Source organism: Podarcis melisellensis (genome assembly GCF_964234715.1).
Source record: "Podarcis melisellensis genome assembly, chromosome: 6".
NCBI classification, from domain to species: Eukaryota; Metazoa; Chordata; class Lepidosauria; order Squamata; family Lacertidae; genus Podarcis; species Podarcis melisellensis.
The window spans coordinates 72,710,417-72,854,595 of record NC_138538.1 but is presented as its reverse complement, the minus strand read 5'-3'; the positions used below and the strand labels follow the sequence as shown (position 1 = coordinate 72,854,595).

Sequence of the window (144,179 nt, the reverse complement as noted above, 5' to 3'; positions counted from 1 at the left end):
TTTTAAAGTCTGCCAGGAGAGAGTGAGTTATTAAACCCCAACGTCTAAATGCTGGCGGTGAGCAATGAAATGAAAATGACATTTCTGAATGGATACTGAATTTCTCAGCATGCAATGTGAGCATCAAATCCAGACTTAGATTGGCTGGTGGTTTTTTTTTTCCCTTTCCCTTTTCCATGTGGTGAAGTTTTTCCTGTCAGTGCTGCTGAATGACTGTTCTGGATCCTACAAACAGCACCGCTCTCTTGGGGATTCGCTTGACATGTTGCGCGGCTGTTAGCTTGATGAAGCGTAGACAGGACAGGGCTGCAAAATGACTGCTATTTCCCATCTCTTCCTAAGCCTCTTCCACTGTCATTGGCTGCTGCTACATAACAGTTTTGTTGAACGCGGCATTGTGTAATAGCAAAGACGCGGTTCATTTATCGTTCCATGTCCCAGGTTTGACAGTTTGTTGGCAGGCCTGGAAACTTTTTCTGCGCAGAGCCTCCTAGCAAATGACGGGAGCCTAGTATCTGCTCAGTCAGGTGGTAAACATGCATCTGGAATGTTCCAGACTGGTGCTCCCTGCAAATAGAAAACCAGCTTGTCAGGGAGAAGGATTTCCCTTGATATCTGTATTTCTATATGAAGGGTTTTGCGTGTCGAGGTCCCCAAGCCACCCCTCAAAATAATTCACAATTCACACATCATTTTTGTTTAAGGTTTTTGGCATAATTTTGGCCACAACTTTATTAAAATACATAATCTGTGAGTGGTTGCTTAGGCATTGGTTAAGACTATCTGTCCCCCCGCCTGGGACAGAACTGACTTCCGAACTCCCTCAGAAGCTAGTGAAGGGAAAATAATATTGGGGAGTAATGGAGCTGAATCACAGGCCCTCACCGCTCACCCAACCTGCTCCCCAGGGTTTGCTGGCCCTGGTCCCATTTCAGGGATTGGACGAAATCATGGCAAGCCCCTGGATTCCTTTAATGTAATTCCCTTCTACACCACCATTGGAGGGGCAGGCCGAGCCTATCCTCACCCCTCCTCCAACCAATTTTTATAACCAATGCCAAACCGCAACCTTACAAGTTGTGACGAATTGCTAAGTAGTAGGCAAAAACCAAATGGCACCAGCCAATCAGCCAAATGGACAAAATTCCTACTAGGCCCCTGCCCCAAAGGCAGACGACCCCATGACAGACATAGCAAGGTCAACTGGAACTCAGGGCGGGCCGGCAGGTGATCCGATGCACTCAGCGAAAGAGAAAGCAAAAGCTGAGTGCCCCAATATTTAAAACCTTTGGTCCCACCCACCACATTGCAACATGCAATTTGCCCCAGCAACTCGGCCATCCAATCGTTGCCCCAGGCCAGCTCACTTTTACCTGCCTGGCAACAGAGGGTTGGCTTGGCAGACCTCACCGCAACACGTGCTCTCATTTCAGAGAGAACACCCTTTATCCAATGCATCATTGCCTTCCAAAATGCAATGATTTAACTCTATCAGTATTTGATCTTTTAAATGATTTCCCCCTATGTTCTTAGCAGTTCTTTTTAATCTCCAAGGTCAGTGTGGAGAAAAAGGCAGGGTAATAATAGTAATAATAATAATAATAATATTTCAGGGGCAAATGCATTCAAGCTACATTCACATGGAAGTTTGTTTCGTATACTCTAACTGAAATTTTCCACATTATATTTGTGCTTTCACGCAACATAAAAGCCACTTCTGGAAATCTAGTAGAGTCTAGCGCAAGTTAGTGTAATGTCACAACTTTGGGGGTGACGTACCAGCATATAATTCTCTCCTGCCATTTTCATGGGTGAATCATGGGGAAACAGAAGCACACATTTGCAGAAAGGGTGGGGAAGTAGCGACGTTGTCCAATGATGTTCGTTGTTGTTCCATATGGCACTCACTGGTATGAATGACCTTTAGCAGACATGCCAGTTTGTCAGTCAAAAGGCCTTGGCTCCACAGTGCAACAGGTACAGCAGTGTGAAAGGGACATGAGAAAATGGGGCACTGCAATCAGGAAAAGTAGCACAATATTCCCCACACCTGAATGCACCCAATACTCAGACAATATTTGAAGATTTATCTGTGCAGCAAATGTATGGACAAAATTCTGCAAAAACAGGATTTGTAAGATCAGCTCTACTTTCCTTTCTCGCAAGCTCCCAGTTTTCTTAAGGAAAAAGGGAAGGTATATCTGTAACTAGTAAAACTGTAATCATCAAGAATACAGTTTCAGACATGCTGTGAATGTATTACGTAACACCAGGTAATGCTTGATATCCCCTTTAACTTGGTTTCACACATTCACCCTCCATCAGAAGGGATCCTTGCCTAATCTGAACTATGTTTTGTGTAACATTGGATGGGCAGATTTCAATTTAGTTTCCTATTAAAAGGCTAATGACATGGTGCTCCCACTTTCCCAATTTAGCTCATAAATGAATGCTAAGTGGTTTGATTGCTGCCTAACTCAGCCATGACTGATCTGGGAAAAGAAAAGGCGGACACTTAACAGTCAGTTTTCTTTAGAGAAGTATAGCCTGACCAATGCTAGCAATTATGCTTTCAGGGCGCCCTGATAAAATGTTCATTTTCTTTTTTGTTTTTGAAAATGTGTTGCTATTTTCAGAGCTTTAGCATCAGGTTTCAGCCTCTCCTTAATAAATTAAAAGAGGTAGGCTGCCCAACTTTCGACAGAGTCTTCTCTTAGAGTTTTGGTCCCTGTATTAAACTAGAGATGGCAGCAAATTCCTCCAAAATAAATTGTTCCAACATCTATAGATGCTTCTCTGATACAATGTCAGTAACTGGTTGGTCACAGAGGAAAGGTGGGAGAAACCAGCTGGGGAACCCCTAAGGTAAGAAGGCTCAGAGCCTGGAGATAGTTGGTGGGACAACAATGAGTGGTCAAAAGGAGAAAACGTTGACAAGGAGGTATCAGAAGCTGAAGAGGTAACAGGGCTTAGTGAGCAGGGAGATTCTGTGGCAGAGAGAAGCTTAAAATCAGAGGCAGAGGCTGGAGTGTGGGATGAGGGAGGCCAGGAGGCAGATTTGAGTCAGGCTGATAAAGATAAGGTTACCAGATTTTTTTCAATGAATCTTCAGACACTTTAAATAAATAAATACTATGCATTCGGGATGTTGATGCTGCAGCGATGGTAGTGGCAGAGGGGCAGCCACCACCTTGACCTCAACTGCCATGTTTCCCCTTCCTCCGAGGCTTCTATCTCCTTTCTCCATGAGCCTGGGCAGCCCCTGAGTTGTTGATTCTTCAGTGGTGGTGGTGGTGGGGAAGCGGTGTACAGTGGGTCAGGCATGGAAGGCGGAGAAGGGGTGCCGAGAGTGGTGGCAGCGAGGCTATCGGAGCAGCCCCAATCCCATTCCTACTTGCGTGCAAGCAGGAGGAGGCAGGGAAGCCTTCAGCTGGGAAGGGAGAGATCCCTGCCCCTCTCCTGCTTGCACGCAAGTAGGAGTTGGGAGGCTGCTCCAATAAGCAACATGAAGCCTCCCTTCACAGCTTAGTTGCTGGGGTCAGGGAAGGTGGAGGCAGCCCAGAAGCTGCATCTTAGAGCCCCTGCACCACTATCATATGGGGACTTCTGAGCAGCTCCTGAAACCAGCCAGAGCCAACTGCTCCGGGCTGCTGAGACTGCCACTGCTGCTGCTGTGGGACATTAGATGAAATGCTGTGGCAAGACGGGAACCCCCAGTCTCCTTAAATGCTTCATGGTGGGCAAGACCTACCAAAGAAAGGATGCTGTGCTGCACTCCTGTGCAGCTCCTATTTTTTTCTAATGAAGATTTAACTTCACTTACTTTGTGTTATCTACTGCTGGATAATTCCTGCCTAACGAGCACACATGGAAATATCCAGATCTTCGAAATTGGGACTAGAGTGCTTCTCAATCTCATTGCCCACACCTCTGGTATGTAAGCCGAGCCCTGTGGTGGGAAGAAAGATCTCCACCCCCCAGCATCTGGCATTCCTCTCCAACATCAACACTGTATGGAAGGGCCAGAGAAACTAAGCTTGCGCTGTTATGGTTTATATTGATTTAAAGCAGGTTTCCCAAACTTGGGACTCCAGCTGTTTTAGAACTACACATCCCATCCACCATCTTAACCACTGGTCCTGCTAGCTAGGAATGATGAGAGTTGTGGTCCAAAAACAGCTGGTGACCCAAGTTTAGGAAACACTGATTTAAAAGCATTTATACCCATCTTAAGGTCATCAAGGCAGCTTACATTTTTACCGACCCATATCCTTCCTTTTACAAGCTCGGGACAGTGTACATGTGCTTGTTTCATTCATTCCTCCTAACATTCCTGTTTTTCTGGCAGACTTTGTTCATGTTCACCTAGTAAGTTCCTCACATCTGAGCAAGGATTTAACCTCAGATTCCTCCTCCCCCCCCCCCGATACATTCCTTCCTTCCTTCCTTCCTTCCTTCCTTCCTTCCTTCCTTCCTTCCTTCCTTCCTTCCTTCTCTCTCTCTCTCTCTCTCTCTCTCTCTCGGAAAGTCTAATTCACCAACATGAGCAAGAACATAGACATGAAAATGATTTTTACCCCATTGGATTAGAGATAAATTTGGCAAGAGTGAGTCATCCCCATGCTAGGATTTTTGTGGTTGAGTTTTCATGACATGCTCTCTTCCTGTATCCTACAGAACCTAGTTACACGGTTGCAATTAATACTTATCTGTCCTCAGTTCCCAGTTTTGACCCATGGAAATCATCTCGGGCTGGTACCAACTGCCGCCTGTCAGAATCGGAGTGTTTTGCAGCACTGACGGCAACGAGATGGATTGTTAAGAACTTGCTTAACAAATATAGATAATAAAATGAAATGTCACGTTTTATTAGGTGCTTCTGTCTTATCTGTCTAAGTGATTTTAAATGCCAGTATGAGAGGAGAGAGAGGGGGGGAGAGGGAGAGAGAGAGAGTTAGTTGGCCAGCCGTGTCCCTTGGAGGTGCTTGCTAAGTGCTACATGGGTTTTTAACATTTGCTTTTCATTAATGGGCTAATTCATCAATGCTATAAACTAGAAGGGAGAGGGAAGAGGTGACAGCTGGAACTGCTGTATGGCACAGAACCGCTCCCCAACTGGGCTCTTTTCCTTACAAGGATAGACCCAGTCACTGCCCATCATCTTCCCAGCTGGTTGCACAGAAGTTGCCCCCCTGTCAATGTAGTATTCTAAAAAGTCACTCATGCTGAAATCCTGTACTCACTCACCTGGGAGTAAGTCTCTTCCAACATACTGTGGCTTAATTCTTGTTCGCGCCAATAATAATAATAATAACAACGCAGAAATGGAGACTTCCTGGATGCCAAGACTCTAATTTGGGTCAAGTACTCTTTGGTGAGAGAACCCTAGCAGAGATGGAAAGTCACAAAATGTGCAGCAAAGAAAAGTTTGGAAATCTATATGGTTAGACCTTTAAAATATGCCTTTCCTACTTTATGCACAGGAGGCCACAATAGCAATCAACATGGATGGCTTTAAAAGGGAATTGGACAAAATGGCTGTCTATGGTTGCTAGCCATGAAGGTTATGCTCGGCCTCCACAGTTTAACCCCAGCTCTCAATTCAACAGGTAGTATTTATGTATGCCTATACCAGCTTAGGTGTACATATTTGGGTAAGGATGCTGATCGTTGCCATGTTTCTAGAAGTAAAATTCAGGGCACAAAATGTGTTGAGCTTTTTTTTTTTTTAGGAAACTTAAAGTTGTTGAGCTTTTCTTAGGCAATAAACCTCAAAATCCTGAACATTTTGGTGATTTTCTGAAATTCCCCCCGGACGCTAAACAGTGGAGCAGGAGATTAGAAATCATTCGATTTCATTGTTTGTGGGGAAATGCTTTGCTCTCCCCTTCCACTGCATTCTCCCTTTTGGGTAGTTTAATGCCACGTGAGAATAACATTATTGCTATTACTCTCCTGAACTTGTTGCTTCCAAATGCGATCTTCCAAACCTAATCATCAGACATACAATGTGTAATAAGCTCTGGTCTGCTTCTGATCTGCGGCTTTGCTCCATTGAGTCAATAAAACTGGCGCATTACTGTGTGCATATCTGAACTAGATCTCTTGTACTTTTAAAAAAATGCATTGGGACAGTAGCTTGATTTTAGCACACTGCAGGGATGGAAATTTTTAGTTTTGTATTATAGGTAGAATACAAAACTAATAGCAGCCTAGCATTTTCAATAACGTGGGTTAGGCTAAAAGCAGTGCCCCCCCCCCAACTGTGCTGTTGGCTCTGGATGGATTTGCATCTGACTGATTGTTCCATTAAGCTCCCAATCTGGTGAAAAGTAATACCAGCAATTTGCACCCGCATAAAAGAATTAGAAGTAATTTTGCTCTCATTTGTCCATGTGCAGTGGCACCCAAGGAACCTGGCAGGACTGCTAGGAAGTCATGGGGGTGCGTGGCAAATGAGAGGTCATCGTTTGTGGCCAGTTGTTTTGCTTTTCTCCCCATCCTTGTCCCATGCAAAGAAACTGCAGACACCAAAGCATTGCAGTTTCACAAATACTTATCCTCCGACCGAAAAGCATCTCCCTATGGTTCAGAAGGGCTCCCTTCCCTCACACTGGCTTCACTGCTAGGAGAAAAATTGTGTGGCCTTCATTTGTTATGGGTTCACTCAGTGGCTTCATGTAGATGCTGAACAGCATGGGGGATAAAACTGAACCCGGAGGAACCCCACATTGAAGGCTCCAGGGCTTCAATGCATCATCTTCTGAAAGCGAACACCCAAGTAGGACTGGAAGCACCGTAAAGCAGTGCCACTCACCCCTAAGTTGGACAGCCGCTCCAGGAGGATATACAGTGGTACCTTGGGTTAAGTACTTAATTCGCTCTGGAGGTCTGTACTTAACCTGAAACTGTTCTTAACCTGAAGCACCACTTTAGCTAATGGGGCCTCCTGCTGCCGCCGTGCCGCCAGAGCATGATTTCTGTTCTCATCCTGAAGCAAAGTTCTTAACCTGAAGCACTATTTCTGGCTTAGTGGAGTGTGTAACCTGAAGCATATGTAACCTGAAGCGTATGTAACCCGAGGTATCACTGTAATGGTTGATGGTATCAAAAGCCACTGGAAGGTCAAGTAGAGTTAACAAGGACACATTCCCTCTGTCTCTCTCCCAACAGAGGTCATCATACAGGGCAACCAATGCTACTGACCCTTATTTTTGGCCCTTAACTGCATGAAGCCTAAATGCCAACTGAAATGGATCTAGAAAATCAGCTTCCCCCAAGAGCGCCTGCTCAAGAACCTTCTCCAAGAATGTGGCACCAACTAGCTTGAATGTTGGCCCAATGACAAAATTCCTAATGCTTAGCAGCTTGGGCATGAGAGGTTCTCACACACCTCCTTTGGATGAGGGAGCCTTTATTGGGGAACGATATAATTTTCTGTCCAGCTCCCTACCCCCACCCCGCTTCTCTCCTCTGCTTTTTGCAGTAGCTGTTCATCAAGCAGTATTGAAACTCCAAACTTTAGGCAGTGTCTCTGCGTTCAGCCCACTCAAGCTCTAGGGACCAGCAACATCTCAGCCTTTTCAGCTTCATTTCACTACTGGCACTCTTCCCTTGGGCTTCTCTTGGTTCCACCAAGTCCCTCACATCTCTCGCATTCACCTTCACCTTCACATTCATCTCCCCTTCCTGTAGTTTCACCTGATCAGCCCAGATACATGCAGAAGAGGCAGAAATGCTGGTGCCTGTTTTTAGTGCAGAACACCTGCATAGACTACTCTCTTTCTGTGGTTTAGCATCATTAATTGCAGGTAGTGCTGGCTGAATCAATCAGTTTTGGTTTCTCTCCATTTCCCATTTTTCCAGTTTTAAGTTATCCACATTTCCATGTTAGTTTGCAAATTTTGTTTGAACAAGGTCCTCACAAAAATGCATTTTAGTCTGCATTTCACCTGATACACTCACTTGTATGCAGTTTTGCTTGATATGGATGTTATAGCAAACAAGTTCCTCTAATATTTATTGGTTTGTGGATTTAGAAATTGCCTTTTGCACATGTCTCTAGGCAATTTAGTCATGTATTTTTTGTATGTAGTTTTCTACTAATATATGAATTACTTAACATTTCTCCCTAACAGATGCATTTTTGCCTACATTCACATTTTGTTTTGCTTTATTTTGTTTTGTTTTTTTACCATATCACAGTCTGGTGGGGGTATACAATGACAATAGTACCTTGGGTTATTTACTTGGCTTACTGGGGCTACTAAAAGCAATTCAAGGTCATGAATCCCACCTGCTCCTTCCCAAGAGCACACCTTACAATTTCATGATATTTATGAAACTTTTCCAGCATTCATGAGACATGAAATCTCCCACAAGCCTCAAGTACAGCGCTTGGACTCCCTTGCCAAATGTTAGCTTATTTAACTCAATGCATCACTGAGAATTTGACGGGTTCTGGGTTGTAGGCGTAAACTTATAAATCCTGGTGTTTAAAATGCTGTCATGTATAATCCTTTTCTAGTTCCAGTGACCTTTGGAAGAAGTCAATGGCTAAAGTCCCATCAACATCATCTTGCAACAGAATTACATCCTTTATGCTTTCAACAGTGACACCACAAATCAACAACTTCAGTCAATTCCTTGTCTTATCTGCCGTACAATGGATTAAATAAATTGGCATATTACAGAACTCTCAATGCCAGTGTTTTTTTGAAACATTGAGGGAAATTGTAGTTTGTTTACTTATTTACTTATGAATTTATAATTTGCACTTTCATAAAAATATAGCAAGGTTGAATGCAACATGTACAAATAAATTCAACAAAGATAACCATTAAAAATGTCTGGAAAACATCAATAAATACTGATTGGATTAAATTCCTGTTGTAATGGCCTGTCACCCTTCATCAGGTCGGTCCAAGTACATTGCTATATGATACATGACATGCTGTTAATACAATCCTATATGCAAAATGCCACCTAATATAATCCAAAATATTCAAATATTACACTTATATATACAGGCAACTTATTTAACTTATATGCAGAATTCATCATGCAAAAGGCTGGGCTGGATGAATCGCAAGCCGGAATTAAGATCGCCGGAAGAAATATCAACAACCTCAGATATGGAGATGATACAACCTAGATGGCAGAAAATGAGGAGGAATTAAAGAACCTTTTATTGAGGGTGAAAGAGGAGAGCGCAAAATATGGTCTGAAGCTCAACATCAAAAAAACAAAGATCATGGCCACTGGTCCCATCACCTCCTGGCAAATAGAAGGGGAAGAAATGGAGGCAGTGGGAGATTTTACTTTCTTGGGCTCCATGATCACTGCAGATGGTGACAGCAGCCACGAAATTAAGAGACGTCTGCTTCTTGGGAGGAAAGCAATGACAAACCTAGACAGCATCTTAAAAAGTAGAGACATCACCTTGCCAACAAAGGTCCGTATAATTAAAGCTATGGTTTTCCCAGTAGTGATGTATGGAAGTGAGAGCTGGATCATAAAGAAGGCAGATCGCCGAAGAATTGATGCTTTTGAATTATGGTGCTGGAGGAGACTCTTGAGAGTCCCATGGACTGCAAGAAGAACAAACCGATCCATTCTTAAGGAAATCAGCCCTGAGTGCTCACTGGAAGGACAGATCGTGAAGCTGAAGCTCCAATACTTTGGCCACCTCATGAGAAGAGAAGACTCCCTGGAAAAGACCCTGATGTTGGGAAAGATGGAGGGCACAAGGAGAAGGGGATGACAGAGGACTAGATGGTTGGATAGTGTCTTTGAAGCTACAAACATGAGTCTGACCAAACTGCGGGAGGCAGTGGAAGACAGAAGTGCCTGGCGTGCTCTGGTCCATGGGGTCACGAAGAGTTGGACACGACTAAATGACTAAACAACAACAACAATACAGGCAACTTAATGCTCAACTATTAGGTCAGTTCCTGCCTTGCGAGGGCACTCAGCTCCTGGTGAAATGCTCACCTGGGGATGAAACAGAGATTTTACCTGGATGTCTCATTATCAGAGTCCTCCTTGTACACCGTTTTTCAACTACAAGATTTAATACAGAGAATCTGCACTCTGGACTTCAGTACAATATAGTTGAACTTTTGGATGTGGAGGCATTGAAAGTCATTTGTAGAATTGTATATATCACTTCAAGACTGACCAGAAACAATATATATTGTTTAAGCTCATGCCGATCAGACTATTAGTATGTATTACATTGTGACATTTCGTGTACAATACATTTAGAGCACTCATCTTGTTCTGTGCATGCAAAGCTACCTTTAGTGCTGACCTTTAAAGCACTGAACGGCCTTGGCCCATTATACCTGAAGGAGGGTCTCCATCCCTATCACTCAGCCCAGACACTGAGGTCCTCCTCCGAGGGTCTTCTGCTGGGGCCCTCATTGTGAGAAGTGAAGTTACAAGTTACAGGGAACCAGGCAGAGGACCTTCTCGGTAGTGGCGCCCACCCTGTGGAATGCCCTCCCATCAGATGTCAAGGAGATAGAAGACTACCTAACTTTTAGAAGACATCTGAAGGCAGCCCTGTATCAGGAAGTTTTTCATGTTTGATATTTTACTATGTTTTGTATATGCTGAAATCATCATCACCACCATCATCATCTTCTATGAACACAGATTGTTAAAAGGTCAGGAGTGGGGAATCTCTGGTTCAGCGATCAAATGTAGCCCTCTAGCTGGCCCTTGAGACTCTTTCCACCCTCTTTCTAGGCCAGTGGTTCCCAACCTTTTTTTTGGCCATGCCCCGCCTAAGTATCTCTAAAATTCTGATGCCCGCCCCCTGCGACATATAATTCTTATTATTCAAAAAGTGAACTCCTATTCACGTTGAGGAAGCCTAAAAGGCCATTCACTGTTCATAAGTCATTCTCGAATTGCCCCCCTTAAAAATCAAATTGCCCCGCTGTGGGGCATGTGCCCCATGTTGGAAACCACGGCTCTAGGCCATGCCCCACAGCAGCTTAGTAGAAGAGATGCAGGAAGTTAGCTTCAGACATGTGTCTGAGTCTGGGAGCTATTGAGAGGTGCATCTTCCTCCCATGGCTACATCGTAAAGAAAGAGATTGAGGAAAGGAAGATAAGAAATACATCACTTCCTCCCTCACCGGGGTGGGGGTGGAGCTTAACCAACTGAACCAACTCTAGCAATTAGAACTCTGTGATCCTTAACTCCTTCATATACTAACTAGCATAATATGCATCCAGGGCTCTCCCACAGGAATGTGGCCGTCAAACTGAAAAAAGCTTCCACATGCCTATGTTAGGTTCAAATGGCTGGTGCATTTTTAAGAACATCATTTATTAAATCACACAGTACTTTTGCATGACCTGCTCACTGGTTCCTGCTATTAAACCTTATTTTGATCATTAGTCATGGATAACCCCAAACAGCAGGTGATTCCTGAAAAAGCACCACAAATGAACTGCAATGTTTGTCAGTAAGCAGGTGGCTGTCTTTTGATATAGCATTTCTCGTTACTGCTACAAATTAATCAAAGTTTATGTTCAGAAACCTCTGTAATTGGAAGTCAGTAAAATCCGGGGGGGGGGGGAGATATCAATGATTCTACAGCATAAATGCACTAAATGAAGACATAAGAAAAAGCAGACAAGATTAAACCTTGGAAAAGCTATGTATATAACTGTAGCAATTCACCTGACATTGAGAAAAAAATAGCTGTCACAGTTTGTGTCATAAAGGCAGCTGGAATGGAAGTCGGGCATAAGCCTGCGTTTTGAGATACACACGATAATTAGGAAAATGAGTTGTATAGCAATCAAATATGCTTCTAACCATTTCAGGCAGGAGGAGATTTCACAACCAAAATTCATTCTCCAGCACTAATCATGGATTGTTTAGGCTGTAATTAACATAATAGGAAACATTATCTGCCAAAATCTGTCAACTTGGCCATAAAGTGCAGTCTGACATGCTATACAATTAAGTCTCCCATGATGCTATTATGGTTAAGAATTTTTAAGCTGAAAGCCGATCTGTTTAATCAGATGCTTCCCTGCCCATGCAGGCACCTTCAAAGCAATTTCTCAAATGGCAACATGCCAATAAACATGATGCAAACTGTGGCCAGGGCTTGGGTGTATTGTCGTTGCGCAATCCTGCCAGCACAAGTTAAGACTTTGTTAATGGGTGGGATAGTTGGGTTTCTGAGAAACAATGGGCTTAACTCTCTGGCAGGAATAGGATGTCGCAAGAGTATGTATGGCTTCCACCAAGAACAGAAGCGTCACTCAGTGGCGTAGCGTGGGTTGTCAGCACCCGGGGCAAGGCAAGTAATTTGCACCCCCTAACCCGTGGATTTTAGTAGGGGCAGAGAGCTGCGAGTGCGAGCGCCCCCCCCCCCGATGTTGCGCCCGGTGCGGCTGGGCCCCCCTGTACCCCCCACGCTACGCCACTGGCGTCACTACATCCTGAGCTGGATAACAACCACTGCATAGAGCAATTTCTCTTTTTGGGGGACATCATGGCACTTAAACGCCACCCAGCTCTGCTGCTGTCTGGAGCCAGACTCAAAATCGCCAATCATTGGGAGCCTGCATCTGATCCCTGGAGGGATGGATGGTTTGAGAGCGTGTGCCTTGTCTGAACCAATCACAGAAGGGATCTAGGAGCAGTTATGAAGTGAGACTATTGTGATGTTGTATGGACACGGTTTACACGCTTTACAAATAAAAATAACACACTGCAGAGCGCCCTGCCCTCAGTGCCAGATTTATGTATAAGCTAAACAAGCTATAGCTTAGGGCAGTGTTTCCCAACCTTGTGCCTCCAGATGTTTTTGGCCTACAACTCCCATCATCCCTAGCTAGCAAGACCAGTGGTCAGGGATGATGGGAATTGTAGTTCAAAAACAGCTGGAGGCACAAGGTTGGGAAACACTGGCTTAGGGCCCCACTCTCTTGGGGCCCCCCAAAAGAAATTTAAAGGCAAAAAAAATACCTTGATGGACATTTCCAAAATATAAGATAAAAAGCAAATAAAATAAAACCTACATACAGCAACAGTGTTTGTGTTAATAAAATATATATTTTGTTATGTGCAAATGGCTTTAGGTACCTATTAGGTCCATAAATTACCATATAGCATATATTCAACACAAAAAACAGTGACAATTTGCTGTTGACAAAGGACAGCTGGACATATAAAGGGCCCCATTACCTTCGGTAGCTTAGGGCCTCATCAGACCTAAATCCGGCCCTGCCTGCCCCTCAATGCCACATGCTTGTACAATGGTACCTTGGGTTACAGAGGCTTCCTTCAGAAAGAATTAAGCTCTTAACCCGAGGTACCACTGTATGTGGCGAGGCTACTTTATCAATACCTTATTGATGATGCTTGGAGAGCTCAACTGGAAAAGCACAAGACAATTAATTTCAGGGTCCTCCATTCAAGCCCCACATTGGGCACAAAATTTCTTCATTGCAGGGGGTTGGACTAGATGACCCTTGTGGTCCCTTCGAATTCGACATGTTCTATGAAAATGTCCATTTTTGGAATCAATTTTATTAGGATGTCTGCAAAAGTGTACTGAACCTTCTGTTTATTTTCTTCCAACTGCAGTCATGTGCGCCACACAGTCATTGCTCCCTTTATTATTATTGCTTATCTTGTTTGTAAGTTGTTGTTTTTGAAAACTCAGTAAAGGATATCCTTTTTTTAAAAAAAAAAAAGGATATCACGGCACTTTTTCTAATATACAGTGGTACCTCAGGTTACATGTGCTTCAGGTTACATACGCTTCAGGTTACAGACTCTGCCAACCCAGAAATACTACCTCGGGTTAAGAACTTTGCTTCAGGATGAGAACAGAAATCTCACAGCAGCAGCAGGAGGCCCCATTAGCTAAAGTGGTGCTTCAGATTAAGAACAGTTTCAAGTTAACTACGGACCTCCGGAGCGAATTAAGTACTTAACCTGAGGTACCACTGTACACAGGAACCCATAATTGCATGCATTTACTTGCCAGCTAATTTATTTATTTAATAACCATTCCACATTTTCTCCAAACCTCAGGGCTCTGCAATTCATCCTTCCTTCCTTTTACCCTCAAAACTACCCTGTTACCTTGTTGCCTTGCAACAAGAAGACTGTCGTACTCAGGTGAAGACTAAGCTAGTTCCCACTTCCATAGTATCCATTTCAGTTCTGAAATTTATCCCACCTAGATTCAGAAATGGAGCCCAGAAACCGGTCTACTACCTGAATTGTGGTATATGTGAAAAAGGCTAAGGTATTCGACTATAAGACAATCATACCTTGTCTGTTCTGCTGTCCGGTGAAATATAGAGGTGGGAGATTTTCATTTCTTTCTTTCTTTTTTTAAAAAAGCTTGTTATTGAAAACACCTTCTTCCAAACAACTCAATTTGTCAAGCCTGTTGTGACAGTCAAGGTAAGCACATAAGTGATTGATTCCAGCAAGGCTGGAGGGTGGCTTTGAAAAGAAGATGAAATGTTTGAAATTAAGAATAAGCCGAGAGTCACTTTACACCAAAATGCAGACTGAACCTTGGAGGAGGGATGGCTATGCAAATGAGCCCTGTGCTCATTTGTTTTATTTATTTATGAAATGCCTTTCCCATGTATCTCAAGGCAATTTACAAACATGCCATAAATACAGCTAAGAACAGACTAAAACAAGGACAAAAAAACCAACAGCTAAAGATGGACTTAAAGTGATACAAATGTTTTCTCTTCTCTGTCCCCAGTGCCTTCACTCACTTCTGATTCAGCAGCAAACCATAGTTTTCTGCTTCATCCAAACTGCATTTTAAGCCAATCATATCTCGATTGGCAAACCACAGTTTGAATTGGGCATACAATCCTGGCCAGCATGGAAACTGGTTTGCATCAACCACAGTTTGCTTGGTTCAAGGCCGTCTTAAGCATATGTGCCGCTGGGGTGCAAAGATCCACCCAGCACCCCCCAAATTTAGTTTAGCCGTCCCAAATTAACTTTTATTGAGATTTTTTTGGGAAAGGGGAAGCCAAGGTTGTTGACCTTTTTTCTAGGAGGGAAATCGCTCACCTGTACAGTGGTACCTTGGGTTACATACGCTTCAGGTTACAGATGCTTCAGGTTACAGACTCTGCTAACCCAGAAATAGAACCTCGGGTTAAGAACTTTGCTTCAAGATGAGAACATGGCACGGCGGCAGCTGGAGGCCCCATTAGCTAAAGTGGTGCTTCAGGTTAAGAACAGTTTCAGGTTAAGAACAGACCTCCAGAATGAATTAAGTACTTAGCCAGAGGTACCACTGTAACTGCTTTTGTTTCCTGACTCGACAGGAATATTTGATGCTACGGAGTAACAGAGCAATGGGGGGGGGGGCGGACTTTTGCTCCACTGCTTTTCACTGCTGCCAATCGAGAGGGACCAGTATAGAGTAGGTATACATTTGCCGCTGCCCCAGAATTCGGCGTTCGGGTGCCTCGCACCCCTTGCACCCCGGGTAAAGATGGCCCTGGCTTGGTTTGTATGTAAGCCATAACTATGCATTGCTCCCAGATGAAAATCAAGAGTGTTAATCGGAGTGTGTGAGGGAAACAGAAGTGGCTACATGAGGACAAGACTTACCTAGTATATGTCTATATGATTTGCTTTTCGCTGTTGCAATTTGTCTCACACCTTACAATGTAATATAATTCACTGTGTTGTCTTATCACAATCTTGTCCTTCTTCATCATCTTGCCCTGCCTTAAGCCAAGCTATTCCCAGAGTCCCTTGTACACATATCTCCGCAAGCTTCTAATTTACAGTGCAATTATGAGAGTAAAGGATGAACTCAAGAAAAACCTACAAATAAATAAAAACGGGTAAACTCACTCAATAAATTATTCATTTCAAATTAGATGCACTCAACTCTATTAAAATGCTACTCGACTGCATTATTGCTGATACAGAACTTCATTTCATCTCCTCAAAACAAAAGAGTTTATTTGTACTATTAATAAAGAATATTGCCATAGGGATTTCTGCGGCAATCATATATCTCTGTTTCTCTCAATTACCCCCCCCCCTCTTGCTGTATAAAGGTGTACTTATTTTTCCAAGTAGAAACGTTCTTATCGCCAATCACTCGAAGTCACAGGTAGGCTTCTTAATGAAAGCAATCTTTTTAAAAAATGGACTGGTTTGTTAAGGAACACTCATTTTTCAATAGACAAGATGAGATTCCGAAATGAAATCGCCCTGGCAATGGGCATGAGAGAAACCTCCAGCACAGACATAAAGCAAACCTGTAGAAGCAGAGATGATGATGATGATGATGATGATGATGATGATTATTATTATTATTTATATACTGCCCTTAATCACAAGATCTCAGGGCAGTTCACAGGTGAAAACACAAGGAAATAGTTAAAATGAAAACAACAAAGCAATTATACCCCCCTCCCATAAATGAAAGTATTGCTCCATAAAGATGCCACATAGGCAAATTTAATCTGCAGTGGAAAACATGTCCCAAACTGAAATTGACAGCCAGACTTTGTGATCACATTGGGTAGCATTCAACAGTGTTCTAAGCAATGGACCATTCCCCCTCCTCCCTCCCTCCCTCCCTCCCTCCCTCCACAACCTCCTAAATATGTTATGGGGTTTCCCTTAGCCCTCTAGAACAAATTTGTGGAGGGTGCAGGGTCCATGCAGGGAATAGAGAGAGAGGAAATCCCACTGGGATGGCAATAGTCCATGCACTAATGCAAATATTTAGCTGAATGCCATCCTTGTCCATGCTATGTATTGCTTGGGTGGGGAACTTCTGACCCACAAGCATTGTTGTTATTATTATTATTATTATTATTATTATTATTATTATTATTATTACATCAGCTGTGGGACAGGTAAAGATGTGGCTGGGTTGAAGGAGGGTTGCAGCCATCACTTGACGGGCAATACCCGAAAAGCCCAGTAGACACACAAACGTACATATGAACAGAGATTAGGGCTGTCTGGGTGTCATGAACCTGCTCCTGAACATCACATCTCTATCTGAAATAGGCATCTGTTAGGAAGGGACTGTAAACTATTGGCGAGAAATGTACTGCATGATATAAAAGGAAGCCTATTGATAACATCCTCTGTCACTCCTGACCCACAAATGCAGAATATTCCAATTGACCACAAGAATGAGCCCTGTTTAGGGGTTCAATTCTCTTATGTGATTAGAACTGTTTGAGGGAGAGCAGGGACATGCTGGCTGGCCCCGGACCCTCCATCATGTCCCTCCTGTGGGATACCTTGTATAACCAAAATGCTTAACTCTAATTAATGCATGAAGGGGTTAAGACCATAGAGTAAGGTCTCCTGCCAGGCTTGGCTAGCTCACACCCCCTCACCTTGCGAGGGAAGGTTACCAAACGCTTTGTTCTTTCACTTCCACCATGCAAACCTTACCAGTAAGGAGGACTAAGCTGAATGCTCCAAGTTTAGACCGCATAGCTTAAGCAAGCCATATTTGTAAGGTAAAGGTAAAGGGGCCCCTGACCATTAGGTCCACTCGTGACCGACTCTGGGGTTGCGGTGATCATCTCGCTTTATTGGCCAAGGAAGCCGGCGCACAGCTTCCGGGTCATGTGGCCAGCATGACTAAGCCGCTTCTGGCGAACCAGAGCAGTGCACGGAAATGCCGTTTACCTTCCCGCCGGAGCGGTACCTATTTATCTATTTGCACTTTGATGTGCTTTCGAACTGCTAGGTTGGCAGGAGCAGGGACCGAGCAACGGGAGCTCACCCCGTCGCGGGGATTCGAACCGCCGACCTTCTGATTGGCAAGTCCTAGGCTCTGTGGTTTAACCCACAGCGCCACCCGCGTCCCATAGCCATATTTGTATTTCAGGACAAATAGAAACATGTACTACTTTGGAAGTTTTGCTGCCTGCTTTTTCTTGCTGCTGTATGGAAAAGCACATGAATCATGGCTCATACTCTTCCCTCTTGCAACATGGGAAGTAGCTGTGATTCAAGTAGCAAGAAAGGCACTTACTACAGACTTCATTATATAGTCTATGACGGCAGGAACACTCATTTTCCTGGGATTCACATATGAGCCGTATAAGCTCGCATTCTGTGGTGCAAACCTTCACATAGCTTACCAACATAATGCTTAATGCAGCCATATTCCTCCTAGCAATTAAGAAATTCAGAAGATGGGCTCTTTATGAGAGAGAAAAAAGTCAGATCCAACCGTTATTTAATATCTCTGTGGAAAATGAAATGGTGAAATATATCCCCTGCGGTATAATAAACATGGCACTAAAACTCTTGGGAACTGGAACAATATTTTCAACTCCCAAGCTAGCAGCAATATAATAATGAGCGCTGAAATGCAAATCCTGGGAGGAATGGTTTTAAAAATCAAAAGGCCTTAGCTGGGAATATGCCGTACAGCAAACGGCTAAGTTCTGAACTCTGCAATTCCATCAAGGATTTGACTGAATCCTCCCCTTTATAATGAGATTCAACAGCATCAATCATTAGGAAGTTTAATAAGCTCGGCAGAGGCTGGGAGTTCACGCTTTCCAAGTGCTACTGGAAACAACGATCATCGCTCCAAGTTCACAGAACTTGTCACTTTTGGATCCTGTCTCCTCCGACACCTCTCTATGGGACCATTCTTAGAAACAATCGAAAGAGTGAAAATTCAAGAATGGCGACAGAGATCCTTTCCAAATAGTGGGAGCTCCCAGGCCAGAAATCGGGCTGTCATGGTAGCAAGCTGCCTTATGCTGAGTCAAACTACGGGACTACAGTGGTACCTCGGGTTAAGTACTTAATTCGTTCCAGAGGTCCGTTCTTAACCTGAAACTGTTCTTAACCTGAAGCACCACTTTAGCTAATGGGGCCCTCTGCTGCTGCCACGCCACCGGAGCACGATTTCTGTTCTCATCCTGAAGCAAAGTTCTTAACCTGAAGCACTATTTCTGGGTTAGCGGAGTCTGTAACCTGAAGTGTATGTAACCTGAAGCATATGTAACCCGAGGTACCACTGTATCTAGCTCACTGCCGTCTATGATGAGTGACAATGCTTCTCTAGGGTTTTAAGCAGCCATCTTTCCCAAGCCCTACCTGAACATGCTGGGTGCATGCTCATGACATAACACATGTGACACACATGATATTACACGGGTCAGAAGTAGGCTGCGAGTGTTGACATTTCCATTCCACCTTAAGGAACGGGCATGTGGAATTGTTGTGCGTCACATGTCTGTTTACATTCCAGCACAGTATGCTGGGAACTTCCATTTGTGTATAGCTTTTGCTTTTGCTGTTCTCTCCGAGACGGCATGAGAGAGAGATGACACGTTTCTTTGTTCTAGGTAAAGGTAAAGGTACCCCTGCCCATACGGGCCAGTCGTGACCGACTCTGGGGTTGCGTGCCCATCTTGCTTAAGAGGCCGGGGGCCAGCGCTGTCCGAAGACACTTCCGGGTCACGTGGCCAGTGTGGCAAAGCTGCTCCGACGAGCCTGCACCAGCGCAGCACACGGAAACGCCGTTTACCTTCCTGCTATAAAGCGGTACCTATTTAAGGTTGCTTTCGAACTGCTAGGTGGGCAGGAGCTGGGACCGAAAGACGGGAGCTCACCCTGCTGCGGGGATTCGAACCGCCGACCATACGATCAGCAAGTCAACAACAATTTCCTTTATTCGACCGATAGTCAGAAATAAAACATTACACAATACTTATAAACTATAACATCATAGGGGTACATAAATAAGGTAGGGCCACAGTACTAGACCTCTCACAGATAACCCACATCAAAGCATTCAGTTATATGTTTCCGACACTTGAGTGCCAGGAAAAGGAATTTAGGATCAGCAAGTCCTAGGCGCTGAGGTTTTACCCACAGCGCCACCCATGTCCCTACAGCGCCACCCGCATCCCTTCTTTGTTCTAATTTATGTTTAATAAATCTGTAGTAATAGAATGACTTCACAAGCCTCATGACTATTTTGTGTGCACAGTACACTCTGCTAATAGCGTTCCCTGGCTTTTGAAGCTCGGGTCGCTGATGTACATCGGAGCATGGGCTGATGGAAGGAGATGGCACAGCTGGGGCTTATCAGCTGGCCTCCCAGCCCTCTTCATGTTGACATCACAATGGGGAGGTCTAGTGGGACCCTTCGCCACTGCGGGGAGACCTTAAGAGGACATCACCACTGCGGGGAGTCCCTGTGAAGCTCTCCAACACCGTGGGAAGGCCCGGCAGGATGGTGGGGATGACTCAACCCCGTCCCCACATAATTGGGGAGGAGGCTAAGCTGTCCTCAGCCCAACAGAGTTGGTGCCTAAGTGCCAAGGCGTGAACCTGGGACCTTCTGCATGAAAAGCAATTGCCTTACCATCGAGCTAACAGCCAGGCAGTGCCCATTAAAATCTATGAATTGATTTGAACACAAACTGGGAAATAAAATGAACACAACAGGAATAAATAACAGAGCTGTCGGGCAATTTTTAAAGAATTGTTAGGTGATTAATAGTCTGGCTTTAATTTAAAGGAATTGTTCTGCATCTTACAAAATCCCAGGATAGATGCCTGTTTTGGCCTAATGAAGAGAATAAGAGGGAAATTTCCGTTGAAAAACGCACATGCTCCAAAACAGCTGGGAGGAGGGGAACATTAGTAGCGGAGTCTGAAAGCAGGCTCCGCTACTAAGCGGATGACGAACCACACAGAGAGCCCAGTGCCATGTGCATAGTTACTGTTGCCGATCAAACTTCTGAAGCCTTCTAGTTTGCTTTGGTTTATAAATCTGCAATCACACCTGTTAGCTGTTTGGGGATGCATCGGGTGGATTTAGTGCCCAGGAGTTGTATGTAAAGTAGAGCTAAATAATGCACCCCTTCAGCGCAAGGATTTCAACTTGTGCAACAGGGTTTTCCTCTCCTCCTGTGTGCCCCCTAAACCTGTTCTAGGGTTTCTCCTAACACTCTGGAGAAGATTTGAGGGCACAGGGTGTGGGGTAGGGCAGGAGACAGGGATAAGTCTGCACAAGCAGAAATCCTTGTTTTGTTATATATTACTGCCCCAGGGGATTCAGGGATGTGGGTGGCACTGTGGTCTAAATCACTGAGCCTAGAGGTTGCTGATCGGAAGGTCAGGGGTTTGAATCCCTGCAACAGGGTGAGCTCCCGTTACTATGTCCTAGCTCCTGCCAATCTAGGAGTTCGAAAGCACAACAAAGCAAGTAGATAACTAGGTACCATTGCGGTGGGAAGATAAACGGTGTTTCCGTGTGCTGCTCTGGTTTTGCCAGAAGCGGCTTAGTCATGCTGGCCACAGGACCCGGAAAAACTGTCTGCAGACAAACGTCAGCTCTCTTGGCCAGTAAAGTGAGATGAGCGCCGCAACCCCGGAGTCATTCATGACTGGACTTAACTGTCAGGGGTCCTTTACCTTTACCTTCTACTGCCCCAGGGGATTCAGATTTAGCATCCACCGGGAATTGTTACCATGGGATAATCTTCGTTATTTGTGCTTTCCCTCACCATTCTTCGGACAACATTGTTTCTAATATAAATCTGGAAAATGAATGTTTAAGTCCAATAATCCTGTAACTACTACACAAGTAGAAACCTTATCCCTGTAATGGGGAAAATAAATTTTGTTTTTCAGCCGGTTTCTGAAACATATTTTTATTTTTAAACCTCATATGCTTGTGTGACCTGCTAATGAGAAACAAACAAACAAAAAAAACACCCGTTTTACTCCATTACTTGGCCTATAGATTTAAAGCTTCCAGTCTTTCAGCATACTTTACTAAATCATTCCGTTGCACTACCTCCTACTGACAAATACACATTTGGAGGGTTTATCTGAGAACTGAGGCAGCTCCAAATGCATAAAGGGCACTCATTAAAAAAATCAGAGCTTAAATCAATTAAAAATGATCAATAAATGCCGTTTTGGAATGGTTGTGCTGGTTAGTACAGTTTTGGGGGTTTATTTGCTTCTTCATGGTGAGCCAGTTTTGAAAATGTTATTTTAGTTTTAGTTTACTTATTTTTTAAGATTCTTATGCTGCTCAATAACAAAGGGTCGATGGGCACTTTATCTTGGATACAAAGTCATTACCATGAACTCTAAAACAGAATGAAACCAGGAAGAGAATAAAAACAGATCAAAAGCCAGCAATAGATTATAAACAGCAACAATTTTTTAAAATTCCCTGGCGTGTGTTTACTACTTTTTGAAAGAGGTTGTGGTGCATATAAAATTGAATGAGGAGGAAGGGAAGCCACAGCTCCCTGTTAGAAGGAAAGGTCATATTGAATATTTTCAGATGTGGAAAAGAATGGGCAGCTATATCTGTATGCTTGCGCTTTCACATTTATATAAATAGTGATGAAATTGGAGGGGGAAATATTCGGGAATCCTATATCTTTGCATGCATATGGCTCTTGAAGTTAACGCAACAGCTGCATGAAAGTGGAGGCTGGTCTGTGACCGTGTCTCCAACTGAAAATGTCAAGCAGTGGGGTTTTTTATTAAAAAAAATCTCAAAATCTCAAAGCCACACATGCTTTCTGGTCCCTCTCCCCCGTATTGTATATTTTCTTGAACTCACAGAAGCATGAGTTACTGTCAATCTGCTGTTCTCTGGCCTCCTGTAAAGTTTCCAGTAATAACTGGAATTTTCTGGAAGACAGCCATTTTTGTGATTGCCTTAATAAAACCATTGGTTTAAATAAGTCATGCATTATTTGTTAATATATAATCAGCCATTTATTTATTTAATTTCCATACTGCTCTTCATCTGAGGATCACAATACAGTGGTACCTTGGTTCTCAAATGCCTTGGTTCTCAAACTCTGAAAACCCAGAAGCAAGTGTTCCGGTTTTCGAACATTTTTCGGAAGTCAAACGTCCTATGTGGCTGTTGGCTATTGTTTCTGGGGTGCCCGCACCAATCAGAAGCTTTGCCTTGGTTTTTGAACATTTCAGAAGTCAAATGGACTTCCGGAATGGATTAAGTTTGATTCTTTTGTTTTTGCCATTTATTTTGCATTTTTGTTTATTCAGTTAATTTATTTTTGTGACTGTGTGGAACCCAGTTCAGCTACGGATGGATGGATGGATGGATGGATTGTGTGACTGTGAAAATGGATAAAGCCTCCCATCCAAACAATGACTATCATCAGTGCAGGTAAGAAAAGAATAATAATTTTAATTTTTTTCCTCTACAATACTGTCTTATTTATTTTATAGTACAGTATACATTGACTATTGTTTTCATTTTATTGATCAATGGTCTCGTTAGATAGTAAAATTCATGTTAAATTGCTGTTTTAGGGGTTGTTTTTAAAAGTCTGGAACCGATTAATCCATTTTGCATTACTTTCTATAGGAAAGCGTGCCTTGGTTTTGAAACGCTTTGGTTTTGGCACGGACTTCCAGAACAGATTAAGTTTGAGAACCAAGGTACCAGTGTATAGCTCTACCCCTCCTCTGGGGTGTATCTGGTTGCCCACTGCCAGGATCCAAATCATCTCCCTCTGCACTTTCCCTGGGGGGTTCTTGGTCAGGCAGTTTCCACCACTCCTCCTCTTCCAGCCTGACAAGATGTTAAACAACAAGGGGGATAAAATTGAACCCTGAGAAACCCCACATTGAAAGCTCCATGGAGCTGCCCAAGCACCCCCCTCTAGAAATGACTGGAACCACCACAAAGGGGTGCCACCCACCCCTAACTCAGACATCTGTTCCAGAAGGATATAATTGTTGATAGCATCTAAAGCTGCTGAGAGTTCAAGGGGAATTTACAAGAACACATGACTCACTCTCATCTCAACAGAGGGGCAACCAAAGCAACTGACTCTTACTTTCAGCTCTTGACTGGATGAAACACAACTCCAGTCCTTCAGGGGAAGAGCTGTAGCTCAGTAGCAAGGCACCAGGGAGTAGCCAGGGGGCAGGGAGGGGCAGATCTGCCCCTAAATCAAGTAAATAAATACTTAATTAACTGACCAATTGCATCACAGATAACTTGGTTCTGCCCACCCTAACATAAAGCTTGCCCTCCCTAAAATAAATCCTGGCTATGCCCATGGCAGGGCACATGCCAGAAGATAGACTGTCACAGGTTCAATCCCTGGCATTTGCAGGTAGACCTGGGAAGACTCCTGCCTCATACCCCAGGGAGCTGCTTCCGGTCAGTTTAGACCAGTGGTCTTCAACTGGTGGTTCACAACAGGAATACTTGTTGTTGTTGTTGTTGTTGTTGTTGTTGTTGTTTAGTCGTGTCCAACTCTTCGTGACCCCATGGACCAGAGCACACCAGCCACTCCTGTCTTCCACACAGGAATATTACCACCATGCAAATATATGGTGAATGATTAAGAAATACAGTCGGCCAACCATAGGCATGTTTGGGTCAAAAGTAGGTTCTGGGTCTGAATAGCCTGAAGATACCTGGTGTAGGCACTACTGGCCATTGGTCTAACTTGGTATAAGGCAGATCCTTCTGTTCCTAGTGGCAAGATACCTAGAAACCTGGTGGCAAGATACCTAGAAACCAGGTAGGACCAACTCTGGATTTCTCAGGAGTCATTCTGTTTTCTTGTTAGTGGTCCACAAGCCATCTCTCTGTCTATCAGGGGTGGGGAATTAGTGGTCCTCCAGATGTTGTTGGACTCCAACTCCCATCAGCCCCAGTGGACACTGCTAGTGGTCAGCGGTGATGAGAGCTGTCATCTGGCAACATCCTGAGGGCCAACCCAGCACTGCTTGTGGATTCTCCTTTTTCTCTTCACTCGGTGTAACCTTGTCCTTTCCACATCTCCCGTAGTTTGTCTTTTCCAGTCCCAGACCCCCATGCATTTTTAATTTCTTCTTCCTCTTCTTTTCTCCCGATAATTCAATTTTTTCCTCTCTACTTTATTAAAATCATCAAATATATTGGCAGAATGAAAAGCAGCATCGCTTTCAACAGAGTCTTAGAAGGTGGGATTTGGCAGCCTTCAGATATGCAAGTAATGCGCTGAATTATTAATGGTATTTGCAATGAGAGGTCCTTTCACTGGGGGCTGCTTTGTGCTTTTTGACGATGCCAAGGAATAATCGAGTCTATTCCTTCCCTCATGCTGATCTCAATTATTAACATTTCCCTTCATTAATTTCAGACATATAATATCGGCTGCTGTATGGGGTGACATTTTTTTATTTTGATTCTCTCTCTCCCCCGCCCCACCCTGCACGCTTTCCCTCTTATCACTTTCTAGGTTTTGTTTATTTTGCTTTTCAGGGTCATTTATTCTAATAGCAATCTCAGTTCTCCAAATGTTGGTTCCTGTGTGGCCAGGATGGAACCATCCGTGCACAGCAGAGAGTTTGCAGCAGGCTCAGAGAGGCCAGAAGTTTTTCAGAAGTACAAAAAATAATCATCTTTAGGGAGTAGGGAATACCCAAAACAATGAAGACTGAGCATGCTCAGTCACTGTGGAACACTGAATGACTGTTGGTGATGGGGGCAGATAAGGATATAATGCAGGAGATGGGGTAAATTGATTTATTTCATACATTTGTGTCAGAGAACTGCCATCAGAGCCAGAGGCAGAGGGAAGGCTCTGGAGGGATGCCGGAGAGGGTCCCAGTAGGGAGAGAGGCAGCCCATCTGCTGGGGAAGGAAATCAGCGTAACACCAGTGGAGAAGGGGGGCAGATGGGGGAATCGGAGAGGAGGCTCCAGGACTTATCGCCGGAGACCAGCGGAGAGAGCACGGGTCCTCCGCTGCCCACACCCTCCCTGCACAGAAGACTCCCGCGCAGGGAGAGTAGGAGAAGACTTGGAGTCAAAGAACTTCTTTGCTGGAAGAAGTTCAAGAAACGCCCACTGACGGATTCTGCCAGCGATTGAGACAGCCACAGATGGGTGGCTGTCCGGACAGAAAGGGTTCAACCAGGCAACCTAGCCAGGAGTGGCGGCAACTTACGCACGAGCAACCCCTAGAACCATTACAAATTGTAAACCACTTTTCAGGAAAATATTCTTCCGAAAGTGATTTACAAGTCAGATACCGAACATACAGCTCAAAAATGTAACACACCAAGGGGAAAAAATTCTCAAAACAGTATTTCAAACTGTTACTAAAAGCCAAGAGGACCAATGCTATGCTCCCACCTCTGGTGTAAGCCAGGCTTCAGAGTGACCAATGCTGTTTCCAGCAAGTCAGACTTGCAATGGATCCAATAATCAGAATCGCCCAATACTGCCTGGAGTCAAGACCAGTCTGAGTTGTTTTGCAGCCCAAGGCAAAGGACAAAATGGCATGTACACCCAGACAGTATTATACATCTAGTAGTGAATCCTACTTCAATGCTAGCAACGGAGCACTGCCCTGCCTCATAGGGAGATCAGCAAGTTAGTTATAAAGGTGGAGGGGAAGGCACAAGACACACGGCTTTCTTCTCCAACAGAAGGGTATGGTCAGGGAGCTCAGGAGGGAGACTTGAGGGTACCAACACCTCCCAGCATATGAGTTGCCTCACTCTCGAGTTATCCAGACATTAGCTGCTCTACTACCTTTCTAAAGCACTCAATATTGGAGACCGGGTGACAGTTCCCTCACGCGAAATGAACTCCAAGTGTTCCCAGTTTCCAGGCACAGTCTTGTATTTACAGAAGCCGTCCTGGTTTCTGATTTGATCCCAGCATGTCCTTAAGGCGTCCCTATTTTCATGGGGGAAATGTTGGAGGGGATATCTCTATTTTCATTGGAGAAATGGTGGAGGCTATGGAATTGGATGTCTCTCTTTTCATCAGAGGGACACTGGAGGGTATGTGAACTTAATTGGATTGTGTAACAAGGATCTGGCCAATGCCTTCTTTAGGATAGCAGGGACTACCCTGCCTCTCAATACGGCATTCACCACTTCCAGGGTCCACATGCCCAGCTCCCTCTAACAGATTTCAATAGCCAGGAAGAGAGATGCTGGGGATCTAACCTGGGACTTGCTGCACACAAAACAGATGTTCTACCACTGAGCTACAGCCATTCAGAAAGGACTTCCTTGCTAGATCAGACCATCAGTCATCTAGTCCAGCTTCCTGCTTGCAACAGAAACCTGCCATATTCTTCTGGGAGCTCACAAGCTTTGCTTGGGTTTATTTCATATGAGTTATATTTATTTATGTTTCCTGTTTATGACCCCACAACAACAGAAGAGCCCTCAGGGCACAACCATGAAAGACAAAATTAAGTTCTTAAAATAAAATTTAAAAGCCATCACTGAATACGAGGAATAGGCCAAGACTTGGGGTGGGGGATTGAGACCCCAAAAAAGATGATGTGGGATGTCTGACTGAACTCATATGGGTAGAATCTAGCAGAAATTTAGCCACTTCTCTACAATAACTGTGCAGAGATTGCCAAGGGATTTTTAAAATGATGACAAAAGGTCAGCTCCCTGACTTTATGTCCCACAGTAAACTAGGTTTAGTCATGAATGAGCACAGACAAGGTTACCATCTTAATAAACCTCTCGGTTCCTGGGAAGGCAGCCTTCTTCAATCATTTCTGCAAAGAATTGGAGAGGAGACTATGGAATAAATATCCCCGAAGCTTACTTGCTTTAGAGTGAAAGTAATACTTTTCTTTTATTGAATAGTAGGAGATAGATGAAGTCCAGTAATCCTGTTAGCCTGTAGCTCCAAAAGGAACACAAATACATCCTGACACTTTAGAGGTTAAATGAAGATTAGGATTAATATAAATTCCCTTTGTAACTAATTGGTTTTGTTAACGGCTGCACTCTATGGCAGGGATTTTAAAACTGTGTTGTGGGGAACTCTGGGGATTATTGGAAGTTGGTTGTGAAGTTAAGAAAGAAAATAATAATGGAGAACCAACTTTCCAGAAGGGTCTTTTGCCCACCACTACTGTACTTAACAAGCCGAAGAGTCTTGGATATGTCCTGGAGTTTAGTTGATTTTTATTACTGGTACATTTATGGGCCGCATCTTTCTTCCAAGGAGTTCAAGGTGTATATGTGTTTCTCCTCCTCCCTGTTTCATCCACACAACCACCCTGTGAGTGAGGTAAGTTGAGCTGAGAAATGGTGACTGGCCCAAAGCCACCCAGTGAGCTTTATGGTTCACCTTAAGGACTGCTTCTTTCCATATGAACCTACCCAGACCTTGAGATCATCTTCTGAGGCCCTCCTTCTTGTGCCTCCTCCTCAAGAGGTCCGGAGGATGGCAACACAAAAATGGGCCTCCTCTCCAGTGGCCCCCTGTCTGTGGAATTCTCTCCCCAGGGAAGTTCGCCTGACGCCTTCATTATACACCTTTAGGCACCAGGCAAAAACATTCCTTTTTAACCAGGCCTTTGACTGATTTGATTTACATCCTATGCCCTTTTAAAATGTGTTATAACGCCGGCTCCCTCGGCCTATAGAGCGAGATGAGCGCCGCAACCCCAGAGTCGTCCGTAACTGTACCTAATGGTTGTTGACATTTCTGTTCCACCTTATGGAATGTCACGTCTGTTTACATGTCACATGTCTGTTTACATTCCAGCACAGTATGCTGGGAACGTCCATTGCATGTATAGCTTTTGTTTTTAGCTGTTCTCTCTGAGACGACATGAGAGAGAGATGACATGTTTCTTTGTCCTGATTTATGATTAATAAATCTGTAGTTGTAGTATGCTTCCACAAGCCTTACACCTATTCTGTGTGCGCAGTTCGATCTGCTGATAGTGCGCCTTGGCTCAGAAGCCCGGGTTGCTGATTTACGTTGGAGCAGAGGTGATGGTCTTCGCACCGGACGGCTGGAAGGAGACAGCCCAGCCAGGGGTAGCCAGCTGGCTTCCCAGCCCTCTGCATGCCGACAATGGTCAGGGGTACCTTTACCTTTTTTATTGGGTTGTTGTTTTTATTTTTATTAGGTATGTTGTAGTTTTATATATTGATTTTATTCTGTGAACCACCCTGAAACCCCATGTATAGGGCAGTATATAAATTCAACAAATAATGGCTGAGTGGAGGTTTGAACCCTGGTCTCCCAGGTCATAGTCCAACACTCTAACCATTGCAACCACACTGTGGCTGCAGAATTGTTAGGGTGAAACTTGGCTGCCTCCCATATTCTTCTCCTCTGTAGATGAAGGAGGAGGAGCTGCCAGCCATTGAAGCTGGGCTGCCACCACGTTCCTCCGACCTGACTTGAGGTCAGGAAGCTGTGTGCAGTGTCGGCACCCCCAATCTCCTCCACAAGTTGACATGTCTGCATGGAAGTAAAGCTCCATTTAACTCAGTGGGACTCACATCTCGGTAAATACTTGCCAATTCGCTACCCTTTAACAGCCCCCCTAAGTCATCTCTGCATGGAAATGCTTTCTGCATTCCATTGCAGTAGCGGTTTCAAGAGAAATGTGTTGTGTACACTGCTGTGATACTGAACAGTGATAAGAGGAAAAGGGATCCCCAAATGTATTACGTTGAAAGATGAAATCTCATCACAGAAGAATAGCAGTAATAGAACTGGTAGATATTTTTTTTATTGCCAGCGCAGCTAATAAAAAACCCTCACTTGTAATCAGCATTTATAGTACTCAGTTTAATCAAATTCTTGCTGGTCTAGTTGTTTTTAGCCCAGAGGTGAAAGCTTTTTATATCTTGTCCATAATAAAAGAAGGCACTTATTTTCTGTCCAGGAATGAAAAAGCAGGAAAGAATTAATAAATGAGTGGTAGCTACACATGCCAATTTATTCTTCTTTATAGTTTTATAAACTAGAAAAAAAATAGTTTGAGTTTTCCTTCCTATTACAGATAGCTAATGTTACATCATTACATTTTGCCTTATTTTCAGCCCCCCATATAGATACTCACACCTCATTATACACATACACACACACACACACATTCTCTTTGTGTGTACATATGTGTGATGTACCGTATTTTTTGCTCTATAAGATGCACCAGACCACAAGACGCACCTAGTTTTTGGAGGAGGAAAACAAGAAAAAAAATATTCTGAATCTCAGAAGCCAGAACAGCAAGAGGGATCACTGCACAGCGAAAGCAGCAATCCCTCTTGCTGTTCTGGCTTCTGTAATAGCTGCACAGCCTGCATTCGCTCCATAAGACGCACACACATTTCCCCTTACTTTTTAGGAGGGAAAAAGTGAGTTTTATAGAGCAAAAAATACGGTATATTGTTATGAGTATGGGGCAGGGCAGATTCCCCTAAATTCCTGGGTCTAATAAAAGTTAGAATGAATCTATTGCTTGGCGGGTTAAACTGAAAGTTAGACTTTAAACAGCTGGATTCAGCTTTCCTTGCCCAGGAAACTGCCTGGCAGAGGCGCCATCAAGAGGAATGATCAAGAGGTAATCATCGGAATGACCGAGTCATTGACCTAAGAAAAGACAGAGAAAGAAGCCATCAGCAAGTCTAAGACTATGTGACCCATCCCATGCTCGGGGCAATTAATAGAAGGTGATGCCAGAACGGAGTGAGGGGGGAAATCCAGGTTTGCAGTGGTTGCTGGTGTAAGAGAACTGGGGAAATGTGTCAGTTTTGCAAGCCTGAGGCGGGGCTGTCTGTTTTGTGCTGCAGAAAGGGCCAGACACAACGTCTGGGGTCTCTTGGAATCTGAGGCTGCAGCAATGGAAGGAACAGGACCCTCTTGGGATGTGAATTGCCTGCACTCTCTCCATCCAGGCTCAGGTTGTATATATGTGCAAATAAACCATATATCATAAAGACACCACAGTCTCTGCTGTGCCTCATTGTCCGAAAGGAAGCACAGACTCCGGTAAGTGTGCCCGATACCCCTGCTTGGAGATTGTGGTGGTATGTAACTAGGTGGGGGGAGTTAAGAAAAACTTTAGATAAAGGGAAATGTGTGAAATTATTTCAGACGGCTGAGGTCAATATAATTTTTTTTTTGGAGGGGACCTATAGATTTTTAAATTGTAGCTACAATCAATATTGCCTTAGACTTGCTTGATGGCCTTTCTGTTTAAAATCCTGCATTCTCCTCAGAGTATTTTGTCTGTTATCCCCTGTGAGCGAAATTATCGTGAAAACAGGAACAATCTGACTTTCAGATCATGCATTGCCTCTCTTTACTGACTGGTGTCTTTACTGCTTACAGGCACACCAACTGTGTCTCGGTACTAGCTGAATATTGAGTTCTGATCCAAATGGTTATGATTATGATATTTATAATACAATTTTAGAGCACCATTTCAGTTTCCAGGAGGGAGGGACACAAAGAGAGATTCACAGCAAGGCTCAAAAGGCTATTCTTCCCTGTTTTCTATGTTCTATTGAAAACAATAATGACAAAGCATTTTATAAAAAAATACATTTGTTGCATTTACAATTACATACAATTACATTTGTTATTGCTTGTCATTTAACTGTAACTGGGAGCTGTAAGGTCAGAAAAGCAGGCTTCAGTGTATGCTACATTGTATGAACGGGGAATCACATGAACCAATGGGGGCTGTGCAAACAATTTTTCAGCCTGTTCAGGAGCTCAGCCTGTTGAAGGAAAAGGTGAAATCCAACCAATCAGCTGTTAACAGAGCAAGAGGAAAGGCTGGATTTGGACTCCAGTTCCCCTCAGCTGATTGGTAGGGTGGCCATTTATGTATCGTTCCCCACTCCCAAAATGTCAGGTTTTCATAAAAATTGCATATGTCAATGGATATGTATATATACAAAATTAGAAATTATTATTTTATTATTATTTAAATGGAAATGCAATACAGTCATACCTTGGCTCCCGGACACCTCGGGAGTCGAACGTTTTGGCTCCCGAACGTTCGAAAACCGGAATTGAGTGTTTTGGTTTTTGAATGTTCTTTCCGAAGCTGAACGTCTGATGGAGCTTCTGGGGCTTCTGATTGGCTGCAGGAGCTTCCTGCAGCCAATCAGAAGCCGCACTCTGGAAGTTGAATGGACTTCTGGAACAGATTCTGTGTGACTTCTGAGATACGACTGTACATTTCATCATAGTAAATTTATATGTATATTTTTATAGTTTTTATTTTGACAAAGTGTTATATACTGAGTTGAATAGGATCCAAACTGCAGCAGTCTGATTGGTCCTAGAACAATAGGATCCAAAAGGCAGCAGTCTGATTGGTCCTAGAACAATAGGATTCAGAATGCAGCAGTCTGATTGGTCTTAGAACAACGCAGCAGTATGATTGGTTGGCAGGAACCACCCAATCATGCTCCAGATAGAAGTGAATCCACAACCTGATTGGCTTACAGTAGAATTCCAGAATTAGCCAATCATGTGCAGCTCATTGTGTAAATAATGTATATAAAGCAGATACTTTGAGGGGACTTTCATTCATTCCTCCTCACCACTATGAGCTGAATAAAGAGAATGAAATCACTTTGCGACTCTGAGTATATTTCACAAAGTAATCATAATTAATAAGAATAAAAATGTGCACCCCACCCACAAGACCATTCCATTGTAACTATCCAACTTTCAAAATTACATCACCTCTTGCAACGGTGTGACCCTTTTCCATTTTAAGAGTACAAATTCTACAAACACCTTCCGTATCTCCTCAAAATCATTTCTCCTGCATATTCCCCGCCTTACCTTAATAGCACATGTTAATTTATCATTAATAGCTATATCCCACACCTCTTTATACCATTCTTCCATTTTATATTCACCTTTCCCCTTCCACTTCCTAGCTATAGTAACTCGCGCAGCTGTCAATAAATTTGTGAGCAAGACCTTCGTAGCCTGCGAAACTTCCACCCCATCATAAATTGAAAATAATGCTACCAATGTATATGTACAGATGAAAATTTAGAAATAATTACTATAATTTAAATAGAAACACATTTCATCTTGTGGGTGGGGAGACTGAAATCATGAGATCTGTGTGCCAGCCCAGTCTGTTATGTAGATGCTAATTGTTGGTGGACAACTCCCTTCTTACAGTTCTTTATTTTGAAACTAGACAGCCCTTTATATATGTTATATACGTTAAGTATAGTTTGAAGTGGACACCTACCTCACTAAAGGCAGCCCCCCCAGGTATGGAAGAGAGGTAAAGAAAGTTGGGTGCCAGGTTTCTCCCCATTCATATTACAGTTATTTCAAAGTACTTTGCAGCCCTAGCAATCTGTAGTGTGCAATAAGATGAAATACATAAATTTTAGAAATAATAAAACCATTTCTAAAATTAGACCATCAATACAGTGGTACCTCGGGTTAAGTACTTAATTTGTTCCGGAGGTCTGTTCTTAACCTGAAACTGTTCTTAACCTGAAGCACCACTTTAGCTAATGGGGCCTCCCACTGCTGCTGCACCGCCGGAGCACGATTTCTGTTCTCATCCTGAAGCAAAGTTCTTAACCTGAAGCACTATTTCTGGGTTAGCGGAGTCTGTAACCTGAAGCGTATGTAACCTGAGGTACCACTGTATTCTTTATATGATGGAGGTCACACTTTATGGAGAACCTTCTTAAACAAAAAACGTCTTCAACAGTCCCGCCCCGCAACATAATGATGCTAAGCAACTTTCTAATTTCAGCTGTAAATTGATTTCAAAGGGCTGCAGCTGCAACGCTAAAAGCCCGGCTTCTAGAATGAGATTAGCGTATCTCCAAGGCCTGCAGGACAAAATGAGAAGAAACCAATCCTCAAGACAACAGTTACTTTCAAAGTGTGTGCCTATAACCTGTGTGTGTGCCTACGTAGTTTCCAGAATTGTTGTCACTGGTCCCTGAAAGGATTAGAAGACCAAGTACATTATGACAACAGTGCACCAATATCTGTTATGGCTGCCAGTGTGGCTCTGGCTAGGAGCCTGGAAATCTCCTCAAATATTAATGCATGGCAAGGTCTCAGCAAGCTCACACGCCTCAGTTTTTTGAGGGAAAAGAACTAGTCATTCAAAGACAGTAACAATTCCCAGTTGGCACCACCATCCACAGACCATTGTCAAGAGCTGACACATCCTGCCATTTTGCAGTCGAACAGGACTAGATGCCTGGCTGTGGGCCTCCTGAGAGTATCTTAAACACTTGATATCTTCTCTAATTTGTCTTCTGAACTGCTCTGCAAAGTATTACAAGAAAGAGAAGGCAGCCATATTTGCTAGGGTTCCCATATTTCAAGAGGTAAGAATCCAGACACAGTTGCGGAGCCTTTTTCCGGAGATCAGCAGCTGCTGGCAGCAGGGTGGTGAGCAGCCTTCCGAAATCGCCATCTGGGAGGCAACAAGGAAACAACCTCTCCACAGCGCTTGTGCTTCCGCCAGGGAACAGACAAAATCCCAGACATTTCATCTTAAATTTAAAATCCCCTTCAGGCAGCCATGTTAGCCTCTGGCCCCTGGACACTACCAGAATTTTCCAGTATATATGGTAACCGTAGATACACCAATTTGCAAAGCAACACTGTTGTGACTTTGTGCCACTTGGAGAAATTGATGTAAATTTCTGCATCTCTACTCTGCAGCTTTGGATTTTTATCTCCCTTTTCTTTCTCGCTTTGCCTTTTCCTCCACGCCAGATGCTCAATCATCTTTCGCCCCTTTCCCCCCGAATATATTATGCTAACGCAGGAGAGCACTTATAGTCACACCTGCATTCAGCACAGTATATAGGAGGATTTGGTGGTGAAGAGGGAGGGAATATACAGACACATATGCATAATACTGTTAAGTAATTTGCAAAGCTCCCTGTCGTTACAAATGCAGGAAATGATTTGAAAATGGCCATGAACTGGTTCTCTGTAAAGCACTTTAGAGTGAGAATGAAACTGCAAATAGCCATGAAATTTGCAGTCAGGGGTGGGGGTGGAGAGTGACATTATCCCCACCTTTTGTAATATATATTTCTAGAAGGAACTTTTGTAAAAGCTGGAGAGAGTTGCAAGCCCAGCTGCTGCCTCCATATGCCTTCTGCATTTCATAATTGCAGAAATGCCAGAAAATACATCTACGGACATCAGTATGGATGTGTATCCAGCTGGTATCCCCATATGCCTTGTCACAAATTCACATTTCAAATGCTGTGCATGGAAGAACTCAAAAAATTGCCCAGTAGCACCTTAGAGATCAACTAAGATGTATCTGAAGAAGTGTGCACTCACACGAAAGCTTACACCCAGAATGTTTGGCTCCTGAACAAACTTAGTTAGTCTCTAAGGTGCTACTGGGCAATTTTAAAATTTATTTATTTATTTATTTTGCATCAGACCAAGACGGCTACCTACCTGAATCTAGAATAATGGAAGAACTCATCAGAGGTGACTTCTGAGAGACTTATACATTTACTTATTTATACCACAGTTTCTCCATGGTTCCTCCCCTCCTCGTTTTATCCTCACAACCACCCTGAGAGGTAGGTGAGGCTCAGAGATATTCACCGGCCCACAAACCTGTGAGCTTCGGGGCAGAGTAGAGGCAGAGAACTGCCACGAATAGGCCTTCCTACTTGACTCAAGCTCAACACAGCCCACCAGATGTATACAGAGTCCACTAGAAAAATATGGAGACTTCTTTCTTACCACTGAAGCTCGTCCCCCCATTGTTTTTTCCCATTTTAAATGCCAGTACAGTGGTACCTCAGGTTAAGTACTTAATTTGTTCCAGAGGTCCATTCTTAACCTAAAACTGTTCTTAACCTGAAGCACCACTTAGCTAATGGGGCCTCCCGCTGCCGCCGTGCCGCCAGAGCACAACTTCTGTTCTCATCCTGAAGCAAAGTTCTTAACCCGAGGTACTATTTCTGGGTTAGCAGAGTCTGTAATCTGAAGCATATGTAACCTGAGGTACCACTGCACCTCACTTATTCACCACATCTTACAAACACTCAGCCTGACAACTTTTCAAGTCCCTCAAGGGGACTTTCTCTAAGAAAGAAACTTGCAACGTATGCTTGAAAAAAATTACTTTATTTAAAAATACAGTACACAGCAGTGTGTCTCTTCCCCACCCTGTTACTGCTGATTCACAAAGATAACATGATCAATTTAACCCAAATACTAGGCTCTTATAAATCCTGAGAGACAGACTCAGTTACATGCTGATTTACATAAGACAATATGCTGAAAAAGAATAGTCTTTCTTTTAACATAAAAGAGTCTCTTCCTGAACTTAAGAATCAGATATAAAATCTGCAGAATTGCTGTACTGCACTGACCAACCGAGGATTTCCCTGAAATCCTCGTTGTGAACAAGTGTACATAAGGAGGGTCCTAAACAGCTAGACCAAGAAATGAAACAAGCAAGGGGAGCATATGGGATATGCTATGATTTATCAAACGTAATTGATCCTTTAAGAAATGATGCTCTTAACACACATTAGACTTATAGTTAAGGGCTCAATTCTTTGCTTCTAGTGAGCACTTTACCCCCTTCTTTTTAAAAGATCCACACAGTATCACATAATCTCTAGGAAACACTTGTATGCCAGCTGCCTCTGATCCAAACTCACACAACTGTATCCATCCCTAGAGAAGACATGTCCCCTCCTTAAGAATGCTTCTAGACCAAGAGCTGGAAATTGGCTATTGAAGTTACATGGTCATCACCATCCATCGTGCAGGCTGGATACAAGAGTGCATTTGATCTCTGAAAGAAATATCGTGCACTTTGAGTCAAGCGACACAATTAGCAGAATCACATGGTACAAGCTCTTTCAGACTGCATCACTTCAGACTGCAAGGGGGAGGTCACATAAGGAAACTTTGACAACAATTAGCTTTCCTGCACACAGGAAGGTAACATGTTGAAGATTATGTTGCAACCTTCATGGCATGCTAGTCTGAGAAAACTTTGGAGGGTTTTAACAAGAGGGTGTATTGAACAATGTGACCCCCTCCCCATAACCCACAGTCTGAAGTAGCAAAGTCTAGAAAAGGCCAAAGTCATGTAATACTGATGATCGTAGAATTTGGATCTTCTGTTGATGAGAACACAGCTTGATTTGCTATGTTGAATGAAGATAATAAAATGCCCATGAGAATAATTGTGGATGGCACAGAGCACCACATCATTTGATTAAAAATTTGGCAAGTGTACACGAGCCACATAGAATTTATTTTGCAGTTTCATCTCCTGCTGCCAGACAGGGCAAAACATTAAGTATATGGGTAAAGCATGGCTCAAGGGACAATTTTCCTTGGACATTTGCCCTGTACAAATTTCACTTTAGCAGGAGCAAAGAGCTGGGTTACCTTTTTACTGGGGAAATCTCAGCATGTTTGCTCAAAGCAATTAATGGAAAGGGAAAGGAGCTAATCAGGGCAAGGGGCAGCATTTTTTCCCTCCCTCTGATTTCAAATGGAGGAAATTAAGTGCATGCCTAACTTTCTCCTTGAAATCAAGGGAATATAAAGGTGCATAACTTTGATTGTGTGCAAAGTCTGTTGTAGAAAGGCTTAGCTCACTTTGACACACCAGGGAGGAAATGTGAAAATATGTCTGTAGGTTGCCAGGGTAAATTAGATCTCAAAATACAGATGTTTTGGATTTTATGTTCCTTTGTGATTTTGAAAAATAGGAACATGTGCAAAATTGTTCACTAGGCCTTCTCTTGTGTATTCTCACATACTTTCCTGGCGTAACTGAAATAATTCCTGAGATATACAATAAATAATTGGAAGGATGATTGTACTTTGGTTAAACTTCTTACCATTTTCAAGACCATTTTTTCACGAGTCCTTTAAAAGGAAAAAAAAGCACCCACCCCCTACTGCCTCCCAGACTAAAGTAATTGAAACGTGAAGCCTCCTGGCATAGCAAGGCTGTGATATAGCCCCATTTTACTTTGGTTGTTATGGTGTTTGAAAAGCAGTGTGAAAAGACCCTTTATTTGGAAGCCTGAATCCCATTTTCAAGAGTGCCTTAAGCAGTAGGGAGCGGTGATCTTCACACTGTGGGTTGTAGTCAACAAATCAACAAGGTGGATGGCAATGGTGACTTAGAGATGGGACCCGAAGTGACCAAATCCAGATTTTATCCTTCAGTAAAAATGGGAGTTAGTGCTCCAGAACACCTACAACGGGGCTACAACATGACTTAAGGTGAACCATAGCAGCGGTGCTTCCACTTTTTGGAGAAGAAAGGGGAAGAGAGGAGTTTGGATAAAGTCATAAGAGATGGTGAATCCAGGTCCAGGAAGAATAGCAGAGAACTGCGATATAACATGGTTATATTAGGTATTGAAATGACTACAGGATCCTTACAAACCATTCACATTGATCTGGTAGTGTTAGGGTGTGAAGGACTATATCATTAAGTTGTCAGCAATTTATTCTTGATCGTACACCCAGCTATAGCTGCTGCAGAACAGAGGCATGTGCTGAAACTGATACCAGTGAAGCAGAGCAGGGCATCTTAAGTCCACGTACTTGTAAAAGGAATAGGGAAACCCATTGCTACAGCAATAATGTGCCAGTGGGAGGAACTCTGGCTCATTCTATCAGCTACTCCATGTTGGCCAACCTTCTCCTTGCCCTGCAAAGCTTCACTCTCTAGCATTGGAGGATCCATCATTCACCACTGCTTCACACAAAGGATGGGGACAGATCTCAGATCAGCAGAAGGCAACCTCTTGATGGTTCCACCACCCTCGGAGGTTTGGGGGCATGTCAGCCCAGGAGAGGGTATTCTCTATGGCAGTGGATTCCCTCTCACAGAGGTGTGTCCAACACCTTCATTGTGTAGTTTCCACCAAACAAGGAAGAAGCAACCCTTAACCCTAGCCTTCCACAGCCACAGCCTTCCACATATATTTTAGGACCCATACTATTCTTGTGACTGTAATTTGTTTTTAAAGTATTTTGTAATATAATATTTTAAATTCTCGCAACCCACCTTGGAACCTTGTGGTGAAAGGTACGTGATAAATTAAAATAATAACAACAAAGATCACCGTCATCATCAGAACAAGGGAGAAGGATGTGAGGATCCCTCAGGCTGGGAGCCAAGCACATCTTATATATTGCTCCTTTTTCATGCCAGAATCAAAGGTTTTGAGATGACTTTTGGAAACAGGTTGCTAGCTATGTCACATTAACCTTCAAGTACTATCAATGAAAGCAATCATTTTACTTTTATGTTACAAATGGGGTGGGGGAGACCTCAGAACAGAGCCATTAACCTTCAGTATGAGATTGTTAATCGCAAAAATAATAGGATATCCCAATGCCTAAGTGTTCTCACTTCTAATCCTAACTACAGGGTACATTGTAGACATTCAAGAACTACAAAATCAACTATTCAACCACATGAAGTCAGGAAAATATCCAAATAAATAATTTCTTTTAAAATTATGATACAATATGCTTATTACAGTAAAAATTGGCGGGTTGTTGTTGTTCTTGTTTCTTCAAAAGCAGAAGCACCAGTCTTAAGATATAAATGTGTATGTGAAACACAGCATAACACGAAGTGCAAACAGCATTTGAGTATGGGATTTTTAGAAAAGAAAAAAGAAAAGAAAAAGAAGTGTATACACTGAAATCTGTTTGAATGGGAACAAGTGTCATGCTAAAATGTAAAAATAACAATGAAAAATCAGACATAATAATGTTCCGTCAGATACTTACCGGTACATGGCTAGGTGGGAGGGGGGACAGCCAGAGATGGGAAATGATATATTTATGTGATGTGAACAGATTCATGCTTTCCCAATACCTCCCCTCCCCAAAACCCTCATCCCCTAAATGGTGCAATGCTTTTTGTTGGAAAATATTCCTAACTTTTGACATTTCTGGCATGTTCTTCATAGGCTGATGTAAATCTTAATGCTGTTAATCAGGTCATAAAACCAGACAAAAGTTTTATTTTTCTCCTCTGCTGGAAAACATGTCAGTTATTATGAGTGAACTGTGAAAAGGGATGACGTCCAGTGCAGCGAATAGACATCCGTCTCAACATCATGTGACTTCTGCAAAGGCCGTGATGTGGTTCTACAAAAATGTAAAAAAAAAGGCATAGGGGAGACAGAGAGAGAGAGAAGAAAACAGTTAAAAGTCTATACAGTAACTGACAAAACAACAATGTGCAATTCCTACCCTATCACTTTGGGAACGGTCGCGTACTTTCGGAGTTTTGTTGCGCTGCGGTGGTGCAAACACATATTCCTGCAAAAAGTCCAAAACGTTTCACAAGACTCCATCCGTTTTAGGGCATTGTCAACGCAATGTGAATGTGGGGAGGCTAAGGGGACATTTGAAGGAAGAATGAACATTCCAAAGGAGTGTGCGGTACTTACCGGTAACCTGCTGCCACCACAACATACAGTAGTACCTCTAGATACGAACGGGATCCGTTCCGCAGCCCCATTCACATCTTGAAGCAAACGTAAACATATCGCTTTTCACTGCTTCTGCGCATGACGTCATTTTGAGCGCCTGTGCATGCGCAAGCGGCGAAACCCGGAAGTAACGCGCTCTGTTACTTCCGGGTTGCCGTGGAGCGCAACTCGATTGCGCTCAACTCGAAGTGTATTCAACCCGAGGTATGACTGTATATAACACACTTGCCAATTCTCTCTTGAAACTCCCAACCCTCCCCAGTTGATTTTCCTCTGTTCTGTTTTGCTGACTTCCAGTTTTGCAGGCCACATGAGGGGAAAAAATATGAAAAACAGCCTGGGTCTCCTTTTGCAGGGTGAATCAGCAGGTAGGAGGAGGGTTAAGCTAGGCATACACAAACTCGGCCCTCCACATGTTTTGGGACTACAACTCCCATCATCCCTAGCTAACAGGACCAGTGGTCAGGGATGATGGGAGTTGTAGTCCCAAAACATCTGGAGGGCCGAGTTTGCCTATGCCTGGGTTAAGCACTACTTTCCTACCCCACAGTTCTCACTTGGAAATTGTCAGGGGCCCAGAGTCAGGCTTCTTTCTCTTCATTAGGTGATGGAGGCAAGGACTTGGAACCTGAGGGGCACATAGGGCCAGCCCCAGAAGTACTGCTATCAGATGAACCTGGGGGGCAGCAGAGCCCCCTCCCCCTGGCCCAAGGATGTGGCACTGCCAGGGCCGGCAGAAGACATTTTGGCGAACAACAAAATGGCTCCCACACTTTCTGCGTGGGAAGAAGGGGAGAGTTAAATTCTACATCAGGAACAAGTAGGGGGGGGATAAAGAACTACATCAGGATCTGCTGCCCTGTGGATCCTGCCACCCAAGGCCATCGCCTCACCTTGCCTCAGGGATGGGCTGGCTCTGGGCACTGCCATCTTCTGACTCAGAGGACTCCACTGGAGAGCTCCCAGAGGGTCCTCTACTCCAGAAAAGTAGGAGATTACAGGAGAAGGCTGAGGCCCTTTGGGTCAAATAGCATCTTGTAGAACAGGTGCTGCACCTGCTGTTACTACAACTATATAAGACTCAGTTTCAGCTTGTTCCTTGCTGGAACAACATCAGAGATCTTTGTTTTCCAGTGTATTGTATCCACCTTGCACCCCAATTAGGTTTTGTCTTGCTGGACCACAGAGTAGGACAGAAGTCCTCCCCCTGTATTTTCATTACAAGCAAAATAGGAGACAGAGGACCTAACGTTTCTCTTTTATTATAACATTTAGTTTCACCTTGTTTCTACATTTACTTTATTTGCCATTGCTTAGCAATGTGAGTATTGGGTAACTTAGGTGTAATTCTATAAGGATCTTATAATAATTAGGATTTAAATTCCAGGCAACAAATTAGACAGTGTCTGATAGCGGATCATATTGTGTTTCATTGTTAATACAATTTTAATGCTGCATTTCTTCCTTCCTTCATTTTCACTTTTAAAAAGTATTAATTACTCCCAGAGAGACATACGGCACAGAATGAAGCAGCAAAATGTTAGAATGAAAATGACATTTGCTCATTGACAGTACACATTAACAACACTTCTTCTTTTTCAATCAGTGAGATGCCCCCTTTATTTGATCTGCTCTACACTGTGCTTCTTTCAACAGGGTGATTCTATTTCTCCATTGTTTGTGCACATTAGCAAACATTTAAAAATACACGTTTCTATATAAAACACAAACTGTGGTCTTCTGTAAACAGAAACTTAAGTCTAAATATACTGACAAATTATTTGAGGCCCACAGTCACAGATCTGCATGGCATTTTGCTTTTACAACCAAGTAAGGTAAAGGTAAAGGTAAAGGTACCCCTGCCCGTACGGGCCAGTCTTGACAGACTCTGGGGTTGTGCGCCCATCTCACTTAAGAGGCCAGGGGCCAGCGCTGTCCGGAGACACTTCCGGGTCACGTGGCCAGCGTGACATCGCTGCTCTGGCGAGCCAGAGCCGCACACGGAAACGCCGTTTACCTTCCCGCTGGTAAGCGGTCCCTATTTATCTACTTGCACCCAGAGGTGCTTTCAAACTGCTAGGTTGGCAGGCGCTGGGACCGAGCAGCGGGAGCGCACCCCGCCGCAGGGATTCGAACCGCCGACCTTTCGATCGGCAAGTCCTAGGCGCTGAGGCTTTAACCCACAGCGCCACCTGCGTCCCTTTACAACCAAGTACTCAATAGCAAATTGTGGCATTCAAAATAAGCCTGTCATTTAGTTTTTAACCAGAAAAGGTTGATGGCAAAAAAAAAAGGATGTTCTAGATGGAAGATACAGGGCATACATTTGTCAAGGTGCTTAAGTCCCCTTGAAGTCAATATGGTAAGTTAATTGTGACCAATTTATGTCCCATTAATTTCAACAGGACTTTTGTATGACTTTCTCTGATTTCGGCTGGGTCTCCAGTACTTGAATTAAGTGTTAAGACCTGCTTATTTATTTATTTCCTGTTCATCACCCAAATGTCCCAGGACAGGTTACAACATTTGGGTGGGATGGCAGTGAGGCTGAGTGACCGGAGCAACCCAGCAGTTAATCACACCGAGCAAGCTGGAGTTAACTCTCTATTAGTAAAACAGGATCTGAACAGAAGTGTGAGGCCCAAGGAGCACAGCAACAAAAGTCTTGCCCCCATGAAGCAGTTGCCAAGACTAAAGGTCCATGCCTCCTGACAGCCGGCTATGTTTCCTCCTCTCCAGGGTGTTTCCCAAGCAATCAGAGATTGTGCCTGTAGGCCATTCTATGCTCCTCCTACTTCATGCCTCTCCTAGTTCTGGGAGACCAGAGGGGAAGGGAGCTTGTTGCAGAAGGAAGAGGAGACACCCATGCCTCTTCACCAGCCAGACTCATCTCTGCCTCTTGGCCTCCCTCCTCTCCTGTTTCAGCTTCTGCCTCTTGTTCTGGACTTCTCTCTGCCACAGACTCTCCCTGCTCACTAAGCCCTGTTACCACTTCAGCTTCCAACACCTCCTCCCTCCAGTCTTCTCCCTCTTTGTTGTCCCACCACTCATACCCAGGTTCTGAACCTTCTTCCCTTGGGGGTTCTCCAGCGGGTTCCTCCCACCATTTCTCTGCATCCAAGACGTCCATGACATTGAGAGAGCTTTGGGCTGGGCGAAGGTGTTCTGCAATTGTGTGCGCTCCATTCCTGTCCTGGCACACTGTGTCACCAGAAGGCTACTGCTGCCATCTTGCCACAACCCTTCACACACCAGTGTCGATTGTTCAAATAATCATTCATACGATTATTCTTCAGGAACACCTTTAGTTACCTGCAATAATGAGCTACAAGCCTTGCTCTTTAAAATGCGACTTTGTGAAATCTAAGCTTGAAGAGATATATATTGTAATGCAGATATTTGATCATGTCTGACCCCTAATTGGTGAACTCTGGAGTTTTCTAACCATGCAATCTTTAGCAAGTCCTTGAGGTGCACTCCCACAGCACACACACACACAGCAGACAAATTGAAATGTCGTGCGAGCAAGCAGCACACACACCCAGGCTCCCAAACGAATGTTTGTTTCTACCCGTCAGTGCTCACAATTAGTTCGCATCAGCCTCCTCTTTGGCTTCCTACCAGAGCACTACACGAGTTTGTTTTGTTCTAATCGTCAGAGGCAGTAACTGGCAGCAGCAACAGAAAAGATTAGAAGCACAGCATGCATTGTAATGATTATTTCCCACCAATGCATCACCGGAGGAAAACCAGAGAAAATGGCATCACACGAAAGCCCAAAGGGATCAAACCAGTAAAATCACCCTCCCATTAGAAAAGCAGGATGCGAAGGCTGAACCTCAAGTGCAGGTTTTCAATCAAACATTTCAGCATATTTAGCACTATGCTAAATGTTTATTCTATTAATTTTTAAATATATATATATATATGAAGGAGTATCACAGTCATATAAAATATGTTTTGTGAAAAATAAGAAAGGGGCTGTATTAAATATTGGAGATCTGTATATAAATTTCGACTACAGACTCCTTATTTATACTTTGTATTCTAGATCTGATTTCAGAGCATTAAAATGATCTTATGAGAGATGTCGGTACTGAAGTGCAAATTTTGCAAATGCACATCTCCTCAGCAAATGAATTCTTTTTGCCTCCCCCCATTACAGCAGAGGCAAACCAAGTATAGAATACAAAAGAATACTTCACAAAAGTTTCATTTCTCAAAATGCTCTTAGCCTGCACTGAAGGCTAACATGTCCGCCTTCATGAGAACACATGTAAAGCACACCAGTGCGCTTCTATGCGCACATACGTTTATTGCCTTATATGAAGATGCTCAAACTGGTCCATTCCTACTATCCAGGAGAAAACCCTAAAGAGGCGTGCTTTAAAAGAGCTCTGCTGGAATGGCTCCTCTTGACCATTACCAATGCCTCGACTCTGCAAAATGTACAATAATTACACAGACAGAATTGAGTTAGACATGTTTTCCACATTATGTACTGTTATCTAACCAGCACATCAAGTGAAGCAAAAAATAAAATGAAATAAAATAAAATATGAAAGGTGAAGCACAAAGCATGAACAGAAATAACAGCAGTTTATAAGCAGCTCCCTGAAGGAAAATCCTGGGGAATGGGGAAGAATATGTGATGGGAAAAGAAATGTGGGCGTTCTGTGCAAACAATATCGTATATTGTGGAGTTCGTTGTAATACATTCCAGTTGTTCTAGATATACTGATATATCTGCAACCAAGCAGACAAAAATAACCTCCTGCCTAATTCTGGGCCTGTGGAGCATTTTTTTAACCTTTCGGCTGTGCCTGGATCCAAGCCCAGTTGAGAACGAACCCTCACACCATCCCAATCAGCATTCTGAACTGATTTAACAGGTACAGTCAAACATCAGTTGTCGAACATAATCCGTTCCAGAAGACCATTCAACTTCCAAAATGTTCAACAACTGAGGCGTGGCTTCCGGTTGGTTGCAAGAGCATCTTGCAGTCAATTGGAAGCCATGTCGGACATTCGGGTTCTGAAAAATGTTCAAAAACTGAAGCATTTACTTCCAGGTTTTAAGCGTTTGGGAGTCGAAACGTTTGAAAATGGAGCCGTTCAGGAACTGAGGTTTGACTGTATGGTATTGGATTTTGGATTTGATATCCTGCTTTATCACTACCCTAAGGAGCCTCAAAGCGGCTAACATTCTCCTTTCCCTTCCTCCCCCACAACAAACACTCTGTGAGGTGAGTGAGGCTGAGAGACGTCAGAGAAGTGTGACTAGCCCAAAGTCACCCAGCAGCTGCATGTGGAGCAGCGGGGAAGCGAACCCGGTTCCCTAGATTACAAGTCCACTGCTCTTAACCACTACACCACACCGGCTCTCTCAGGAGAATAGGGAGGCCAACAGGCAGAGATTAGTCAGGCTGGTGAAGAGTCAAGGGTGTCTCCCCCTCCTGCTGTGACAAGCTCCCATCACCGCTGGTCTCCCAGAATCAGGAGAGGCATGAAGAGGGTGAGGAGAGGTTGGCTGCACTCAGATGCATGTGGAGGAACGGAGACGCGAACCCGGTTCACCAGATTACGAATCTACCGCTCTTAACCACTACACCACACTGGCTCTTGCTTGCTATGATCTGCTTTCGGAATCAAGTTTAAGTGGACTGGGAAGGATTATGAAATGTGGAAATGTATATGGTATATTTATAACACACCTAACCCTACGTGTGTGCACACACACACACACACACACACATCATATGCCTATTGACTGATTTTATTTCAGCCTTAAGGCAAGTGAATGTATATATATTTAGGAGGAAAAGAAAGATGCATTGCATGTAAAGACAACCAGTGCTACCTTGAGATTGTATAGATTTTTAAAAAATGTTTTAAAGATGCTTTTATTGTTTTGCCACTTATTGCTTGCCACCCTCAACTCCTTTGGAAGGAAGGGCAGTATATAAATGAAATAAATAAGGCAATATGAGAACAATTCCATATGATCTTATCATGATGCAACAGCTATTTTGAAGAAAGTTCTTTTGCACCCCATCTGCAGTTTGAGACCTCAAATAACATCTTTTCCAGTTCTTTTGAGAATAACAGTTGCAACCCTAGACATGTTTTCTCAGAAGTACATCCCACTGTATTCAAAGGGACTAACCAACAGGTAAGTGGGCATGGGCCTTGGTTTATGGTTGGCTTGTGTATTAACATTTAGTGACATCTGAACAAGAACAGTCAGCACTTCCCACGTGAAAATATATTTATTCATATTCTTGTGGGAAGTATATACATATATGACAGACAGGCAGACTATAAATAAACAAAACAAAACAAAAGGCGATAAAGGAAGTAAGTCTAACACCCAAGTTTGTGTGTCATCTCTTTCATTTGAATCCCTTTTCATGTCATGTCTTTAAGATTATAAACCGGAGGACAAGGATTGTCTCATAACTGATCTTTGTATGCTGCTCTGGAAGCTTTTCTTGACTGAAGAACAGGAAAAATATGCTTTAAATCTCTCTCTCTCTCTCTCTCCCTCTCTCTCTCTAACAAAATGTATGAATATCATTGTGAAGCCCCTATCGGAGGATTTGTAGTGCCTCATCAGAATCCTGGATTTATGTGAAATCAGGATGAGATAGGGGAGCAAATGTGAAGGCAGGTTGCACAACACCAGTGGCTATGGCATGGGAGTGAGAAGGGAGGGATACTGGGGGAGGGGGACATGATGGTTTAAAATAATGGCAGAAGTTTAGGTAAAGAAGGGAATGGAAGAGGGAGATGTTTGAGTACAGTGAGAAGGGGAAGACATCAAAAGGGGAGAAATGTCTGCTTTAAACTATTTTGAGTGTGTGGGTGTCAGGAATGAGCCAGCTCCTAGCGAAGGTTTGCAGCCAACTGCAGAAAGCAGCCAAGAACAGAGGGGCTTAGATGCTAGTCAGGCGGGGAGAGCCAGCAGCTGCAGACTTTGGTTATTCCTGACCTTGAAGTGTAGGCTGATAAAGCAGTAGCGGAGAGCAGGCTAGAACACAGCCAAAGCTCGCAGGCAGCTCAAACAGGCACGGATAAACACAAAGATAGCATGTCAGAACAGGAAGGGGTTGGAGCTAATCCAAGAAGTCGGTGAATGGGAGGGCTACTAGACAGGAAGCAAAACAAGAGACGCAAGAGCCCTAAGTTCAATATCTTCTGTCGACACTGGAAGGAGTCTTCAGAAGGGTCATCTTGAGTGATGGCGCCGGAGGCTTTGTTTGAGCCGTCCAGAGCTATCTGTTTGTTTTTGCAATAAATACTCCTTTTTAATTACCTACGCTTACTGTGTTATCAAGCTGGAACCTGGACTCCTAAAAGTGTGTGTGTGTGTGTGTGTGTGTGTGTGTGTGTGAGAGAGAGAGAGAGAGAGAGAGAGAGAGAGAGAGAGAGAGAGAGAGAGAGAGAGAAACAACTCATTGGCCCTGCTCCTCCATTGCTCCTGTTAGACGGCAGTTGCCTATGTCCCCAGCCCAATTTCTTTGTTGAGGTCAGGATGCCCAACCAACTTACACTGGATATAATACCAGTGGCACTTTCTACTTCCATGTAGCTTCAGGCACAGAGGCATATCTGTTCCATTCTATCATAGAACTGTAAAGTTGAAAGAGACCATGAGGGTCACCTAGTCCAACTCCCTGGAATTCAGGAATCTTTTGTACAATGGGGGCTCAAACCCACAACCCTGAGATTAAGAGTCTCATTGTCTACCCACTGAATCTGTGCAAGGTCCTACTTGGAAGATATTTCTCATTGCCTTTTCCATCTACTCTGGTTCTTTTTCCCTAGGATGTAGTGGATTCTCAATCTTTGGCCTGCAAACAAGACCCGGGTGCAGTGATCATAAGGAGGTAGAGAAGCTAGTGTTTTTCGTTTTGGAAGTATTTTCTTTCTTTCATTGCAAAATGCAGAGCTTGGTTTGGGCAGCAATTAGAGAAAGAGAACATATTTGAGCTGAAGAGAAACCTGGAAGTGGCAAGGAAGAGTTTTGCACAGGGAGAACTGAACACGGGAAATATTTATTGCCATTCCTCATCTTACAATCCTAAGGATAAATATACCTATAGCTGGAGTTAAAAGCATGTTAATTAGCAATCCTTGGAGGTGAGGCATAGTTCCCCCAGCTTTTATGCTAAACACATAAAGCTTGTCTCTAGCTCTGTTAAACTTGATCACTTGACTGTCAATTACATAGAATGAGCATATAATTAATTGCTGGTCATTACCATTAGTCTGCATTCTCTGTGCTAGGCAACACTCTCAATTAAGTTCATTTTTTAAAGTTACAGTGGGAAAATGATTATCTTTTCTGCACAAAGTAGAATCACAGCCTATGGGCAGCAGTTGAAAGTGATGCATTTCTTAAAAATGGCACAACCCCAGGCATGTTTGCATCCTCTGTGCTCAACGGGTAAGAATGACATTGTGGATCATTAGTCAAGCAGAGCCTTGCTTTAAATCATTCTTGGTATTTTCTGTCTGTTTGGAATGAAAGTTCTCTCTTGACCACTGGAAAATCACAGATGAGCCTGGCCTAGTATAAATTTCAGAAGCTTGACCTTTTGCCTTTGTCTGGGCAACAGAGCAGTAGCTTCTGCTTGTTTGCTTCTTTAAAAAACTCCTGATTTAGTTTGAGATTGCATCCAAGCACATCTTAAGGAGGGAGGGCACAAGGTGGCAGTGTACAGGGGATAAAGAGAGAGAGAGGGCAAGGAATTTTTATTCTTTCAGTTTCTTGGGTTGCCAGTGGGAATGGGTGAATCTCTCAAGTTTGGTTTCTCTCAATTTCTCATTCTTCCAGTCTTAAATTCAGTTGCGTGTCAAGGTCCCCAAGCCACCCTCCAAATAACTCACAACGCACACTTAATTTTTGTTTAAGGTTTTTGGCATAATTTTGGCCACAACTTTATTTAAATACAAAACTGTGAGTGGTTGTTTAGGCATTGGTTAAGACTATCTGTCCCCCCGCCTGGGGACAGAACTGACGTCCGGGCACCACTGAAAGACAGTGCGGGGAAACAAGTCGGGGAGAAATGGAGCTGAGTCACAGACCCTCAATTCTCATCCGCATGCTCCCCGAAGGCTTGCCGGCCCTATCCCATTCCAGGGATTGGACAAAAAGATGGCAAGCCCCAGGATTCCTTTAACGGAATTCCCTTTTGGCAGCAACCATGGAGGGGCAGGCCCAGCCTATCCTAACCCCTCCTCCACCAATTTATAACCAATGCCTAACCGCAACCTTACAAGTTGTGACGATTTGCTACGCAGTAGGCAAAAACCAAATGGCCCAGCCAATCAGCCAGATGGACAAAATTCCTACCAGGCCCCTGCACACAGAGTCTGGGGGAAGAAGTGTGGCCTGCCTAGGGAGACTCTTGAGGGCTGGATGGAGAGGCCTTTGTGCTCCAGGTCTGAGCTTTCATACACCTGCCTTGATTTCTCCTTTCCAAAGAGAAAGCTCCAGGCTGCGTGCAGAGTATTTAAACATTTTACCCCTCCCACCAAAATTGCAACATAACTTTTACCCCAGCAACCCAGTGAATCAATCACTGCCCCAGGCCATCTTTAGAGACCCTGCCTGGTAACAGAGGGGTGGCTCAACAGACCCCACCGCAACACATGCTCTCCATGAAGGAGAACACGCTTTCTCAACATCAGATTGCAACTTAAAAAAAAAAATTCTCATGCAATTTCATCCGCATTTTAATGTGAATTTTTTCTAATACAGAAGGCTTGTATGCAATTTCCCCTAATTTGCACATTTTTATTTCCCCAGATATGACAAATTTCACTTGTTACTTTTGCTAATATATGCATTTTTATGCATGATTTACTTACTTATGCATTTGTGTACACATATGGCTTAAGAAATACACTGCAAAATTCAGTAAAGGTCTAATTTGAATAGATAGCTGTTTCAGGTTGCAAATTGTTTCAGATAGTCTGAGCTGGGTAAGTTCACCTCTAAATGAGATCTTTTGCCATTTCTGCCCAGTCCCTAGCTGCTGGTAATAGTTATCTTATGTTTGTGTGTGTGTGTTTGCTTTAGAAAATGCAAAGCAGGTAAACGTATGCCTCTCAAGACAGAGGAATGGGTCAGTTTTCCCTTAGTCCTAACTTCTACTAGCCTGGGATCCAAAGATCCATACAAAGTTGTTCTACATGCTAAGTGTGGGTGGTTTGTCAATTTTCTCTTCCACAAGCAGTCCCAATGCATCATGGAATGCAATTTAGGAAGATATCCTAAGCCACAGTGACAGTACATATAATAGTAAAAGGTATGGATCATTATGGCAAATGAAAGAAAAAGAGTTTAGATTGCATGGATGGCTGGTTATATAGGATAGACAGAGAAAGGTACAGCAAACAGAGCTCTTGGTTTGCATCTTACTCCAAACACCGTGAATACTCATTTCAGCTGTCAGAATATTTTAGAAGAGCAGCAAAACCAGCTCAACAATGTCCAATGTTTGTAGCATCATCATTATTGTCCTTATTATTCATTAAATACCACCCTTCGTCTGAGGCCCATCTGAGGTGTACAGATACATGGTGAATCAGAGAAGAAAGCTGGGCATAACAAGAATTTCCTGACCTTCCAACGCTTTGAATAGATCCAAGGATATATTTAAGCAGAGACAATGCAAATGTCACATTGAATTTTCAAACTGAACATAAGGGACAAGGCAGGCCTGTGGGCAGCTGTGCCAAATCTAGACCTTCTAGCTCTGGTTTCCTGAGGTCAGTGGCTGGGCTGGGATAGAGAAAAGATGAAGCCTGGAATGCAGTAAGCAGAGGTTGTTGCTCTCTTGACAAGCAACGGCTTCCTAATATCCATACTAGGCTTTGATTTCCCTTTGTAAAGTAACATACTGCATTTCAGCCAGACAGATGGCAAATGCCAAGCTGCCATTTCTTTCACTAATGATTCACAGTGCCATTCCGTATCCAGTTCCGTGTTTTCCTACTGTCTCAAAACATCTCTCCGTGATTGTGTTCTATCAGGTTCACTGTGGGCCCCCACTGTCCTGGCCATCACCTGGGGAAGAAGGAGGAGCAGGCTGACACCTTGTGCAGTGGCCAAAAGCACAACACTAGTCTTCTAGCCAAAGCCAGGAAAGTGCCCTGAGTTCCCTCTGCTCTGCAATTGCCACAGCTAGGAAGGATAAGCTCCAGCCAGACAGCCAGTCATCCAGCCAGCTAGCCAACAAGCCAGACAAGCAAGAGGAATCATCACAGTTCAGGGACACTTTCTGATCAGGCAAATGCACCCAAGGAAGGCACGCAGCAGGGGAAATAATGGGTGGAGTCTGGGGGAAGAAGTGTGGCCTGCCTGGGGAGACTCTTGAGGGCTGGATGGAGAGGCCTTTGTGCTCCAGGTCTGAGTTTTCATACACCTGCCTTGAAAGGAAAGAGTTTCCTTCCCAATATATTCCACTATTGTTTGGTCATTTAACAAGTTGATGGGGGGAACACAACCCTCACATGCTCCCCCCACCAGCTCCACCTCCGATAGGCTCACAGAGGTTTTATTTTGGTTTCAGACACACTTCTGGAGTTCTTCCACATAAGAGGGAATCCCAGGCCAATCAGGATTCCCCCTCACAAGATGGTGCTCTCCACTAAAACACACAGGTAGAGTCCCTTCACATGCTAGATTTGGAATAATCCATATGATTCCACAAGGTGGTGTGATTTATGATGTGCCCGGATTCCCAGCCATGGATATTCTCCTCTCCATCTGAGAAGGAACAGTCTGTACATGAAATACAACATTCACGGAGTGGGTGGGGCAAGTGGGGCATTTAACTTCCCCATTCATTAACAAAGCAGCAGGTGGAGACTGGCTTTTTTAGCTCCTCACCTCCTCCTTGATACTTTTCTCTCAGTCCAGCTCTAAGAGTGGAAGTGAGCTGGGCTCTCAGTAAATTGCCTAAAGTGATGGGGCACAAGATGACCCACTGAAGGACTTCTCTTCAACCCACACAACTCTTCTGATGGGAACTTTGGCTGCCCCTTCCACAGTTCCTAAAGCCTTTCCCAAGTATCTTGCTTCATTCTGACATCTAGCAAAGGCCTAACAGAATGGCTTGTGTAGAAGATGCACATTCATCAAGCAAATGCTGGCTCGAGCAAAGGAGATGGAGACCTCCTTATGACAAAGCGTCTCAGGCATCTTTGCGTTGAGTGGTGTGTCAAAGAATCCCAAGAAGAAATCTGTTTATTCTCCGATGGCAATGAAACACACAAAAGCTCTTACACTTCTTCCTGATCATCTGTAACACTCACAAATTTCAGGGAAATCACAGGGTTATATCCCAAAGACAAGGATACTGAGTGCCGTGGTAAAATAAACAAGCAAAACAATAGCAATGAACAAAAAACTCTCATCTCTTTCTTCAAGCCACTTCATGCATTGCCACTGCAACCCAGCAGCTTCCATGGTGGCAAGCTGCTTCTCATGCACACTGGCAATGCAGATATACACCTCACCTACACTGTATTGATCTTCTGAGCTCTCTTGTGCTGGCTGGGTGCCTCTTTTGATGGAAACCGGGAGTGTGTATCCGCATTTGGGGCAAAAAGTTGTTTTGTGTGACTAGTTGCCTGTGGGTCTATGAAAAGTGATTAGTATTCAACGAATCTGTACTCAGAGAAGAGCCGCTGAAATTAATGGACCTAATTTAGCCACATTCATTCATTTCAATAGATACACTCTGAGTCAAACGTAGCTGAATGCCACTCACTGCCCACAACTCCCTGGTGAGTGTGCCTGGCAGAAACTCCAGGTGCACATTTAAATGTAGAATTTTGCAGTATAATGAACAGTAATAAAACCACCTCTCGTGTTGACATGTAAGATGCTCTAAATGTTCTCTAGTTTTCTAGACTGTGTATAAAGTTAAAAAGTAAATAAATGATAGGAGCACTGACCACCACTAATGGGCTGGATATTACATGCTAGGTTAATGGATAATGACAGTTTTGTGCAAAGAAGGGGTAATCTAACTTTTTTCAAGGTAATTAATATTTCTAAAACATTTTGTCCTGCCTCATTATCCATTTCAGTGCTTGCTTTTGTCGCAAAAAGCCATTCTGACACAATCTGACTTTCTATTATGTAACCATGTGGCATCTTTTCGGAACTAAAAATGTTCCTTACTGCCTAATATACCCATGTATTATTTATTCTGACTGACATCTCCTAGAATCACCTGTGATTGCTGCAGGCTTTCCAGCCCTTGCTTTGGCAAGGTAATAATAACTCCCAACCATTCGCAGTTCTGCTGTCCTGATCAAAGGAAGTGCAGTGTGATGCCTGATTACCTAATCCTACCAGAGACCAAAATTCTGCTCACTTCATTAGCAGTTCTGTGCCTGGGAAGTGGGGGTCGGGGAGACTGCTGGAAGACTTGTCTATCATCCCGAACCTTCTTCTCTTTCATGCAGATGTCTCTTGGCTGACTCACTTCCTGAGTTTCTTCCACTAGATGTTTCTTCTCAATAAACATATAAAGAATATGTTGAGGGGAGAGGAGCAATGAAGATGTTCTTTGGTACCCTCTACTGGATTTTGGTTTGAAGCTACCATGCCTGCGTTGCCTATAATGGGAAACCATAAGCTCCACCTTGGCATGGTGAAAGGATTTTGAAAGCATCTATATGGGTTTTAAGGGACGCGGGTGGCGCTGTGGGTTAAATCACAGAGCCTAGGACTTTCTGATCAGAAGGTCGGCGGTTTGAATCCCCGTGACGGGGTGAACTGCCGTTGCTCAGTCCCTGTTCCTGTCAACCTAGCAGTTCAAAAGCACGTCAAAGTACAAGTAGATAAATAGGTACCACTCTGGCGGGAAGGTAAACAGCATTTCCGTGCACTGCTCTGGTTCACCAGAAGCGACTTAGTCCTGCTGGCCACATGACCCAGAAGGTGTATGCCGGCTCCCTTGGCCAGTAAAGTGAGATGAGCGCTGCAACCCCAGAGTTAGCCACGACTGGACCTAATGGTCAGGGGTCCCTTTACCTTTTTATATGGGTTTTAAAGGATCTATAATTCATGGTTGCATCTGAACTCAGGGGAATTCTAGATAGTTTTAGCAAGCCTTCCACGACCTGGTATCCTCCAGACCCCCATGAGCCCCAGCCATGATGGCCAATCATCTGGGATATTGGAAGTCGGAGTCCAAAACATCTGGAAGAGACCAGTTGGAGGGAGGCTGGATCATACACAGTGGTGTGAAGTTGTCTTGTGTGAGCAAACCTTTGTTTAAAATATTTGCAGCTCCCCTGAGTTCCAAAGACTTCTAGGCCATTTTAAATCACAACATGGTGCTTCTGATTCCCCCCTCAGGGTTTGCCAAAGGAGGAGAGAAAAGTGTGGAAACCCAAGACTTGATGCCACTCATGCACAGAGCACAAAACCTGGGGAGCAGGGTGGGTAACATTTTTCAATCCAAGGTCCACGTTCCCTCAAGGGCAACCAGCTGGTGGGCAGGAACTGGAGACAAAAGTGGGAAAGCCAATGGATGTGACTCTTACTTTGTACACTAGGTTATTTTCCAGCCATGCAGAAGTCTGGGGTTTCTACACACACACACTTCTCCATCTCCCATTAAGACGAGCAACAGGCATGATCAAAGTGAGGGTGTGGCCTGGAGAGAGTGGGTGTGGCCTGGAAAGAGGGTGTGGCCACGGAAGACTCCCAAGGGCTAGACAGAAAGCCCATGTTCCTTAGGTTCTCCACCCCTGCACTAAATACCGGCTTGGCATTATATACAAAATTTCCCTTGCTATCCCAAGTCTGCAGTTGTCCTAGCATTCAGTGAATGGTAGCTAGTGGCTATGAATCAGAAAGTTCTCCTTTTGTGTCGTCAGAATTTAGAAAGGAAGTGACATTTCAAATTCAAGAAGAGCATCCATTACCTTTTCTAAAGGACTCTCTACTCGAGGGAGGCTGATCATAGGCATTTGAGCCAGATTGTCCATGTGAGAATGTTCATGTTCTGGTTGTCTACCTCTAAAATTATTTACCACACACACAACCTAGAAAGAGAAGGAAGAAATCAGATATTATGAGAGAGTTTAATAGATTGGATCCTGAACACCCACATCAACTGTACAATGTCCTCCGATAGAGATGCTAATTATTAAATCACTCTTCCATAATGAATGAGATTACAGCACAAGCACAACATTGTAAAAACACAGCTAGAATATGCTTAGGCTAATTATCAAGAAGATGCCAGTGTACATTGTCGTTCCTGGAATTTACCAACAATTGCTTGTAAATAGACATTTTAGATGCCTACCCACAACTGCTTGTAAATAGACATTTTTAGATGCCTCTGGAGTGTTTTTTCAACAGACATCAACATGCACTTATACATCAACTTAATGCACTTATCAATATGCACTTACCCATCAACATGCACTCTTTGAACAGAATAGTCTAACCATCAAGAGCTCATAGATAAAATAAACAGTAGTGGCTGGTGTGGTCTTGCTAACCCAGTTTCCCAACACTGCCAGTTATCAAGAGGGAAAGACAAGGCGGTGGATAGTTCCTCACAGATACAGCAGTGAAGCCAATCCAACACCCATACTATTGTACCTGAACCACATCAAGCTTCCCACTACCTCCCCCCCCCTCCCTCTTAACAGCCAGCAGTGACATGCTGTTTTGGGAAACCAGGTTAGCAATGCAGCTCTGCCTACATTGCCCACTACCGTAATTAATGTGGCATATCTTCCAGCACATGGTGACTTTCCGTACTCAATGTGTGCAGTGTGGATCCACATTGTCAGAAGGCTGCAACAAAAATGCCATTTTCTAAATGACTGTATAGTACTTTGAACTTTTTTTTAAAAAAAAGGAAAACCAGTTAACACATTGCGCTGACAATAATTTAGTGACATTGCTGACAAACATGAACTCACATTGGCCTGGGCCTCAATTTGTGCTGAAGTCTTCCAATACAGTGGACTCATTTGGAATTCAATGGTGAGGTTTGGATAATAACCTCTTTTAAAAACTAACATATTATTTTAAATATGGGATCCAGTAGTTGCAGATGCACACAGCTTAGTGGAGGAGACACTTTCATTGCAGGCAAAGGAATGAATGCATGTAACAATTTAAACTAGTGAAATCAGTGATCTCTCATATGAATGTGTTCCATGTGCATGCTGGAGCGCATATTGAGCTCAGGATTAGCATTAACTGTGCATTTGTTTATATTTATGAATGATTGTTATTCAAGCATGCCGCCTGCATTCTGATGAATAAATCATGTGAGGAACCCATTCATAGTCAAACTCATAGTCATAGAAAGAGTCACGTGCAGCCGTACTTACCAGAAACGCTGCTATAGAAATGCCAACTAGAAATCCTGCTATCACGTCTGACCAATGATTTCGATATTCTGCTACTCTGTTGATACCAGTAAGAAATGCCATGCACATTAAACTCAAGCAAAGGACTGGTTTTGCCAGTCTTGTTCCTCTGGCCTTTATCGTGTTGGTGATATACATCTAAGGGTGAAAAGATCGGGGAAGGGATGAAAGCAGCGTGAGTTTTCATTCTTAAGTGGGGAAAGCGTTGTTCAGATTTTTAAAAAGGCAAAATTTACTTTGTTGGTTGGTGGGGAATAGAACATAATGATTTAAAACAATCCAATGTAGAACATACAAATTTAAGCCTTGATTCATTTAATTGTTTATATACCCCTGCAATTTAGACAGAAGTGCTCAAAGCACCTGAAACCATTTATCAAATGGATACACTAAAAGTAATATACCTGAAACAAAACCGAACCAGCAGGAATACATGTCTGATGTCCTCACCTTCCCCCCTTTCTTTCTGGCTCCTTCCCACCAGGCAATTAGTGGTAAATGACCCTGTGTATGGTGGGGACAACAACAGTCTAGCTGCATTAGGACCAAGTGGACGTTGTCTTCACCCGCTTCCTTTGTTATCTACCACCTTCCACCAAGTCATTGGTGATGAGAGAGAGAGAGAGAGAGAGAGAGAGGATGATGATGATAGATAGATAGATAGAAAGATAGATAGAAAGATAGATAGATAGATAGATAGATAGATAGATAGATAGATAGATAGATAGATGATAGATAGATAGATAGATAGATAGATAGATAGATGATAGATAGATAGATGATAGAGATAGATAGATGATAGATAGATAGATGATAGATAGATAGATAGATAGATAGATAGATGATAGATAAATGATAGATAGAGATAGATAGATGATAGATAGATAGATAGATAGATGATAGATAGATAGATAGATAGATAGATAGATAGATAGATAGATAGATAGATGATAGATAGATAGATAGATATAGATAGATAGATAGATGATAGATAGATAGATAGATAGATAGATAGATAGATAGATGATAGATAGATAGATGATAGATAGATAGATATAGATAATAGACAGATAGATAGATGATAGATAGATAGATGATAGATAGATAGATATAGATGATAGATAGATAGATAGATAGATAGATAGATAGATAGATAGATAGATAGATATAGATGATAGATAGATAGATAGATAGATAGATAGATAGATAGATGATGATAGATAGATAGATAGATAGATGATGATAGATAGATAGATAGATAGATAGATAGATAGATAGATGATAGATAGATATAGATGATAGATAGATAGATAGATAGATAGATAGATAGATGATAGCTATAGCTAGATAGAGATAGATGATAGATAGATTAGATAGATAGATAGATAGATGATAGATGATATAGATAGATGGTAGATAGATTAGATAGATGATAGATAGATGATAGATAGATGATAGATAGATAGATAGATAGATGATAGATAGATGATAGATAGATAGATAGATAGATAGATAGATAGATGATAGATATAGATAGATGATAGATAGATAGATAGATAGATAGATAGATAGATAGATAGATGGTAGATGATAGATAGATAGATAGATAGATAGATAGATAGATAGATGATAGATAGATAGATGATAGATAGATAGATATAGATAGATAGATAGATAGATAGATAGATAGATAGATAGATAGATAGATGGTAGATGATAGATAGGAGAAGGAACCATCCAGCAGGAGGAGATTGATGTATTTACCTGCTCTTGCAGAGCAATTGTTGGTAAAATGCTATTGTCAGAAAGGGGAGTCCAGCTTGAACAGGAGTAGGGAATCCATCTCTGCTTCCCTCACTTCCCTGTACCTTCCCACAGGGCAGTTGGTGGTAGATGGGCATGGGGAGGAAGAGTGGAAAGCCCAGCAGAAACAAGTGCTTAGTGTTGTTTTGCCTGCCCCCACCCCCTCCTTTGTGCACACAGTCGAAACAGCACCATGCACTCATCCAGTGTTCTGGGCTGAATAAGCTAACAAAGGGCCCTGAAAACAGCAAGAAAAATTGTGCCCACCACTTTCAGTGTTATTGGAGAGCTAATGCACTTCTGCCTCTTGCCTCTTCATGTTCACTAAGGGCAATTAATGCTAATCAACCTCATTGTGTGGAGAGGACATAAGCTGAAATGTCTCTATGGTTAATCAAGAAACATCTTTGCTCTTAACATTTCCAGCAAGCTGCAGACTAGCAAGTAATCTTGCTGCAGTCTATGGCTGCCATCCAACACTGGCGCACTTTTAAGTAAAATCAATGGACTGATTGCACGTAACTCTGCATTAAACTGTGACTTAACATCTTTCTTCGCTGCCCAGTAAAATGTGTTCAACAGACTCAGGAATGAAACGCAAACAACAAAACGCTACACTTTGAATTCCTGATGGCTCTCCACTGCTTCTAGTTACCGGATGCAAGAACTGATCAGCAACAATGTTATTAGTGTAGCAATGAATAATAACAACAATGAAACATGTTATTAGTGTAGGTTACATCTAAGAGCAATCACCCAATTCATCCTGAAGATTAATCCTATGAAGCAAGTCATCTACACTGATCGGGAGCTCTACTGATCAAGGCTAGAGATGCTTTCTTTGGCATCTTGAAAGCAGTATGATAGCCACTCCTCGAAAACAGGGTTCTGCAGTTTTGGGGGAGTTTCTGAAATGCCTGCAAAACCTGTTTGACCAGAGATGGCAGTGGAACAAAGGAAAGGTGGGTGTGCACCAGGGGTAGCAAACATGCTGTGCTCCTGATCTTATGGACTACAACTCCTATAATCCTTGGTAATGCTGGTTGAAGCTGATGGAAGTTGTAGCCCAAAACATCTAAAGGGTGCCATGCTTGTTTCTCCTGGTGTGCATCATCCTTCCCCATCACTGTAATCTCCATATATTTTTGGACTACAACTCCCACCAAGCACTGCCAATAAAAAGGGATGGTGGGAGTTGCTGTCTAAAACATCTGGGGAGCACCAGATTAGGATAGGCTGATATACACCAAGGGAATCAATGACTTCATCATACCACAGTGAGGGGGGAAATTATTTGATCCCCTGCTAAATTTGCACGTTTGCCCTCTGATGAAGAAATGACCAGTCCATAATTTTAATGGTACGTTTATTGTAGCTGTAAGAGACAGAATAACAACAGGAAAAGCCCCAGAAACCTAGAAGACAAAAGTCAGAAATTGATGTGGATTATAATGAGTGAAATAAGTACTTGATCCTGTATCAACCAGCCAGATGTCAGGCTACCTGGTATCTTTGCTGTATGTGACGAGCTGAGATTAGAAGCACCTGCTGTAAGGGAGAGGTCTTACCTGTAATCCCAGCTCATTACAGTACCTGTACAAAAAACACCTGTCAACAGAAGCAATCAAACCAGCATATTCCAAAGTAGCCACCATGACCAAGACCAAAGAGCTGTCCAAGGGTGTCTTGGACAAAACTGTAGGGACAAGACTGTAGACCTGCACAAGGCTGGACTGGGCTACAAGACTATTGCCAAGCAGCTTGGTGAGAAGGTGACAACAGTTGGTGCAATAATTCGCAAACGGAAGAAACACAAAATAACTGTCAACCTACCAATAAAATTATGGACTGGTCATTTCTTCGTCAGAGGGCAAATGGGCAAATTTAGCAGGGGATCAAATACTTTCTCCCCTCACTGTACTTCCAATTCTCTTTTTTAAAAACTAAGGTTTTTCTTCCTCCTCAAAGGGTCATAGTCAAGGCTAAACTAGAACTGGAAATCCAGGTCCATGATGCACTACCTGAAATTGAATTTATATGCTGACTAAATTTGTAAGCATCTCATCAAGTCGAAGCCCACACCACAACAAGTTTTCCCCCATGCTGTTGACAGATATTCTTGGTGGCAGTTTAAGAAGAAAGAGATAATATGGTTGGAACCATTCCTCATGGCAATTGCTTGCTACAAGGAGCTCCAGTCCCTGCATGTAGACTATTTACTTTCATTACCCAGCTAGTTTTTGCAAGGCTCTCTGTCTGTACATGTGTCTGTCCATAATACACACTGGGATCCTTTGTGAAGGCTAAACTTCCAGTCCTTTGCAGAATATGACACATTAGTCATTTTGCTTAACGTACATTTCCATAAGCAAAAAATAAAAAATAGTAGCAAACATTACATTTTTTTCTTGAGAGGAAAATGCTGAAGCTCATCATCTGCTTGTGAATGTGCTCCTTTATGAATGGCAAGCTAACAAAAACAATTCTGCCTAACATAGAGAATAAACAATGACTTAAAAAGGCTGCATCTCTAATACCACTTTTCTTTCTTTCTCCCTGCAGTCGGGAATCAATGTTGTTTTTGCAGCTCTTCTTTTATTTCTGTTCCCCAAATTGCAGTGAATTCTCTCTTCTGTAGTAAGACAAGTTGCTATATTAGCATATAATACTGATGAACTGAGAAAGAATTCAGTTGCTCTTGTCTTTCTCACAGCATCTGTCTTCAAATACCAATAAATGCCCAGCTGCTTTTGGGGGGGGTGTATTCCCCAAGGTCTGCATTTAACACAGACCCAAACCTTATGTGGCCATCCTACTGGCCAAAATTCAATGGTTTCTCCTGCAGCAAACTCAAAAGCACAGATGTTTGTCCTTTAAAAAACCTGGTGCATATCCCTGGAAGCCCATGGCTTCCTGCTAAATGTTTTCAAATGTACTATTATTATTATATAATTTATTATTCAGTGATTACCTATGTGTCAAGGTGATTTACAAACATACCATGAAAAGCTAAAAATGGTTTTTAGAGGCAATAGTAAAGATAGCGTTAAGAACAATACAAAATGAATAAGCAGAGATTTTTTACACGTAGCTGAAAAAAACTTGTCAAAATAAAGATGTCTCCAATGATTTCTGGGAAGTACAAATAGTGAGTGCCTTTTGTATGTCAGCAGGGATGCTGTCCCACAGAACAGAGGCAGCCACGCCTAAAGCCCTGATCTGAGTTACTGTATTTATGTTCACACATTATGCTGAACCAGCAGGGGGGACAAAACACTTGCCACATAAAGTGTGGACTTGACTCTCAGCACAGGGAAGGCATTTTTGAAGGAGTGCCCTATATAATCCCCACTCCAGGCCTCCTTGTGGCCTCTTCCAAGGCCCTGTTCCCATGGCAACCATCCAGGCCTAAGATTGGGCTGCAGGAAAACTTGGTGAAAATGCATCCCGATCAGGAAGAAGTAAGTGGAGAGCTATGGCTGGTAGAGCCCAAATACAGCCTGGCCCTGCTGTGGTGGCTGCACCACATATGGAGGTAGGCCTGCGGGGTTGCTATGGCAACGGGGCCTAGGGAGTGGACTGTGAGGAGGCCTGGCAGGGAGATAGTAGGGGAAGGAGTGTTGGAATTCCATCCTGCTGGGCATACTTTCTTAACAAGCACCTTTCCTGTGGGGAAGGCATTTGCGAAGAAGCACCCTGCACAGAGTTGAACCCTCCTGCTCTTCGGCGGGGGTGAAGGAGGCACATTTCTTCCAACCATACATTTAATTAGGATCTTAGTTAAGCATTGGCCCTACCCCTGAATTGATTTGGGGTTGGATCTGAAGCAGATGGTCTCCAGGAGGGGCCTTGGGTTGGGCAGGGCTGGGAATAGCTTTCTGCAAAATCAGGCAAGGGCCGTTTAACTAACCAGCCTGCTGTTCTAGGGGTAGCCAAGCCAACCATGTTACAGGTCTTGTCAGAAGGCTCAGGTTGACAGAAAGTTTCGGTTCTGTTTCATTCCTGGATGAGCCAACATCTTCCCAAAGCTATTTTAATAGAAGGGAACTTCAGCTAGCAGGGCTCACTTGGAGCTATCCAAGGTCCTGCTTTTTGTTAAGCAAACTTTTGACCATACTTTCCCAGCCTGGCCTGCTTTGACTTTCTACACCAGCCTTCCTCAACCTTGAGTCCCCATAAGTTATTAAACTACAACTCCCATAATCCCTGACAACTGGCTATGCTGACGAGGAATGATGGGAGTTGTAGTCCAATAACACAGGAACCCAAGTCTGAGAAAGGCTAAACTACACCTTACCTGATGAACCTGACATGGCCTACTGTGACTCAACCTTGCTTATCTCAACTGGGCATTATCTTTTTTTACTTGACTTCACCACACGCTGCCTACTTTCCTTGTGAGCCTCAATAGCACACACAACGGGATAATCACCACCACCACAACAAAAAATTGTTCTAAATTAAACTGGCTTTTCACTTTCACACAAAATACCCTCAACCTTTACACATCATACTGAGAACACTCTAAAAGGTGCATTTTCCAAACTCATAAATCCTGTAAGATCAAGGCTTCCAACCGTATCTAAATAATAATAATAATAATAATAATAATAATAATAATAATAATAATAATAATATCAGTCTCATACCTATTGCTGATGCCAGTGAACAGTATCAAAATGTTCCATTATTCTTAATTGTCTTTATAGAATAGACTCATCTTATTAAAACAAAACTGCAGGAAGTTAACAAAATAGGTTGGCATCTTTAAACACTACCCCTTTTAGTTACTGCAATCCAAGACAGACATTGACAAACTAGAAAGGATACTAAGGAGAATTTCAAAGATACTGAAGAACAATAGTTATGCAACTGTGTATAGATGAAATCACACAAGTGAAATGTGTGTAAGACGCAATCACACAGTAGTTGTTCTTCAACCTCTTTTGTCTCTTGTGTGTTGATTTTACTGTACATTGCTTAAGATACGTCTGTTAGAAGCAGTATATAAACAAATCAATAGCCAGCCATAGACTGAACATGTCTATGATTGATTGATTCATTGACTGGCAGCAATTAAAAATATGGAAAACTGGGAAGTGGTATGACAGGGGAACCAAAACTTTGCAGGATTATGCAATGGATTCCCCTGAAAGGTATTGTGGGTTCCTCTTATTGTTTTAAATTGGTTATTAGTTTTACACCATGAATTTATATATAGGAAGTCACCTTGGGAGGGGTTTAAATGTAAAAGGCAGCCTACAAGCAAATAAATCTGTGACCGCATTCAGTCAAAACTGATACTGTATTCATTTCACAGACTGTACTAACTCCTGCAGTACCATATTCTTGTTAAATCCTGCCCTCCAGTATTGTTGCCATTTTTAATCTTGGTCTTTCTTGAACTTGATTCTGATTGCGCAGTGCTACAGAGGTTTTGTGTGCTGGCAGGGAGAGAAATAGAAACGAGAGCTTGTGTATCTGTCAAGAGAAAACATTTACAGAATGTTCAGGAAAAACTACACAGCGCTTTTAGTAATGGAATTCAGATTCAAGCTCCCTGGTAAATAGAGGCTTCATAAACTCAGCAAGGATTGCCTAAACTTTGTTTAAAGGTATGTTGTTGGTTTTTTGAAATGTGGGGGAAATCACTGCTGTCATTTTGAGACATTCAAATAAAAAGCAAGACACATCGGGGGGGGGGTCTACTTTCAATTTTATGAGCTATTTCAGGGGCAGGGAACTTTCAGTCTGAGGACCAAAGTCTAAGCCTCTCATTCAGCCCCTTGGGATTCTCCCCAGTCTTAACTCTTCACCAGCACTGCTCCATGCCTTTTCCCAGGTGCAATTTGGAGTCGCTCACATGAAAGATTGCCACTTATTTCCCTCCCCTTTCTCTTTCCCACTTCTTGTACCTGCAAGGGCATTTTTTTATTTATTCTTAATGCTTTTCTCCTTCCCCCACCCCTCTTTGTTTGTCAATCTGAGTGAACACTTTTTTATTTAAAAAAAATAAAAGCAGCACTCACAACTCGGGATGACACTGTAAGTAATTGAGTGCGGGACAGGGAAAGGACAAGGGAAGGATTGATCCATTCATTGAGGGGGGGGACCTGATGCCAATCATCCACTGACCACAGTGCAGCAGTTTGGGGTCATTTATTTCTCCCCTTATCCCCCAATTGGGAAAATCCAAATTCAGTGGAGAAAATGTGTGAAATTGCAGCTCTCCACAGTGGGTGTCTTGCTGATGATGCTCACTTAATGAGAACACAAGCAAACTGTGAATCCACAACATACTCCGGTGTGAACAAACCCTTAGTCTCCAGGCCCTTCTCCCTTTTAGGCCTTCTCTTCTAGACACACTCTTGTTTGTCCATATCCATCTTAAATTACAGTGCACAGAAATAATACAACGTTCTTTAGAGATGAAATAATTATGTGAAATTGACTGTTTTTGCTTTGTGGGAATTCTCTTTTCCACAGTCTTACAATCGTTTCCCAACTTAGTATGCCACTGTTGGCGCCATGCTTGCAAACACTCTATTTGTATGGCCTCTAGAATTCCTGGATGAGTTCCTGCTTTTGAACCTCCGGATCCTTGAACTCTAGGTGATCCCAAGAGAAGTCTGGCTACAAAAAAATCAACCTGACTGACTCTGGATGCCTAGCTCTGCATTTTCTTTGCCCTCACTGCTGCTAACAGTAGAGTGTGTGCCATGAAGACTAGCTGAGATTGAAGGAAGTCTCTCCTTTTTACTTTATTTTTCAGTTTATCCTAATGCTACTGATTCCTGCACAGACAAAGCATAAGTCTCTCTCTCTCTCTCTCTCTCTCTCTCTCTCTCTCTCTCTCTCTCTCTCTCTCTCCCTCCCTCTCTCTCCCTCTCTCTCCAGCTTTCCTACTCCCACTACGCCTCCTCCTTTCCCCTCCCTGAAGCAATCCACTGTACATTACAGCCTCCGTGGCTGACAGCCATATCACTTCTCATCCCCACCCCTCCTTCCCTTCTCTGGAACAGCCTTCACAGTCAATTATTATACGACCACTTTGTTCTTCTCTCCCAATAAATCTCACTTCTTGGGAAAGCTCTGATCTTGTCTCTGTTGCTCCCCACCACTGTCCAACGGCACTCTGCTTCTCAGATTTTGACCCAAAGTTAATGCAGCCTGAGATCCTGCGCATTTAATTAAATGTGCTTAAGTTTATGAGCCAATTCTATGGATAGACATGAACACCTCCTCTGGCAACAGAGCCAGGATTGCAGAATAGAACCCGGGACATTTCCCCTAGCACATTTGATCTAATTCCCCCCAGTCCTTTCTATTCCAGAAGAGGCTAGTCTCTGAACACACAGATGCAAATTGTGCATGCAATATACCTCTAAAGCACATTCAAAGCACATTATTTCCCTCAAAGTATTCTGGACACTGTAGTATACCCTTCATATAGATACAATTCCAGACCCTCCAAGTGTCCCTATTTTCCAGGGATGTCCCTGATTTAGAGAAGCTGTCCTGGTTTCTGATTTGATCCTGGAATGTCCTGCTTTTTCTTAAGATATCCCTGCTTTCATTAGAGAAATGTTGGAGGTTATGGAGTTGGAGAAATGTTAGAGGTTATTTGACTCCCGAGCCGTCTGAAGGCAATCCTGTATAGGGAAGTTATTTTTAACGTTTAATTTTTCATTATGTTTTTATATATGTTGAAAGCTGCCCAGAGTGGCTGGGGAAATCTGGTAAGATGTGTTGGGTATGAATAGTGAAATTATCATTACAGAATAGGACATCCCTATTTTTATCAGAGAAATGTTGAAGGGTATGTAATTCTAAGTACAGTGGTACCTTAGTTTACGAACGTAATCTGTTCTGGAAGTCCATTCTTAAACCAAAACCATTCTTAAAATGAGGCACGCTTTCCCTAATGAGGCCTCCCACCGCCGGTGCCCTTCCACCGTTCAGATTCCATTCTTAGACCAAGGTAATGTTCTCAAACCAAGACACTATTTCCGGTTTTGCAGAGTTTGTAAACCAAATTGTTCTTAAACCAGACTGTTCTTAAACTGAGGTACCACTGTACCTCTTAACAAACTATGGCACCCAGAATTCTTTGAGGGAAACACTGTGCTTTGAATGTGCTTAGCCAGCCTTAGTCTGCAGGTATGTACAGTGGCACATATACCAAACAAGCATACTAACAACACCATGACTATAATGCAGAGGTTCCAGCGGTGTTTCCTTAATTTTACTTCTCCACAATAGCACACTTCTATACAAGTCTACTTGGAAGTCACCCTCACAAAATTCAGTGGGTATAAAGTAAACATCCTTACTGGGAACAAGCTACATTTAATATGCCTAGGGTAAAGGACCCCTAGACGGTTAAGTCCAGTCAAAGGTGACTATGGGGTTTCGGTACTCATCTCACCTTCAGGGAGCTGGCATTTGTCCACAGACAGCTTTCCAGGTCATGTGACCAGCATGACTAAACCACTTCTGGTGCAACGGAACACCGTGATGGAGACCAGAGTACACAGAAACACTGTTTACCTTTCCGCTGCATTGGTACCTATTTATCTACTTGAACTGGCGTGCTTTTGAACTGCTAGGTTGGCAGGAGTTGGGACCAAACAACGGGAGCTCACCCCGTCACAGGGATTCGAATCACCAACCTTCTGATCAACAAGCCCAAGAGGCTCAGTGGTTTAGGCCACAGCACCACCCATGTCCTACCTTACCTTAAAAGGTAAAGGTAAAGGGACCCCTGACCATTAGGTCCAGTCGTGACCGACTCTGGGGTTGCAGCGCTCATCTTGCTTTATTGGCCGAGGGAGCCGGCGTACAGCTTCCAGGTCATGAGGCTAGCATGACCAAGCCACCTCTGGTGAACCAGAGCAGTGCAAGGAAACGCCGTTTACCATCCCGCCGGAGCAGTACCTATTTATCTACTTGCACTTTGACATGCTTTCGAACTGCTAGCTTGGCAGGAGCAGGGACCGAGCAATGGGAGCTCACCCTGTCACGGGGATTCGAACTGCCGACCATCTGATCGGCAAGTCCTGGGCTCTGTGATTTAACTCACAGTGCTACCCGCGTCCCTTACCTTACCTTACCTTTACCTTAATATGCCTAGCATGACAGGTACAGCCTAGAGTAGATGATTGTACCAAGAACCAAGGAGAATCCTTCAGTGGACCTACAGAAGTCATCTGCTCAGAGAAATCTACATTATGCTGCTCTGGAGTTGCTAGGCAGCCATTATCTTTTCCTAACTGTTCACACTCTTCCACCTCAGGCAACAAAATATTATGGGCCAGTCCTGTTGGCCAGAGGCAAAGGGAGGAAACAAAGGGAGGAACATGCTAAGCATGTTGCTGAAATTGCTTGGAAAATTATATGCACAAACATACATACAAACATACATTCATGAGGGGTTTTATTTTTTAAAAAACCCACACTAAATAAAATTCAAAATTCTTAAATAAGAAAAAAACAAAGCACAAAAAACCATTTTTTAAATAATTGGGTCAAACGGTCCAATTTAACAAATATCAGCGAGGAGGGAATATTTTATTATAGCAGCTTCTTATGATGATAAATGCACAATAAATGATCATCTCCCAGCCCATGGCATGGTAATAAATAAATCCATTCTTTCACCCGAGACATATTAAATCTTTTTTGTAAAGTTAGACAAAACAATTGGTTGTCATAATTATGTAATAACATGGTAATTTGTGGTAAACTCCACTAGAGGTCAGGAATAATCATCTTCACCGTTACACATACTGGAAGATGAAAGGTAAACGAATCTTGCTGAGAAAACGGCTTGTGGAAATCATAACTAGAAAAATGCATTTGAAACTTTGATATTACAGGTTCATAGTGCAGCAGGTCAATACAAATCAAGGCTATTTAAAGCAGCAACAAAGAAAAGAAAAAGCCAGAATAGTTGGCTGGGTTTCATTATGGAACGTTTTGAGTTCTGGACTAGGCGTGAGAGTCATTGGCTGACAATGGGTAACTATTTCTCTAATAGTTGGTGTGAGGGTAAAACAAAGAGGAGGAGCAAAGAGATCAAGGTGTGCTTACTTGAGCAATTGGGAGAAAAACATGATATATGAATGGAAAGGAAAGAAGGAACCAATGTTGCTAACTTCTTGGTTAACCTAACCACTAAAATGTGTTTAAAATTTGACACCTAAAGAGAGCATTTACACTACCTAGGAGTGTACACTTTGTATAATTTTTGAGTCGTATCCAATAATAATTCTACTTAGAGCAGACCCAGCAAAACTGATGAGCATAACAAACTTTGAAATGGACGACCAAGTGAATATCATGTATTTTTTGTCTGGCTTTGATAATTTTGTGGCACACAACATTGCAAGATTTGCAACTCCTGCTCAAAAACCGAGAAGGTACATTAAGGGTAATATGGTGGACTGTAAAGATCTGATCACCAATGAATTTGAGAAACTTATTTGTCTCAGCTTGTTTTTTTCTAATATACATATGCACTAATTGGGTTATACTGCCTTATAATGGCGTCTCTGTGTATATTTTGTATAGCTTGTATAGTATGTATATATTTCCATTTTAGTGGTGGTTGAAATGACCAAGATGGTAGCTACCAACAAATAAATTCAGTGCGGTAAGAGACAAAGAAACTTGGGTAATTTGATTTCAAAGGTTCTACTCTGGCAAAACTTAGTTGGTGCTGACCTTATATAAAAGTTGCATCCTTACTCCTTTTAGAAAATGGTGTGTCGCTTATTGAACATCTAAGACCTTTGCTGATTTTGTGTGCCTCTCAGGGAATATTGTCCCTTCCACGGTGAGATGTCAAGAAGCAGATAAACAAGAAGAGTTCTTACCAAGTAGTTTATTCAATATTCACAGACAGAGAGAGAGAGACGAAGGAATGCGGTCTCTCTTAGATAATGGCGTTGCTCCAAGTAAAGTCCCACCCCCACCCCCAGTCCCTTCTATTCTACGTCACCCCTGCTGATCTATGTTTTCTGCCTCTGAGCTTTCTGTTCTACTACTGAGGGGGGGGGATGCTTTCCAAAGACACTGAGTCTGTCAGCTGTACCTTTCCTGGTCCTTCTTCTTCCTGCTGTCCCTCTCCCAATATTCCCCAGCTTCTCCCCTCTGCAGCCTCTGAACTATGACCTTCTGCAAACCGCTGTTCTAAATCTATACTCCTCTTCTCGGGAAGCTGCAGGAAGAGGGGGGTGTTCCCACCATGCCTCCTCAGTCCATCCCCTGACAGTGCCATAATGAAGAGCTAGTAGTTACTGGGTAGAACCATTTCCTTTCATAGGTTGAAAAGCAAATAAAGGGTCAAGATACATATTTCGAGAACTAAGCAAACTGAACAGCTCAGGTAGCTATAAATATAAAAGGGCACAAGTTCACTGGCATGGGTAGAATCCTCCTCCTAGTGATAATTAAGGAGGGCGTCTCCTGGAACTAGGAACTAGACATAGAGTCCTGTGCATGTGATGACATGTCCCTGACATGTCAAGTTCCACCAGCAATATAGTACAGTCATACCTCAGGATAAATACGCTTCAGGTTGAGCGCGTTCACGTTGCGCTCCGCGGCGACCCGGAAGTAATGGAGCGCGTTACTTCCAGGTTTCGCCGCTTGCGCATGCGCAGATGGTCAAAATGACATCACACGCATGTGCAGAAGTGGCAAAACGCGACCAGCGCATGCGCAGACGCACTGTCACATCTTGCGTTATGTTCATTTCCGGAACAGATCCCGTTCGCATCCCGAGGTACCACTGTATATGTATATGACCTCATCTGCCGTATTTCCAGTGCTTGCTTCCAGGAATGTATTGCGCATGTTTCTTTGCGCAACCACCACCCCACATTCAGCTTTTGTCTAAGGGAGATGGGTTTAGTTCAAGGAAATAAAGTGCTTTTATAATTCAGGTTTAATTTTAACCAAACTGTGTTTGTTTGTTTTTTGAAAAAAGGAACTTTTACTTTAAACACTTTACAGTGGTACCTCTGCTTAGGAACTTAATTTGTTCCGGAGGTCCGCTCTTAACCTGAAACTGTTCTTAACCTGAAGCACCACTTTAGCTAATAGGGCCTCCCGCTGCTGCTGCACCGCCAGAGCACAATTTCTTTTCCCATCCTGAAGCAAAGTTCTTAACCCGAGGTACTATTTCTGGGTTAGCAGAGTCTGTAACCTGAAGCATCTATAACCTGAAGTGTCTGTAACCCGAGGTACCACTGTATTATTATTATTATTATTATTATTATTATTATTATTATTAAGAAATCTCTCATATTATTTTATTTCTGAAAAACCACAAAGTTTTATCTTCCATGTTCAATATATGCTTCCATCTGCAGAATTGGCACTATAACAAGTTCCATATAATGTTCATTTCTGCAGTTGCAACAAATCAATCTTTTGGTGTGGCAGCACCTATTTTCTGGAACTGACTTTACTGGAACTGTGTTCGACACCTGTTAAAAGCTTCTATGTTTAGGCAAGCCTCCCCAGACACATGTTTAAAAAATTATATATATATATTTTAAAAAACTTGGTTTTATATTCTGATGCTTTCCTTACATCTTTTAGCTTCTTGAAATCTGTTGATAGTATCAGCAATTTCTTATGATTTTTTCCCTCTTATGTTATGTAAAATGCTTAGAGGGCTTTTTTCATTAAAAAAAGTGTGTGTGTGTGTGTGTGTGTATATATATATATATATATATATATATATATATATAGTTAAATATATATATATTGTCTATGTATTATATTTTATATTGTTAAATATATATATATTGTTAAATAAAATAAAAGAGGGAGGGAGGGAGTGGGCAAGCATAGTGCGCCCTTGCAAGGCGCAAGCAGTGCTTTTTTCTTGGGGGACACAGGGGTACACATACCCTCAAACATTTTGTGACTCTCAGTTTGGCATCATTGAGGGACAGTATTTCAATATGAGTAGGAAAATGAGAGTACCCCTAAACATTTTTTTAGAAGAAAAAAAAGCACTGTCCAAGAGTAAAATGCACTGTGTTGGCAGCGGCTGGGGAACTAATATATTGCCAGCTCAGAAATTCTGAAACCGTTGTTGCGATCTGAACTTCAAACCTATTTCAAGCAATGCGCCGTTATATCGCCCAGCAATGGTGTACCAAACATGCAAAGGGAATTCCAGACTGATTTCAAAACTAGCAAGAATTCTGGAGCAGGCATTAGAGTGGAGCTAGAAGTTATGGCAGATGAATCAAATCAAATCAAAACTTTATTAGCAAAGCGAACAGGCCACAGCTATGCAGGAGTTAAAAATAAAGTAAGAATAAAAGGAAGAAAAGATGTGTGCCGGGGGCTGCTGCTGAAAACAGAAACCCACTCCCTTCCTTTTCCATAACACCTAGCATAGCTGTCAACTTTCCCCCTTTTTAAAGGGAAATTCCCTTATTCTGAATAGGATTCCTCTCAAGAAAAGGGAAAAGCTGACAGCTATGACACCTAGTGATACTCAAGGTTTAACACCCTCGTACTATTACACTTCCTTATCCACAAATGGCCACCAATGAAGCAGATCAGCAGCAAGGCAACTTTGCAGCATGAGGGCACATCCCATCACATTCTGAGCATCTTGCCTTTGCGAGGGGAGGAGATATGGGGCTGCTGGTTTCAGTCCAGAGTCTTATAACTGTAATATCTAGCCTTAATCTACAGCCTTCCTGTTTTATACAGACACATGCAACAACCACACACTTAAAATCTCTGTTTTAGCTTCTCTGAGGTTAAATCTACACACATATTAAAAAAAACACACGTGAAAATGCTTTTTTTTAAAAAAAAAAAACATTTCGAAAGATATATTGAATTTGGCATAGCTCACTTTTGCCATCTAATGGCACAATTGTGTACTGCACTTTACAACACATTCAAAACGTTTTATTTGCAGCTGTATAGCTGAGTCCTCATCAGATTCATCAAAATTCACAAAGACCTTCCGGGCAGGCTGAGCACAATGTAAGGATGAACAACACCAGAACAACTTCCTTTCCTGAAAGCCCTTATATCCAGTTCCTGCCAAGGAAAAAGATAATAAGTACAAGAGACAGGGCAGGTCAAGAAAGTGGGTGTAAATAAATACAGAAGGAGGAAGAGCTGAATTTCACAGGTTTCGAACTGAACAGCCAATTCTTGTGACTGCAGGCTTAGTTTTTCATTAAATAAAAATCTCGGGTTCTTGATCAATATAGTAATCACTGTATTATTGTGACTCTACAGATACGACTTCAGGGTTGCAAGTAGGACAGCTAAGCTTGTTTTCCCCTCTCCTTCCTTTTACTCGAAACAAAAGCTGTAAGCTTCTGCACAGCCAAGCTGTTTAAATCCGACCGACTTCAACAGGATTTAAGCAGCCTAATGGTTGGACTAGGCATCTGGTGGGAGATGAGAGAATACGAATTGGGTATCCACCTAATACCTTGAAAAGTGGCAAAGGCAGGCATGATTTAGAAGGATGAAGGGGCAAGCTGGCACCTTCATTATACAACTTTAGGCGCCAGATGGAAACGTTACTCTTCAACCAGGCCTTTAATAATAATAATAATAATAATAATAATAATAATAATAATAATTTTATTATTTGTACCCTGTCCCTCTGACTCGGTTGCCCCAGCCACTCTGAGCAGCTTCCAGCATATACAAGGCATAATAAAACATTAAAAACTAGCCTCTACAGTGCTGCCTTCAGATGTCTTCTAAAGGTTGTATAGTTACTTATTTCCTTGACATCCGATGGGAGGTCATTCCACAGGGCGGGCGCCACTACAGAGAAGGCCCTCTGCCTGCTTCCCTGTAACCTCACTTCTGACAGTGAGGGAACTGCCAGAAGGCCCTTAGAGCTGGATCTCAGTGTCTGGGCTGATTAACATCTTCTACCCCTTTAAATGTACTTTTTATTTTTTGTGGGGGAGGGGAGGTTTACTGGTTTGTGGGTTTTGTTCTTGCTTTTATCATGTATTTTGTCATTTTATATACAGTGGTACCTCGGGTTACATATGCTTCAGGTTACAGACTCCGCTAACCCAGAAAGAGTGCTTCAGGTTAAGAACTTTGCTTTAGGAGGAGAACAGAAATCGTGTTCTCGTGGTGCGGCAGCAGTGGGAGGCCCCATTAGCTAAAGTGGTGCTTCAGGTTAAGAACAGTTTCAGGTTAAGAACGGACCTCCAGAACGAATTAAGATTTACATCTTCCTAGCACCTTAAAAGATAAAACTACACTGCAAGGCAAGTGATAAATCTCCCTGAAACTGACCCGGCCTAATTATATTTGTTTATTACACAGATTACCAGAAGACAACAATGAGCTGAACTTTTCCTGTGCAACGCAAAGCCCACATCAAGGTAAGAAAACAAACACTGCTAATGAATAATGAACGTCGCTTCGCTTGTATCTCAAAAAAGTACCTGTATGCCAAGGGCTCAGATGCTTCATTATCAATTTAGTTTTTCATTTAATGAAGTATTTATGAAATGCACACAACTCAGATTTTAGATTTCTGACCACGCAAGCAGTATTACCGTAAGAAAAACAGTAAATGACAATGTCTGTGTTTGCATGTAATGCTCAAGTTGAGCATTAAGAGCATTGAGCATTAAGAGGACATGCGGAAATGTGGATTCCTGTACTTCCCTCTTCCCCCTTTCGCTTCTATAGTCCATTAACCATGGTTGCTCACTACATAAAAACCTTACACAAAACTGTGGTTAATGTTAGTTGTGATTTAGCACAGTGGCGCTGCTAGGAATGGATTTGGGGACCAAATTCTGCGACCTCTGGAGCTTCCACACTCAGAGAGAGATGACCAGAGTTTCCCCACTCTCATTTCTTCTTCTGGATTGAGCCAAGGTCGGGTGTCCAACCTTGCTGCTAACCTCCCAAGGGAAACCATTGCTGTTTGTAAAACACCAGAAGGAAAATGCACTTTCAAATCCAAGTGACACTTTTATTGATAACTTGACAAGAGAGAACTTGGATGGTCAACTGCTGTTTTGATAATGGAGCTGCAAAGAAGTGTTGGGATTCTGCCAGGGAGACGGAGGCATCAGGCAGGCCCCCAAGGCTAATCCAGTTGCAGGTAGTTCCAAGGGTGGAACAGGTGATACGGGGTATGCTTTGTGTATGACATCTGTATGGTTGTTGCAGTTACACTGATGACTGCAAAACAGAGCATGAATTGGGGGAGGATGTTAGAATTCCTGATCTATGATTGCGGTCATGGGATTTTTGTCTATCACATAACGGTATATGTTTTGACTCCACAGAGTGGGAAGTGACGGAAACAGGATGTTTGTGTTCCATGAAGTGGAACTATTGTCTCCACCCCCATCATATTGTCTCCACCCCCATCATTCTGCCCGGACGCTGAGGTCCAGCGCCGAGGGCCTTCTGGTGGTTCCCTCATTGCGAGAAGCAAAGCTACAGGGAACCAGGCAAAGGGCCTTCTCGGTAGTGGCGCCCGCCCTGTGGAACGCCCTTCCAGCAGATGTCAAAGCGATAAACAACTACCTGGCATTCAGAAGACATCTTAAGGCAGCCCTGTTCAGGGAAGTTTTTAACTTGTGATATTTTACTGTATTTTTGGTTTCTATGGAAGCCGCCCAGAGTGGCTGGGGAGGCCCAGCCAGATGGGCGGGGTATAAATAAATTATTATTATTATTAATATTATTATTATTATTATTATTATTATTATCCTTTGTTCTTTTTCTTTTTGCTGTCTGACACCAGAGAGAGCCATGTTGCAGTGCTCCATGTGTGTTTATATGTAAATAAAGTAGATTAGCCAAAATGCTGAGTCACTGAGGTCTGTCACAGGAGGGAGGGAACATGCCAGTCGGGCATGTGTCTCTGCCAGGGTCCTACTCGAGTGTAGGCTGAACTTCTGACAATAAGTGGAAAGGGAACTATAGTATGTGACTACAGAGTGCAATTGCTTTCCCACTCCCTTCAGGCTCCATTTTTAAATCACCAAATGGCCAGGCCAGCTCTCCCAGCCCTGGAGGAGAGCATGGCTGCCAAACAAAGAAGCAGGAAGTGTAGCATCAGGGGAGAAATCATGGTAATAGCTGGGGGTGACCTCTAAATCCAAGGATATGCCTAGTTTAAGGAAACCAACAGACCTCAAATTGTGGTTAATGATTCTGGCTAGTTTTCCTAGACCATAGTTCACCCTAACCACAGTTGTCAAATAACCAGTAACTATGGTTAGTTGAAAACTGAAGGCAAAGCTTTCAGGCTCCTTGCAGGCATGCAGGACAAGGGGAAGGGCGAACACATGAGCTTATGCTTAAAAAGTCTAAACTGTGGTTTAGCATTACGTGTCAACCAGGCTATAGCCATAAGGAAACTAACCCTCAAAGGATAACCTCAAATTTCTTCCATTTCTTTCCCCCATCCAAAGCTTTATGTGGGTACAAAGATCTTCATTGAACAAAGCTGACATCATTGTAGGGCAGGGTTGCACTGAGGTCTGAGATTCACATTTTGTGCGGCAGTACTATTTGGGTATTTTCTGAAGAATACAGGAAGAGCCGCCCCCGCTGGATCGGGGCAAAGGCCCATCTAGTCAAGCATAGTGTTGTCACAATGACCAAGCAGATGCCCATGGGAAGCTCACAAGCAAAACCTGAATGCAACAGCACTCTTTGCACTTGTGATCCCCAGTAACTGGTATTCTTAGAAGAACACTTTATTTGTGCAGATACAGTTTGCTGGTGTGCAGCAAACATGGCTCCTGCGTATACAACTGATTGGCTTTGGGAAGTATGTCGTGGGATGAAGTATTGAGGCTCTATCTGAACTTGCTAGACATGGAAACAACCTGTAACCACAACACAGGAACATAGGAAGTTGACTTATACCAAGTCAGATGACTGCACTATCTTGCTCAGTATTGTCCACACTGACTGACAATGACTCTCTGGGGTTTCAGACTGGGTTGTTTTCCAACCAGACCTGGAGATTAGACCTGGTTCTTCTACATGCAAACCAGATGCTGTGTCACTGAGCTACAGCCCTTCCATAGAGTGGGGGGAGGGGTCTTTTAATTATCACTTGTTGCCTGAAAAAAATACAAGAGCTTTTCAACTTCCAGCTTAACTGGAAACAGGTTTGAATTTAGGTAGAGGGAAAACCAATTACAGTGGTACCTCGGGTTAAGTACTTAATTCGTTCCAGAGGTCCGTTCTTAACCTGAAACTGTTCTTAACCTGAAGCACCTTAGCCTATGGGGCCTCCTGCTGCTGCCATGCCGCCGGAGCACAATTTCTGTTCTCATCCTGAAGCAAAGTTCTTAACCTGAGGTACTATTTCTGGGTTAGCGGAGTCTGTAACCTGAAGCGTATGTAACCTGAAGCGTATGTAAGCTGAGGTACCACTGTACATCAAGCAAGTAAAATGCCTATATCTATCATCTAATCATCTGTCTGTCTTTCTATCATCTATCTATCTATCTGTCTATCTATATCTATCTATCTATCTATATCTATCTATCTATCTATCTATCTATCTATCTATCTATCTATCATCTATCATCTATCTATCATCTATATCTACCTATCATCTATCTATCATCTATCATCTATCATCTATCTATCTATCTATCTATCTATCTATCTATCTATCATCTATCTATCTATCTATCTATCATCTATCTATCTATCATCTATCTATCATCTATCATCTATCTATCTATCATCTATCTATCTATCTATCTATCTATCTATCTATCTATCTATTATCTATTATCTATCATCTATCTATCTATCATCTATCTATATCTATCTATCTATCTATCTATCTATCTATCTATCTATCTATCTATCTAATCTATCTATCTATCATCTATCTATTATCTATCATCTACCTATCTATCTATCTATCTATCTATCTATCTATCTATCTATCTATATCTATCTATCTATCATCTATCTATCATCTATCTATCTATATCATCTATCCATCCATCTATCTATATCTATCTATCATCTATCGTATCTATCTATCTTTAATGTATAGCCCAACTTCCAAGCAGTCCCCACGATGGCATTTCCTCCAAATGTTTTCTACGGGACCACCTCCTCCTTGTTTGCATTGATTCAGCCAGCAGCTATTCATCACTCAGCCTCAGAGCAAGCCGTTGGGAAGCAGAGAGGTGTGGTGGAGGGGAGTGAGCTGAAAGACTGTGCCATCTGGAAGCGAGGGGGAAAGCAGTGTCACCATCATACCGCTGAAACGGCAGCCTCCTGCAGTGCCCCCACACATATGTGAGATGAGGGGAAGTATGCAGAAGGACTTCATGGAATTGGAGGGCAGGAGATCAATCACTCAGCGGTGTTAGCCAATTAGTGCCGTGCCTTCTGCTCTTGTCCAGAATCGCAGCCTCGGCCATTTTTCATAGTCAAAAAAGCAGCTAATAGGTCAAGGAGTCTTGCTCCTTTATCAAAGAATACGAGCAACAAGCAGAACTGGTAGGGAAGGGGGAAACAACGTGTGTGTCCTTGTGTCCTGTTCCCTTTCATTGTTTTATTAAAAACAGAGGCAAATTAGAAGTAGGAATCTCAGCTGTCAACCTGAGCCTTCTTTCTGCTCCTTACAGGGCTCTAACAGGAAGAGGGTCTGCACTTGTGGCTCCTTCCTTCTGCCACCCTGAATTTAGGGATGGGGAACCAAGGGCCACATTCCCTTCTGGCCAACCTTCTGAGGTCCAAATGCCAGTACAGTGGTACCTCAGGTTACAGACACTTCAGGTTACAGACACTTCAGGTTACAGACTCCACTAACCCAGAAATAGTACCTCAGGTTAAGAACTTTGCTTCAGGAAGAGAACAGAAATCGCATGGCGGCGGCGCAAGGCCCTGTTAGCTAAAGTGGTACCTCAGGTTAAGAACAGTTTCAGGTTAAGAACAGACCTCCAGAACGAATTAAGTTCTTAACCTGAGATACCACTGTAGTGGGTGGGACCAGAAAGAAAAGTAGGCGGGTAAAGGAATGTAAATTTTACCTTTGCACAGTAGTTTATGGACACAGTCACACACCCCTAACTTCTATCCAGGGAAGCAAGAAGCATTGTCAAGAGTTCAAGCATACCTTCCAGCCAAAGCAAAAACATCTGAGGAAGCGGGGCTGAGGAAGGGCATGGCCTGAAGACAAGAGACTAGCTTGGAGAAATTTCTGAGTCCCCGTCGCTGCCTCAACAGTTCCTTCCCCTTCTCTCCCATCTCTCAACCTGTGTGAATGAGCAGTGGGGGCCCAGGGGAGAAGGCAGCCTAAGTCATTGCAAATGATCCAGTGGGTGAATCCTTTCATCCTGCCTGAGGAGCTTCCAAAAGGACCAGCACAATCACCAAAGTGAAAGCCAGCAGCAAGGAATGTGTCAAGGGCAAGCTTGCTACAACCTGTGGCCCACCAAAACCCAAAATGGCCCTCTCGCCGACCTTTCCATGCTGGCCTGGTTGTTCCTTTATTTACTTTATTTTACCATATATCTACAAGCTGACACATGAACATACAAACAATAACAGAATCAAACTGTTACGAAAATTACAGGCGGGGGGGGGGCACATCTTTAAAGTTGTTAACAGTTACAAATATTATGCCTGAATGTATCCTTTCGATTTGACAGCTCAGGGAATATACCTAGCTTTATGAATAATATAAAATCAAAACCTTTGCCAAGTTCCTCCATTCCAACACCATTTTGCCCTTGGAAAAAGGACTCTTTCCCCTGCCAGCTCCCCAAGCTTGAAGACATGTATACACTCCAGGAAATGCCCGGAGGTGACAATTGCTGGGCTCATTGTTCTCCAAGGGAAGCCAAATCTCATCACTTAGCCACTGGGTGTTGGGGGTCTTGACCAACATACCATGATTATCACTAGTCATAGTTAAGGGTTATAACTGTACTTGGCTTTTGGGTTTCTGTTGAAAATGAAGGATGAGACAAGTAGTGTTTACTGAAACAGATTTACAAGTTGATGCCAATTCCAACATCCCTAACAGAACAAATTGTATCACATTGGAAAGTAGCAAAAGGAGAGGGGATAAAACTCTTCATAAATGATGATATCCAATTTGATTCCCCCCAATAGTGTATTTATTTTGCTAGTGTGTCCAGCTGTGCAAAATAAATGGATTTAGAGTGTTCTACACATGAGAGAAGGTAAGGAGGCAATTTCCTAAACTTCCACAACATTCCCATCTTTTCTGGGTGATTCTTGGTTTTAAAAAACCCAACAGTATAAAATAAATAACCACGAAGTTTTCCAAACAGGCAATATAAAAGCTGTTGGTAGAAGGCTGCATATCCAGCAGGAGAGAAAGTCCCAAGTTGTCATAGCAGCATCAACCCACACTAAACAGTGGCGAAAAAAGGGAGCCTATTGTTAATAAAACAATATGCTAAGATATTTAAAAGCTAGAAAATACCCTGGAGATAATTGACATGGGCATAATGGTGTGAGACATAACATTGGCTACTCCTCTCAGTTAAGAGTGCAGAATGCACAGAACTGAACGTGAGTAAAATTGGGTATTTGTGTACTTTTCTCTCCCAGCCATCCACCAAGGAGGTCAGAGGTGCTTTCCTGAGTTTTCACCATTTCATCTCCTCACAACCCCCATGAGAAATGCTAGGGTAGCAGATGGTGGCTTAAATTTGTTTTTATAATGTATTTATGTATTATGTATTTTGTTTTCAATTTTTATGTTGTGAACTACGCTGTGATCTTCAGATGAAGGCTGGCATTCAAATGTAACAATTACCGTATTTTTCCATCTAGAAGATGCCCCCATGTATATTTCCTATTTGGGGGGACTCAGATTTAAGAAAATGGGGAAAATATGTACAAGATGCCCCCTAATTTTTGACATTATTTTTAGGGGGGAACTAGTCTTATACACAGAAAAATACGGTAATAATAATGATAATGGGTTTCAAATTAATTTGACTCTATGCTGGTCTTCAAGTTCCATAGTCCTGCCCACCCACCCACCCCCGCTGGATGTTTCTGGTGGGCTGGTGAAGTAGTCCTGGATGATACCCAAGTTATTTCCCTCCTCCCTATTCACATATGCCAACTAGCATACCCAGCAGCAGCTGGTGGGACACTGCTATTTACCTGGATGCCCCAGAGGGAATCAATGTGGTGAAGAAGCTGCTGCAGCTTCTGCAGTACCAGGGCAGCACAGGAGCCCATTGGACACTCCTAACGCAGCACCTGCATTGCACCAACCAGCCTAGTGCCTCTCCCCTCTCAGTTAATGGCAACAGCTGAGAAGCCAGGTGACCTACGCCACCCCCACCCTCCTCTGCCAGCCTGGGGGCTGGGGGACAGGGGGCAGGCTGGTGTGGAGGACTCCCTGGTCCTGAATGGGGTAACTGTGCCCCTGAAGGACCAGGTGTGCAGCCTGGGAGTCATTTTGAACTCACAGCTGTCCATGGAGGCGCAGGTCAATTCTGTATCCAGGGCAGCTGTTTACCAGCTCCACCTGGTACGCAGGCTGAGACCCTGCCAGACTGGTGCGTGCTCTAGTTATCTCCCACTTGGACTACTGCAATGCGCTCTAAGTGGGGCTACCTTTAAAGGTGACCCGGAAACTACAACTAATCCAGAATGCGGCAGCTAGACTGGTGACTAGGAGCGGCCACCAAGACCACATAACACTGGTCTTGAAAGACCTACATTGGCTCCCAGTACGTTTCCAAGCACAATTCAAAGTGTTGGTGTTGACCTTTAAAGCCCTAAATGGTCTTGGGCCAGTATACCTGAAGAAGCGTCTCCACCCCTGTAATGGTTATATGGGGTTGCTCGTGCGTAAGTTGCTGCCACTCCTGGCTAGGTGGCCTGGTTAAACCTTTCCTGGCTGGACAGCCCTTCACTTCGTGGCTGTTCAGTCGCTAGCAGAATCCGTCTGTGGGCGTTTCTTGAACCTCTTCCAGCAAAGAAGCTCTTTGACGCCAAGTCGCCGCCTGCTTTCCCTGCGCGGAAGTCTTCTGCGCAGGGTGGGTTTGGGCAGCGGAGGACCTGTGCTCTCTTCATTGGTCTCCTGCGAAGAGTCCTGGAGCCTCCTCTCTGCTTCCCCCATCGGCCCCCCTCTATCCCTGGTGTAGCGCTGATTATCTTCCCCAGCCGGAGACCTGCCTCTCTCCTTACTTGGCCCCTCTCCAGCATCGCTGTGGAGCCTCGCCTCCTCCGCTAGTTGCAATGGCAGTTCCCTGACAACCCCCATTGTTCTGCCCGGACGCTGAGGTCCAGCGCTGAGGGCCTTCTGGGGGTTCCCTCATTGCGAGAAGCAAAGATACAGGGAACCAGAGGGCCTTTTCGGTAGTGGCGCCCACTTGTGGAATGCCCTCCCATCAGATGTCAAAGAGATAAACAACTACCTGACATTTAGAAGACATCTGAAGGCAGTCCTGTTCAGGGAAGTTTTTAATGTGTGACATTTTAACGTATTTTTAATCTTTGTTGGAAGCCACCCGGAGTGGCTGGAGAAACCCAGCCAGATGGGCGGGGTACAAATAATAAGTTGTTATTATTGTTGTTATTTTTATTATTACTACTACTACCGGGTCCACCTGTCCACCTGTTGCACCGCTGCAACCATGGCAGTATCCCACTCCCTGTTCCAAACCTCCAAAGACAGGACATAAATTGTTACCCAAATATGTAGCCTGGTGACCTATGAATCCAGCCCCATGTCTTGGGGACTACTGTGTGCTTGGCAGGAAGTAAAAAAACCAGGAAGTTCCTCAAGTCCATACTTTGTGACTACCTTTGGACTCGTGAACCGTAAGTTGTGCAGGCTGTTTGACCAAGGCTTTAGATGCTAACAGATTTATTTTTTCTAAGTCACTTGTATGCACTTTGATTTTTATATAATTTATACACCACTGAGTTTGCAACTGGGCTTACAGAAGACATACCAATGGGATCCAACAGAAAAGCAGACTTAATTTTACTTAAAATTATTTTACATAAAAAAATCTTTGTATTGTGAACTACCCTGTGGACTTCAGATGAAGGGCAGTATGCAAATATAATTATAATTATATAATTATAATAATAAACTTCAATCGGGGGAGCAGGGGAGTGATGATTGAACTCAGCTGGGAGGGGAATTCACAGAACTGAACTCACCACACATGACTCCTGGTGGATATGAGCCATGTGTATTTCTAGTAATAACATAAACCTGAAGCTTTACCGGCACTGAAATTTCAGCAAAAGTGCTCAAGTGCATGCCAGTAACTTTTTGAAAAAAAAAACAACAACCAGAGATTAGACTATGGGGAATAACCAAAGAGTATTTCTCTTCCTTATGCTTTTGGTATTTCTCGCTCTCCCATCTTAATTCTCAATATTTCTCGTTGGCATACATCCAAGAATTTGTGAAAAGACTTTGGGCCACAAAAGAATGTGTGACACAGCCTGCTTTGTGTGAGATCTGACTCATTTCTTATTTGTACTTGATCTCAGGAAAAGGAAAATGTTTCCACCGTAGAATTATTCCTGTAATAATCAGCAGAGAAAGCCGTTGAGTGTAAGGGAAACAGTTTGACAAGATAAACGCGGTTGCAGCGACACAGGTAGTCTTGTATAAAGGGCATTCTGAGAGCTAGACTATTTAGTTTTTGCTATGTTGTTACTCGTTACACTTGATTTTAACTCATTTTAATGAGGCATTCAATATTGCTTCAGTTTTGCTCCCTACCCAGAACTGTGTCAGCATGCCTGGAATTTTTCTCCTTGCCTGCTTTCCATCAGTTATTTCCTAATTGATTCAAATGTACAACTCGCAACCTACAAACCTAAATAAAGTACATATGAGAGTCCCTGACATGTGATCGTGCTCTTCTGGCTGCTGAAAAAGACCCACAGATGTCAACATCAGTGTTGTCAAATTGCCCTCCCAAGGCCTATTTTTCACTCATGTGGAAGACTTAGATTGGCTGGGACTCCACATAAAACCAGGCCAGCAGAAACTAGGGAAAGCGGCATGAAATTAGCTTTCCCCCCACCCTTATTCTCTGCTACTCCAGTGCCAACATTAATGGGGAAGCTGGAGGAAAATTCCATTTGATAGGTTAAAACATGCCCTTGCTTAATCTGGGGACAAACGCAATCTGACAGTGGGTGCATTTCTCAGATCGGTCCTTGGGTATTTTGGTTAATTATTTTAGTCCATCTGAAGAGCAAATGAACCTAGGTGGAATGCTGAACTGTAAGAGTCTTGCATTTGCCTGGAACTATCCCAGACCCGCCCCATCCTCTGAAACACATAATAATAATAATAATAATAATAATAATAATAATAATAATAATAAAAAATTTATGATTTTCACTTATATACATTTCAATCATTTTACAGTCATTTTTAACATTTTAACTCTGAAACACTTCTTAGAGCTGTTGCCATGGCTGGTGGGTCCCAGTTTGTCTGCAGGCATGCTCTAGATGAGGGGTAGTCACTGTTGTGTCCACCAAGTATCATGGACTACAACTCCCTTTGGCCCAGCCAGCTCGGCCAATGGTCAGGAATTATGGGAATTGTATTCCAAAACATATATAGAGGGCATCCCTCATCTAGAGCAGACCTGTACACAATCTGGGACCATGAGGTTCATTTACTCCAATCCTCTGCAATCTTTTTGCTCAACACAGGGCTCAAACCCATGACACTGAGATTAAGAGTCTCATGCTCTACCAATTGAGCTATCCCAGGTTCTTGTGCCCATCCCTGGCCTAAACAGGTTGAACTCTACCCTTCTCACAGGCTGCAATACCAAACAAAACACTCTAATGTGCCGATACAGGAGGGGTGAGGCAGGTCCCCATGATCTGTTCTCCCCGCCCCTCCAAAATCCCTTGTTTCAAACACCTGCACATGGTAAAGAAAACAGAGGCATTTCATACGTTTAAAGGTAAAGGGAACCCTGACCATTAGGTCCAGTCGTGGCCGACTCTGAGGTTGCGGCACTCATCTTGCTTTATTGGCCGAGGGAGCCGGCGTACAGCTTTCGGGTCATGTGGCCAGCATGACTAAGCCACTTCTGGCGAACCAGAGCAGTGCACGGAAACACCATTTACCTTCCCCCCGGAGTGGTGCCTATTTATCTACTTGCACTTTGACGTGCTTTTGAACTGCTAGGTTGGCAGGAGCAAGGACCGAGCAACGGGAGCTCACCCCGTCGCAGGGATTTGAACCACCGACCTCTGATTGGCAAGTCCTAGGCTCTGTGGTTTAACCCACAGCACCACCTGCGTCTTCATACTTTTAAGAAATATCAAAACTGACCAGTGGCGTAGCGTTGGTTGCTGTGTCCTGGGGCGAGTGGGTGCATGTGCCAGGAGGGCAGCAGCCCAGCCCTGACCGCTCGCCCCCATAAGAGCAAAATAGGGCTGCACTGAGCCAGCTGCCCACCCGAGCAATGGGCAGCCCAGCTGGCCAACCCAGAGAGGAGCATTCGTGCAGGCTGTGCTGGGGGGCACCATGTTCACGCCCCCCAAATTGTGCACCCGGGGCCACGACTCCCCTGGCACCTCCCACACTACACCCCTGACACTGACCCATGAGGCATGTGTGTTAAGGCAGAGCAAGTTTAAATACACTAGGAAGAACAAGATACAGTAGTTGCTCAAGAAGCAGCCGAGGCATCACAGAACGAGGCTGTCTATTTTACTTACGGCCAAATATGTCGCTGCATATACACTCAGAGCTGCCTCTTTGGAAGGAAATGTTTTTCTGGCTTTCATGATAAGATCTGGGTTTCCAGAGCAAGCCTCTGCACCACTGATGAACTGCGTAAATTGCTGGCATCCAAGAGCGGTGTAGTTGGGTTTGCAAAGTGCAATAAAATGTGGCGCAAGATTCCCAGTCACCACTTGTCCGGCATTTACAAAGATGTCTGTTGCAAAAAGTCCAAATGCATAAATGCCTGGAGAAAAGGAAGAGGAAAAGGAAGAGTTCATAATCTGGAATGCTGACCAAACGTTACTTCAAACAGCAACGGCAATTTCTCCATGAAAGTACCATCCAGAATGCATGAGCAATAACGATGCTAATATATATTTTGGGTATTTAGGATGGTTTGGAGGTCATCCTCTGAGCGTGTGCACACTATGTTGTCATCAGCATACTGAAGCTCTATGAAGGAAGTTACAGTAACCTTACTTGAAACAAAATAAAAAAAAAAATCCTTCCAGTAGCACCTTAGAGACCAACTAAGTTTGTTATTGGTATGAGCTTTCGTGTGTACTTCTTCAGATACCTGCATGCACACAAAGGCTCATACCAATAACAAACTATCTTGGTCTCTAAGGTGCTACTGAAGGGTTGTTTTTTATTTTGTTTCGACTATGGCAGACCAACACGGCTACCTACCTGTAAATGGTAACCTTACTCTTTGCTTTCAGCCTGCTCAGACTGAAGAGCTTTCCATGTGTTCAATATATGATTTCTACTCTGGTGAGGAGTTTCCCTTCGACAAAGTGTAGGATCCTGGCAATGAAAATAATGAATAGAGTTGGGGCAATAACAAAACCCTGTTTAACACCTGATCCCACTGTGAATGGTTCACTTTGAGAGCCATTGTTATCTGCGATTGTTGCTGTCATATTATCATGGAGGAGCTGAATGATGTTTACAAATTTATCTGGGCAGCCAATTTTCAGAAAGACAGTCCACAGGGCATTACGATTTACAGTGTTGAAAGCCTTAGTCGGGTCAATAACCACTGACAACTGGGAAACACTGGCCTGCGAGCGCTCCAGTTGGAGAACAGCCTTTACTGAAGGTGTCATGGGCTTTGAAGACGCTCAAACTCAGGACGCAAAGGAGAAACGTGTTAAGAGGAAGGCATGCTTGGCAAATCCACACTGTGATCAACTCCTGCCCAGAAACCAATGTCCCACCGTGGAAGGATGTGTGGATCCAGAATTGGCCTCCACAGTCACTTACGGGCTCATTGTTAAAACCGTGTTTATGGAAGACAATCTTACTCGGTTACGAGTGATCGCCAAAGAAGAAAGAAGATATAGTTTGGGTATTGTATATTTGCATTGTCCTAGCTAGTTAGAGGCACAGCAATCCAAGAAAGAATTTTATTTTATTTTTTTAGCATAGCTTACATAAAGTCCTAGAATCTCTGCAAGGCAAAGAAAGCTTGGGGAAATAGATGAAATGGGGGAAATATTGGTAATCATTCCCCTTAGAGGAAGAAGGTCCATCATTAGGTACGTTTTTGTCCCTCCTCCCACCAAACGTTAGCAAAACTGAGGAATGTTTATTATGAATCTTTTATTATCAAAGCTGCATGTATTAGGCCCTCAGTCTTTATTGTTAATGAAGTACAGATGTATTCATCTTATTACTGAAAAGAAAAAGCAGATGCGTTATCATGTGACGAATTCTTTCACGGGGGTTTCATCAAGTTCCTTAGAAATCTGTCTGGGAATACCAAGTTGAAAATCACTGCCTCTCTTTTAAAAGATTCTGAAAAGGTTTTCAAGAACAACAACAAAAATAACATTCTCTCAGATGCCTCAAAATTACACTTTTTGGAGGGATTCATTTTCACTGTTGCATATTTTTATGTTTTGGGATTTATAGGACTATGGTGTGTGGCATCCTATTTTTATTTTCTTATTTGCTTCCTTGTAGTTCTCAAGATGAATATTAACGTGAGGGGAAAGTATTACCATAGGTCATTCTTCACCAGCTTGTTGCCCTCCAGAGGTTTTGGGTGACTGATGGGAGTTGTAGTCCAAAACATCTGGTGAACAACAGATTGGCAAAAACCACCATCTAGGAAAAGTTTTCCCAAACCAGGGTATCCAGCTGTTTTTTGAACTACAATTCCCATCATCCCTAACCACTGGTCCTGCTAGCTAGGGATGATGGGAGTTGTAGTCCAAAACCTGGAGACCCAAGTTTGGAAAACCCTGATCTAGGGTGAAGACTGGCATTGTCTTTGCTTTCCATCACTCTAGTGGGCATCTCAAGAGAACAGGACAAATCTGCAAGGAAGGCCAGCCATGTCTTTGCACATGGTGCTCACCAATAATAATGTAAGAATTATGAAATTCTAGGTTGTCTGATGTAACAAAGTAAGCAGTTTTTGAAGACTAGTCTGGTGTAGAAGATTTAGCAACAGAATTTCATCCTGAAAGGGCACAAAAACCTCAAAGGAAGCAGCAGAGAACCTCTGACCTGCAAACCTAATTCATTCCACCTCATTTGGCCCACAAAATTGTTTTGGTGAAGCCACACTCACCTGCCCTACACTGGGCATCATATACATGTGAGGCAGGTGAAAAACCAACTGGACTAAATGGGATTTGCAGGCACCGCTGACTGGCATCAGCTGCAAAACCCTATACACAGTACTTTGCAAGCATTGAGAATCCGCTGGTCATCAGGGCTTTGCAAGTGCTGTGTCAGGGCGCATGCTTTGAAACAAAAATGGATGATTGACAGGTGGACAGCCTGTGTGACACATGAAGATCTGGAAAGAATGCATAATAGTCTTACCAAGAAATCTGACAGTCCTGCGCACCAGTGGGTTTATATAGCAACAGTCTCCGGTTAATATTGTTTTTTCTTGGTTTTCAAAATCCCGTGTGGCCATCTGTAAGCAAAACACTGCAGTTTCTCCAACGATGATCTTGAAGGGGGAGAACAAAGAAGAAAAGGATTTCAGTAAATATGCTTAAAAGCGTGAGCAAACAGTCCCTAAAGAAGCCAGTGTCTAACCGAGTGAGGTGCTGAGTATACTGATGTTGGGGGAGGAGGAAGGCTGTAGATTGTCATCTGTTCCCTTATTGTGCCAGAGCAGGGATAGTCAACCTGGTGCCCACCAGCCCTAACCATCATGGAACATAGGAAACTGCATTATACTAAGTGAATATATTGTTCCCAGCTCAGTTTTGTCTCCAGTGACTGGCCTGGTATTAAACTAATGACCTGCCCTTCTCTAAAGGCAGACTTTGCTTCTGATTTATATGACCAAACAAACTCATGGTGGACGCACTGCTACTAAATATGAGTTTATTTGGCAACATTCATGATTATTTGATATGATTTGTATAAATATGAACCTTGTATTCCACTATGGAATAAACTTTATGCTACTCATTTATTTAAAGCTTTCTATGATTACGTATTATAATTATTATGCCATCATGTTTTTTTTTTAATTCCTCTTTCTAAGATTTTTATTGAGCATTTAAGACAAATTTTTTCAGGTGCAACCTGTGAGGTAGAAACGGGGATCAGAAGAAATGATGGGTGATAGCTTGGAATTTCTTCAGTGCAGGTTTTTTATATTCTGGTTAAAGAAGCCAGGCAGTTTTAGCATACAGTTTTAGAAGTCTTGGAAGTAAATTAATTCTGGATTCTTATGGAACACACAAACACACACCAGTCCTACAATCCTTATAAACAGAAAATTCAGGGCTTCGTCTCTCACATATCATCTATGATATCCTTTGCCTTCAGTCCTTGAGTAAATATGAATTTCACCTTGAATGTGAATTAATCAGAACAATGACAACAACAAAGAGAGCTCTTTATATCCAATCCTAAAACAGCATTTTAAGTGTTGTTCATGCAAGTGTTGAGTGAAAGCCTTGACAGCATGTGTTTTTCAGAGGTAATCTTGTTCTCCTCCCATCTCCCCACAGCAACTGTAAAGAACACAATGGATTTGGCACCATATGTAGACACTTCATTTCCAGTGCAACTTTAGCTGAGTCCAGAAGCAGATAAATGGCCAAGGCAACGGGTGCAAGTTCAGAAGAATCTGCTCCAATTTGCTGTTCATGCCTGAGGAAATTTGACAGCAGTATTCCCTGGGCAAACTCCAGCCAGTTTTACCTCAGGACTCAAACTCTTGGGGAATGGGGCTCATTATTATTATTATTATTTTACTTAATTATTTGCTCACTACAAAACAGCTTACAAAAATTTAACAGCCAAAAGAATTTACATAGAAACAAAGAGAAGCCATTGCAGTAAAACTATTTACAGTGACCCATAAACTTCTCATGACTAAAGTCTTTGAGGGCAGAAACTGGAAAGTGCAGGAAGATTCTGGAAGATTTTATAAGGTTCATTTCTGAGGCAAATATTGTTTTGACTATCTCAAGGTCACAGCGAGTCAGGAGAGATAAGTTCCTGCGCTCAGCAAGCTACTCTCTCGCTCTCTCTTACTTTCGTTTGTACCTCATGTGTCTGACGTTTTTTCTGAAGTTTTTTGTAACAAGCCGTTGCCTTTTAGTAAAAGTTTTTCCCCCTTTTGGACCTTTGACTCTGCATGGTGTCTGTTTGTTTGTTTGTTTGTTTGTTGATTGATTGATTGCAAGATGCTGTCCATCAGGTTATAGACCCAGCTATTTTTTTGAGTTTTTGAGCGTTTTTTTGGAGTATGGTTCCTGAGTCAAGGGCTGGCAGTGGCAAGGTGATGCCAGAGATTGCTAGGAGCTGTACTGTGAGGCATAAGGAGCTTGTGTGGTGAGGTCAACAGAGCTGGACTAGCCATGAAGGTGCTGGATTTACTGCTGGAAAGCTGGAGCCAGAGGAGGATGAGGAATATCTCCTGGAGCTGCTTGAAGAGCAGAACGTCAGCATCAGCAAGCAGTTATCAAGCAAAGAGCAGAACATTGATCATGATCTGTCAAACACCTGGGAGAAGAGATAGGCTCTCAGCTGGTGCACAAAAGATGTCAAGGATGGTGCCCTCATTGGGGAGAGCATTCCACAAGTGGAGAAGCCACCTTCTGAACCTCCTTCTGAGGGGACACCTCAGATGAAGGGTCCAGGTAGGCTCATATCAGGAGAGGAAATCTGAAAGTTATTGCGATCCTGAGCCGTACAGGGCTTTTAAGGTCAGTTAAGGCCTCTTGGTTGCTCTTGTCTGACTCACCATTCTTCCCTGATTCCCAGAGCCCTGCTTGCCTCACCAGAGTTGTTTGCCTTACTGATAGAATTTGCTTTCCTGCATAATGGACCATCCTGGAAAGCTGGAATGGGCCTCATCTGATGATTGTCCTGGTTCTGGCTTGGTTGCCAAATCTTTAGACTGTTGATCATGTCATGGGTTCTGTCTCAGGAGATTATATCTGGCCTTGATCTGCAGTTCTGGACTTGGATCCCACCAACAAAATTTAGTTGTGAGGCACAACTAAACTTTATTATCAGTTTTCCGTATTCTTGCCACGCTGCTTTGCACACCAGATTCGAGGGCAGAGTACAAATTTAGGTTTCCACAATCAAAGTGGATTAAAGTGCCTTGTCACCCTACTAGTGCAGGGGTGAGGAACCTTTGGCCCTCCAGACAATGATGAACTACACCTCCCATCAGTCCCAGTAAGCGTGGCCAGGGATGATGGGAGCTGTATTTCAGCAACCAAAGCTTCCCCACACAAATCCTATCACAACAGATGCCTTTTCAAAATGCTGGGGTTTTTTTTACACCTTGGATGTAAAAGTCAATTTAGGTCTATGCTTAGATAGAGATGTAGGCTTTTCTACTCTTTTGATACTATCGTGCTTTTGGATTTACATCCAGTTCATTCAATACAAGTACATGGCCCACACTTTGAACTGTATTCTAGCTTTAGCTGCTATTTATGATTCTGCTATCACTCCTCCCACTGGGAAGGTCAAGCAATGTTCCGTGTTCTATTCTGGAATCTCCTTTACTGCCAATTACAAGCTGTCTTGCAAATTTTATTTATTAACCTCATAAAAGTAATTCGGTAGATTTCTGCCTACATTCTTCTCAATCGCTGTTAGACCAATGTTTAGATTCTCCCCTCCTTCTCCCCTCCCAGATTATTTCTAATTTTGAGGCACCCGCTGACACCTGTACCTAATGATCCAAATCTTGGCTGCATTATTTCTCATTAACCTTCTCTTTCCCCATAAAATGAGCATTTAGTTTCAGTGTTCTCATGACAATCGTTTGTTCAGTGATATCCGAATGAAGAAACACATAGGATTGCGTCAAGTCTCTGATGCTTGTTTAAGCTGATGAAAGAAACTGCCAACCTGATGCAGTTTTCATTTTATAAATTTAATAAAACACTTTTATCCTGCTTCTTAGTCAAAGACTCTCAAAATGGGTGTTTTAAAGGTTTTTTTTTCTAACAAATTTAAAAGCATAAAGTATTCAGGTTGCAGCACATTAATCCGGAAGTAATGTGCTGTGGGTTAAACCACAGAGCCTAGGACTTGCTGATCAGAAGGTTGGCGGTTCGAATCCCCATGACGGGGTGAGCTCCCGTTGCTTGGTCCCTGCTCCTGCCAACCTAGCAGTTCGAAAGCACGTCAAAGTGCAGGTAGATAAATAGGTACCGCTCCGGCGGGAAGGTAAACAGCGTTTCCGTGCGCTGCTCTGGTTCGCCAGAAGCGGCTTAGTCATGCTGGCCACATGACCTGGAAGCTGTTTGCCGGCTCCCTCAGCCAATAAAGCAAGATGAGCGCTGCAACCCCAGAATCGGCCACGACTAGACCTAATGGTCAGGGGTCCTTTTTAAGCCCCACTGAAAACAATAGGGTTTATTTCAAAATCATTCTGAAGGCATCAAGCACAGAAAATGCAAGTTGCTCAAGTAAAGTAGATTCAGAAAGTATGGAAGTTTCAACGGACAGGCTTCATCTAACCAGTCCTATCAGTGGAAGCTTTGTACAAAGATAACTGCTTGTGTCCCCCCTCCCCCCTTTTTCCCTCTCACAGCCACAAAATTGGCTCTGGGGGTCAGAAGAACTCCCAGACCAGCATGGGTGGGGGCATCATTCCATCTGGCAAGCTAGAATTATGGAAGAGCGCTACATTGAATTCCACCTAATGTGTTTACTACGTACAAGTAAAATGCAATGTGCTAAATTAGATTGCTCTCTTTTGGCACAAATTTACATTGTGGGTTAGCCACTCTTTCAAGCATGTGCATATACACATACACAAAGACACAGACACAAGAGAGGGAGGACTGACACACAAAGTGGAATACAGCAGATGGGTTGACAGCTCCCTTTCTCTCCTCTTCTGCCTGCTCTCTATCTATCTTCCCTTCCCCATCCCATTCACTCTCATTCTGTGGTCCACTCCAAGCCTCTTGGTGGAATGTATACAACTTGCAGGTTAGCCACTCCTCCTCTGGTTTCAGATGTGAACTATTAGCCTAATGGTACGCAGCAGTGCTATTTCCCTGGAAAAAACAGGTGCCATAACTCACCGTGAACACCTCCCTCATTCTCTTAGAATGGCAATGACACCCACCAGAGAGATGCTGCTGTGAATTCCCCCTGAAAAAAGGCCTGGTATGCAGATTTGCATGAACTTCAGAAATAACTGCAAGCACACCAAAACAAAAGAGGCTAGCTTTTAAGATGATTCATAATATTATTTAAAAAAATAATTACTGATTCATGATATCAAATCTAAATTAAAAGCATTGGAAATTATTCATCATGATTTCATGCATTCATTCAGGAGGAGTTTCCATCCTCAAGCCAAACCAACACACAGAAAAAATATATATTATTTGTGTTCAGCTGCGGAGGAAGCCGATTGGGTGCCTGGGGCCGCATGCATGTCCTGTACCCAGGAGCGGGGGCAGCTGCCTGCAGGGGTGGGCCAAGCCGGGGCAGGACGCTCCGTGGGGCCTTGGAGGAGTCTGCCTGCCTCCTTCCACTCCGCCGCCCTACAACTGAGGTGGAGACAGTGGGCGGGCAGTTTAGGGCAGCACAGAGTCTGCAGGAGCCCAAGCCACTGTGTCACTCCCAGGAGAAACGGATGGCTCCGGCGCACTGCAAGCCCCATGGTGAGTGCCGCCTGGCATTTTGTCACCCCCCTCAGTGGTGACACCTGGGGCAGAATGCCCCCACCGCCGTCTTCCTCCACTCCTGTTTGTTTTGCTGGGTCATCCAAGGCTGGTCTTGGCAAGCTTTCCACTTCCAATAGCCAAAGGCAGAAAGTACAGTGGTATCTTGGGATAAGAATGGGATCCATTCTGGAGCCCCGTTCGCATCCCGAATGGAACACAAGATGCGACAACGCGTCTGCGCGTGCACGGGTCGCATTTCACCACTTCCACGCAAGCGCATGATGTAATTTTGAGTGTCTGCGCATGTGCAAGCAGCGAAACCAGGAAGTAACACGCTCTGTTACTTCCGGGTTGCCGCGGAGCGCAACTCGAACGCGCTCAATCCGAAGCACATTCAACTTGAGGTATGACTGTATCCTGGCCTGCATATTTTTTTATTCCTGATTCTATCACTACTCCATTTTTGGCTTTTGCCCTTGTAACCATGAGTCCTGTTTCTGTCACTGCATTCAGTCTTCTAACCCAGTCTTGACACTGGGTTTATCCTGCAACTTCTTTGTAGCTACCTTGTGTAACAATGCGAAAAACCCTTATTTTGCCATGTTACAAGCAGACTGCTGAATTAAAAGAAGTAGTTTATGCTGTTAAAACAAGGTTAGTCACCTTCCACCCCCCTTAAGACTCTTGCCGTCCCTCACCAAGCTTTCTGGGGCCATTGGGAGTTGGGTCCAACATCACCAAGAATAAATCACATTGTCTTATCCCTGCACTCAACCTACTGGAAGAGACCAAACGCATTGAATTTTAAAACTTGGAAATTGCAGGATGAAGGTGAAATATCATATGGCCTCAAGGTATGACTGATGTTCTCATTAAATATCCAAGAATAGACCTAATATTCTTGTACTCAGGGCAATAAATTCTGAGGTCTAAAAGGGACGCCACATCTGACATATTTACGAGACAGGATTTCCTCCAATAATTGCAATGTGCTGCTCAACAGATGATACATATTGAACATATATGGCTCAATATAGCTGAACTGCTTTATTTCACATTTAGCAAGTAGTTCATTTTTAGAAAGGCAATTTATCATTCTTTAAAAATGGAGGGTATTGGGAAGTTTACAACTCTGCTCAGCAGTCTGCTCCAACCACAATTCTCTTACCACTTACCAAGGGGGTGGAATCATACTCATGTTTGTGTGTGTGTGTGTGTGTGTGTGTGTGTGTGTTCTTTTGAAGGGATTTTGTACCCTGTGGCAGTTCTTAAAGTCAAGACACCCTATAGTCAAGACACCCATTAAAAACAAAACAATTCTACTTTGAGCATAGATTCCAGTGGCCAAATCATTAGACCCACATAATCTATGGATTTGCCAGCTTTGTTACTGTTCCTGAGCTACAGCTCAGTAGTACAGGATCTGCTGTGCATGCCAAAGATTCGCTCCCAGGTACAATCCCCGGGATCTCCAGGTAAGTCTGGGAAATTCTCCTGCCTGAACCTTTGTAGAGCCACTTCCAATCAGTGCAGACAACACTAAGCTATTGGTTTGACTCAGTCTAAGGAAACTTCCTATATGCCTTTTATAACAGCAGCCTGAGTAAACATGATCTGAGGTGCATTGCTGCCACCAATCAACCTTCCCACATCTTGGGTTTAAAAACAAACCAACCTGTGTCCTGTGTAGCATTATTGTGTCCAGGGTATCGTATTCAGGCAAGAGCCAATAAACTGGAGATCAGACCAGATAAACCTTTACCCTCATTGCATGATATTATTTGTTTCTTTTACTTGAAGTTAACTGGTGAAGAAAGACTTGGTGGAAGACTCATTTCAATGGCTACCCTGTGACCTGCAGAATGCCACAGAAGGTCTCAACACACCAGAATTAAATAGGGGAACCTCTCCCCCAAGTCAATTATGTTTTACATCAGGAAAATCTTCGCCGGCTTCTTTTTTGCACTTGAGACTGCCTTTGAAGTTTCAACTGAACTATGCATAATATTGAAGGACAGTACCTGTTTTGAATATTTAGTTGTGTCAAACCACTATTCTTTATTTTCAAAATTATTAATTTTTTGCCCCATGTTTTAAACAGGCTAAGTAAAACCTAATCTGAGAGCTAAGTGACACAAAACAGTAGAGTGTATAAGGCAGCAATCTCTAAGCTCTTTGTGGATTTATTAAATGTAAATCCAAGTACAGGCAGTGAAGGACAATTTGTGATTTTTTAATACTTTTTTCCTGCTAAGTATGCATCTCAATATTCAAATCTGCAAATACGAATTTGACTTTCTTTTCTGCTAAAGGCTTGTGTGCTTTAGTTTAGAAATATCATATTCTGAGGCTCAAAAACCCACTGTATATGCAAACCCCAATGGAGTAAACAATTCTTTGATCTTGCACAATCATTTGAGTAACAAAGCATTGAATGTTATTTCTCTCTAGGGTTCACATTCAGGTTTCTTGCAAATAGTTTTTATGAGTGATTGCCAAGCCACACATTACTGCAAAAATAAACCCCCAAGCATCAATTAAAGATTGGTCAGGACCAGTGGCGTAGCGTGGGTTGTCAGCACCCGGGGCAAGGCAAGTAATTTGCACCCCCTAACCCGTGGATTTGCGCCCCTAACCCTAACCCCCAGATTTTGCGCCTGGTGCGACCGGCCCCCCCTGCACCCCCCACGCTACGCCACTGGTCAAGACTTAAATTCTGACTGTATATACAGTATAGATTATTAGGGAAGCCCACTGCTTATTTCACTCCATTGTAAAAAATTATCTTTATTTCTGCCCTCTTCTTAATATTATTTAACCAATGATCGATCCACAAGAAGGCTTGCCTTTTTATCCAACGACTGCTAAACTTTTTGTCAAAAGCTTTTGCATCTAAGCTTATAATGTCTACCATTCTTTTTGACATTCTTAAAGAACTGGTGAGACCAGACTTTCATTTGCAAAAGTCATGCTGACTCTTCCACATCAATACTTGTTTTTCCTGCACGTTGAACAATTTAGCTTCAATAATGCTTTCCAACAACTTAGCAGTGTCAGAAGTCAGGCTAATGGGCCTGTAATTTCTGAGTTTCATCTGAATACCTTTTTAAAAATTCATATTACCCTTGCTACCGCCCAGTCCTCTGGTAAGGAGACCAATTTAGTGACAGGTTCCCTATTTTTGCTAGAGTGACAATTTCACACTCGAGTTCTTCAGAAACTCTTAGATATATTCCATCCAGGCCTAGTGACTTGTTAATTTTTAATTTGTCAGTTAGTCTTGGCACTTCATCTCTTATCACCTCCATTTGACTTCGTTCTTCAAATGCCTTTCCTGAAAAAAAGTGATTCAGGTGTGAGTACCTGTCTAACATCTTCTGCTGGTGGATGTAAAGAATTCATTTTTCTCTGCAATTTTACTACCCTTCTTCAGTAATACTTTTACAACTCTGTCATCTTGCAATCTTCCTAGCCCTGTGACTGTCTCTTCTATCTCGTGTATTTAAATAAATTATTATTGTTTTATGAAATGATTTTATCAATATGCTTCTCAATGTTTATTTGCTTGCGTTACTGAAAGGTCTACAAGAAATTATGTTGTCTTCAAGTTTTACTTTGAACAAGATTTCAAAGTAGCTTCCCTGACTTTTCTAGCTTCCTTGACTCTGCTTGTTAAAAGTAAGAAGTAAAGGACCCCTGGACGGTTAAGTCCAGTCAAAGGGGTGCAGCACTCATCTCGCTTTTCAGGCTGAGGGAGCTGGCATTTGTCCACAGACAGCTTTCCAGGTCATGTGGCCAGCATGAGTAAACCGCTTTTGACACAATGCATCACTGTGATGAGTGCCAGAGCGCACAGAAACGCCATTTACCTTCCCGCCACAGCGGTACCTATTTATCTACTCGTGCTGGTGTGATTTCGAACTGGTAGGTTGGCAGGAGCTGGAACAGAACAATGGGAGCTCACCCTGTTGTGCAGACTCAAACTACCAACCTTCTGATTGGGAAGCCCAAGAGACTCAGTGGTTTAGACCACAGTGCCACCTGTACCCCTTGTTAACCATGCAGGTAAGCTCTTAGATTTCTTTGACCTTATTCTCTATGGCAGGGGTAGTCAACCTTTTTATACCTACCGCCCACTAATGCATCTTTCTTGATGGTAAAATTTCCTTACTGCCCACCAGTGCTGCAGTAACATGTGCCATAGAACCAGTTACAGATAGGTAGCCGTGTTGGTCTGCCATAGTCAAAACAAAAAAAATTCCTTCCAGTAGCACCTTAAAGACCAACTAAGTTAGTTCTTGGTATGAGCTTTCGTGTGCATGCACACTTCTTCAGATACACAGTGCATGCACACGAAAGCTCATACCAAGAGCTAACTTAGTTGGTCTTTAAGGTGCTACTGGAAGGATTTTTTTTTGTTTTGATGTGCCATAGAACTTCATGGACAAGTGGGGATTTGAACCCTGGTCTCCCAGATTCCTGATCCAGCAGTCTAACCCCTACAACACACATAAAAAGGTAAAGGGACCCCTGACCATTAGGTCCAGTCCTGGCCAACTCTGGTTTTGCAGCACTCATCTCGCTTTATTGGCCAAGGGAGCCGGCGTACAGCTTCTGGGTCATGTGGCCAGCATGACTAAGCCGCTTCTGGCGAACCAGAGCAGCGCATGGAAACGCTGTTTACCTCCCGCCGGAGCGGTACCTATATGTCAACTTGCACTTTGACATGCTTTCAAACTGCTAGGTTGGCAGGAGCAGGGACCAAGCAACGGGAGCTCATCCCGTCGCGGGGATTCGAACCACCGACCTTCTGATCGGCAAGTCCTAGGCTCTGTGGTTTAACCCACAGTGCCACCCGCCTCCCCATACATAGCTGGTGCCTTAATTCCTATCCCTGTTAAACACCACAAAGGAAAAGTCAATGCAAGCTTGTTGCTGTGGTGCGGATTCATAGCAGGTAGGTGTATCTTGAAGACCTGCCCCTGGACTCACCAAAAGTGACATTTGTGAATCCTTAGCAACTGTTGCCGCCTCAGGGAAATCTACTTTGCATGCTGGCAATTGCTCTGAAGAAAAATCCAACAGTGTAAACTGTGGTCCTTTGAGGTTTTGTAAATGAGAGCTGCACTTTTCTGTAAACTGATATTGGCTTGTGAGGTGAGACCGCTGACAGGAAGAGCAGTAGCAAAAGAACTATCAGTAGCAATTTCTAGTTCATTATGCTGAGCCTTCCCCTGGGGCCATTTCTGTTGTATTTCCTTGTTGCCATTGCTCCTTGTTTGTTTAATAGACACAGAATGCCCTGCTTAATTCCCTTATAAGCAGGATGCTGTTTTTTCTCCCCACTATTGGGGAAAATAACCAGCCATTTTGAAGGGAAAGGAAAACAATTTCCTTGTTAATTCAGCTGGATATCTTGCTGATTAGAATAAATAATGAGATTGACACTGGAACTGAACATTAAGAAACAAATTTGATACCACACGTAAATTTAATGTTGCCTTTGCGATTGTGATCTTAAATTGTCGTCGCTTCTCTGCTTCAAATCATGTTGAATTGTTTAATTTCTTTTATCTGGACCTTTTTGTGCTGCTGCTTGGTTTAAAGTTTCACGTGCTGGTTTCTATGCCTAAATTGTTTCGGTGATTCTAATGGTGAGGCCTTTCTCTGAACGGTGGCAGAAAAAGACTGAAACAAATAAATGGAATTAGGAATTCAATGGCTGATTTCTGTGCGTAAAATATTACACACCACCTCCAGCTTGTTATTGATATTTGGATATGGGGCTTGTGCATGGCATATTATTTACCAATTGACCTGTGATACACATTAAAAGGTATAATGCAGCTAGCTATATTAGGGCAAAATGTGGGTCACATGTCAGCTTAATTTGCTATGGTAACATTACCATTAGTGCATAAAGTGGCCCATCTTTCCCTTTATGGACATTGTGAGGTAAATGGTAAAAATCAGGGCTGGTGTCACAGGGAGCGAGGAACTGCCAGGGACCCCCCTGGACATGCTGCAATGAGGAGGTTTGAGGGGTTTTTTAATGTGGTTTTAATGTGTTATTCTTAACAGGAGATTCTGCTAATTATTGCAATTTGAAGACATTGACCATTCACCTGGCAATAAGCAAGGGTGAGCATAAGATCATTTTAAGTCATAGGAATGGAAGATATGTGGTCAATCTGTTCATTTATTTATTTATTTTTTAAGGAAATGTTTTAATTTTTGATATGTACCACATAGGAACTGGAGTAAGAATGCAAACTACTGAGGAAGGCTGATGAAGCCGAATGTATCTGGCATTCCAGGTATTCACACAAATCCGCTGAATATTGAGAGCATTGAATGTATTCTCCTGTATTCCTTCTTACTCACATTACTGTGAGGGAAGGTCAGCGGTTTGAATCTGCTCAGCGGTGGTGAGCTCCTGTTGCTCTGCCCCAGCTCCTGCCAACCAAGCAGTTTGAAAGCACACCAGTGCAAGTAGATAAATAAGTACTGCTGCAGCCGGAAGGTAAACAACTCTGGCACTCACCACGGTGTCCTATTGTACCAGAAGCAGTTCAGTCAAACTGGCCACATCACCCGGAAAGCTGTCTGTGGACAAACGCCAGCTGCCTCGGCCTGAAAAGCGAGATGAGCGCTGCAACCCCATCGTTGTCTTTGACTGGACTTAACCGTTCAGGGGTCCTTTACCTTTACCTATGCTTATATACATGTTGAGGATAAAATGTCATACAAGTGTTCCAACTGTGCTAGCATTGCAGCTCATCAGGTGGAACTATCCCCCTCCTCCTCACACACAAGCTGCTCTAGGATTCTCCCATTCCCCTCTCCAGCCAATTTTGGGGCCTGGGGGTATGTGGGGGAAGAGAGGGGGGAATGTCCTTATGGGGCTGGTTCGGTAAATCCTGCCCTTCATTATTATATTCTTACAGTTCACAGATTTAGCCAACTGAAGTTTCTGTATTGTACAGGTTTTGTTTTACTGCATGGGCTTTTATTATTCTTATTATTATATCCTTGTTTTTCCTTTTTACATCCACAACAAGGCTCAACTTTCTTCTTTTGCTTTGTTTATAATGGTTTGTTTTCCTTGACTTTTGTGCTTCATGTAATGGTAAAAATGATTCATTTTACACAAATTCAGACTTTTAAGTAGTAACTGGAGCGGGTGATCATCTCATCTCTCCTCTACACAGCTTCTCCGTTCTTCCCCCACAGCCTGCAAGAAATCTAATTTTCTCCACAATCCCGGCAACCTGCATCAGCTGTTTAACAGATGGGAGTGGGGCAACATGACCGAGTGTGGGGTGATTTAACCTTGATCATTCCCTGGGTAAAGTAACTGAGAATTCAGGGATTCTCTGTATTTGGGAGGGCATAAAATAGAACCCTTGATATTGGGAGTTCTTGTGACAACTCATCTCCAGTAGGTCTAGTGCCCATGAAGCAGTTGCTGAGACGGAGGTCCATGTCTCCCCAAAGCTGCCTAAGTCCCCTCATCTCCATGGTTTTCTCCAAGCAACTGGAGACTGCATCTGTGTGCAGCCAACCTGTCCTCGCCCTCTTCATGCCTCTCCTGGTTCTGGGAGACCAGTGGAGATGGGAACTTGTCACAGCAGGAGGGGGAGACACCCTTGACTCTTCACCAGCCTGACTCATCCCTCCCTGTTGGCCTCCCTACTCTCCTGCTTCAACTTCTGCCACAGACCTGTTACCTCTCCAGCTTCCAATACAGTGGTACCTCAGGTTAAGTACTCAATTCCTTCTGGAGGGCTGTACTTAACCTGAAACTGTTCTTAACCTGAAGCACCAATTTAGCTAATGGGGATGACTGGCAGAATTCGAGACCAGGGAGAAGAGTCGGTGGAAGAAGACAGGAAAAAGTTTAAAGACTATCTACAGAAATACTGTAAAATTAATGAATGTTAGAAAAATGTTGGAATGAACTTACATGGCTTTAGTAGAAATGCTATAAGGAACTAAGTACAAATAGATACTAATGTATTAAAGGGAAAAAATAAGGTTAGAACATGTTAAGAAAAATTACAGGACAGAAAACAGAGGAAGATGGAAAGGAATTGCTGAAACAGTTAATTGAAGTGGAATACAAAAAGGGAGGTGTGAGTAGGTCGTTGAAACAAGTGAATGAAAGATAAGATATTGAAACTATTGGATGTGTTTTAAACAGTTGTTGTTTTGTTATGTTAATTCAATGTTTTAGTGTTATTGTTATGTAGTGTCTTTGTTTTTGTATTGTATTGTATTGTATTGTTTAATTCTTTTGCTTTCTTCTGTAATCTTTAAACTGTTAATAAATATCATTAAAAAAAATAAATTAGCTAATGGGGCCTCCTGCTGCTGCTGCGCCGCCGGAGCACGATTTCTGTTCTCATCCCGAAGCAAAGTGCTTAACCTGAAGCACTATTTCTGGGTTAGCAGAGTCTGTAACCTGAAGTGTATGTAACCCGAAGTGTATGTAAACCGAGGCACCACTGTACCTCCTCTTCCCAGTCTTCTCCCTCTTCATTCTCCCACCACCAATACCTGGTCTCTGAGCCTTCTTCACTGGGGGGGGGGTCCCCAGCAGATTCCTCCCACCATTCCTCTGTGCCCAACCAGTCCATGACATCAGGGCAGAAGGAGGCAGCCGACACAGATCACAAATATTAAAAGTGTGTGGCAATTCACAATGCCAGCCCTGGATTTAAACAATGAGGACAGCAGGCACAGCTGAGATAGATGTAGTCTTATCAGTTGACAAAAGGGAGTCACGGTGGAACCTGTTTCTATTCCAGTCCCCAGGGGGAAATTGCTACTTGCCACAGGTAAGTAGGGAAGACTAAATTGCAGTTTGTAGCTGAAAGGATTATTTGGCAAAAGCCATAAATAAAGATTGACTGGCTGGCTGGAAAGAACATATTAATCAGATATTTTGAACTGGGAGTTTCAGGGGGAGATCTATATGAGAGCATTTCACACAACACCAAGTGACAAGATCTATTATTCAGTCCCCCAGCCTTTTGAAAAACAATCTGTGGTATAGAGTGGCATGTTTTGTGACACAGCGGAGCTAAAAGCTTTTTTGTTCTAATATTTTATACATCGTCTGAGTATGCCCTTTCATTCCCCATGAAAGAGGTTTTCTCTTCAAGCCTAGATTGCCAATGCTGGGAATGCATGAGCGTTAAGAAATTGGAAGAAAAATTTGACGCATCACCACACACCATGGCCTCGATCCTATGAGTAAAATGGAATGTGCTAAATTAGATGGCTCTCTTTTGGCCCAAATTTACATTGTGGGTTGGCCGCTCTTTCAAGCATGTGCAGACAAACATACACAAAGATACACACCCGAGAGAGGGAGGACTGACACACAAAGTGGAATACAGCAGGTGGATTGACAGCTCCCTTTCTCTCCTCTTCTGCCTGCTCTCTATCTATCTTCCCTTCCCCATCCCACTCACTCCCATTCTGTGGTCCACTCCAAGCCTCTTGGTGGAATGTATCCAACTTGCAGGTTAGCCACTCCTCCTCTGGTTTCAGATGTGAACTATTAGCCTAATGGTACACAGCAGTGCTATTTCCCTGGAAACTGTGAACACCTCCCCCATTCTCTTAGAATGGCAATGGCACCCACCTGAGAGGGGCTGAAACCCAGCAGAGAGGTGCCAGAACTGAGTTCCTGTGAGTTCCCCCTGAAAAAAGGCCTGGTATGCAGATTTGCATGAACTTCAGAAATAACTGCAAGCACACCAAAACAAAAGAGGCTCCTTTTAAGATGATTCATAATATTATTATTATTTTAAAAAAATAATTACTGATTCATGATAACAAATCTAAATTAAAAGCCTTGGAAATTATTCATCATGATTTCATGCATTCATTCAGGAGGAGTTTCCATCCTCAAGCCAAACCAACACATGTAACACACTCTACAGAAGATATGAAATGTAAATTTGGGCCAAAAGAGAGCAATCTCATGAGATATCCCTGCTAGCAAAAGGAGCTGGTTTCCACCACTTCCTCCTATAGTCCTCTGAACCAGCCAACAAAATGATGCTCTGGGGGTTGGAGGATACTCCGGAAAAGTGTAGGAGGTGGCACTGGGTGCTTCAGGGAGAATTGGTGGAAATCTCTTTGCCTACCTTTCTACCACTATTAGCATCTACTGGATCAGAGTTCTTTCCATTCACAGAAGGGCAACTCAGGATCCAAGTCCATTTCTGGTGAACATGCTGCATGCTAAAGAGCATACTTCAGCACATCCCTACACTCACATGTCCCACTTCACATTAAAAAGGGGGAAGGATGTTAGAATTCCTGCTCTATGTCTGCAGTCATGGGATTTTTGTCTATCACATGACGGTATCTGTTTTGACTCCACAGAGTGGGAAGTGACGGTGTGATGGCCTGGGAATCCGATTCAGAGGCTGAAACGGAGGAATCCCAGCCTGCACAGGAGTGCCCGCCTCCAGGGCTGGCTGAACTGGGGCAGGGCCTTGATTCTGAAGTGCCTGCACCTGTGCCGGATCCTCAGGAGCAGGCACCAGGTGAATCCACTCTGGCTCCAGAGGTGGTTGAGGACTCAGTAGTGCCTACATGTGAGTCTCCCCCTGGGCCCAGTAACCCTTCAGCCTCTTCTGAACTGCAGAGGCTCAGGGCAGAGAGGCGGAGGGAACTGGTTTCTCCCAGGAGGAGTGCTCGCCTTAAGGCCAGGAGAGGCGGATCTCCTGGGGGCCAGGACTGCCCCTGGCCTCAGAGAAGATAAAGGCCAGTCAGCCCGGTCCCAGGTTGCGGGAGCAAAGTCATTGATGAGCTGTTTCGGCCAGCATCCAGTCCTGTTTCCCCCAGAGTTCCTGTCCTTGCCTGGCGTCCCACTGCGGACCCCGCTTCACCCGAGGAGGAATGTCTGCCGACCCTCAACTCAGGTCCTGGACCTCGCCCCACGGTAACCTGCCCCCTGGACCAGCACAGACGGAGACAGGATGTTTATATTACTGTGTTCCATGAAGTGGGACTATTGTCCTTTGTTCTTTTTTGCTCTTTGCTGTCTGATGCTAGAGAGAGAGGGAGCCATGTTGCAGTGCTCCATGTGTGTTTATATTTAAATAAAGTAGATTAGCCAAAATGCTGAGTTGCTGAGGTCTGTTACGCAAACTGCACAAACTCTAAGGATCCCTAAGTGTGCCGATGTCTGTTGGCATCAGTCACTGTGATGTTCGGGCTGAAGAAAGCTTTTGAAGCTCCTGAATGATCGACCAGGAGGGAGAGAACATGCCAGTCGGGCATGTGTCTCTGCCAGGGTCCTACTCGAGTGTAGGACAAGCTCCTGACAAAGAATAGAGTGCATGTTCAGAAGCTTGCATGTGCAACACACATACTGTGCTGTTACATATCCAGGCACACAGCACTTTTAGGTCAACCACACCACCTGTATGCCATGCCCCCAGCAGTTCATCTGCTTTAGCTCTGCTGGAATTGTTAAGAATGACTTCTCCAAATAAGGAGCAGAATATATTGAACAAAAGCAAGCCATTGCAAAATGGGAACGGGTCCTGAGAAATAATTAAAAATGTTAAGAGGTAATTAAGTGAAAGCAATAATTATACTAAGGAAGGACATAGACTCAAAGCAAGCTCATAATGAATTATATCAACTTCGTTCACAAGCCAGAATGGTTTAATATATGGAGGAAGAATGCTGGAGAATAAAACTAAGATTCGGTTTTTTGGTTCCAGCAGCAGAAGCTCACGCAAGTACTTCCACTAGAGCAAGAGGGCTTTCCCTCTCCTCTCCTCCCATATCCCCCCCCCACACACACATAGGTCAAGAGAATCCCAGAACAGCATGTGGGGAGAGGAGGGACAAATTGTTCCACCAGGAAAAGAGACATGGTTGTGCTGATAGAGCAATCTGCTTAACTCTACATTGACTTCCTCTCTACTGTTGGAGTGTAAAGGTTATATGAAGTTTAAGGGATGCTCGACCTATTATTCAAGTTCACAATGGTACTTAAAGTTATGCTTTATCAATCAACGACCAATAAATTTTGGATTTGATATCCCGCTTTATCACTACCCGAAGGAGTCTCAAAGCAGCTACCATTCTCTTTTCCCTTCCTCCCCCACAACAAACACTCTGTGAGGTGAGTGGGGCTGAGAGACTTCAAAGAAATGTGACTAGCCCAAGGTCACTCAGCAGCTGCATGTGGAGGAGCGGAGACGCAAACCCGGTTCACCAGATTACAAGTCTACCACTCTTAACCACTACACCACACTGGCTCATGATAAGCTGAATATACTGATGTCATAAGAACAGCCAAAAAATGCACTATTGAAAACTTGTCAAAAATAAATTTAGAATTTGTCTTATTCAGAAGAATTATATGTGTTGTTGAGGAATTTTTAAGGTCAGTAATTTGTATATGTTCAAGTTGTGGGAATGATAAGAAACAGTAAGGTAGTTTCAATTGTGACCCTAATTTATGGGGTAGTGACTTACTATCTTCACCTGATAAGATTCTCAGAAACTGTATACACTCAGAAGTTTGAACATACCGGCCTCTTTTCATCACTTGATTGGTGATATCTTTCAAGAGCTCGAAACTTAGAAAAATGCTCTCCTATTTAGAACTACTGAAATCTTAAGATCTAGATTTTGTAAGAAATGTTTAAGTGCCACTATTGCTTACCTTAGACTATATTTATGTGCTATTAGAAGAAGTGTTTGCTTGTTAATACAATTACTGTTGTACAAAACTTGAATTGAATCCACAGCAATTCTAGGTGTATACCTTGTTGAAGTGGATTAAACAGCTATTGGTAATCAACTGGCAGCCGAAATGCAAACTAGGACTGGAGGTTGTAGGAATTGCTGTGATACATAGCAAGACTCTTCTTTCAGGTGACCATTGTTGAAGAGGATGTTCAGCGTTTGGACTTGGGTACTTTTTAAAAGAACAAAGGGGTAGATTTTTTTGCCTTATATAAGCACATTCTCAGATGAACAGCACCGAATGCTCATACCTGGCTCTGTGTCGTTTGCCCAGGTAAAGGCAAAACAAAATTATGTACTTCTATGGAGGCCGTTTATGAATAAATATCTCACCTTTCCATTGATACATACACAAGAATACCTTCACTCATCAAATGGCAAAAAAGAAGATGTGAACCTAGAACAACAACAATCTGTCCTTTCCTAAACCTCTGCCTCTTGTGCAAACAAGCAGCAATAAAGCACATTAAGATCTTCAGGCCATCCATGCGTGAGTACATCGCTTAAGGTACAGCATCTCCAATATTCTCCCAGGACACTCTTGCTCCATGCTCCCTTCCCTACTCAGCCCGATGAATTTAAAGCCATCCTGTAGCACTGGGCATGAAAACCCCTAATAGGTGAGTAAGAAATGAATCCAGGCATGATATTGCAGCAATCAGATGTGAAATTTTGGAGACTCAACAGCCTATGGTCAGGTGTTTGAACAATGCGGGATAGAACAAATATATGCCAGATGGATATTCAATACTAACTTCCTTTGAAATTCAAATCTAACAGCGATTTTAAAATGGTTCCTTCACTGCAACCATTATACCAACAGCTATAACTGGAAGCCACAAATGCTCCACTCTATTGGAAATAGGGAGTGTGGATGAATCTTAGTGAAACATCAACTATTAAAACATATCTGCATGCATATATATATATATAATGAAAAGATCAGATGTTTGGTTTATTGTTGATATTTCAGTAAAGCCTCTTGAACATCTCACATGGGCCATACAGTCGGTAAGTAGCTGTCATGGACTGGCTGGATGTAGAGGAAGCATCAACTGGGGAACCCCTAAGGGAGGAAGGCTCAGAGCCCAGAGATTGGTGGTGGAATGACAATGAGTGGTCAGAGGGAGAAGAGGGAGCAGACTGAGAGGAGGAGGAGGTAGAGGAAGCTGAAGAGGCAACAGGGTTTAGCGAGCAGAAGGAGGCAGTGGCAGAGAGCAGTTCAGAATCAGCAGCAGAAGCAGAGGCTGGAGAGGAGTGGGACCAAGAGGCAGAGATGAAGCAGGTTGCTGAAGAAGCCAGGGAGTCTCCCCTTCCTGTTGTGACCAGCTCCCCTTCCCCCTGGTCTCCCAGAACATGGAGAGGAATGGAGGGGGGGCAAAGAGAGACAAGACAAAGAAGCTGCGGAAGGAACTGGGGGAGGAGCCTCAAGAGAGCAGTGGAAGGCACCGACCTTCAGTCCTCACAACTGCCTCATTGGGGCAATACCTACAGGGAAGAGATGATGTGATCGCTAGGCCTGCACTGTTTGGGCATCTTTGAATAAAGAGCTAACTTCACTGACACTGGTTGTTTTATTGCTGACCTCCTCCTGACAGTAGCCCTTGGCAAGCTGTTGGTTTTTTTCCCTCAGTGTGGGGAATGATAATGCAGGGTTGCCTTATAATGTTGTAATCTTTACAAATAGATAATGAATGTGGAGTGCTTTGAACACCTAAAAGCGCTATACAAATGTTTGGTCACTTTTTTTGAATAATGAGTGTGGGTAACTAGTGCCAACAGGATTAGAGTGGTACCTCAGGTTAAGTACTTAATTCGTTCCAGAGGTCCGTTCTTAACCTGAAACTGTTCTTAACCTGAAGCACCACTTTAGTTAATGGGGCCTCCTGCTGCTGCCGCACTCCCGGAGCACAATTTCTGTTCTCATCCTGAAGCAAAGTTTTTAACCCAAGGTACTATTTCTGGGTTAGCGGAGTCTGTAACCTGAAGCATATGTAGCACGAGGTACCACTATATAGCCAAAACAGAGCCACTGAGAAACAAGACTGGAGTATCTGGTGAACCACTAAGTGTTCAGGAATACAAAACAAAACAAAACCTTTTGATAGAATATCCAAGGGAGCGAAAACTCCAAAGAATAGCCCATTGAGGAAATAGTCATGGAAATAGTTAGTGGTTGACATGGCAGAACTGCTTACCTGACCACCTACCAATGTTTGCCCTAGGGCATACTGGGAGGGCAAGAAGGAGGGGCGAGGCAACAGCGAGATGGAGTGGAGTCAGTCCAGCTCTCCTGCCAATGTAATTGCACCACACCAACTTTGCCTCCTTCTCACCCTTCTGGTATGTCACAGCAACAACCGTGATGGGAGCTCAGGTAAGCAGAGGGGCACCCACCTTGCCAACCGCTGCTGCATGGGAGGTTGGCTATCAGAAAAGCAAAACAGAGAAGGTTGGGTGTGGAATGGAAGGCTGGAGGAAAGCATGGCTGGTAAACACCCTGAGAAATTAGGAGGTGAGAACACCATTGCCAGCAACGTTTTGTTGTAGGGTCCTCGTACATTATATAATATCCATCTTAGGTGACATCTACTCTGACACTTCTGACTGCCGCCTTTGATCATTAATCTCTTCCCGTGCTTCTATTTCATCAAACTGTCAACAGACTTGCCTCTAGATGGCCACCTAAACGTCAATGTGAATTATTTCCAAAAATGTCTCTGCAAAGTTTTTGCATAATATGCTTGTAAACCTGCCTTTTGCAACTCATTTTTTCCCCTGCCAGTATCATCTTTCCAAATATGCCTTTTGAAAACGGGGAAGAGGGTGTTTCTTCCTTCCATGTGATTTAACAACCATGTTATTTTTAGTGTTTTTCTTTTGAACCAACACATAACAATGTGTAGAGTTAATGCTTAGTATAATAATACTGACAAGCAAAAGTGCTTTATAGACAATGTTCGACAATGACAACAATGGGCTTTATTTTAAAATAGGTTCTTGTAGGTGTCATGCTACACACAAAACAGCACTATGCTTCCATTGCTGTAGTAGTTCGATTTTTGATTTTTCTCTTTCTTTCTTTCTCCATGAAGGAAGCTGATGGATCTATTAGGGTGGCATAAAATTCCTGGCTTCCTGGAAATGCATTGTGTGACATTTCCTTCAAGGCACCTTCTGCCTTTTTGAAGATACAATCAGGTTTGGCATCCACACAGATTTTGCAGATCACTTATATGTTGCTTTTGAAATTTCAGTGCACTTAGTATAGGGTTGCCATATTTTAGTTTTGCCCAAAGTTGTTAAGCTTCTTCTGCAAATGACACTTCCGACATGACATACATACAGATTTTCCAAGATATTAAAGCAATTTCTGCCCAGACACTATTTCAGACAGCCAATTTACCAGTTAGGTCCAAGAAATTCCAGACGTATGGCAACCCCAACTTAGTATTAACACCTCATGTCACCAACCTGTTTGTTGTTTTTTTTAAAAAAGCAAGCAAACAGTTAAACCATTTTGGGGTGGCACAGGGGTGCAGTAGGAGCAGCTGTCCCAAAAGCCACTTCTGCGCTACAGAGGAGGTGGGGTTGCGGGCTTCACGGCCCCACCACACCCACGGCGGCTGGAGGGATTCCCAGCCATGTCACCCCCTGGCCAGCCAATCAGCTGGCTCTGGGGGCGTGATCTGCCCTATTTAAGGCAGAACACAGCCGGGGATCTCCCTATTTGCCGCCTGCCAGCTGTTCCGATTTTCCCCACCCTCCCGCCCTATAAGGTTTTTGTTCCTTGATCTTGCTATGGACCTTGGTTGGTCTCCATTGAGGGGCCTGGTAGGAATTTTTCCACTTGGCAAATTGGCAGCAGCCACTTGGTTTTCGCCTACCTCGTAGCAAATTGTCACAGCTTTCTTGGTATTGGCAGTTAGGTATTGGTATTGTTCTGTAGATGGAAAAAGGGAGGTAGCGCCATCATTGCCTTATTCAGCATTAGTATTGACACTGGTTGGTGGAATTAAATGCACAGGAGGAAAGCTGAAGATTTCAGCCTGTCTTCCTAGCGTAGGCAAAACCTAGGAAGAAAAGATCCCTCTAAAGTGCATGTCGCTGTGAACGGAATGGAACATCCATCAGCTCTCCTTAAACAGGCAAAATTACCATTAAAATCTACAAAGCTATATGCCAAGTGGAACAGATGGAAGCTCGTTACATTCCTTTTCCCTTGGCATTTGCTTACCCATCATTCTACTTCATAAAAATAATACACATGTGCTACTCCATTTCCAAGGAACATATCCCTTTATGTTTCCCCTCTTTAAAATATATTTGACTGGGAAGAGCAAATGGCCCAATGAAAAACTCAACCACTGAACAGCCAGAGATTAAAATGAAGACAAGTTCTGGATTTCCAGTGAAAGGGTTTTGCCTTAGACTTTGTTGCAGATTATCCAATATTCTTCTTAATACAATAGTCGTAGAACTGTAAAGTTGGAAGAGACCCTAGAACAAAAACCTCCTACAGCGCAGGAATCTCAACTAAAGCATCCATGACAAATTGTACAAACTGTACAAAGGGTACCAACTGGAAACTGCCCCAACCCCGACAAGCTGAGAAACCTATCCTCTTCAGAGCTAAGTGCTACAAATCTCTGTTGCACAAGGCTGTACAGGATTGGAGTGCTACTTTTGCATTCCTGCATTCAGTGTTTCATTTAGAGAAGATGAGCGATCCCTTTTCTTAAAGAAATGTACAGAATTTTATTTCCGAGTTTCCCAGGGACAATAGATTAGAGTGAATCACATCCTACTTAGTGCCATCATGACTCCAGCGAGCCTCAGAGATGTACTATGCAGAGGGGGAGAAAAGTTAAAAGAACTGTTAGTAATCTCATTTTTTCAGAACGCCAAGGCTGGCAGTGCCTCCTGAAACCAGCAGGGGGGAGAGGACAGATTGTTCCTTTGGACTCCAGACAAAAACCCTATTACTCAATGGTTTAGATGGAAGGAATGCTGAATCGCAGACCCCCAATAATCACTGCAGATCTGCAGATTCTCTTTGATTGGCTATGACTCTCATCTGTGAGAAACCCTCATTACAGGCACAGTTTTAGGGCCGTGTCACCCACAGCCACAGTATGAAGGCTGTATGCGCAACAGAACATTGGTCTTTTCACACCATGCGCAAAACCTTCCATGTCAACTGGGAATTGCAGAGATAAATGAGTGGGTCAGAAGGCCCTTCAGAGACAAACAGGTAGACAAATTGCTTGAGTTACTGAGCTTGTATCTTTTATATGAGGTACCGCAGAAAGAATAGCACATTGGCCTCTTGTGCAGGTGTGAGCACGTATCCCATCTGCTTCTTCAGCCTCCAAACTGCAGAGTATTTAAGACTGCTTTTAACAGGAGCCAAATCAGAAAGCACACACAGACACACGCACACAGAAAATGATGCTCATACATGGTGTTGGTTTTTTTTCCAAAAATAAGAATATTACTAAAAGCCTAGCAAAAGGCAAAAGGATTTGTCTGTAATATTCAGAATCAGGCAGCACTTCTATTTACAGTAAGCCTTAAAGTGCTATGGCACCTCAGAGAGTAGCTGGTTTATTGTGGCATAAACTTTCATATGCTGTTGCCTGAAAAAATTCATGCTACGATAAATCATTTAAGCTTGGAGCCAAAGGTCCATGAGTGGCAGAAAACATACCATCCACGTGGCCTCACAAGCCTGTTCACAAAGTCATATGCACAACTGACTGTGCGAAGGGGTCCAGCATCAGAAGGAAATCCTCCAGATGCAACTTGATCTCCAACACACAAGTGTTCTGGCTTAAGAAACATAGCCAGCCAGTTCAGTAGTAGCTTGTTCCTGGACCTCAAAAGTGGATCTCAACCTTCCAGCCACAGAGCTACTTGACATGTTCTGAAGTAGTGGGGGGAGAGGAATCATTAGTGATTGGTGCTTCCTCTCCTTCTTCTTCTAGCTGAAGAGACAGGATGTGGGGGCAGAGAATAAATGTTCCCCAGAGGGCATTTTCCTCTCCCTACAGGGCGAAACTTGGAAGGCTGGGGAGATGAAGTATGGTTCACCAGTCCTGTTGGACCTCTCTGTCACTTTTCCATGAACCAAAAATGACCCCTCAACTCATCTAACAGTCTCCTATGGCCACACAGGAGAGAGCATCAGTCGTGGTGGGTAAGCAAATTTTCAGAGAAACTCACTCCCTATTATTTATCTGCCTATTGAGGAAACCCTGAGAAACCTCTAAGGAATACAGGATTCCCTGGGACACAGTTTGAAACCGCTGCTGTCTACAGTGTTACTGCATAAATCAGTCATCATGAGAGAGAGAGAGAGAGAGAGAGAGAGAGAGAGAGAGAGAGAGAGAGAGAGAGAGAGAACTATCACTGCTTGAATACATTTTCTGCAAAGGCAAACAAGGTCAACAGCAGATCAGAAAATCAAGTTTGGAGACATGTCTCCCTTTGGCTATGCATGTCCTTTCTCTCCTCCCAACACCTACCTGACGTGTGCTAGGGAACCACAGCCAATCTGGGTTTTTTGGCAGAGGCCTTAGAATAGTAGCTACGGTAATTGCTGCATACTGGGTGAAGAAGTTCTATGTAATCTGAAACTGAGACAGGCTTTAATTATTTGTTTTGGCACCATCAGTTTATGAATTCTTTTCCTACATTATTTTCTACTAGTTTGAGGTTTGAAAAGAAGGGCCTACTGGATCAGGCCAAGGGCTCATCTATTGCAGCATCCTCTTCTCACCGTAGCCACCCAAATGCCTACGGTAAGCCTGCAAGGAGGACATTAGCAGAATAGCACTTTTCTCTCCAGTGGTTTCCAGCAACTGGTATTCAGAAGCATATTTCAGAGAAGTGTCCCTTCTTTCATCATCCTTCTATAGCACAAGTTTAGCAGGACTTTGGAAAACAAGATCAGCTCTTGCATATCCAGATGCAAATAAACACACTTCCATTTGTTTGTTTGCTTGTTTGTTTGTTTAGCAGTCTCTTACCCAGCACTACTCCTTTACACCTTCAACATTAGGGGTACAAAGGAGAAGAGGGGAGGATAGTCAAAGGTTTGGTGAGCATCCCCACTCAGCTCCTTTGCAAAAGTGCTATTTGAAGCATCTGCACCCCACCCCCTCTCCTTGAAACAGTGTCCCATTGAACTCACTGGGGTTTTAGTTCTGAGTATATTTCACAGCTGTTCATCATTATTATTTACTGCACTACATTTGGAGACATTAAACAAAATATATGTGTGTTGACTCAATCCTACTTCAGCTGGATGTTGGTCACTAAAGTTGTGTGACAAACAGCAGCTGAAACATGCAGAGTCAAAGGTTAGCCTGTTCCCAAGCCCAGGGAATTATATGAGCAAAATGTGTGGTTGGGGGGTTAAGAGACGAGACATGCAAAGGCCTGTCTGGTGACCTCAAAACCCTCATCGCTTCCTCAGTCAAACACAGGAATAATCCCAGTGTGAAACAGATGTTAAACCTAATTAACCTGAGAGCCCAAAACCCAATTAACATGTAAATTTCAAGCAAGCACACCTTCTGAACTCCATTTCCTTAGAAAAAGTAGATAACTGAGAGGAGTAAGGGGGAAGAGAGAAACAATGTGGGTGGGCTAACCTTCCCACAAGGGGCTGGATATGACATAGCTCTATGCTCAAAAGACCAACAAGTTATGTTTATGGCACATCCCTCCCAAGTAAGGGACCTTAATAGCACACATTTCTCCAACACAAGGACTTTTTGCAAGTCCTCATCTCTTGATCCACCTCTGCTTAATGGACAGCAAAACAGTTTTAGTCTAGTAGAAGGAAGAACTCATGCCCTCTGAGTGGCATCTGATCTGCATTGTGATTTGGTCTATCATTGTATACAGTGAGGCTATAGGCAGTATTATGTACAATGCATACTGAGGACGTCAATATTTCCTTTTTCTAGAGTAGGGATGGCCAAAGGCAGATGCTGCTGTCTCACCCTCTGGACTCTCCCCAGCCCACACACTTCTCCCCAGACTACATCCCTCATCCACCTCATTCTGTTTTTACCTGGCTAGAATGTGTCTCCTTGGAGACTGATCAATTAAGGGGCTCATATGCGCTTTTAAAGTCCTAAATAACATAGGCCTCATATATCTGAAAGTCCACCTTCTTCACTACAGACAGTTTCATGTGTGAAAATCAGCAGAGGAAGCCCTCTTGTTAGTTCCACTGCCCTCAGAAGTTCAAGGGTTATGGTGACTGAGGTGATGGCATTCTCTGTGTTGGCCCCTAACGTGTGGATTTCCCTCCCCATAGAGGTGTGCCTGGCACCTTCACTAGACAGTTTTTACCACATGCTGAAGATACACCTCTTTACCCTGACCTTGATGGTTGGGATTGCACCAGTGGGCAGAGACTCCTTAACCCTGATCTAAGGAAATATTGTATTTGGCTACTGGTCTGTTGAAAGGCAGTGTGCGACACCTGCCACGGGCATAGATTGTGTACTTCTACATAGCCTGCACTAATAGCTTCATCCTAAGCATTTGCACTGACATATGCACCCACAACATCAGTATGTCACCATCTAAGTTGCCTTAGAAATGGACTACAAAAAGGATCACGCTCACTCTCCTTATCATCTATGGTGCCCTCATTTGGCATAGATAATGATGACTGGCATCCTGATCTTAAACACATTAGTGATGATATTAAGTCCAAATGGAATCTGACATGTCTCGAAAACAGCAGGATTGCAACGCATGAAAATAATGGATGATTGACATACACCTCTACTGTACATCATTCAATAACGCACCCATCAAATCACAGCGGAAGGCATAAACTGCCTCCATCGCAAAGGATTGGGTGATAAGGGAAAGAATGAAAGCTCAGTCTGTTGTGGATGCTCACCCATACAATTAATCATTCGTCATACACGGTGCATTTCCTTTACATTACATGAAACAGGCAACACACTATTGCGTGCTATTGAAACAATGGGACCTACTCTAGAGGTATGAAGATTCTCAGTCACTATCCTTGTAAATAAAGCTTTTCTAGCACAAAATGTGGCATTACATCTTATTGAAATATATTTTTTAAAAAGATTCCATGCAACGTGTTCAGGATCGAGAAAATCGTGCAGAATCCTCTCAACTTCAAGCAATGTGAAATGTATATCAGCATCATATGGCAGAATTCGTTGTTACTCATGTATGGTTGAAAGTGATTAGCCAAGAACCAGTGCATGTACAAAGCTGAAAGCCACGGTTTGCACACTTCACAGATTCCTCCCTTCCCTGGTTGCTATGATCCATGGTTTGGGGTTCATGTTATCAATACTAACCATGGGTGATATCACTACTGCAATGTAGAGATTAAAAACATAGTTTAAAGAGTTTTTGTAGTCTAGGATTACAAGAAAACCAAATCACCACCTACACTGGTGGTGCATGTATGTACATCATAGTTATCTATGTACATCATAGTTATCGCTGAAAGGAAAAGGAAGCAAGAATTCACTCCAGAAAGAAGGACAGAAAGTGGGAAGGGAAAGAAACCCACAATGTATTTTGCTTTGTAAGACACTGTGCATCTTTTCCAGCAGAGACAGGGAAGCTCTAGTTGCTGTTGGACATCAACTCCCATCAGCCCCAACCAACATAGCCAATGATGAGGAATGATGGGAGTTGCAGTCCACCATCTGGAGGGCTACAGGTTCCCCATCTCTACTTCACCGGGAGCAGGCATTGTATCTACACGTCACCAGGATGTACCCCCATCAGTCCTGAAATGCTACCAAGTACTAAAATGGTCAGCTTAATAAACTTCAAAGAAGGCATCAAAAGGCTAAATCCAAAATGTGAGCCCCAAATCCAAATCATAATGCTCATGATTCTGAGCTCAATTTTTAACAGATATGCGATCACTTAAAAAGCACTGAATTGTCTGGGCAGCAAATTTATTTCCTTCCTTTCTGTTCAAATGATACAAAACGTGTTCACAGCGGTAGCCAGAAAATCATGTGCCACCAAGGACAGGACAAATGATAACAGTGCCAAGAAAGGTGATTTCTGACTGCTGTGCCTTGGGGAGAAAGTCTCGAGATGTGAGAAGTTGACATATTTCTCAAGTTTTCAGGTCTGTGCTACTGTCCTTGAAACAACAAGGAGCCCCATGGCACATTTGTAGACTAACAAATTTATTATGGCACAGACTTTTTCTGGTCTCTACAGAACCTTATGCCCTAATAAATTTGTTATGTCTTTAAAGTGCCACAAGACATGTTGTTTTTGCTGCCATCGACTGCCCTCTCAAAGTTGTCCTTGAAAAGCCACATTTTAGCTGCAACAAGACATTTAGGAACCGCAACAAAACACCCTATCGAATGAATTATGTGGATTTTTTATTATTGGCAAATAATAATAATCCTATTATCACATTTATAAGTAAATCACATTTTATTGGATAGTGTTTCCATCTCAGACTGGTTCCAATACCATCAGTTATTTGAAAATTTTAAATCTGACAAACAAAAGGGCTTCTCAACAGAAATTTCCTGATTCGAATCTGATCTTGTAAATTCTAAAAGAAAAACTCTTTCCAACACTTATCGACTCCTTCTTGACTGGACAGTCAAGGAGGAGAAGGTAACAGTGGCAATGGTGAGGGTGAGGTGGTCCCAGTATTTTGGCCATTCAATAACCATGGCCCAATGGGAAAATTTATGGCAGATCAATTGGAAATTCACAAATTGTTACACAATTAGAGAGAACTTTCAAAAAATGCAACATTGATGGTATCTAACACCATGGAAACTTTCAAAAACGTATAAAAATGTGTCAAGTAATTGTTGGAGATGCGGTGAATCAGGAACATTCTACCATATGTGGTGGATATGTAGGAAAATACAGGTATTCTGGGAGAGTATCCATGTAGAACTGCAAAAAATGCTAAAGATCTCTTTCAATAAAAAACCAGAGGCCTACCTCCTGGGGATAACAGATTTGGATATTCCACAAAAGAGGAAGGGTATCTTTTTATATGCGACGGCGGCAGCAAGAGTTTTGATCGCAGCAAAATGGAAGAGTAATGAAATCCCCTCTATACAAGATTGGATCCAAAAGCTGACAGAATATGCCGAATTAGATGGTTTATCAGAAAAAATAAAGAATAAATCAAAACAGGAATTTGTTTCAAAATGGGAGGTTTTCAAAGATTATCTTAAAAATAAATATAGTAGTTTAAATTCTGTTGCAGCATTCGAGGAACTTCAGTAATACTCGCAAGGTAGATATAAGAAATTACATTTATTGAGAATAAGTTTAATTGTGATAAAAGCATATACTGGCAAAAAGTAATATGAATTTGAAATATGGGTCTTTAGTGTTAAGACCAATAGATGTTTTATTGTTTGCTAAGAAAATTATGTGCCTATGGTTATTTTTGTAATTTGTGTGTAATTTGGTATTTGTGTGTGTGTGTGTTTTTCTTGTTATATAAATAAAAAACTTTTTTTTAAAAGATTGGATAGTGTTTCTCCTTATTAGTTGATATGCCATATAACCTTTATGTAATGAGCAGTGCTCAAAATTAGCCAGGCACATTTCGCATCTGACTATTGGCCACTTGCGACCAAGCGAAGGTTCCTGGGTGCCAGACATCTGCACCATCTGGAACTGCATGCCTGGGCATCACTAGATCTTGACTGTTTTCACACACTAATGCCACACCCTGTAGAATTCTATCAGTTCTATTTTATCTGCACAGCCAAAATGAATTTCAGAAACCAAAATCGTTTTTCCATGCAGCCTGAGCAGGAGAAGCGAACAACATTACAGTTAATTGTTTTAGTCTACCCTCACTTACACCCCGCCCCCACTGCCCTGCTCACAGTTGCGAAGAATATCCCTATGTTATGAATGGTCCATGTCACCATTAAGGAAAAGAGGTCGGACTAAGCCAATATATAGGTGGACTGTCCCTGGATAAAGTGACTTTTCTTCTTTAAGTTTTCAAAGCTCTTAACCTTAACTCAAAGTTGCATCTGAACTAGCCAGATGTTTAACTGACAGTCAATCCATCATTTCAAAAATAAGACTTGAGAGTTGTCTTGCCCCAAAATGACAACTAGACATTTCGTTTTGGTGACTTTAACCTTAATTTAAGGAGCCATTTGGTCCTAGCTTATAAATCTGAGTTTCTAACACTGGTAATGAGGAGGAGGGAGACCATTTCTGCTCCTACATGGCCCTTGGTCTCTCAAGCAGTGATACTGGTTTGGTTTATGAACTTGTTCTGCTTATGATTCTCGTTTGCATTACAAGCCAATGTCTATCTAGAATGTTAAACTACATTTTGTAGCTACAAGGTCAATGTTCAGCACGCCAGACACCCAAAGTCAACTACTACTGTGCTTGTGCAAAAGGTTGTTTTTTTAATATTGATCCCTCCTTCTCAATGAAACTCTTGTTGAGCCCTGAGAACGTTGAAGCCCCTTTTGTTTGCTGAGTATCTGAGGCAGCTCTCCCAACTGTTTCTTGAAACTGTGGTGTTGCAGCACCAGCACCAGCCAGCCACAATCCAAATAGAAAACCTTCTCTTGTTGAATGTGTTTATTTGGAGAGGAGGAAGAGATTTGTTTTCCAAGCACCTCCCTCCCGTGGCAAGGGAAAGTGCATGCAGCTTGGGGAGTTCAGAACAGCTGCTTAACACAGCACCTTGCAAAGCACTTTACAAAACCCATGTGGGCAAAAATAAAATAAAAATAAAATGTTGCCTAGCTGTCAGAGGCTGGCTGAAAGCTGGGACTTGTCAGGGGCTTGACATAACTGAGCCTTGCCTCCATAGAACCTCACAGCTGTGTGAGGGGTGCTTTTCCTCCTCTGCATACTATGAAGAGTGAGAGAAGGTGGGAAGGAGGCAGCCAGAAGAGCAGCATAGATTTTGAAGGTAGAGATACACAGAGAAACACTGTCTCAGCCTCAGAAATGACAGGGAAATCCTTCCGGGTTGCAACCTGATGTAGAAACCCAGGAAGAAAGCTCCTTACCAGAAGAGGCACGGAGGGAAGTGAGGAGGGAATTTGTCTGCTAACCTCAAGGAGAGCTTGATAATGAAAAGAGTCTCAACTCTCCTATGCTAGGAGCCAGGGACTTACCAAGACACCTCTGAAGGAAAGATGAGTTTGGGGGAATCTGAGAGCAGCCCTATGTTGGCCACTCTTTTCTGGAACAGAGTTCAGAGCAAGAAGGATGCTGAACTGTTGTCAAGGTGATGTAATAGTGATTGACTGTTGACGGGGCTACCCACATGTCAAACTTGCCCTATGAGGAGATCATGAAGAAGAAGAAGAGTTTGGATTTGATATCCCGAAGGAGTCTCAAAGCGGCTAACATTCTCCTTTCCCTTCCTCCCCCACAACGAACACTCTGTGAGGTGAGTGAGGGTGAGAGACTTCAGAGAAGTGTGACTAGCCCAAGGTCACCCAGCAGCTGCCTGTGGAGGAGCAGAGACGTGAACCCGGTTCACCAGATTACGAGTCCATGCTCTTAACCACTACACCACATTTGGTCTGCTAGCCAGATTCGGTTCCCCGCCCCTGGTTTAGAGCTCAGTACCTCTTAAAGATGAGGAGAAGCAGAAAGGCACACAGTGTGCATTTGCCAGAACGTACATTTCACTTGCTTCGGGCAAATAGTAGATTACAAGGGTAAATGAAAAGCAACAAAACCATCATAACACTTCACAAAAATCATATGCCCAAATGGTTCTGTGGCATCGGGTGCCACAGAAGCTATCAAGCTATCAAGATATTCTTTTTGCGTCTTAGTAAAATAGTGATAAAGTTATAGAAGACAACTTTGTTTGACACTGAAAGCAGAAGAGATAAACCACAATAGAAAAAAGGAGTCATCTAATGAAAGGCTTTTCTAGTCCAGCATCCCCTTGCTCAGATGGGAAGCCTATGGAAAGTACACGAGCAGGACAGGAGGACAATAGCCCTCTCCTGCTATTGCTCCCCATAAACTGGTATTCAAAGGCTTCTGATCCTGGAGATAGCATACAGCCATCATGCCTTGACCTCCATGAATTTATCTAACCCCCTTTCAAAGACATCTAAGTTGTTGGCCATTGGCACATCTTTTTGTAGCACATCTGGTAGGTTAACTGCGGTCCTCCTGGAAAAGTACCGGTAATATACACATTATTTCAACTGTAGGTGAAAGATTAGGCTAACATGTATTTCCCTGCTTTCAAAGGCAGGAGTTCAAAAAAGGCAAGCAGTCCTACTAAAGAACCAGGAAGCATAGTAGGAAAGGTTGCAAGTAGAACTGAATCAAAAAATTCTGTATAACAATTCACATGTTTTTGACAAAGAAAAGCGCACACAGTGGAGAATCAAGCGAGACAGTTCTCCTTTTCTTTCTGAAATAGATTTCAAGACATAACAGAGAAAGTAAAAATATCTCAACATGACTATGACCTCTAGATATTAAATACTTCAATCAGTAAAGAAAAGAAAATACTCAGCTACTTATTCTGCAGTCCAAATTGGCTTCTGGTGGCCTTCGAGGCACAATTTGGGGTACAGATTTTGATCCACACAAAAAATGGTAGAATTGTTTGAAGCTCACATACTTAAGACTCTGCCTCTCTCTTCCATCCTGTGACCTTGCCTCAAATTGGCTGAGACCTCTGTCTTAATTATGCTACTCACATACAAAAGTACAAGCAAGGAGGAAGCTAACAGCCATTCTCAGCAGTTACTCAACAAATGCACAACTCTTTCCTTTAAGGTAAAGGTAAAGGTACCCCTGTCCGTACGGGCCAGTCTTGACAGACTCTAGGGTTGTGCGCTCATCTCACTCTAGAGGCCGGGAGCCAGCGCTGTCCACAGACACTTCCGGGTCACGTGGCCAGCGTGACAAAGCTGCATCTGGCTCGCCAGTGCAGCACACGGAAACGCCGTTTACCTTCCCACCAGTAAGCGGTCCCTATTTATCTACTTGCACCCAGGGGTGCTTTCGAACTGCTAGGTGGGCAGGCGCTGGGACCGAACGATGGGAGCGCACCCCGCCGTGGGGATTCGAACCGCCGACCATGCAATCAGCAAGTCGTAGGCGCTGATGTTTTACCCACAGCGCCACCTGCGTCCCTTTCCTTTCCTTTGGTTTTCATTTATCTCTGCTCATGTGTCTCACACACAGAAGATTTGGAAGATTGTCTAAACCAGGGGTAGCCCATGTGGGGCCCTCCAGATGTTGATGGATTACAACTCCCAACATTCTTGGCCACTGGCTATGCTGGCTGAGGCTGATGGGAGTTCAGAGGCATCCAGAAGGCACCTTATCTAAACTATCGTTTGTAGCTTTAAGCAGAACATTCTTCCCCCCCCCACCCTGTGCACCCCCTAAATCTATTATGAAGGTTCCCCAGCCCCATGGAGCAGATTTGGAAGTGGCGGGGAGGGGAAAATTCCATTCTGCTAGCACATCTAGTTGAGTACTACTCTATGGTTACCTAGAGAAACTATAGTTAGATTATCAGGAATGAGCCATAGCAAGCGGCAGACTTCCATTCTGCACCTCTGGTTCCTTTTCACATGACAGAATGAAAGCTTCCACTTTCCGTTTTGACTAAACTGCAGTATTTCATTACATATGACAATCTCAAGGAACTTTGGTTGTTTTAGTTAGCTGACAAACCAGGATATCAAACCATAGTTTGATCCTGGTTTGTTTTAATGAACTAAAGTTCGAACAAATACTTCCCCAAGTTTGTATGTAGCAGAAAACTGGCTTCGTACTCAAATATTTGGTTGAAAGCCACCCAGAGTGGCTAGGGAAGCCCAGCCAGATGGGCGGGGTATAAATAATAATTTATTATTATTATTATTATTATTATTATTATTATTATTATTATTATTATTATTATCACCTGAGGAAACTTACTTTCCTTCACTTGCAAGCATAACAATGACACTAAGCAAGATTGAGGAGTGGAATTAATATCCATACAAATTGTTTCTCATGCTTGCCTATGTATTTATGTCACATTTAGTGTTACCACAACACAGACTAAGAATATGAATATATGGAGACAGGGGGTTGTTTCTCAATTACTAGGGTCTCTGCAGTCACCCCACTTGTACTCAAGCACAACTCTTTAGTTTCTCAGATAAAAGCAAGTTGGTGCCTTTCACCCCAGGTGGAAAAGCTGTTTTTAACGTGTTTCATTCAGTGTGAAACTTGGTTGAGTTTCAATTGTTGTATGCCACTATGATAACTCAGGACACAGAGGCAGTTTGTAAAGATTACTAATGCACACCTCTCTATACGTTTCCACCCCCATCGTTCAGCCAGACACTGAGGTCCTCCTCCCAGGGTCGTCTGCTGGTTCCCTCACTGTGAGAATCAAAGTTTCAGGGAAGCAGGCAGAGGGCCTTCTCAGTAGTGGTGCCCTCCCTATGGAACGCCCTCCCATCAGATGTCAAGGAGATAAAAGAATTACACAACTTTTAGAAGACATTTGAAGGCAGCCCTGTTTCAGGAGCTTTTTAATGCTTGATGTTTTTATTATGTTTTCAGATATGCTGTAAGCTGCCCAGAGTGGCTGGGGAAACCCAGCCACATGGGTGGGGTAAAACAACAACAGCTGCACTAGTCCATCACACTATTTGAATTAGCTGTTTCTAAAGGCAGAGAAAAATGAAGGGACTCCTGTCTGTACTAAATGACTTGGGTATAAGGGAAGGTGTTGGTGGAGGGAAGGGGAGTTTCTCTGTGTAATAATAATAATATTATTAATAATAATTTATTACTTATACCCCGCCCATCTGGCTGGGTTTCCCCAGCCACTCTGGGCAGCTTCCAACAAAGTATTAAAATACAGGGCTGCCTTCAGATGCCTTCTAAAGGTCTGGTAGTTGTTCTTCTCTTTGACATCTGATGGGAGGGTGTTCCACAGGGCGGGTGCCACTACCGAGAAGACCCTCTGCCTGGTTTCCTGGCTTCTTGCAATGAGGGAACTGCCAGAAGGCCCTTGGAGCTGGACCTCAGTGTCCGGGCAGAACAATGGGGGTGGAGATGCTCCTTCCGGTATACTGGATCAAGGCCGTTTAGGGCTTTAAAGGTCAGCACCAACACTTTGAATTATGCTCGGAAACGTACTGGGAACCAATGTAGATCTTTCCAGACTGGTGTTACATGGTCTCGACGGCTGCTCCCAGTCACCAGTCTAGCTGCCGCATTCTGGATTAGTTGTAGTTTCCGTGTCACCTTCAAAGGTTGCCCCACGTAGAGCGCATTGCAGTAATCCAAGCAAGAGATACCGTAACTAGTGTGTGTGCCAGTTTTAATCCCCCGCTGCCCCTAGGCAAATGCCAGCGCACTGGGCAGGAGGCTTAGAGGGCAATTTTCGCCCTCCCTCCCCCCATGATCACCAAAGTATCCCAGCAGGTGCCTATATGTCCCAGCAGGCATGGCCTGATGGAAGATGGGGTGTCACATGTGTGATGTCATGCATGCATAACAGCCCCCCATGAGGCCCAACCCAGCACACCTGGGGATAGGTAGAATAATCAGATAGAGCCATTTCTCTGCTATATGTTTTACATAGCTGATGAATACATAATGACCACTCTCCACATCAAATGGAGGGCGCTATTTGCGTGGCACCCCTGATCCAACGCAACTTCCAGCAAAACAATCCTGGACCGCCTCCCCTAGTTGCAAACCTAGAGGTTTCTGCCTAACCTCAGCTCAAAGAACCAATCGCAGCATGGGAGGCGTAGCCAGGGAAATGGACCAGGTAAGGACAGCCCTTTTGGCACAATAGAGGGTGTAACCTACCTGGGAGTCCTCAGTCGGCTCCAGAGTTTCTCCCGCCCTACCCTCCCTTAGTTTAGGACTTTTATTGCAGGTTAACATCTTATTTACAGGCATGTGGGTGCTGCTATGGTCTTAACAATGGTTGCTGTTAAAGGACCGGGAAGGAATTTCCCTGCATTTGCAGGTTTCGCTGTCCCCATAGCAAAACGCCACAACTTTGGCAGTTTCAGGCCTTGGGAGGATTCCTTTAGTCTATCTTCACTGGGGGGGGGGCGTGAAGCTGTGATACACCACCACCCCCGTGGCGGTGGTCCCAGGGTTCCCTGTAAAGGGATTGTGTTGAGGGGAGTCACTGGCCATACGTTGAAATATTATCAGTGTTCTCCCCTGCTTGATGGAGACATGGGGGGCGGGCTCTCTGCTTAAACATACATCTTCCAGAGCCAGCCCAATCCCCAGATAGATTGATTAACCCTGATGTGCCCCAGATCCCCGGCTATCCGGGAGGGATAAACGCCCAGTGCCTAAGCCAAGGTCTTCCTGCATCTGAAAGTTTAATAAAGTTGTGGCCAATTCTAATCCTATAATACGTGTCACGAGTCATTATTCCACCTGGGAGTCGCCTGGGGTCAGGAGGGTCTTCTCCTGGCCACGCAATGCTGTTTCCTGCTTGCAACAAGGCATTTGGGAAGATAAATGAGGAGGAGAAAATGTATCTAACGGCCACTTTTTAAACAATCTTGCCAAATAGAAGTGTGTAATGAATATTTAACTGGACCGCAAATCTCCTTAAAAATTAATATCTTGTATCTTGGGAAACAAGTCTGGCAGCCAATGTGTATTGGATGCAGTGACAGTCATGTGATGCAGCTAATTAAAAGGAGGTTTATTCCCCCATTTGTCCTCTTTCTTTCTTTCATGCCATCTCTTTCGATACGAGATGCCTGTATCGGGAATGGCTGAAAAGAGCGATCTGTGCAGAAAGCTCTAAAGGTGCCAAACTCAAATGTATAATCAATGGGACCAATCATAGACAGGTCACAGGCAGTGTTTCTTGACTGTTTTGAACCCAGCATCCCCTTCTAAACTTGTGCCGCTCCAGCCAATCAGCAATTGCCTCTTCCACAGGTGAATATGCAGAGATGCAGTCATGTAGGTACCGCTGACTCTGCTTGTGAAATTCTGTGGACTGGGGTAATAATCCAGAAGCGCACAGCCACGCAAAAGCAGCTGTGAACTTCCTTCTTTCCAAACCACGTTGGGATGATGCAGATACGGCCACAAATCCAGTGTGGATTACTGAGGATCCAAGGCAGAGTGTTTTAGATGTATGGAGGTCTTGACTGGTGATTTATCACGATCCTCTCCATTCTTGGAACTTCATACCTAGATTCCCCTGCCTACCTAATGAAGCCAAGCTAACAAAATAACATCTGCACTACATACCGCTGGATCCGTACTGCACTCACATGGATACAAAAATAATCATCTGCAGAGAAAAATAGGGTCCCTAATTGCTCCAATACATTTAATGCAAAGGCACTGTACATTCATAGAATCACAGTACTGTAGAGTTGGTAGGGAACACGAGGGTCCTCTAGTGCAACCTCTTGCAATGCAAGAATCTTTTGCCCTCATGGACTTGCTAAAGGGTTCCTATAAGGGGCCAAATGTATTAGGAAAATGACACCTTCAGTATGCAATGCCTTTGAGTTTTTTTGCTGACACCGGCAACAGTGGTGTCCATCACATACCTGCTGTTAATTACATTTCACGTATCTGGTGGAAGTAGATTTCAGCTTACCTTACATTTTAAAAAATAGCCCAGTGCCCTATGGGAATTATGGGCTAATATTCTATTTTTTCCCCTGCCCCGCCACCTCCCTGCACCCCATGTAAGGAACTGACTTACATCACAATCCAAAGCATGCTTACTCAAGTAAGTCCCACAGAGTTCAGTGTTGCTTGCTCCCAAGTAAACGTGCACAGGATTGCAACCTTAAGTCTCTTTTACTTCAGTGTCAGCAGGTGACATTTTTACAGTCAAATGCTTTCCCTTCTTTGACCCATCCTACAATGCAAGCAAACTTTATTATGTCACTCTCTGTTAAGAAGCGAAGATCCTTAGCTGCTAAAATCAACACAAAACTATAGTAGAACCCTGCTTAATGTTCAGCTGTTATCACTTAATGTGTAGATGCATGGAATGTTTCTTGGGGGTGGGAGGTATATGGGGGTTGTTTGTTGTGTGTGTGTGTGTTGAAACTGAAAAGCAAAGAAGCTTTTAAAAAGAGGGCAGGCAGTTGCATAGTTTAAAACATTAAGTTTTTGTGTGTGTCTTTTTGGAAGGGTACTCAAAAAGTTTTCCCATTTCCAGTTCTTCTTGGCCTGAGAAAAGCACAATATCATTCTATCCAACGCTCTGGAGGCAACCTGTGCCAGCCCCGGCTTCAATTATTTCTTGATTAGGGCATAAGTTGGCTCTCAGGTTTAAAATCACTCTGAAGACTCACAGGGTTGCAAATGTGATTGATTTATAATTAAAGAGACTCCTAAGCAAAGCCCTGCTGTGATAGAAAGGAAATTCTCTCTGAGTTTTAGTTTTCCATTCAGAATTTCCGATGAGACCATTGCTTTATTAAACTGCAAATTCCAAAATATTACCATTCATCTTTATGGCCTTAATATTTACTGCTACCAAGGGGGAATTCAGCAGATTCGAGAACAAGACTAATTCTATGCAGTATCTGTGTGTGTGTGTGTGTGTGTGTGTGTGTGTGTGTGTGTGTGTACACACACGCATGTGTGCGTTCATGTCTATATATAATCCAGCCCTAACAGCCACACACTCCCCTTTCTGTTCATCTGTTCAATATGGTCAAGGATTATTAAATGATGCTAATGCTTTTGTCAGCTGACATTACAACTTGTACACTGAGCCGTTTAAAGGCAGATGTTTTGTTGCTTTGCTGCTGATATTCTTCCCCAGCCCCCAGCTGAGAACCCAGCTGAACTGCATTACAACACAGCCACATATCTGTGTGTGTGTGTGTGTGTGTGTGTGTGATTACTTCTATTTTTAAAAAAGATATGTACAGAAAACCACATATAAGTAGCAGGTTTTTAGGATTTCACTTGCACATCATGCCACGTGCCACACCGTATATCTCTTAAATGTACTAGGCAGAAATCAGAAGAAGCACCTGCTCCATTTTAAATAGCAATCTACTGTCAGAAATAACCAAGCTTGTCTTTTTTTTTTTTCTTCGTTGGCTGAAATATTAACATGTGGCTATTATCAGCAACTGGTCTCCTCCAGAATGCTACCCACCAGATCTGTGACTAACACATGCTTTGAATGGAGCCAAACAAAAATCATGTCAGGGTTGGGTTGGGTTTTTAAAAGAAGGATGGGGGCAGGGGAGGCACTATTCCTTCTCCGAAACAGCCTAGCACTGAATCTGGCTTTTCTGAAAACCCGAAGGCCCTCTCTCAACTAGCTGTCCTTAGAAAATGGCTGAGAAGAGTGGAGAGCCCCCTCCCCAAATGAGAGAGTCCAACTGGTGGCCCAATTGCTGAACCCATCTCAAAGGCACCAGGGAGCAAATTTGGACTCAAGCAAAAAAAAGGGGTTGTGCTATCTGATCCCAATAAAGGAACAGAAGTGCAAGAATGTTGGATAATATTCCAGCACTCAAAATACTAACAAGGCATAGCATGAAAGAGGATTTCTTACCCCCAAACAACTGACCCACTGACAGTGGATTCCACCCCCCTCAATTTATTGCTCCCTCCTTGTGCCCTCCCATAGGTGCCAACTCCTAGGGGCTGAGGTCCCTTTGCCTTCCCGTCCCCCAATAAAATATTTGAGGGCCTCCCCAAAGTTGATAGGCATTGGCATTCCAATGGTGTGGGTGTGCCCCGTCATGTGATCGATTATGTGGGATGGGGCTTACCTGCCTCCCCCACCCCAAATTTTCTTCAAGTTGGCACCCCTGTGCCCTCCTGACACCTCGTCAACAAGTTGAGCAACTTAAAAGGCGAAAAGCATATACTGTATATATTTCCCGGGGGTGGGGGTGTGCCAGAAAAAGGGGGACAGACCGAGAGGGTGGGAGAGGCAGAGGGGAGGGACCTCGCTTGCCGACAGCGACGCTTACCACCAGCACGGGCACCCCGGCCGCCAGCGAGTAGAGGAGCACGGGGGGCACCGCGCTGCTCTCCTCCGGGCCCGGGTAAGGCTTGCGATAGGCGCTCTCGTAGCAGAAGAAGCCCTGCACGTTGACCGAGAAGGTGTCGGTGTACTCGAAGTAATAAGCCAGCATCACAGTCCCTGCCATGATCACCATCTGGAAGTAAAGCATTCTGGTGAGAAGAGCAGCAGCAGCGGCAGCAGCAGGAGGTGGAGGAGGAGCAGGAGGAGAGGGCACTGGCATGTACTCCGGCGGCGGCAGCGGCAGCCCCCCTCCCCGGCTGCGCGCTCCGCCCGCTTCCCGGAGGCATCCACCGGGGGAAGGAGGAGGCGCCTTAGTCCCAGGCAGGAGCAGGAAGAAGAAGAGGACCACAGGCGTCCGGGCGCACGGCCGAGCGCATGGATGGCAAGGGGCGGAGGCGGCGAGGTCCTGGGCGCAGGATCGCGCACGTGGGGCAAGGCCCCTCCGGGGGAGTGATGGAGGCAACCAGCACGGGCTTCCCCCGCGGCAGGCGGAGCCCCGGGCGCCGCTGGAGGGGCTGGGGAGGGGCGCCTAAGCGCGCTCCGTCCGCGGCAGCTCTCCAAGACGTTCCGAGCGAGGCAGGAGAGCGCAGCAACCGCGCGCTGGGGAAGCGGGTCGCGGCGCGCGCGCGCACAGCCCTCCGCTGCGACCACTGGGGGAGATTTGGGGGGGGTGGGGTGTCGCCGGTCCTTTAATCCCGCAGCGTCCCGTATAGATCAGAGTGGGTAGTAGACCCAGCCCCCTGCAGGCGCACGGAAGTCTCCTCTTTGCAGATTTGCCTGCGTGCAAAAAAATAATAATAATATCAGTAAGTCGTTCCAAAAAAAACCCCAGTTAAATAAATCCCTCAGACTGGAGACTTGGATCCAACAAGCCTTGGAGACGATCGGAGGGATCCTTTCCACTCCAGGACCGGATTCCTTGCCCCCGGCGCGCTCAAAGTTCCATCCTTCGCCGCGGGGATGCGGCCCCCCGGCGCCTCTCCGCTGGCTGCCCCCGCGCCTGCGAAAAGCTCGCCCTGCGCTTAATCCCTTGCCTTGCTTTGAACCGGTCCCTGCCCGAACGCAGCGGCGGAGGCAGCGCAAATGCCGTTTCCAAGGCTGCCGGAGAGCTGGAGGGGGTGGGGAGAGAGGTGGGTGGATTTTGAAAAGGCGCTTCCTTCTCGCTCGCGTCTTTCCTCCCCTATTAAGGATTTTTGGTTGTGTGTGGCTTTTTTCCCCCTTAAAGAAAAAAGCGGAAGCAGTAACTCCCCCGTGCTCGTCAATCGAAGCATCAGCTTCCCATGTGTGTAATATATTATATATATATAATATATATAGCTCCTTCTCTTCCACCTCCTCCTGCTTTGAGAACTAGCTGCTTGCAAGCTCTGGCCTTGCAGCTGGCTCCCAGCTCGTACTAGCTGCTTAGAAACACAAGAGACGCTTCTCAGAATCCAACCATCTTGAGAGGCTTCTTATGCAAACTGGTGCAAACGACAGAAGGGCTGCCCAACGGGAAAAGCCACAACTTCATCTAGCATCGCTCTGGCTTCAGCAGCACTACTGATCTGCGGTTAGATGGTGTTCCATCAAAGCACCCACATTTTCTAGCGCATTCCCCTCCTCACTTTCCTTATCGCAAAAAGCCCCAAAATCTCCAGTCAGCAGTCACTGTGCAACCTGGGCTCGCCAAAACATGATCCAGTCCTACCTGAAAATAGTGACAACCCAGAAATCTCCTAGGTTTGGCCAGTACCTGGATGAGAAGCCACCCAGAATCTCCTTGTGTGCCTCCTTGAATTTCATGATGGAAGAAGGGTTGGGATACTGAATAAACAAAGGGCACACAAAGAGTTCTCAGTATGCTGTTAAAGCACGTTTCTCCCCTCAAAGAATCGTTGGGAACTGTAGTTTAAGGGTGCAGCTCTGTGTGAGGTAAACTACAGTTCCTATCGTTCTTTGAGGTATGCGCTTTGAAGGTATAATGTGAATGCAGCCACTGCTACAGAGTCAATCCTCTTCCACTGGAAAACTGCATGCTACATTTGGGATGGCAATTGCTTGAGTATTGCAGTGTGTGTATTTTTGTCTGTTTGTATGTGTGTAAGGTTTTCCTCTCTGTTCCCTCAACACTAGTGGATGCAACAGTTGCATATGAGACAGTGTAGCTGAGCCACTGAAACTGCTTAATACTTTATTTATCAATGCAGCTATTTTCATACAAGATAAATGTCCTGCGCTGACATCAATTCCCTGGAGGGGGGGCTGCATATCTCCAGGATAAGGTTGTCACATAGTGTCACTGGTGGAATGGATCTACATGTGTATCCATCACACATAACAAATAATAATAATAATAATAATAATAATAATAATAATAATAATAATAAATATTTATACCCCACCCTCCCCGGCCAGAGTCAGACTCAGGGCAGCTAACACCAGTAAAATTACAGTAAAAACATAATGGGGGGGGGACCAATTTAAAATACAGGTTAAAATGCAATTTAAAATGCAGCCTCATTTTAAAAGTAGCCCATAGATCAAAACCATAAGGGGAGGGAAACATAAGGGTCAGGCCAAACCAAAGGCCAGGCGGAACAGCTCTGTCTTGCAGGCCCTGCGGAAAGATGTCAAGTCCCGCAGGGCCCTAGTCTCTTGTGACAGAGCGTTCCACCAAGTTGGGGCCAGTACTGAAAAGGCCCTGGCCCTAGTTGAGACCAATCTAACCACCTTGCAACCTGGGACCTCCAAAATGTTGTCATTTGTGGACCTTAAGGTCCTCCACAGGGCATACCAGGAGAGGCGGTCCCGTAGGTACGTGGGTCCTAGGCCTAGGCTGCATAGGACTTTAAAGGTCAAAACCAGCACCTTAAACCTGACCCTGTACTCCACCAGAAGCCAGTGCAGTGCAGTGAGAGTCATGCAGTTTTCTATGCACAAGTGACTTACGGGGGGGGGGGGAATCATGCAATGTATTCTATGGGACTGCAGGTTCAGAATAAAATATTCTCATAGGCATATCTATGGAATATTAACTACCGTGAAAGTCTGGCCTTGATGGAACATTAATACTGGTTTTGTCCTGGAACAATTACGTTTTTGCTATGCTTGGGTTTGTGGCTAATGTGGCAAACTTTCCTGGGGGTCAACAGTTAGCATACACACAAACGCTGCCAATGGCATCTCTGGTGTATGTTTCTGAGGCGACTTACAATGTCAGTAGCTGTGTGGAATTTCTTTTCGAAATTCTTTTTATCGGACTGGAGAAAAGGCAGGTCCTTTATCAACCCTGTGAAAAGAACTTCCCAAATATCTAGCTATTGAATTAAAGAGAACATTAAAGAGAGCATGACCTGAGCTTTCTAATGTAGGTTGTACTGATTTCATACAAAGAGGGACAATTTCCCTCACTACATTTACTTTTCCCTTCACTACATGGACTCTTTGAATTTGCAGCTCTCCAGCTATCCCTCTCCCACTGCCACAATTGCTACCCTACATCAGAGTTTGCCAATGTGATGCCACAGGAGCAACTATGCCCACCAGTACTTCCGGTGACAGCTGTGGAACTTCCCCTCCAAAATCCATAATGCTTGAGAGACAGTTTGCTCTTCCTAGTCACTTCCTATATGCACAGGATTGGGACATGTGTGGTGCTGTGGTCTAAACCACTGAGCCTCTTGGGTTTGCCAATCAGAAGGATTGCGATTTGAATCCCAGCTCCTGCCAACCTAGCAGTTTGAAAGCATGCCAGTGCAAGTAGATAAATAGGTACCACTGTGGCAAAAAGGTAAACAGCATTTCCATGCACTCTGGTTTCTGTCATGGTGTTCAGTTGCGCTAGAAGTGGTTTAGTCATGCTGCCCACATGACGCAGAAAGCTGTCTGTGGGCAAACACCAGCTCCCTCAGCCTGAAAGTGAGATGAGCGCTGCAACCCCATAGTCACCTTTGACTGGACTTAACCGTCCAGGGGTCCTGTGTGTGTGTGTATGCATGCACAGCCTCAGAGAGGTGGGGGAACAGCCAAGGATTGAATGATTGCTATGGAAGAATGAAGCGAAACATTCTCCCAATTCAAATAAATCTATCATCGTTATCATTATCATTATTTTATTTGTACCCTGCCCATCTGACTGGGTAGCCCCTGCCACTCTGGGTGGCTTCCAACAAATATAAAAGCATACTAAAACATTAAAAACTTCCTTATACAGGACTGCCTTCTTGATATTATCAAGAGGAAAAACTTTAGTGCATTTTTTAAAAAGTCAAATGCTGGCTACTAAAAATCAGATGTTTTATTAAACAATTGCTTAACTGGTAGTAAAACACAAAATATGGAAGCGGAAAGTGTTTGCAGAATTGCAATAAAAATTCAAAACTGCCTGCCTCTTGGATTTCTGAAATACCTAGTTTTCCATAGTATTTCTTTATGTCCCCATCTAGCCCGGTTAGTTGAATAACGCAATGCAAAAAAGCACTCCTGTTTATCTATTTAAAGGGAGAGGCATTATATCCCCCCAGGCCATTCACATAAGCAGCGTTGTGCTGTGCCATGCATAAGCTAGGTAAGCTTGCTTCCTAATGAGCTGAATTAATCATTGGGATGTGTCTTGCAAGTTGAAGTAGAATATTCACGGCAGCCACTACAAGAACCGCAGGATCTTGCCAAGTTTCCCAAGTCACTAAGGCTGCAGTCCTAACTGCACTATCCTGGGTGAGAGACGTATTGAATTCAGTAGGACTTACTTCAAAGTACACCTGGCTACAATTGCGCTGCTCAAGCTTTGACAGGGCAAGGCAAGTTGAGCGAAGCTCCCCTTCCCGTCTTCAAGCACAGTTTCTGAATACGAAAGGGCAAACCTAAATTTATGCAGGTCACCTATTCCAACATTCAGTTGCACTTAACCGTAGCTCAGAAGAACCAGATGCTGACAAGCAGCTGTTGTGCACCTTACTTAAGGAAGACAGTGTGCTGAAAAAGCAATAAAGTTTTCATTGATGAAAAAATGCAAGTAGACAGGTGCAGCAAACATTTCCGAACATATAACTGTCCTCGGCTCACTTGTATGTTCTTACAGAGAAAGTTGTTCTTCCAGAATAGGAAATCTGCATTCTTAAAGGGAGGGAGAGAGACTGCTTAAATAAACTTCACTAGACCTCTTAGTCAAAAAACATTCCAGCCACTTTACCTATGAGCACACAGATCACCATTCCCCAACCTGCTGCCCTCCTACAGGTTGGACTATAGATCCCATCACCCCTCACCATTGGCTGATGGGAATTGGAGTCAATGACATCTAGAGGGCACTAGTTTGAAAAAGGCCAGTGTATAGAAGACCAGTGGCTCAGGGCCAGACTCCCATGTATTCGACAACACAGGATGGCACAGTTGAAGAGGTGTGTCCAACATATCTGAAGCAATGAAAGAGTCTGGCTTTCTGCATGCCTTTTTTCATGCTTGACTCCTAGCATAAATGGACTAGAATCCTCTGGTAGGAAACTATTGGGTGTGTTCTGTATGCAGTGGTGCAGCTAAGGCTGGACTGTGGAGATCTGTAATGGTAAAGTTTATAATGGTAAAGTTTATAATTCACAGGTAAAACAAAAAAAAAATCCTTCCAGTAGCACCTTAAAGACCAACTAAGTTAGTTCTTGGTATGAGCTTTCGTGTGCATGCACACTTCTTCAGATACACGAAAGCTCATACCAAGAACTAACTTAGTTGGTCTTTAAGGTGCTACTGGAAGGATTTTTTTTGTTTTGACTATGGCAGACCAACACGGCTACCTATCCATAATTCACAGGTATTCCCTTAGTACAGAGGTTTTCAACTTTTTTGAGTCCACAGCTTCCTTGATGAACTCCATTCTTTCTCCGGCACCCCTGTGGGGTTCAGGAGCCCAGATGTGTCACCCCTTGCCTGCAGAGCCAGTAGCCTCTCAGCCTTTTTCAAACACCCTCCCTTGTGGAGTATTCCCTCAGCCTCCTCTCCTCTCCCATCTCCTTGGGAGTCCTCTGGGCAATTACTGCTGCCACCCCTGGTCTCTGATCTGCCCCCCTGCCCCAAAGAGAGGTGTCTCCTCCCACTGCCCCACAAGGGCCTAGGAAGCAGCCTCTGGCCAGCCCTAAAGGCACTATTTGTCTGGGGAGCTTGGCTGCAACAAACAGCTGTGCAAGCCTTTGGGTGGGGAAAATGTGACCTCCCCAAATGCTAATGGTAATAGCATATAGCAAAGTGATGTTGTATAGGTCACTTGGTTCTCATGCGTGGTCTCCATTAATAAATACAGGGTGATACTAACATTTACGCAAACCGTCAACCTGATTGTCTGAGTTGACTATTTTGTGATGATGTTTTCCATTATTGTTGTTTAATTTTGAGTCCTGCATGCATCTATTTTATTCGGTAACTGCTGTAACTAATTTCAACTTGAGGGTAAATAAGGCATTAGTAAGAAATTTCTTTGTAAATGGAGTCCCCACTGTGCTTGTATGCAGAAATTCTGATGCACTACTGTAGATATGGAATTATGAATCTGATGGAATATAGTTCTGTGTATTATTGTTGTCTCCAACTTTGAGCTTTCTTATACTCTGGCCTGGATGCTTCCTTTCAAAGAGCTTGAATTTCAGAACCTTTCGATAGCATCAACAAACGTCAAATTAAAAAAAGAAACATTGTTTTCAGTTGCAGAGCAGCCAATCACCCAGAGTCCAGGCTATGAACTTATTTACTTCCCTCTTTAATGGCATTTAGCTTGCAGGCATGTTGTGCTGCTTCTGCAATGCCATTTGTGCAATTTCTAAAGTGCGATGAGAAGTGGCAGGTCTTAGGATGTTTGGAACTGATCACCAGTTAATTGAGATCCGAAGTGACATTTACTAAGGTCTAGTAGTGAAAACATTGGCTTACAAGCATACATACCAGCAAAGAAAAAAAAAAGCTTAATTGTCTGTTGTACCAGTTCCTATGTTTGAATTCCAATCACGTTGTTCCCTAAGTGATCCCTGCCCCTCGGAATCATAAAGGTTAGAAACAAAATTTTAAAACAAACTGAACATGTCAAGATCCACAACAGAGCAGCCACAGAGTCTCAGCCATCTTTGTCTGCCTGGAAACCAAATCTTACAACTGGAAGAGGAGAGCAAAATCTACTCATAGTATGGAAGCCAAAAGATAAGACAAGAATGACTTAACCCCTGTAAAACTAGCAAAGTTCTACCACAAGAGTGACAACTTATGTTGGAAATGTAAAGAAAAAGAAGGTACCTTTCACCATATGTGGTGGATGTGTCCCAAGGTGAAAGACTTCTGGGGAAAGATTTATAATGAATTGGGGAAAAAATGTTGAAATATACATTTATTAAGAAACCAGAAGCCTTTCAGCTTGGAATAACAGGTTTGGAATTGCCCAAGAAATATGTCAGATTGTTTTTGTATGCCACAACTGCAGCTAGAATTTTGTTGGCCAAAAATTGGAAATTAAAAGAAGTAGCAACAGTGGAGGAATGGCAGATGAAGATGATGGACTTTTGGGAGCTAGCCGACCTGACTGGAAGAGTCCGCGACCAGAAGGAGGAGGAGGAGGACCAAGAGGAATGGAAGAAATTCAAAGACTACTTAGCTAGATATGTTAAGATATCTTAAATAGAATTACATGTAAGTATCAGATAGGCCTAGGATTTAAATATGTGATGTTGTAGAATACTATGTTAAAAGTTAAAATGAAAAGAAAGAAAGATGTTAATTGATTAAATAGATCTTAGTGAAAATAGTTTTGGAAAACTGCTGCAATGATTTATATGGAAACTCAGCCAGGCGGATTCGAGGAAGTCACCCAACAATGTTAACAAAAGTGGAACTATTACAGCTGGAATAAATGTTTGTTTGTTGTTTGTTTTTGTTTTTTTATGTTCTTTTTTATTCGTTTGTTATAAATTTGGAAAAGTAATTTAAAAAATTTGAAAGAAAGAAAGAAAGATAAGACAAGAATGGGGCAGTAGACCAAGACAGGAAAACTCTCTCAGACTTAGGGCCATCTCCCCTTCAGGACAAATTTCTGGAGACCACATGCCAGTGGTGGGCGGGGCCAGAGGCAAAAGTGAGAGGGTCAGTGAATGTAAATGTTACCTTTGTACAGGAAGCTTGTTCCTACTCATACACTTACCCCATTGCCCTCGGTGAGTTAGGGACTTCCCCTGCATGTGAAGACAGGCTCCAGTGGATTAAGCGGACGAGACCAAGAGTTAGTCCAACAGTCAAGAAGGTGGTTTCTGCATGTGCTGAAGGGGCAGATGGGGCTCATCAACCTGGGAAGGTCTGGAAACCAAGCCTTATGAGCAGAAGTTGAAGGAGCTGGGTATGTTTCGCCTGAAGAAAAGGAGACTGAGAGGAGAGATGACAGCCATCTTCAAATACCTCAAGGGAACAAACTTGTTTTCTCCTACTCAGGAGGGCAGGACTTGAACCAATGGCTTCAATTTACAGTGGCACCTTGGGTTAAGAACTTAATTCGTTCTGGAGGTCCGTTCTTAACCTGAAATTGTTCTTAACCTGAAGCACCACTTTAGCTAATGGGGCCTCCTGCTGCTGCCAGGCCGCCGCCATGTGATTTCTGTTCTTATCCTGAAGCAAAGTTCTTAACCTGAGGTACTATTTCTGGGTTAGCAGAGTCTGTAACCCCAAGCGTCTATAACCTGAAGTGTCTGTAACCCAAGGTACCACTGTACAAGAAAGGAGATTCCAACTAAACATCAGGATTAACTTTCTGACAATAAGAGCTGTTTGACAGTGGAATGGTCTCCCTCTGAAGGCTCCTTCAGTGGAGGTTTTCAAGTAGAGGTTGAATGGCTGTCTGTCATGGATGCTTTAGCTGAGATCCCCGCATTTCAGGGGGGTTGGACTAGATGACCATTGAGGTCCCTTCCAACTCTACAATGCTATGATTCTATGAACTGAAGCAGGACTCCGATTGCAGCACCTGCTGTTGGTGGGAATGAAATGGGACTGAACTTCCAGTGAACCAGTCAGAGGAAATCCTTTTTTGCAGCTACCTCCAATATTTTTCCCACTGCAAATCCTGCCTCCCTCTTCTCCCAAGAGCTTGGGAAGCTTGTGCAGAGCCTGAGCAGAGAATGAGGAACAGCAGAGAAATCGGAAAAGACGGGGGCGGGAGGACACGAGGTGGCAGTGAACTCGATTGTGATTGGTATATTGAGTCACAATCTCAGCCCATCGGCTGTTTAGCACTTGATTAAATGACTAAAGTAATTAATGCTTTCAAAGCTCTCGGAGCGACTCTGATGAACAAGAAGCAAAGAGTGGCGCTGTGCATGAATGCTCAACGGGGAAAAAGACACACATAGATTGCGCAAAATTAGTGATAGCACAAAGGAGTTGAAATTGTCACTCTTTTGTTCCTTAAAAAAGAAAGAAAGCAGGGATTGAAATGTTTCCTAGGGGGAACAAAGGAATCCTGCACACTGCTGCAAATGTGTAAGAGCAAATACAAATGACCCTTTACCACATGTTAACTTACCATGCTGCTCATGAATCAGTTGTTTGGTAAAACAATCACCTGTTTTGGCAAGGAAGGACTGGAGCTAGGTGGTTGAGCACATGCTTTTAATGCAAAATGTCCTAGCTTCAATCCTGGTATCTCCAGGTAAGGCTGAGGAAAGACTCCTGTCTGAAATGCTGGAGTTAGACGGACCAGCATTTGACTTGGCGTAAGGCAGCTTCTTATGGGTTGCATTCAACTGAATAGTAAGGCTACTCCAAGGATGAGTGCTAGCACAATGGAGTTTCCCATCTCCACCTGCAGGCACCCCTACTGTCTACACACTGAGGACAATCTCTTCCCCTTAGGGAAGGGCCAAAGCTCAGTGGCAGAGCACATGTTTTGAAGGCTGTATGGAGGAGGAGGAGTTTGGATTTGATATCCCGCTTTATCACTACTCTAGGGAGTCTCAAAGCAGCGAACAATCTCCTTTCCCTTTCTCCCCCACAACAAACACTCTGTGAGGTGAGTGAGACTTCAGAGAGAAGTGTGACTAGCCCAAGATCACCCAGCAGCTGCATGTGGAGGAGCGGGGATGCGAACCCAGTTCACCAGATTACGAGTCCACCGCTCTTAACCATTACACCATGCTGGCACCACGTATGCCACAGGTTCAATCTTTGGCTCTTCTCAGGTAGGACCTAGGAAGGACTATGTAGGACTATCTGAAGCACTCAGTGCTCCATGTGCAGATAGTACTGATCTAGATGAGTGTTTCTCAAACTTGGGTCTTCAGCTGGTTTCAGACTACAATTCCCATCATCCCTGGCCACTGGCCATGCTAGCTAGAGAGGATGGGAGTTGTAGTCCAACAACAGCTGGAGACCCAAGGTTGGGAAACACTAGTCTGGATGGACCAATTGTTAGGCATTGGGAAGGAATCAACTCACATTTACAAGGGACGTGGGTGGCACTATGGGTTAAACCACAGAGCCTAGGACTTGCCGATCAGAAGGTCGGCAGTTCGGATCCCCGCGACGGAGTGAGCTCCCATTGCTCGGTCCCTGCTCCTGCCAACCTAGAAGTTCGAAAGCACATCAAAGTGCAAGTAGATAAACAGGTGCAAGTAGATAAACAGGTACCACTCCGGCTGGAAGGTAAACGGCGTTTCCGTGCACTGCTCTGGTTCGCCAGAAGCGGCTTAGTCATGCTGGCCACATGACCCGGAAACTGTACGCTGGCTCCCTCAGCCAATAAAGCAAGATGAGTGCCGCAACCCCAAAGTTCTCCGCGACTGGACCTAATGGTCAGGGGTCCCTTTACCTTTACCTAATTTTCAAACTGAAACAGCCATCCTTTGAGAGTCACAGTTCTCTGAATTTTGCAACACAGTTCTCCAACCAGCTAATGTACATATGAATGCACACACTGTGGCAAAGTGTGCATTAAAATAGCATGCAAAAACTTGTTATATTAGGAATAATGGCTTTACCAAATTGTTTATATTAGGAGAAATTTGCACCAAAGCGCTGATGAGAATTTCAAGAGGACTTAAAAGAAAAGATTCACAAACTGATGTGGAGATGCGGAGAACTGAATTTAAGTGGAAAAAAATGAGAAGCTGACACAAACCGAAACTGACAGATTAGCCTATCCCTGGGGAGTTTGCTTACAAAAATGTGTATATTAGACAAAACTGCATACAAAATAATTCACACTAAAATGCTTCTGAATTTTCATGAAGACCGTTTTTTTTATAAAAAAAAAAGAAGAAGAAAGGCTTTCTGATGCAGAAATGTGAACTGAACTTAAAGCTGGAAAAATGAGAAACTGACATAAACTGAAATTGACAGATTAGCCCATCCCTGCCTGTGATCTGGCTTGGTAAAAAGGCTACTTCACATGTTCCTAAGAACTCATCCCAACAGAGGCTGTGAGAGGGAAAGAGCCTATGCTTAGATGTTGCTGGGTTGCAAGTCCCATCATCCTTGACCATTGCCCATTCTGGCTAGGGCTCATGGAGGCCGGGAATCCAGCATCATCTAGACGGCCACAGGTTTCCCATGTCTGCGATATGCAAATCATAGCATCTAGCCCGCACTGAACAATCCATCACAAGCTAGCCACGACTCTACCGCTGTCTCTCTTCTGCTGACCCTGATTTTAAGCAGTCAGAATTTTGCCTGGTGTAAGAAATATAAATTAGGAAATGAATTAGAAAATTATTACAACCATCACCCATTTATTGCCAAGATGGGTGAATATAATATTGAATCACGCTCACAAATTGGCACCGGACTGAAAACTGTAAATTGCATCGCATTTGTCAAAGTCTGGCACACTTTTTGGCACCACTGGTTGGGTAGAAATTGAATTTTCAGTTGGTATAATTAAGAACATATGACCCAGTCTCATCAGCTTTCGATAAACGTGTAAGTAATTTCATTGGAATAATTCCCCCCCGGGGATACAAGAAATAGCCTGGGGACTCTAGTATTATCCTGGGCTGATGAGACAGCACACTGGTGAATAAGCTGACATATGCAGAACTCTTCTTGCCTTATTCAATAGCAAAATGGGCAGCTGAAAAGGCATTTGGACCTATCTTCTTCCGACACTACAGGACCATTTCATATGCATCGGTTTTTATCGGCTGCTAGCAGTGCCTCTGCCATTTAAAAGCTTCTTAGCACCACCCGTGCAACAGAGACAGGAGACAACAGTTCCAACTTAATTCAAAGAGGGTAAGAACAGATGACCATTCATTTATCAAAAGGTCACTTGCGATCATGTGCGTGTAACCACTATTTACAACTGCCTCCATATCTTCTAAGTGTTTGTTGTTCTTGCCTGCCTTCTTTAATACTATGGCACCAAGGGCATAGCCAGGGTGGAGCAGGGGGAGCTGCCCCCCAAAATCAAGTAAATGAGTAAAAATATGTAACGAAAAGAGACAGAGGATGGTGGCAGGTGGGTGTCCTCTCCCCCTTCAACATAAATCCTGGCTATGCCCATGTGCTGCACCTATTTCACTGGGCAGGACCCACTGCCCAATCGTTTAGCACAGTGGTTTTCAACCAGTGTGCCATGGCACCCTGGGGTGACTTGAAGGATAGTCAAGGGTGCCACAGGCAACACTGGCCCCTGGCCCTCTTTCTTTCCTCCCCTCCTTCCTCTGATGCCCTCTCGCGTATCTGCCTCTCATTTCAGCACACACCCTTGTCTGGTAGTATCCCCAGACCAGCTGCACAGCTACTGAAGACTGGTAGTTTTCAGAACTTTGCAAAGTATAGACATGCTTGTTTTCAGTACACCAGCATTTCCAAAGACCACCACGGACCTGGCTCTGTTTTTAATTTTTATTTATTTAAAGATTTATAAACCACGCTTTCAAATAAAATACAGAACTTCACAATACAGACCGGATTCATATAGAATTCTTATAGAATATAGGCAATGCACATCAATTCATATAGAACGTTACAATTCACACTAAAAACGCAGTATTAGAATGTAACAACAACAACCACCACCTCTCAAGGTTAACATGGCGGATTTGGTGTACATCACTCAGTTTGACCTTTGGACATTTCGTGAAGGAAACAAGTGCTATGTCCACACACAGACAGAACTTAACGCAACCAATTGTTTAATCAACTTGTATAGGTAGAATAAAGATGAACATAAAGGGGCTGCCCCTGCCATTCTATCATGGTTCAAAAAGATTGCTTTATCAGCTTCCAAAATTCCTGAAGCTTCAAACCAAGGAAGAATGTGTCCCTCCCACCAGTCACCTTTATGTGTGGAGATTTATGTTCTCTCTCAATATTTAGCTGTCCGTGGGCACACATTAACTTTCAATTCCCGACACTTCTGGAGAGGCCTTAAGCCCTTTGCTTGAAAATTGATACCTATGCCCAGCCAATTATGAGAAAAATGAAGATAAATGTCTGAGTCCAAGCTAACTGTAACTGAGGAGACTGGCTTCATTATTTCTGGGAAGATGTGTGAAGGCCATTTTTCCATGACTTCACAAAAACCTTTCTAGTTCCTATTTGCTATGAGACTGTGAGTCCTTCTCCCCATACTGACTTCATCTACTCTCAATGGTAGTGTTTGAACTCTTTCTTTCACACACACTTACAAAGGCAGGCGGGCAGGAAACATAAGGCCTAGAACTCTTGCCACCACTCTTATTAGGCTCCTGGTTGCCTCATTTCCATTTTTCATTTTTTTATTTTTAAAAAAGAAAGATCAGCTGTATTTTAAAATTCTCATTTTATCCAACATCACTGAAAAAACTACTGAAAAACTCATGGGACTACATCATAGAAATTCAGAAATCACTTCATAAACAGCATTTTAGCTATATGGCAAGTGTGGTGTAATGGTTAAGATCGGTAGATTCGTAATCTGGGGAACCGGGTTCGCGTCTCCGCTCCTCCACATGCAGCTGCTGGGCGACCTTGGGCCAGTCACACTTCTTTGAAGTCTCTCAGCCTCACTCACCTCACAGAGTGTTTGTTGTGGGGGAGGAAGGGAAAGGAGAATGTTAGCCGCTTTGAGACTCCTTTGGGTAGTGATAAAGCGGGATATCAAATCCAAACCCTTCTTCTTCTCTTCTATGGCTTTTTTTTTAAAAAAAAAAATCTCCTGTGACTTCTAGGCTTATCATGCGATGTTCAGGTTTGGGTCAAGGCCCCTAGCTTGCAGCCACCATCCTTGATGGCTTTGGGGATTAGACAAATTTATGCAGTGCTATTTTTCTAGAAAAAAGGGGTTCCAGAACTCACGATGAGACCTCCTTTCTTCTCTTAGAATGGGAATAGTGCCCACCTGAGAGGTGCCAGAACTGAGTTCCGGATAGTTCCAGATTAAAAACACCCTGAATTTATGGAGGATGAGATTATCAATGGCTGCTAGTCATGATGGCAATATGCCACCTCTAGGATCAGGAGTAGCATGCTTCTGAATACTGGTAGAAAATGCCCTCAACAATCTGGCTGGCCACTGGGACACAGTTTGTTGGATTAGATAGACCTTGGGTCTAATTCAGCCCTTCTGTTCTGGTGGTGTTATTTTTTAATTTATTTTTTTAACTTACTCCAGAATGTATACCCAAATCAAGTCATTTCTATATACCAGGTGGGGAACTTGTGACTCTCCAGATGTTGTTGAGCAACAACTTCCATCATTCCAAAATATTGGTCATGCTGGCTGGGGCTTATGGGAGTTGGAAGTCAACAACATCTGAAGGACCAGTAGCTTCCCATTCTTCTTATGTACTAATGGGGACATATCTGTGGGGATCATAGATCATATCATAGAGCCAGTGTACAAGACCCAAGAAAAGAGGACTAGGCCTTATTCATCTCCAAAGCCATAGTAGGCAGCACACTTGATGCTGCCTTTGGATTGTCTACCTGCATACAGTAGTACCTTGGGTTAAATACTTAATTCATTCCGGAGGTCCATTCTTAACCTGAAACTGTTCTTAACCTGAAGCACCACTTTAGCTAATGGGGTCTCCTGCTGCTGCTGCGCCACCGGAGCATGATTTCTGTTCTCATCCTGAAGCAAAGTTCTTAACCTGACGCACTATTTCTGGGTTAGCGGAGTCTGTAACCTGAAGTGTATGTAACCTGAAGTATATGTAACCTGAGGTACCACTGTACTTGTTTTCCACTCAATAAAAATATTGGTAAAGAAAAATGTGTTTCAAAAAACCAGCACAAGTCTCCAGTATTTTCAGGACTGAACCAAGGCATTTTGTTGCCTGAAGTAAGAAGCAAGATGGCGCCTTCTCCTGCAGTTCCATCACATGTTTCTAACTTCAACACAGCGGCTGCATCCACCTGTCAAGGTTCAAGGAATCCTTTCCCTCCCCCGGTGGCAGCAAAACAAAGCAGGTAACAAGAAGAGTCCTTACCACGTAATTTATTCTGGATTTACACACAGAGAGAAAGGAATGTAGTCCCTATTAATCAATTGCATAACCTAGCAATTCTAAAATATAGACATGCTTTTACTCTTGCAAGATGGAATATATTGCCCTCGGCTGTACTTGAGGGACGATTGCAACAGATTCCACACAAAAAACGCTTATGTCCCTGTGGAGATGGCAGTACCAAATTGATGGTGCCTGCCCTTCTGGCTTGCACTCTTTATAAAGGCTTGAGGAATGAGATTATCACCCTTCTTTTATTGTCCATTCTGGGTTGCCCAACCACTGCCACAGTGTCCTTTCTCTTGGCAGATCAAGATGAACAGGTTACAGCAAAGGTTGCAAGGTTTTTAGCTGGGGCAATCAGAATAAGATCCACTATTTGACTATTGATTCAAAACCCTAAAATGTATTTTATTTAATGACTTTTTTATTTCTGTTCTTTGTATATC

At 43.5% G+C, this 144,179-nt stretch overlaps 1 protein-coding gene and 1 long non-coding RNA gene across 2 annotated transcripts; one reads left to right on the top strand and one right to left on the bottom strand.

Annotated features, from left to right (window-relative positions):
• Positions 1-35,937: 35,937 nt before the first annotated feature.
• PLPPR5 (phospholipid phosphatase related 5) lies at positions 35,938-129,524 on the bottom strand. The gene is made up of 6 exons (XM_081914293.1): positions 128,244-129,524; positions 88,148-88,280; positions 85,303-85,553; positions 56,713-56,889; positions 55,282-55,401; positions 35,938-39,976 (listed from the first exon to the last, which is right to left on the bottom strand). The coding sequence occupies exons 1-6, from the start codon at positions 128,517-128,519 to the stop codon at positions 39,944-39,946; spliced, it is 990 nt and encodes a 329-aa protein (XP_081770419.1). The 5' UTR covers positions 128,520-129,524; the 3' UTR covers positions 35,938-39,943.
• LOC309371559 lies at positions 61,593-89,852 on the top strand. The gene is made up of 3 exons (XR_014169196.1): positions 61,593-62,089; positions 73,903-73,961; positions 89,299-89,852. It is a non-coding gene; the product is annotated as an uncharacterized lncRNA (long non-coding RNA).
• Positions 129,525-144,179: the final 14,655 nt, after the last annotated feature.

Coding starts and splice junctions, on each gene's coding strand:
- PLPPR5 (XM_081914293.1), bottom strand. CDS start 128,519: ATGCCAGTGCCCTCTCCTCCTGCTCCTCCTCCACCTCCTGCTGCTGCC. Junction 56,890..85,302: donor ATGCAGCGACATATTTGGCC/GTAAGTAAAATA, acceptor TTTCACCCTTAG/ATGTATATCACCAACACGAT. Junction 39,977..55,281: donor TAGAGAGTCCTTTAGAAAAG/GTAATGGATGCT, acceptor ACATTTTTGTAG/AACCACATCACGGCCTTTGC.